Source organism: Podarcis gaigeae (assembly GCF_964106915.1).
Source record: "Podarcis gaigeae genome assembly, chromosome: 14".
Lineage (NCBI taxonomy): Eukaryota > Metazoa > Chordata > Lepidosauria > Squamata > Lacertidae > Podarcis > Podarcis gaigeae.
In genome coordinates this window covers 52,885,861-52,995,207 of record NC_139690.1, presented here as the reverse complement: position 1 = coordinate 52,995,207, position 109,347 = coordinate 52,885,861, and the positions used below count along the sequence as shown (strand labels likewise).

General features: G+C 50.8%; 8 protein-coding genes across 17 annotated transcripts; 4 read left to right on the top strand and 4 right to left on the bottom strand.

The window, feature by feature from the left end:
- The first annotated feature begins 3,404 nt into the window (after nt 1-3,404).
- LOC310831164 (uncharacterized protein C16orf96) lies at nt 3,405-22,633 on the top strand. The gene is made up of 16 exons (XM_083711542.1): nt 3,405-4,102; nt 4,707-4,811; nt 5,697-5,777; nt 8,058-8,132; nt 9,682-9,820; nt 11,194-11,267; nt 11,406-11,516; nt 12,381-12,455; nt 12,592-12,756; nt 13,679-13,797; nt 16,654-16,716; nt 17,277-17,363; nt 19,301-19,460; nt 20,107-20,206; nt 20,581-20,667; nt 21,634-22,633. The coding sequence occupies exons 1-16, from the start codon at nt 3,680-3,682 to the stop codon at nt 21,777-21,779; spliced, it is 2,010 nt and encodes a 669-aa protein (XP_083567668.1). The 5' UTR covers nt 3,405-3,679; the 3' UTR covers nt 21,780-22,633.
- A 987-nt stretch (nt 22,634-23,620) lies between these two features.
- On the bottom strand, nt 23,621-27,369 carry UBALD1 (UBA like domain containing 1). Of its 2 annotated transcripts, none has more exons than XM_083711900.1 (3): nt 26,531-27,369; nt 25,541-25,603; nt 23,621-24,381 (listed from the first exon to the last, which is right to left on the bottom strand). In XM_083711900.1, the coding sequence occupies exons 1-3, from the start codon at nt 26,678-26,680 to the stop codon at nt 24,100-24,102; spliced, it is 495 nt and encodes a 164-aa protein (XP_083568026.1). In that variant the 5' UTR covers nt 26,681-27,369; the 3' UTR covers nt 23,621-24,099. The 2 variants fall into 2 exon arrangements, with proteins under 2 accessions (XP_083568026.1, XP_083568025.1); XM_083711899.1 differs by having other exon boundaries at nt 27,193-27,364.
- Nucleotides 27,370-31,427: 4,058 nt separating this feature from the next.
- On the top strand, nt 31,428-48,551 carry MGRN1 (mahogunin ring finger 1). Of its 2 annotated transcripts, XM_083711936.1 has the most exons (17): nt 31,435-31,642; nt 34,092-34,210; nt 34,714-34,802; nt 35,655-35,801; nt 36,885-37,002; nt 37,405-37,471; nt 39,155-39,207; nt 39,542-39,589; nt 40,599-40,667; nt 41,004-41,163; nt 42,027-42,136; nt 43,493-43,716; nt 43,924-44,041; nt 45,489-45,534; nt 46,330-46,449; nt 46,931-46,975; nt 47,268-48,551. In XM_083711936.1, exons 1-16 carry the CDS (start codon nt 31,555-31,557, stop codon nt 46,969-46,971), a joined length of 1,617 nt encoding a protein of 538 aa, XP_083568062.1. In that variant the 5' UTR covers nt 31,435-31,554; the 3' UTR covers nt 46,972-46,975; nt 47,268-48,551. The 2 variants fall into 2 exon arrangements, with proteins under 2 accessions (XP_083568063.1, XP_083568062.1); XM_083711937.1 differs by lacking the exon at nt 46,931-46,975 and having other exon boundaries at nt 31,428-31,642.
- Nucleotides 48,552-49,520: 969 nt separating this feature from the next.
- Nucleotides 49,521-53,188, bottom strand: LOC310831416 (forkhead box protein J1-B-like). The gene is made up of 3 exons (XM_083711938.1): nt 53,079-53,188; nt 51,692-52,249; nt 49,521-50,725 (listed from the first exon to the last, which is right to left on the bottom strand). The coding sequence occupies exons 2-3, from the start codon at nt 52,160-52,162 to the stop codon at nt 49,988-49,990; spliced, it is 1,209 nt and encodes a 402-aa protein (XP_083568064.1). The 5' UTR covers nt 52,163-52,249; nt 53,079-53,188; the 3' UTR covers nt 49,521-49,987.
- A 1,923-nt stretch (nt 53,189-55,111) lies between these two features.
- NUDT16L1 (nudix hydrolase 16 like 1) lies at nt 55,112-57,900 on the top strand. The gene is given in 4 exon segments (XM_083711927.1): nt 55,112-55,320; nt 56,671-56,925; nt 57,274-57,316; nt 57,319-57,900. Coding segments are annotated over 4 exon segments (684 nt in total). The 5' UTR covers nt 55,112-55,119; the 3' UTR covers nt 57,504-57,900.
- Nucleotides 57,901-58,710: 810 nt separating this feature from the next.
- NAA60 (N-alpha-acetyltransferase 60, NatF catalytic subunit) lies at nt 58,711-73,376 on the bottom strand. Of its 5 annotated transcripts, XM_083711835.1 has the most exons (8): nt 73,126-73,301; nt 71,630-71,717; nt 65,193-65,308; nt 64,413-64,542; nt 63,661-63,757; nt 62,493-62,727; nt 61,363-61,526; nt 58,711-61,148 (listed from the first exon to the last, which is right to left on the bottom strand). In XM_083711835.1, the coding sequence occupies exons 3-7, from the start codon at nt 65,300-65,302 to the stop codon at nt 61,370-61,372; spliced, it is 729 nt and encodes a 242-aa protein (XP_083567961.1). In that variant the 5' UTR covers nt 65,303-65,308; nt 71,630-71,717; nt 73,126-73,301; the 3' UTR covers nt 58,711-61,148; nt 61,363-61,369. The 5 variants fall into 5 exon arrangements, with proteins under 5 accessions (XP_083567961.1, XP_083567964.1, XP_083567960.1 ...); XM_083711838.1 differs by lacking the exon at nt 71,630-71,717 and having other exon boundaries at nt 73,266-73,376; XM_083711834.1 differs by lacking the exon at nt 71,630-71,717 and having other exon boundaries at nt 73,126-73,338.
- Nucleotides 73,377-76,494: 3,118 nt separating this feature from the next.
- Nucleotides 76,495-84,958, bottom strand: INTS15 (integrator complex subunit 15). The gene is made up of 7 exons (XM_083711640.1): nt 84,793-84,958; nt 83,481-83,679; nt 82,421-82,642; nt 81,512-81,677; nt 79,901-80,425; nt 78,255-78,294; nt 76,495-77,440 (listed from the first exon to the last, which is right to left on the bottom strand). The coding sequence occupies exons 1-7, from the start codon at nt 84,942-84,944 to the stop codon at nt 77,251-77,253; spliced, it is 1,494 nt and encodes a 497-aa protein (XP_083567766.1). The 5' UTR covers nt 84,945-84,958; the 3' UTR covers nt 76,495-77,250.
- A 3,925-nt stretch (nt 84,959-88,883) lies between these two features.
- On the top strand, nt 88,884-106,692 carry LOC310831281 (deoxyribonuclease-1-like). Of its 4 annotated transcripts, none has more exons than XM_083711804.1 (10): nt 89,016-89,033; nt 90,944-91,042; nt 92,601-92,757; nt 94,399-94,487; nt 94,836-94,919; nt 96,400-96,515; nt 98,909-99,021; nt 102,767-102,921; nt 104,301-104,397; nt 105,371-106,692. In XM_083711804.1, the coding sequence occupies exons 2-10, from the start codon at nt 91,011-91,013 to the stop codon at nt 105,443-105,445; spliced, it is 918 nt and encodes a 305-aa protein (XP_083567930.1). In that variant the 5' UTR covers nt 89,016-89,033; nt 90,944-91,010; the 3' UTR covers nt 105,446-106,692. The 4 variants fall into 4 exon arrangements, with proteins under 4 accessions (XP_083567932.1, XP_083567930.1, XP_083567929.1 ...); XM_083711803.1 differs by lacking the exon at nt 89,016-89,033 and adding an exon at nt 90,161-90,256; XM_083711805.1 differs by lacking the exons at nt 89,016-89,033; nt 90,944-91,042 and adding an exon at nt 91,298-91,319.
- The last annotated feature ends 2,655 nt before the right edge of the window (nt 106,693-109,347 follow it).

The window sequence follows — 109,347 nt, the reverse complement described above, 5'->3', positions numbered from 1 at the left end:
TTGAATATTATTGAAAATGTATATTATTGAATATTGTATACCTAACGTATCAGCTGCCTGGGGTGTTTCACTGTTTGTGTTTTGGTGATTGGCAAAATTATATATATTGTACAATATTATATATATATACACACACACACACAAATACCGTATTTTTCGCAACATAGGACGCACCTTTTCCCCTCCAAAAATGAAGGGGAAATGTGTGTGCGTCCTATGGGGCGAATGCAGGCTTTCGCTGAAGCTGGAGAGCGAGAGGGGTTGGTGCACACCGACCTCTCTCGCTCTCCAGGCTTCAGGAAGCTCTCCGCAAGCCGTGGGAGAGCTGTGTGACTTCGCACAGCTCTCCCACGGTTTGCGGAGAGCTGCCTGTTCTGGGGTCGGGGAAAGCTTGGGCTTCCCCCGCCCCAGCCCCGTGCCTGGGGGGGAAATAAAAATGTTTTTCTTTATTTCCCCCCCCCCCAAAAAAAAACTAGGTGCGCCCTATCGGCCGGTGCACCCTATGGGCCGAAAAATACGGTACATATATGTGCTTGTCTGAAAAATAAATAAATTAAATTAAATAAAAAAGACCCTTCGAAAAGAATAAAGTCATCTGTAAAAAAAGGTTAAAAACAGCTGTTTAAACATTCAAAAATTAAAATCAGAGGTAAACTAAGAAAGAGATTGAAAAGTCTCTCTAAAGTCTGTGGCAGGATTTGAATGACTTCTGTGTTACGATGGATATTTATAAGAGAATATATTATTGACGGTTAAAAAGAAGATGGAGATTAATGGTGCACTAGATAAAATAAGCGGTAATGTATGATGGGGTGGTGGGAAGCCGCAGGGAACTCAAGAAGAATGTACAGTGAACAAATAATGTGATTTTCTTTTTGCATTTCTGTTTTGATTATATATATGTTTCTTATAGCCTTTTAGTATTAAAAAGCATTTAAATTTTAAAAAAAGAAATATAGATTGAAACTCACGTCCTTGTTCTAGATGTGTGTGGGCAAGTTCTTTCTTGTGGTGTTAACTGGTGCTGAGACTGCCTTGCCTGCTCACAGAACTGTAGGAGTTGGAAGGGATCCCAAGGATCTGGTCCATTTCCACCCCCTGCAATGCAGAATTGCAGCAAAAACTGGGATGGCTCCGTCGGGAGAGACTCTTAATTCCAGGGAGCCCCATCTCAGGCAAAATATTCCTGCACTGCGCAGGGTTGGACGAGACAATCACCGGGATCCCTTCCAGCTCTCCGATTCTGCGATTCCTTCCCCACCTGGAATAGCAACTGAGAGAGAGCAGCTGTTTGTTTCTTTAACAACCTAGGAGAATCAGAGTAGCCTGCTGCTGGATGAGGCCAATGGCCCTTCTCTGCTGGACCAGCATCCTGTGTTCTCCTAGGGTCCAGCCAGGCAGCGTCTCTGCATCCCAATTAGTAGCCATTAATAGCCACCCCCATGATTTTGCCCAGTCCTCTTTTAAAGGCTGCTTCCTGTGGGAGGGAGTTCCATAGTTTTAACTCTGCGCTGCATGAAGAAGGACTTTCTTTATCTCTCCTGAGTCTGTGGAACTCTGCCACAGGAGGCGGAGATGACCAACTTGGATGGCTTTTTAAAAGGTAAAGGGACCCCTAACCATTTGGTCTAGTCGTGTATGACTCTGGGGTTGCACGCTTTGGAGCTGGCATTTTTCCACAGACAGCTTCCGGGTCATGTGGATAGCAGGACTAAGCCGCTTCTGGCGAACCAGAGCAGCGCATGGAAACGCCATTTACCTTCCCGCCAGAGCGGTACCTATTTATCTACTTGCACTAGTGTGCTTTCGAACTGCTAGGTGGGCAGGATCAGGGACCGAGCAACGGGAGCTCACCCCATTGCAGGGATTCAAACCGTCAACCTTCTGATCAGCAAGCCCTAGGCTCTGTGGTTTCACCCACAGCACCACCCACGTCCTTTTTTTAAAGGACTGGGCAAATTAATGGAGGAGAGGGCTGTCGATGGCTACTACTAGTCACGATGTCTCTGTCACCTCCACAGTTAGAGGCAGCAGTGCTGGAGACCACAGGCTTGGGGAGGGCGCTTGTGTTCAGATCCTGCCATTGGCCTCATCCAGCAGCTTCTTAAATTCTTACTTTGGGTAGATATTTTAATTTTATTTCTGGTTTTCTGGTCTAATCAATTGCAAGGTGAGCAGTTCGTCAACCAAACAGTTCTGAGACATTAAAGAAAATGATATATAATGGAATTGAAAAGGATGTTTAAAATAACCTTTGTTAAAAAAAAAACAGAAAACAGAAGCTTTTCTCTTGAGAATTATAGGGACAGAACTACCTAAATTGCATAGAAACTTATTCATGTGTGCGACTACAGCAGCAAGAATGCTAAAAGGTAAAGGTACCCCTGCCCGTACGGGCCAGTCTTGACAGACTCTGGGGTTGTGCGCCCATCTCACTCAAGAGGCCAGGGGCCAGCGCTGTCCGGAGACACTTCCGGGTCACGTGGCCAGCGTGACATCGCTGCTCTGGCGAGCCAGAGCCGCACACGGAAACGCCGTTTACCTTCCCGCTGGTAAGCGGTCCCTATTTATCTACTTGCACCCGGAGGTGCTTTCGAACTGCTAGGTTGGCAGGCGCTGGGACCGAGCAGCGGGAGCGCACCCCGACGCAGGGATTCGAACCGCCAACCTTTCGATCAGCAAGTCCTAGGTGCTGAGGCTTTAACCCACAGCGCCACCTGCGTCCCAGCAAGAATGCTACTCGCCCCAAAATGGAAAGAAGCAGAAGTTCCAGCAAAGGAAGAATGGATACAAAAACTTATGGAATATGCAGAAATGGCAAAACTTACCTGAAGAATAAGAAATCAAGATAACAAACTTTTAATAAAATAATGGAAATTGTTTATTGAATATTTACAGATAAATTGCAAACAGATAAACTGACTGGCAGGATTATTGTAACAACCTGAAGATTCATATGAGTATATATTTTAAGTAGATAATTAAATGAGCAAATTAAATGAATTTGGATATGCAGAAGATATTCAAAAATAAATTTAAGGAACCGCAGAAAGAGGGGGAAGGAAGTCAAGCTTTGAAATGTTAAAATGATTGTAAAATTAATGAAATGTATAAACCTGAAAAGTATAATTAAAACAAAACAAAAAGACATTAAGGAAAAGGTTTCCTGGCTCTGCCAGGAGCAGCAGCTGGGTTAGAACTTGCCAGTGGCTCTAGTTTGGTGGGCACCAGGGGAAGGAGTGCGACTTGCCAGCCTCTGCCCAGCTCCCAGGGTGCCAAGGCACAGTCTTCCAGTCTTCCCCGTCCCTCCCTCATTTCCAAGAGCACCTTCCCTTGGCACCAAATGCCATTTGAGTATGTGGCTAATCTGGCTCCTATCCAAGCACCGCCGTGATTCACGACAGGCTCGGCTGGTTCCCTGCCTGCGCTGCCCATCTTCCAGATCTCCCCGTGTTCCAGCATCTCCTAGCAACCAGCAGAAACTTTCCGCGCTGAGCAGAACTCCGAGCAGCAAGCTTGACGGTGTTTTCCCCAGATAAATCCCATGCGCACATTGTCAGTGACTGATTAACTCAGAACCTACTGGGCTGTGTTGCTGTCCCGTCCCCAAGACAACTAGCTAACCTCGGAGTGGAAATCTCGATACCCGGCTCTTTGGAGGCCGGCTGCCAGAAGAATCATGACCCACAGCATCTCCTTTGCAGAGCTGATCAACCTGGCCATTGGGACACCAGAACTGGGCAATGTCAACTTCAACGCCCTCCATTTATTCCTGCACAGCCTCTTGGATCACCTCCACTTGAAAGACATGAAGAAGGAAATCACCGACGACGAGCTGGACTTCATCAAGCCCCCGAAAGACCTGGCCACAAGTGTGGCGACCTCCGACGTGGTCCAGCCGGCCAAGAAATCCAGCTCCATCTTCCACCAGCTGCACGACAGGGTTGTGGCGCTCGAGAAGCAGCTGAATTTCCTGAACGAGGCTCCCACCACCGCCGAGCTGCTGGCCCGCAGCCAAGGAGCTGCCCAGCCAGCCCAGGACATGTGGCAGATTATGCAGCTGAAGAAGAAGATGGAAATGAATGAGGCCGGGATGACCAAGGTGAGTCTCCCCGAAGGAAGAAAGGCGCCTTCTTTCCTTCCTCTTTTTCCTGGGCAGCTGGCACAGCACTCCTGGATGTGGCCCCCTGCCCCTCTACCTGTAAAAGAGAAGGGACCATGATGTTTGCAATGGGCCACCATTCATGATCAGATGGTGGTCTGGAAATGGCCCTGCCCCTGTGGAAGGTGTAGCCAAGGCCTTGAGGGCAGGGATGGGCGAGGCCTCCTGAGGTTGCTGGACTCTGGTTCCCATCAGCGCCAGCCAGCATAGGCCACATTCCAGGGATGTTGTGGCCCAAGAACATCTGGAGGGTCCTGGGCTCCCCATTCCCGGTCCATATCCAACTTCTGAACTCAAAGGTCTGCAGGCAGACAAGGACTAAGAGCAGAAACGGGTGGCTTGTGCAGAACAGGAGAGGGCCTGAGCTTTGCAGAAAAGGTGTGTGTGTGTGTGTGTGTGTGTGTGTGTGTGTGTGTGTGTAGACTGAGCACACTTTCCATAGTTCCTATCAATGGCCAGCTCTGCCCAGTCCTCCTGTCGATGATCTCCCCAGGTGTCATCTTCTGGTTCCAGCCGTCACTAACTCCCTCTCTGTCCTGTCCAGGCCATGACTACCTTGCAGGAGCTGCTGAACAACATCTGCACCCTGCAAACAGCCACCGAGGGCTTTCAAGGAGAGCTTGGGCAGCTGAAGGAGCACTTCACCAAAGTGAGTATCCCCAGAAGATGGAGATGACATCAGAAAGGGGCATCTTGCAGTGGGGCAGAGGGCATTTTTCTTTCAAAACAAAGGGGTCCCTGTGAATGAAGCCTGCCTGGGCTAGGCCCCCAGAGGTGCCTCTCAGAGATATACAGCCCAACTGTGGTTACTCAGCTGGCAAGGGGAGGCACTCTGGACATGCTCAAAGCCCTTCTTTCTACTCTTGGTTTTATTATTATTATTATTAGCAGCAAGTCCACCTATTCTGTGTTAAATGCAAGGCACAGTGGGCCATTGGCACAGCTGCACTCTCCAGCCCTCCAGAGCTGGGGCAGTCCCCTGGTTTATGAGGTCATGATCAGGCCCAAAGATGGCTGGGGCACAAGACTTGCAAGGGCCACGTAGTTCTTGGCAGGGGAGGCTGCAAACGTGGCCTTCTTTGTCACCTTCATTGCATCTTCAGCTATCCACCCAATGGAGGTCTTCCACGCAATGCAATGGTTGCTTTCATCTATCTTGGAGAGCCTAACTCTGGAACCCCCAGAGACAATTTTGCAAGGTACTTTGTGGGCAAAACTGCCCACCTCTGTGCAGCTCTGAATGCCGCCCGGATCACCAATACGCTTTTTGGGGGGTGAGGCAATGAAGTGGCAGCAGTTCAGCTGCAGATGCTGTTGGAGGAAGCTCATTCCCTGCCTGGACCCATTTCAGCCCTGGTTTGGGGGCTTGAGTCCTCCTGACCCACACTGCCCTTCCGGAGCTTTACGGTGGGAGAGTGTGAATGTGGAATTCTCAATGCCATTGTTTGGCTCACGGCTTTTATGTAAGATGCTTAGAGACCAAAGTTGATACCACTTACTATTATTACATAATAACCATGTGATAAATAAACAGCTCAACGTTGACGAAATGAGGGAGCAGCTCACCCGATTAGATGAGCAGTCCAGAAAGATGGACGGGATCAGGGAGCAATTGGTGAGTGCAACTTTCCTGACTCCCACCAGCCCTGCCCTACATCGCGAAAGCGGATGAAATATACTCGGAGTCGAGAATGGATTTCATGCCCCTTATTCAGCTCATAGTAGTGAGGAATGGAAGTTCCCCCAGAATGTCTGCTTTATATACATTATTTACACAATGGGCCCACGTGATTGGCTAATTCTGGGATTCTCCTGTAGGCCAATCAGGTTGTGGATTCACTTCCACCTGGAGCTGGATTGGGTGGCTCCTGTGGACCAATCAGACTGCTGCATTCTGAATCCCATTGTTCTAGGACCAATCAGACTGCAGCATTTTGGATCCTATTCAACTCAGTACATAACAGTGGAGAAGATGCTCTTTCTCTGTGCTGAGGCTGGACAGGAGCCTTAAATGTTGCTTGTGTGTTTGGAGCCGAGAAGAAGAAACGCGGGACAAGAGCGATGCCTTCCTTCCAGCCTCCTGACCTACCTTCCTGGGACCAGGCGGCTCTTCTCAAAGCTGCCTCTGAGCCTAAGATCGTAAAAAGGACCTGCTGAATTAGGCCAGTGGCCCATCTCGTCCAGCGTCCTCTTCTCACAGGGGCCAGCCAGGGGCCTCTTCTGGGAAAGCCACAAGCACAGCAGCCTCTCCCCTCCTGCGGTTTCCAGGCAGACCCACCTCCTTCCCCAGAGGCAGGATTTGTCCCTGTTTTAGATGGGGGACCAGCCAGCCTTGCACGTGAGCCCAGGACACCCACAGCTCACTCTGAGCACAATACACCTCTCTCTCTCTCTTCTTAAATCTTTTATTAACAATTTCAACATAACACTATATCAAAACATATCATATTCATTATCCCCCCCTTTTTCCCATTCCCCACCAAACCCTCCCTCCCCCCCCCAGACTTCCCTCAGCTCCTGTCTCTGATTTCTCAGCACGTGTTATTCTCTGCATATTATAAAATTATTTCAGTTCGTACATTATCTATCCACCATGTTATCAATCACTAAATTTGTGTATGTTTATTCAAAACCTGCCAAGGAGTCCAATTCATTTTGTTGTCTCTTTAAATACTTTGGAGGGAAAAGCTCCCATTCTTCTTTGAAGTCACAGTTGTCCTTATCTGGCAGTTTGTATATCAGTTTAGCCAGTTCTGCATAGTTCATCAATTTCTCTTGCCACTGTTCTTTTGCCGGGGTTTCCTCATTCTTCCATCCTTGTGCTATCCTTGCCTCTCTCTTGACCCCCCCCCCCCCGCCTCTTGTTGCCGCTGCCCTGCTTCTTCCTGGCCCAGCTCTCTGCAGGGGCATCGATGCAGGCGAGGGGAACATCAGGCGTCCGCCCTGGTCCGCTTGGAGAGGGTGGGAGGGATATAAATTTAATAATAAGCACCTGTACCAAATCATAGCAGTCAAGGGGGGGGGGCTTCCAGCAGCGCAATGAAGGTGAGGAATGCAGGAGGTGGCTGTTGTCCCAGGTTTTGACCTTTAAAGCCCTATGCGATCTAGGACCCTCATACCTACGGGACCACCTCTCCTGGCATGCCCCACGGAGGACCTTAAGGTCCACAAATGACAACACTTTGGAGGTCCCAAGACGCAAGGCGTTTAGATTGGTCTCAGCTAGGGCCAGGGCCTTTTCAGTACTGGCCCCGACTTGGTGGAACGCTCTGTCCCAAGAGACCAGGGCTCTGCGGGACTTGACATCTTTCCTCAGGGCCTGCAAGACAGAGCTGTTTTGCCTGGCCTTTGGTTTGGACTCAGTCTGACCCTTATGTTTCCCTCCTCTTACGGTTTTGATCTATGGGCTACTTTTAAAATGAGGCTGCATTTTAAATTGCATTCTAACCTGCATTTTAAATTGTTTCTGCCCCCCCATTATGTTTTTATTGTAATTTTACCGGTATTAGCTACCCTGAGCATGGCTTTGGCCGGGAAGGGTGGGGTATAAATAAAATTTATTATTACTATTATTATTATTATTATTATTATTATTAATAATAATCAGGGACCCTTCCACAAAGCGGCTCAGCAGGACAGACAGCAGTGGGGGGCGGAGAGGCGAGCTTTGCTGCCCCTCCCTGGGCCCAGTTTCCCTACCAAGACAAGTGGCTCAGTGTGGCTCATGCACAGAGGCTGGCGATACGGGAGGACCGCTTAGCCAAGCTGAGCCCATCTGCGTGGGGTGGGGCGGGGGGAGTCCCCTGGTTTCTTTACGGCCTTTATTGCTCCCAGGCTGGGCCGTGAGCGATGGCCTTTCCCACGCAGGTCCTCACCTGCTCCTTTCCCAACGCAGGGGAGGTTGGGCTCCTTGGCAGACGCTTCGGACCTGGTGCGCTGGAGCTCCCTCTGCGAGATGCTCACGGGAAAGGTAGGTGTGGGGGGCAGAGGGGGGGGGCAGGAAGGCAGGTTCCCAGCCCCCACACCCTGGCGGCCCTCGCATGAGATCCTGCAGCTCTGCAGAAAAGGGAGTGGGGAGGACAACCTCAGTGCAGAGGCAGCAGGATCCCTGTTGGGCATGCAGAAGGTACCCCCTTCAATCCTTGGCACACCTCCACTAGAAGGGGGTGGCAGGGAAGACCCCTCCCTGCCCACCAGCCCTGAGAGCTCCTGCCAGTCCAGGGTTGCCACACACCCCAGACATATCTGGAATATTTATTTATTATTTCATTTATATACCACCCTGTACCCGGAGGTCTCAGGGCGGTTCACAGAAAAGACCACAATATAAGACCAAAATCAGAACAATAACCCAGTAACACCTCCCCCCCCCCCAGCCACATTTTTAAATATAGGCTGTCTCTAGGAATTTCCAGGCAGGGCAGGGGAAAGCTCAACCACTTTTCTCTCTGGGTTTTCACTGTTTGAAATATGGCAACCCTATGCCACTTGAGTCTACGTTTGCCACGGGAGGTCAAGAAACTCTGCCAGCTCATGTAGCTGCCTCCGGGGGCAGGGGGCCTTTCCTTCGGTCCCTCCTGTTGGGATACTGCCAGGGAGATAAAGCCCATCATGGCCCCCACGTCGCCTCCGGACGATCATCGATCTCCCGTAAATACAGTATCAGCAATTAGCGACACGAGCTCCAGAAAATAGCTTGCCACATTTCAGAGCTGATGCACACTCTATCAGCAGAATTCGCACAGCGAAAGATGCACACAGGAGAGCATTATTTAGCAGTTTATTCAGCGTTGGTCAGAACAAAGAAAAAACATGACTGCCTGCTTGCGTGTTCAGGCACACAGAGAGAGAACGAAAGCAAAGACGCAGAAACATCCTGTGAACAGGAAATATGCAGGCTGTGACACAAACATCCTGCTCCCTTTTAAGGTGGAACGGAAATATCCTAACACCTCCCCCTGGTCAGTCCATGGAAGGCTGGCCAAGCCTCTTCCCATTGCCACTGCCACCCATAGCATCATGGAGGCAGCCATGTCTCTGGTCTTCATGCAAAGGCCATGCTATTCCGCAGAAGCCTGATTCTCCTTGACCACCACATCTGGCCCTTAAGCCAGAACTTTCTGACAGAGCCCTTTGACAGTGGAACGGTCTCCCTTGGGAGACGGTGGGCTCTCCTTCCTGGGATGTTTTTAAGCAGAGGTTGGGTGGCCATCTGCCATGGATGCTTGGGCTGAGATTCCAGCATTGCAGAGGGTTGGACTGGATGACCTCCGGGGTCCCTTCCAACTCTATGATTCCATGAGTTTGGCTCACTGTCAAATGGCTCTCACTCAAGGCTCAAACAGTCAGACCCTCGCTCCACCCAGCCTAGTTTTGTCTGCTCTGGCAGGCAGCAGTGGCTCTCTGGGTCTCTCCCAGCCTAGGGATTGAACTCGGGACGTTCTGCATGCAAGGCAGGCGTTCTCCTCTCCCCCCCCCCCCGGTTTCCCCTCCCTCCCACACATGTGCTTGTGTTGCAGAGCTACACCGACCCAGAGGGCTTGGAGAAGTCGTCCCGGGAAGTGCTGGCTACCCTGGGACAGCTGCCCCAGAAGCACGAAATGCTCCTGGCCCAAATCACTCAGCTGGAGGAGCAGATGAAGCAAGCCGGCCTTCGGGGTGAGTCCCTGGGCGACCCCACACCCACCCCAAGCGTGGCAGTGGGAAGGAAGAACCGTACACTGGGGGTGGGGCTGACACCTTCTGACCCAGAGGCCCCACCAACACGTCTGGGGCGGAATTGGAAGGCACACCCACCCACCCCAGAGAGCCAGTGTGGGGTAGTGGTTAAGAGCGGTGGACTCGTAATCTGGTGAACCGGGTTCGCGTCTCCGCTCCTCCACATGCAGCTGCTGGGTGACTTTGGGCCAGTCACACTTCTCTGAAGTCTCTCAGCCCCACTCACCTCACAGAGTGTTTGTTGTGGGGGAGGAAGGGAAAGGAGAATGTGAGCCGCTTTGAGACTCCTTAAAGGGAGTGAAAGGCGGGGTATCAAATCCAAACTCCTCCTCCTCCTCTTCTTCTTCTTCTCATCAGCTGGTGGGCTGGTCTGGAGCCGAGCTCAGGGGCCAAGTGCAGAGATGCGCTCTCTGCATGCCCAGAGGCACCCTCTGTTACAGTTACCTTGGCTCCTCCAGAGTCAGAGCAATGGCCCATCCAGCGCAGCCTCCTCTTCTCCCAGTTGCCAGCCAGTTGCCCCAAGGGGAAACCAGTAAGCAGGACTTGAGCAGTGTGGGACATTCAGGGAGGCAGGAGAGGATATATTGTTCATTAATATCCTTCCTAACTTGTGCTAGCAAGTTCTATAACTGAGCAGAGTTTTACATTCCCCTGTTAAACACACAGCAGATAGCTGGTTGCAGGTTTGTTTAAGCCTCTCACTGTTAGGTTCCTGGTAAGTCCCCTTATATTCCTCTTAAAAGAATGAACCATAATCTTGGTTAAAGTATATGAAAGAAGTTTACTCACATCAGTTCACAGTTGGATCCCTGAAGGCAGACTTAGTTACAAAGTATATCCATGTGGATCTATCCCATGTGGGGATAATCCCAGTGTCCTCTGTTGGCTGGAAGCCAAGAGAGCATCTCTAGCTAAAAAGCTGCTCCAACGACGGAGGAAGTCAAAGAGAGAGAGGGTGCTGTGTGCCTTTTCCTTTTGTTACCTGGACAGGTAAGGTCATGCCAACCTCTAGTCACCTGCAAAGGAAGTATGTCCCAGTCAGGAGGAAACAGGAAGTTTTAAACTGGCTGGACCAAACACTCCCCTGCATGTCCACTCTAGGAAAACAAGGAATGTTGTACTTGACTGCTCCTTATGTATCACACCCCACATAGAAGAGCAACTTTTCCTTCCTGCAGTTTCCAGCCCCTGGGATTCAGAATGTGGCTGCCTCTGACTGTGGAGGGCAGGGTGACTAGGAGCCATCACTGCTCTCTCCTCCAGAAATTTGGAGGATGAGGCAGCCCAGCTGTGAGCCTTCTCTCTGCTTGCAGGTCTTTCTGGAGAACCACCTGAAATGGAGTCTCTGCTAGATCGAATAAATTGGATCCAAAGTCAGGCTGAGAAGGTGACTTTTGGAGCACGGGGCAGGAGGGGAAGGGGGCGCTCAATAAGGTCCTCCACACCACCCAGCTGTTGCCTGCCAGGTGGGTGTGCACCCGGTAGCACCCAAGGGTCTCCCAGCTCCTTTGCTTGCTTTCCCCAGGGCAAGGAATCGCTGAAGGGCACCATGGATCAGATGCAGAGACTGAAGGATCAGTGTGAGAAGCTGCAGACGGGCATGGAGAGGCTGATGAAGAGCACGTCAGACATCCAGGTGAGCAGCGTCACTCACCTGGGAAACTCTGTGAGAAAATCAGAAGGGGGTCCGTCTAGCTAGTAGCTGTCGATAGCCGTCACTGCTGATGGCAAGGGGAATATAGGGTATAAAAGGAGAATTCCTGGATGCCAGGATCCAAATTTGGGGCAAGTACTCTTTGGTAAGAGAGCCCCCACAGAGTTTTAAAACCACAAAATATACAGCAAAGTTTGGAGACATTATATAGGCTGTTAGAATATGCCCTTCTAAGTCTCTTCCGAAGTTCCCCTCTTCGCCTTGTGTAGAAAAAGACCACACATTGGGTGAGTTGAAAATGGTTTACTTACATACTCTCCAAAGGTCTATTTCATGCACCTTTCCATACATCAGCCAGAAAACACAGGCAGTACAACTTGGTTTAGTTCAGTGGTGAAAGTTCCTATATTATTGATATAGCAACACAAGAATGGCTTGTAAAAGCCATGCGGTCTGAGCTGGAATTTGCCTTTTTCACAGCCAACATACACTGGATCAACTACCCTGCTGCCAGCCAATGCCTGTGTGAGAGGCAGGGAAGATCTCCCAGGGTGGGAAGCTGGGAGACTAAAGGGAAGAGCTGAGAGGGTCTACCCCTTTTGGGTGAGGCAAAGGTTAAGATTTACCCCTGAGAGAGGGCTTTTCTTTTCTTTTTTTTACCTCTTCTTCTCTCTTTTTGTTTTACTCTTGCTTAGATTGGGTTTTTTTATTATATTGTATAATGAAAAATATCACTTTAAAACTTGTGCAAAAATCCCCGGTGCCTGGACACACACACAGGTGTGTTCTGAATAATCTCGGGGCATAAATGCCGGTTTCAAGTGCGGCTTCTGTTCCTGTGCACAGACCATGCGCATCATGTTGGAGCAGCTGGATATCACAAAGGCAGACAAAGCCCTGATCCAGGAAGAGATGAACGTGGTAAGTGGACCGCGTGGAGCTGGGAGGGGGCTCATGCCTCCAGGGGAGGCGCATGGTCTGAGTGCTTAGCCTCTAGGGGAGGGCTGTCTTCCTTGGCCCCCCTGCTGCTGGAGGGCCTTGCTGCTTCTCCCCGCAGAAAGCCGACAAGAGCCAGCTGGAGGCCAAGGTGAACCATGTGGAGCTGCAGTCCGCCACCGCCCAGCTGAGCGAGATGATGCAGGACCTGCTGCAAAAGATGTCCCTGCAGGACAAGGACTGGCAGAAGGCCCTGGAGAAGCTCTTCACCGACATGGACTGCAAGGTGATGCCCTCCCGGCAGAGCCACCAAGCGCAGGCGGGCATCAGGGGCAGCCCGGCTGAAGCCTCGCTTACTGGGGTCATGTGGTTTCCGGGTTCCAGCAAGACCTTGCGAGAGCGGAGGCCTCTGTGTGATTTTGCACCCGGAAACCACTGCTCCTTGGAATCCACCACCTGAGGCGAATGTCTCTGTCTGCCTCCTGGGTGACCCAGCCCTGGCAGACATCCTTAGCAGTGGGCAAAGTTCCCAGCCTGCATTCTTGGGGCTCAAAACCTCCTGGCGTTCCTTGCCTGGTGTCATGGGCTGGTTGGACGTAGAGGAATGGTGGGAGGAAGTAGCTGGGCAACCCCCAAGGGAAGAAGGCTCAGAGCCCAGGGAGTGGCAGTGGGATGATGATGAGGGGTCAGAGGGAGAAGACTGAGAGGAGGTGTCAGAAGAAGGAACAGGGCTGTGTGAGCTGGGAGAGTCAGCGGCAGAGAGAAGTCCAGAATCAGAGGCAGAAGCTGAAACAGGAGAGGAGGGAGGCCAAGAGGCAGAGATGAGTCCGGCTGGTGAAGAGGCACAGGGGTCTCCCTCTCCTGCTGCCACTCCTGCTGGTCTCCCAGAACCAGGAGAGGCATGAAGAGGAGGGAGGAGAAGTTAACTTCACATAGGCATAGTCTCAGATTGCTTGGGGAAAACCCTGGAGAGGAGGAGACATAGCCAGATGTGGGGACGTTGTTATTAAAATGTGTATATCATCTCGACCTTTAGTCTCGGCCACTGATCCGTGGGGAGGGGCAAGACCTACTGTGGATGAGCTGCTGTGCTCATTTGGCCAGACACTCCGGCAAGTCTGTGCGGATCCTGGCCTGGCTAATAAAGCGTTAACTTCAACGTGCACAGTGCGACTGACCACTGGCTCACTCTTGACACCTCCCCACAGCTGGACCGCATGGCCCTGGACCCTCTGAGCCGGCAGCTGGAGCAGGTGTGGCAGGTCGTCAAGAAGTACCTGAGTGAGGGCCCCCGCTTTGACGCAGACAGTGCCGCTGGCTTTAAGAAGTGAGTGGGGGGGGGGGTTGGCAGGGAAGCTGGGGCTGAGCATCTTCTCTCCATCGTCGTGAGAGGCAGGGCAAGGGCATCCCCTCTGCAGTGCCAGCAGCCACTAATTTGTGCAGCACCGCTGCAAATCTGCCTCAAGGCTTGCAGCGTGTCAGGATTTATGATCTCCTGGTTTCATAACTTTCATTTCTTTAAAAAAATAACTTTTATTTAACATAATTATTACAAAATACAAGCAAAACACTGCGAATACGTACATACATATATATTTCAGATAAGCACACATATATAAAAAAGAACAAAAAAAAGAAGAAAAGAAAAAAGAAAACGAAAAAGAAGGAGAAAAAGAAGAAGAAAAATTGAAGAATTTCTTCCAAATTTATTCTACAAATAGCTCAATAATAAAATTTCCTTGATTGACTTCCATTGTTTACACTGCACCTCCTATATACATTTTAAGCAAAATTGTATCTGTTATTCCGTATTTTTCCCATACAATCTCATACAAATATTCTAATCAATAAGTTTTCTAAATCTTTCATAAATCTATTCTAAACACAAACAATACCTTACACTTAATCTTTGTCTACATAAATAATCATTTAAACATCATTTAATCATTTTGTCTTATCAAATCAGTCAGCTTTGCTAATTCCAAGTATTCGCAAAATTTAGTCAGTCATTCTTCTTTGATTGGAACGTAATTCCCTTTCCAATTATTGGCTATTAACATTCTCACTGCTGTTGTCGCGTGCAATAAAATATTAATTTTGTCATTCAGGATGTCACCATTCAAAATTCCTAATAAATATGATTCTGCTCTTTTATTATGTGATGTTTTATTAGCTTCTTAATTTCGCAGGTGGCGCTGTGGGTTAAAGCCTCAGCGCCTAGGACTTGCCGATCGAAAGGTCAGCGGTTCGAATCCCTGCGGCGGGGTGCGCTCCCGCTGCTCGGTCCCAGCGCCTGCCAACCTAGCAGTTCGAAAGCACCTCCGGGTGCAAGTAGATAAATAGGGACCGCTTACTGGCGGGAAGGTAAACGGCGTTTCCGTGTGCTGCGCTGGCTCGCCAGATGCAGCTTTGTCACGCTGGCCACGTGACCCGGAAGTGTCTCCGGACAGCGCTGGCCCCTGGCCTCTTGAGTGAGATGGGCGCACAACCCCAGAGTCTGTCAAGACTGGCCCGTACGGGCAGGGGTACCTTTACCTTTACCTTTATCATATTCCAATATTTCTTAATTTCCAGACATGACCACCACATATGGTATAATGTTCCAATCATTCTATTACACCTCCAACACTTATTATCACCCGATTTTTTCATTTTTGCCAACCTATCTGGTGACATATACCATCTATGATGCATCTTCATGAAATTTTCTTTCAATTGATAAGAAGCCGTAAAATTTATATTTTTTGTCCCAAATTTAACCCAATCTTTGTATTCAATTTCATAACCTAAATCTTGTTCCCACCTTAACATATTCTTACTTTTAATTCCTTGATCTATTTGTATATTATTTAATAATTTATACATTTGTGTAAGTATTTTTTGTTTATTATTGCAGCACCGCTGCAAATCTGCCTCAAGGCTTGCAGGGTGTCGGGATTTATGATCTCCCTCTCACACCAAGAGACAGCAGGCTGGCGGTTTTATAACTTTCCGATTTATTGGGATTTACACAGTAGTTCAGTCCGAGCACACAGCTCAATCTTCCTCACTCGATGGGTCAGTTGAGCCCACTGCAAGGTAGACTCTTTTCCAGCAGGATATACGCCATCTGCTCCGCCTTCTGTTGGCCTGACGCCAAGCCCGAACTCTGCTCATCCTCCTAGTCTGAGGAAACTCATGAGCAGATTCTCCAGGTTGCCTCTCCTCCTCTGTGTGTCTGAAAGCTGCTGCCCTTCTGTCTGCCTTTTGCTGTCCTGGGAATTTACAACTTGCATTCCAGGAGGAGAGGGGCTTGCCTCACTCTGCATATGAAGAAAGCAAGCCTTTGTCACTTTCTGCCTGCCACCTCCTTGGTCCTCGAAGCCCTCCCTGTCGCTCTGGGAAGGGACTTTCCTGAAACAGGGCTTGGCACAGATGCCCGAGTGGCAGAGCGCAGGCTGGCAAGGGGACTGGCTTGTTCTTTTTTAAAAAAATCATTCTTATTAAGTTTTCCATTTTAACAACCCAATCAAATCACATTAAATATTCCAAATTATACATATACATATCAAATAATCCAAATATTCTGCTGAATTATAATTTATTGGGAATTTATTTATTGGGAATTATAATTTATTGGGGCTTCCCATGCTTCAAGTTCAGGGGGGGGCTCTGATCGTCTCATATCTCCTGCTTTTGATAGTCATTTCCAATACTTCCTTTAAATCTTCCTGTTGTTCACATTCCTTCTTTCACAGCCTCTGAGTTGTTCCCACAAGCGAGATGACGTAAACAATGATATGTTTCTGTGTGAATTTTATGTGTATGATTCCCCGTCCATTTGCAGTATCTCCTCACACGCTGGTATTTCTGCCGAATCAATCCAAAAGTATTTTCACTGCTGGCAGCTGCCATCTTCCCTCAGTTCTGATGAAATAAATTCTAGTCATCTGCTCATTAATTTTCCCAGACCGGTTGCGTCAAACATTAGCCTTTCCAGGGGAGATTTACCAAATCGAACTTGAAGTACAAATATAATGACATATTAAAGGCTCACCTCCAAGGGTTGTTCTGCCGGCTGTGCGGGTGCTGGCCCCCACCCAACCTGCCACGTGAGACATCTTCAGGGTTATTCCATGGAAGATGGATGGTAAAAGGCCATCCTTCCTCAGGTGGTCAACTCGGGTCTCCTTGTGCTTTTCAGACAGCTCTTTGAGAGAGTGAAGTGCATCTCCTGCGACCGGCCGGTGACCATGATGACCGGGCCGTGAGTACAGACCCCCTTGGTACCTTGCAGGGTGGGAGGAGGGTGGCTGCTTTGTGGGGGAGGCAGCCCTGGGCTTTCAGGAGTTCAGCCTACACTCGAGTAGGACCCTGGTAGGGACACATGCCCGACTGGCATGTTCCCTGCCTCCTAGTCGATAGTTCAGGAGCTTCAAAAGTTTTCTTCAACCCGAACATCACAGCGACCGATGCCAACAGACACCGGCACACTTAGGGATCCGCAGAGTTTGTGCAACTTGCGTAACAGACCTCAGCAACTCAGCATTTTGGCTAATCTACTTTATTTACATATAAACACCCACGGAGCACTGCAACATGGCTCCCCCTCTCTCTAGCATCAGACAGCAAAGAGAAAAAGAACAAAGGACAATAGTCCCACTTCATGGAACACAATAACACAAACATCCTGTCTCCATCACTTCCCACTCTGTGGAGTCAAAATGTACACCGTCATGTGATAGACAACAATCCCATGACTGCAGACACGGAGCAGGAATTCTAACAGCTCCCCCGTCTCACCCCCCTCTCTTTTCTTCTTTGCAGACACATGGTGACCATGCGGAAGGGCAGCGCACGCCGTCGTCCGGCTAGTGCCAGTGGCTACGAACACCTGACACGGCTGCAGAGGAAGTGAGGAGGGGGCACTGTGATGGGGGATGGGAGTTGCGGTTGGGGAGCCCTGCTGATCACCCCACTCAGAGAGATGCGGGGAGGGACAGGAGCCCTGGGCCCTTTCTGCATCTGAAATCAGGGGCAGGCAGAATCTTTCACGATACGGCTCCCTGTGCAAGGCCAAGATTTGGCTCCCTCAAATGGATCTTCTCAATTAAGGATGTTCTCAATTTTGCACCCCCTCGGCTTGGCGCCCTGTGCAGGGGAACCCCACCCCCATCCCAGATCTAGAGCTGCAGACACCCACTTCTCCCAGGTCATACGTCCAGTTTCCCCGGGACATATCCAGGACTCCAATGGCAAAATTACCATTTGGGGGAAATTTCTAAAAATTGGCAAAATGTCTCCCCCCCCCCCCAAAAAATAGCTCATCAATTTTTTGTATCTGGATACTTCTTGAAATGCTGCAACCCTCGTCTGGGCAGTTTTCTGCTTCATCTGTGATTTCTAGACATGGGTCGGAGCAGATTCCCCCTCGTCCCACTCCTCTCCCTTTAAACCAGGACAAACAGCAACCTTCGGAAAACCCAGCTGCCATGTGCTCCGTCCGATTGAGCCCTAAAGAGCAGTTTTCTCTGGAGGAAAGGCAGTGAGACAAGAGGAAGTTTGGAGAAGCCTCATTCTCTCTGGTTCAATGTATTTTACCTTCCTGTTTCTGGTGGCCAGCCTCTCGCCAACGTCCCTTTTGTCCCCAGGGCCAGGGGTTTTTTTCTCTCTCAGGGGGAACTCACAGGAACTCAGTTCCGGCACCTCTCTGGTGAGTGCCATTGTCCAGGGGGCTAGTAGAAAAAAGACAGTCACGTAACCGAGAAATTGCACAAAACAAATGAAATACCGTGAAAATCCCTGAAACGAGAAGTAATCGACAGGAAATATTATCTTATGAAAATAAACTAATACAAATCAAAGAGTTTATGGGAAAAAATTAGAAAAACCTAAAATTGGCTACAAATCTCGTTTACCTGAACTATTCAGTTTCCTCAGAAGGAAATAGTAAGGTAAAGGTAAAGGGACCCCGACCATTAGGTCCAGTCGTGGCCGACTCTGGGGTTGTGGCGCTCATCTCGCTTTATTGGCCGAGGGAGCCGGAGTACAGCTTCCGAGTCATGTGACCAGCATGACTAAGCCACTTCTGGCGAACCAGAGCAGCGCACGGAAACGCCGTTTACCTTCCCGCCGGAACGGTACCTATTTATCTATTTGCACTTTGAGGTGCTTTCGAACTGCTAGGTTGGCAGGAGCAGGGACCGAGCAACGACCGCCAACCTTCTGATCGGCAAGTCCTAGGCTCTGTGGTTTAACCCACAGCGCCACCTGCATCCCTTTAGAAGGAAATAGAAAAATCATAAACCTTAAATGACTATTTAACACCAACAGTAACATCTAGACCATGGGAACGTTTCAGCCCTGTTCTTGAGTCTGTTTAAAATCTAAAACAGGTTTATCTTGTATTCCCTTTTTTGAATTTGTGCCATTTAGGTTTTTTAAACCTTTTTGTAAAGGCAACACTAGAATTTTAATAGCTGAATCCTCAACTCTTTATTACTGTGCTTTGCTTCCTCTAAGTTGGGCTTTGTCTAAAACTTGCCATTTAGGTTTTCAAACCTTTTTTGTAAATTCAGTATTAGAAATTGAGTCCTTAATCCTTTATTGCTGCCTTTTGCTTCACCTAGGTTGAGCTAGGATTGCAATACTTCAGAATTTTGGGGAGTTTTATCCCCTTCCTGTGAATTTTGGTCATTTAAGGTTTATGATCTTTCTATTTCCTTCTGAGGAAACTGAATAGTTCAGTGAAACGAGGTTTGTAGCCGGCATCCCATTAAGGCATCGTCCAGGGGACTTGGCAGTCTCCAGCCCTTGATGTTGAGCCCCGTGGCTGTGTCTTCTTTCCTCAGGGACGGGGAGGCCAGCGAGGCCAGTGGTGCCCAGCCCCCGCAGACCTGCTGGCAGTGCCAGGCCCACCACCAAGCATGCAGCATCAAACGCCTGACCCGATCCCAGGACCTCACCACCATCTACCCCTACGGAGACCCGACAGCCATCACTTACGACAATGTGAGCGGCCGCTGGGCCACCTCGAGCCGCCTGCTGGGGGGAGGGTGCTGGGTGCTGGGTGGGAGATCTGCCTGAAGGACCACAGCAGCTAAGAGTGGTCCTGCTGGATCTGGGGCACCAAAAGCCCATCTAGTCCAGCCTTCTGCTGGTGGCCAGGCAGGGCTGGCCAAGAAGCCGGCAAGCCCAGCTGAAAAGCCAAAGCCCCCCAAAACTGCCGGGAGGTAGATTCGACTGCTGGTCCTTCTCTCCTCCTCTGTGAAGGCATTTGGTGGTAACACTTTCTTCAAGATATCTGAGCTGGTAGTGGGCCTGGGCTGGGTCTGTTTGTTTCGTGATTCCCAATATTCATATGCCACCAAGTGATAAATGCCCTGTTGGGGGCTTACGAGTAAAAACTAAAGAATAAAAACATCAAATGCAACTTGAAACTAAAAACGTAAACCAGCAAAAAGCAGAGGGAAGAAATATTTACGACTGCCATTGTTTTCACCTGGTGCCTAAAAAGGTCATTGTGTAGGCCGACCTCTCTGGAGGGGCCAACGCTGGAAAGGCCCTGCCTCCATTTGTTTCATTTTGCCCACACTCCACTCTGTCCTTACTGGGCCTTGGCTCAGCTCATCTCTCACAGCCTTTGTCCCCCTTTCAGACCGAGGTGGACATCCTTGGCGTCAACGGCGTCCTCTACAAAGGCCGGGTGGACTCCCAAGCAGTCGAGCGCTCCCTCGCCCTTCAGAGGGAATTCACAGGTGCGGCACTTTGAGGGCAGTGGGCATGTCTATGGCAGTCCTCTTTGGGGTCCGGTTGCTCTTCTGCCTGGGGCTTCACCCGCACAAAGACCTGGCCTCTATCTCTCTCTCTCTCTCTATTGATGGGTTTTTTTCCACGACTGGCTTGAAGCAGAATTAAAACAGGGGTTCCGAGCAGCGTATCTCATCTCTCCCCCTGGTCTCCCCGGTCTAGTGTGCCAACTCTACCCACTACACCACACTGCCTCTCCTGCTGGAGCAAGAGACAGATGAGTGAGCAAGCAGGCAGCCATTGGGGAAGGGGAGGAGGAGGAGCAGGTTCAGGGGCTTCCGGTGGTGGGCTGACCGGCCTTCTCGCTTCCCTCCCCTGCCAGTCCTGAAGTGTCCCCGGCCCCCCCTGGGGATCAGGATGGAGAGAGTCCGCTCTGCCTATGCCGACGTCAGCGCCTCGCCCTATGCATGTGAGTCTTCTAAGCGCGCCTGGGCTGGGGGAAACACTGGCAACTGGGCACCAGGGAAGAGGGGCTGGAATCGGACTCGGGGGCCGTGATCCGTGGGGGATGGTACCAGCTGGGAGCTGCGGAATGGACCAAATAAGAGAATCCCTCCTCCACAGAGGTGCTTTGAGCTTGGATCCAGCAAAGGCTGTATTGAAGTTGCTAAATCGTATGGCAGCAGAAAGCACAAACGGCTGTTGCTTCTTTCTCTCTCTTTTTAATAATTTTTTGAAAAATTGTATGCATATAAAACAAAACCATTTCAAACATTAAAATACAGAGTTCTTTCGAACCCTCAGACCTCCTTCCCTCCCTCCATGGGTTCCATCTTTAAGATAAAATTAATATTACTGCATCTTTTACCGTTTTCTATCTATTATATAACCATAATTACCATAAAAAATGCCACAAGTGTCTTTACATCCCTGCCAAAGATTTTAACTGTTTACAGTGGTCTTTTAAATAAATTACAAATTTACTCCAGTCTTTAGAAAAGACTTGATCTTCCTGGTTTTGGATTTTCCCCATCAATTTCGCCATCTCCACATACTCCCGTCGGTTTTACCTGCCATTCTTCTTTTGTTGATACTCCTCCATCCTTCCATTTCTGGGCTACTATCATTCTTGCTGCCGTCGTTGCATACATAAAAAGTCTTTTATCTTCTCTTGGGACCTCTTCACTTATTATACCTAGTAAAAAGGCTTCTGGTTTTTGGACAAATGTATTTTTAAACATTTTCTTTAACTCGTTGTATATCATTTCCCAGAAAGCCTTTACCAATGTACCGGTACATGCCCACCACATATGACAGAAAGTGCCCTTTTTTCTCTTTGCATTTCCAACGCATTTCAGAATTTGTTTTGTACACTTTAGCCATTTTCCTCGGGGTTAGATACATCGTTTTCATATGATTTCTCTCTCTTTCTCAGTGCCTTCTGTCCGAAGGATAGCGCCAGGACGCCAGCAGCAGCTGCAGATGCAGCAGGAGATCACCTTTGAGACGGTGGATGGGACGGTGGCCTCCACCTTCAGCCAGAGCAACTTCAAGAGCGGTGGAAGGTTGGCGGGCATGTGAGCTGCGCCAGTGGCTTGCCCCTTGGGCGGCTCTGCCAGACAGCACCCGCCCATCCCTTGTGTTAATTGCGGGTGCCTCCCTCCCCCAGCAGATGGGGCTGCGACTCAGGAGTAGCTCCAGGGCTGCCCTGCTGGGCCTCCCCCCTTCCCTTTCGCCACCCAACTGAGAGGGGCACTTCAGGCAAAACCAACCCTGGCACCACCTGCCACCAGCTGCTGCCTATAGAGGCCCAGTTGCCCCTGGGAGATTGGGGGGGGCCTTAGCAACAGCAGTTGGTGAGCAGCTGGGTGCTGGCAGGGGAGGGGCAGAGTTTGCCCCCAGCCAGGAGCAGGAGGGGGTCCGGCCAGGTGCCCCCAGGCCTCTCCCCACCCAGTTGCCAGAATGCCCCTTTTGGAAGACCCTGTCCCCTGCCCGGGGGCCACAGTCAACGCAGCTCGTCCCTCTCCCCACGGGTCCACTCATGCCCACATACAAAGTGGAAGCTGGAGGTTGTCCGAATGAGTCTTACTTTAATGGGAAAGGTGAGCTTTAGATGCCAGAGAGAGAAAGATTATGGGGGCATTTCCTGGAGTTTGCAAGGAGGTGAGCTGTGCATGCAATGACCCCCCCTCCCCACTTTATCTGTGGGCACGTGAATTATACCCCGGGGCAAAAGCTGGCACCAACTCCTCTCCAGCTCTTGCCGCCTGCCAGTCCCCCCCCCCAGTTCTTCCCTGGGAGGGCCACAAACCCCCAAATGCCCCCCTATGAGACCCCTGGAGCTACTCCCGATTCTGTCCTTGGGTGGATGTGACTTAAGAGTTTGTTGAGTGAGGAAGAAACAGAACCCATAAAGTTTTTTTCTGTTTTCTTAATTTGCTGCCAGCCATTCCTCCTGTCGCATTTGGCAAGGGTCACAGAAGTTGGAGCATGGGGGGTTAGAACCACTGGGCCTTCTTTGAGGGTATTTTGGGATGGGTGGGAAGCCTGAGACAACCTTTGAAGGACCCCCTTAGCCGTGAGCCAGCCCCAAGCACACAGCAGATACACGCAGGCCCTTCTCTTATCCTTTGCTGGGGGGGGGGTCTCTGACACGGCCCCTTTTCCTTTTGGACGCCTCCGTCCACATCACGGAAGGCGCATGACAGCCTCCCCGTCCCCATGTGACTAAGGAGATGTGGCTGGATCCTGGCCTAGGAGGAAACTCTGGAGTGGAGGTTGCCTGGAGCAGAGTTCAGGCCACAGCCGGCCCATCCATGAGGCAACTGAGGTGGCTGCCTTAGGTGGCAGACTCCAATGGGGTGGCTTCCAGGGAAATCTCACAAGAGCCCTGCAAGATCTCGCTGGGAGCCGCAGGTACAAAACCCCGCTAAGCATGGCTTTGGCAACACCTTCCACACCCTCCCATTTCACCTCAGGCAGCAGAAGAGGATGAGCAGCTGGGGGGGGGGGGGCAGAGCTGAACTCAGCCCTCCCTGCCTGGAGAGAGCATGGGAACCTGGCCTGGGGCACAAGGGGGCAGCCCCCCAGGCATTCTGCGCAGCCTTGCTCCAAGCAGTGGCGGAAGAACCCTCTCCAGCACCCGGGGAAGAGCATCCCGTACAAACTGTGCATGTGCGGCATCCCTTATGGTTGCTGTGCGAGAGGCAGCCCATGCAGACGCCTGTATGGATGGCATGTGCCCTCGGCCGCTCTACAGCTGGGGGGAGGCAGGGGCCCAAGTGGCACCCAGGTCGGACCGCCCCTTTTGCCCCACCCCCGCCCCAAGGCTCCTTTGCAGTGAGTTGAAGGTTGGAGTGCAGCAGCATCCAGTCTCCACCCCCCCCCAATCGCTCCTCCCAAGCCATGACACAAACAACACATCCAGAAAAGAAATTTAATCCTTTTAAAAAATGGCAAATTATTAAACCAGAACAAAACCAAAACCCCAACCACTTTTCCATGGGGGGCAGTTGAAATCTGAGCATGCGGTTTGGTCCATGGGTGGCAATACCCACTTTGGGCAGAGCTGAGGTGCCAGAGACAGCAGAGAAGGGAATCGCTGGGAGCCCAACAGGGGTGGGTTTCCTCCAGGAAAAGCCTGCAACAGCCCCCCACCCCCGCATACAGGAAAGGCACTGGAGTGGGGAAGCAGAACTCTCTCATGCCCACCTAGCTCTGAGGGCATCCCAAACACAACACCCACACAGAGACCTTGGCACCAGCCTCCCCCTTGCAGCTAGGCCTGGTGCCACCCACCTCCAGAGTCAAGCAACACCCCTGGGGCTGTCAGGGGCTTCTCTGTCTGTGTCTCTGAAGCGTTGTGGGTCTCACCACGTATCTGCTGCGTGGCCTTGTCTCCTCATCTCTCGGCCTCCAGCGTGGCACTGGTCTTTGGCTCGGAGCTGCCTTGCTGGGAGAGGCTGCCAGGCCAGCCTGCCGGTTGCAGAGGGTGGCTGGCAGTCCATGCACCCGGCTGCCCAGGCAGGGAGCAGGCCGGCCAGGGAAAGGCTCCGGGCTGGGGCAGTGGGGGTGGCGGAAGGGGAGGAGAAGCGGCTGGCTCCGAGGCCTTGAGGCGGGAGAACATGGCGAGGGCCTCGGGAAAGCTGGGCGGGGTGGCGGGCGTGTTGGCAGGCGTGCACATCTGCAGGGAAAGAAGACAAGAGGGGGGGTCAGAGGGGGTGCCCCCCAGCATTACCACAGAGCCGTCCTTCCCGCGGCAGAGTCACAACCGTGACAAAATCCCGGTCTCTGCATCCCTTTGGCTCATCTTGTTTGTCGCCAGAGAAAAACAAGGCAGAGGATGTTGGGCAAAGCCTGTCACGAAGGAGGCTGAGCATCTGCTAGGCATGCAGAAGGAAGAAGGTCCTCAGTCCTGTCCCCAATTGCAGCAGCCCCGGGGGGTTGGGAGGGGGGGTTGAGAGAGGGAGACCCAACAAGGCTGAAAGTTGGAAGAATCAGGACAGAGAAAAGAAGGTCCTTCACACACGACATAATTAAACTCCTGAAGGCCAACCTAGATGGCTTTAGAACATGGGGAGGCAACCTAAGGCCCGGGAGCCGGATGCGGCCCAATCGCCTTCTAAATCCGGCCTGCAGACGGTCCGAGAATCAGCGTGTTTTTACATGAGAAGAATGTGTCCTTTTATTTAAAAAGCATCTCTGGCTTATTTGTGGGGCATAGGAATTCGTTCATTCCCCACCCCCCCAAATATAGTCCGGCCCCCCACAAGGTCTCAGGGACAGTGGACCGGCCCTCTGCTGAAAAAGTTTGCTGACCCCTGCTTTAGAAGAAGATGAGCCCAATTCACAGAGAAGAGGGCAATCAATGGCTCCTAACCAGGACGGCCATGCTGGGCCTCGATGGTCAGCCATGCTTCTGAAGGTCCGTTGCTGGAAACTACAGGCGGCAAAAGTTGCTCTGTGCCCAGGTCTTGTGGGTGGATTCCCCCAGGGGAGTCCAGCTGGCCACTGGGAGAACAGGATGGTGGCTTTGGGCTTTCAAATTTCACCAGGGCCCTGCATGTTGCCAAAAGGCAGCCCCCATCCCACCTCTTGCCTTCTAAGTCCTTGTTGTGGCGCCCCTTGTTGCCCAGTGCGGACAAACCAGTTGTGTTCCCCTCAATCCTGCCTCTGGTTGCTGGACACAGGCTCTTCTTAGGTTCTCTGCAGACCAAGGGGGGTAAGCAAGCACTCCTCTCTCCTGCCTGACCCCATCCACACTCAAAACTCACTTCCAGGTTCTGGAAGCCCTGTTCATCCCATAAACATCTCAAGGAGGAAACGTTTTGCAGGCCACTTACCATCTGATGAGGGGGATGGCTGTAGGGGATGCCGGATTCTTGGAAGAACGCGCTGAGGGCTGTCTGTAGAAAGGGGGGAAACGGGAAGACAAGGTAACCAGAGTGTTGCTGGCTGGCCTGCAGTCCTACGCCTTAGATGCTGTTAAGACTGATGCACAGATGCGCACATGCACACAATTAAAGGGCCAAAGGCAATTCCAGTCAGGGATTAGAGTTGCCAAAACTTGGGTCTCTAGCTGTTTTTTGAACTACAGTTCCAATCATCGCTAGCTAGCAGGATCAATGGTCAGGGATGATGGGAATTGTAGTCCAAAAACAGCTGGAGACCCAGGTTTGGGAAACCCTGCTCTAGAGGCAGCTAGGTAGCTGGGGAAAGAGCCGGCGTGGTGTAGTGGTTAGAGCGGGGGGACCAGGACCCAGCAGAGACCAGGGTTCAAATCCCCACTTAGGTTGGGAAGCTCTCGGGTCTTGAGCCAGCCACTGCCTCTCTCAGCCTAGGCGACCTCACAGGGCTGTTGTGGGGATTAAAGGAGGAAGGGGAGAGTCAGGTACGCCATCTTGAGCTCCTTGGAAGTAAAAGGTGGGATATAAATGAAAGAATGAATGAAGGCACTCCGGGGCAGGAGAATGGAGGGTCCCCTGTGCACAGAAGGGAGGTGGTGGTGGAACACAAGGGAGCCCCCACCCCGCAAGGTGAGGAGGGAGATAATCTCAGTCCTGGTTAGAGCAGGATTTTAATGGGAGGATAGACCTTTAATAGGATCCGCAGGTGCTAGAATGTGTCCTTTGCTCTTTGACTGAGCAAACCGAAGACTCAATATTTGAATTCCCTTCCTTCCTTCCCTCCCAGCAAACAAACACACTTCCTCCAGAAGCAAGTAGCTTCTAGCAGAAGCCAGGAAAAAGTTCATGAGCTTTGGAAGTTCTGTTGGTGGGGTTTGCAAGGCACTTTTTTCAGGGGGAGGGAGATGTACAGGTGCATTTATTTACCTGTCTTGCATTTATATCCCATCTTTCTTCCATGGAACCCGAGGCAGCAGCTACATTTGAGGTCTCCAGCTGGTCCCCCATCCAGGCACTGATCAGCGCTGGTCTTCCTCGAACCCGGGTCCCCAGCTGTTGTTGGACTACAACTCCCATCGTCCCCAGCTACCAGGACCAGCGGTCAGGGAGGATGGGAGTTGTAGTCCATCAGGGTTGCTGGGTCCAGATGCCTGGAATCCTGCAGGGCGCTGCTGGAATGTGAGCGGCATTTTATGACACGTTATTGTGCATTCGTCGCAAACACCGGGCTTTTCTGGTCGGAACTTTCCTCTTTCCTTTCTCTTGCATCTCCCCCATCCCGGACCGGCCTCGGACACCTGTTACTCCACGGGAACCGGTTGGGGCACGGATCAGGCCCGGCTGGCTGGGGAGGAGGAAGGAGCCCCCTCTCTCCCCGGCTAGGCGCAACCATTGAACCCAGCTCTGAGATGCGCAAAGTGGCCCACGCAAGAGCGCGAAGGGCAGGCACTCTGCCCATGCCCCGAGGGCGGAATCCCGCTCCGATCCTACCAACCCCGGACGCCTCTTGCTTTCTCTCCCCCCCACCCCCCAATATTAGACCTTTCCCAAGCCGAGAGGCGGCTCAGCCCTTCCCCCGGGCGGCCCACCTCGTACTGCCAGTGGGCGGCCTGCAGGAGCTGCCGGGCTTGGTCGGCGGCGCAGCCGGCGGCCGCCACGAACTGGCCGATCAGCAGCTGCTGCTTCAGCTCCTCCGAGGCGCCGCTGCCCCCCGACGCCCAGGCCATGGCGCGCCTTCGGCTTCTCGCCCGCCGCGGGCCGGACCGGGCAGGGCCAGGCGCGGCGGGGCAGCCGGAGGGGGCGGCCCGGCGGGCGGGGACGCTGCCAGCTGGGCTTGGGCTCCGCCTCTGCCTCCGCCTGCTCGGCCAAGCGGCTGCGCGCGGCGCTGCCGTCCGGGGAGTCCTGCCGCGCCGCCGGCTTCCCTCTCTGGGCGCGACGGGCCGCCCTCTGAGCATGTACAGAGTGCCTCGAGGGGGGGGTTGCAGCGGAGATGCCATAGGGAAGAGGACGGGGGCTCGGCTTCTCCTGCGCCTCTGGACGCGCGCACTCCGCGCTGGCACGCGAAAGCCGTCTGCCCTTCTTTACTTAGGCGGGGGTCAGCAAACTTTTTCAGCCGGGGGCCGGTCCACTGTCCCTCAGACCTTGTGGGGGGCCGGATAATATTTTGAAGAAAAAAATGAATGAATTCCTATGCCCCACAAATAACCCAGAGATGCATTTGAAATAAAAGCACACATTCGACTCATGTAAAAACACGCTGATTCCCGCACCATCCGAGGGCCGGATTGAGAAGGCGATTGGGCCGCATCCGGCCCCCGGACCTTAGTTTGCCTACCCATGACCTCGGGGGACAAGGCTCAGCCCCCAGGGCCGCTTGGGATGCTGACGTTTCCCCCAGTGGCGTGTTCCTGAACCTACGCAGAGTGCGTGGCCAGTCGACCAGCACAACATAGTCCAGTGTTACAGGAATTCTAAGGTCTGATATATATAGAATAAATGTTAATAAATGTACAAGGCAATAACATACATAGGTATATAAACTACGCGTATGAAATTGTACAGGAAAGCAATCCTAAAGGCATTTTGACTCTTCCAAATTGACCTCAAATATTTCTCTGCAAGGTGGAAGGAAATGGGAAAAGCTTTCAAATTGTCTTTGGACTGTAGGGGCTTGCTGTAAATACAGTCTGCAAGTACCTGTTAAACTGAGCACGCTATCAATTTGTGTAAGACAGGCATGTCCAAAGTCCATTTCGGGGGCCTAATCCGGACCGCTGGTCGGTTTAATCCGGCCCCTGCAGGGTAAAAATTTCAATCTTAAAAAAGCTCTACAACTTTGGGTCGGCTCCTGTTCACTTCATCAAATCTGGCCCTCTAGTCGGCCCTCACCCCGGGCATAAGAGATTCAACAAGTATTTACCATCCCAAAGGAATTGCCAGACTATCCAGAAAATGCAATCAGATAAGGCAGGCATGTCCAAAGTCTGTTTCGGGGGACTAATCCGGCCCGCCGGTCAATTCAATCCGGCCCCTGTGGCAGTTTACTTCCTGGGGTAAAATCCTACAAATATCTCAACAGCTTTGGTTGGTCCTCTGGTCGGCCCTCACACATGACCACTTCACCAAATCTGGCCTTCTTTGAAAAAAGTTTGGACACCCCTGAGATAAGGCATTATCAGGTATCCGGGCAGACAGGAGAGAAGCAACACACTCAAATTTCTGCTGGGGACCACCTCTTTCTGCAGTGTATGTATGAATGGTGTTTTGGGGGGTGGTCTTGGCCTACAGTGTGGGCAATTTCAAAAGTCTATATCAGAGCTTGTGCACAATTGTTCTGGGTTCCTCTACTCCCTCCTGCATGGGGTGAGTGAGGACCCTGTTGCAACAGTTTAATAAAGATCAGGTTTACTAGCTGCTTTGCTTCTCAATATTCTCTGCTTGGCCTGTGTTATTTTCTCCGACCGATAGAGAACCTACATAAGGACCCTATATGGGCTCTTGGGTGCCACATATGGGAAAAGGAGCAGTTTTTTCTTATAACAGGATGGATGGGCCCCATTCATCGCCCTTTGCAACCCCTGCTATGCCACGCCATTCTTCCACAGCCTCCTTTGCGGAGCCTCCTTTGTGGTGGCATCCTGGGCTCTCCTCCGAGAGGATGGGCAGGAGAGTCACACTATTAATGCTTTTTTTAAAAAAAAAGAAAATCTTTATTAATTTTCACATAGGCAAATATACATAACATATAATACAAAAGACGATACAAATGACTAAAAACAATAAAGTAAGAAAAGTTAGAAAAACAAACAAATACAATATATTACACTTACATAACAAATTAAAATATGTAACTTCCAATAATTCTCATTATACTACTCATGTATATCTATATACAAAATAAAATAATATGAATCTGTGCAAGGAACACAGAGTCACACTATTTACGCTAATGATGACGAATAATGGTGCTGCAGGAGGAAATCAATAAGAGGCATTAATTCAGCCGCTTCACTTGATTTAGAGAGATCCAGGCGAGCACAAACAAAGGAGATCTCTGCTCTGTGATTCCTGCATTGCATTACAGGGGGCTGGACCAGATGACCCCTGAGGGTCCCAATTCTTCGCCCCGCCGCTTTCTCCAGCGCTGCGTCGACTACATTACCCAGAAGCCTTTGCTCTGTTGTCCTACTTGTTGCGGGGCGGGCGCTGATGCAGTTGGACTGACAGGTGGAGCCAACCAGTGAGCAAAGATCCTGCGCGGGAAACCTTGCCATATTAGGTAAAAGGAGATCCGGAAGAACCAATGAGCTTGCAGAGGAGGCGGGCGTAGGGAGGGTCCCCGTCACGTGGCGGCTCCGGGGCAGGGAATCCGGCCAGTCGGGCAAAGGGCGGCGAGTGAGGAGGGTCCTCGGCCGAGGCCTGCGTTTCTGGACTCTTGCGCAGGACTGTCGACTTGGAAGGGGCACCCAGGGGCCATCTAGCCCAACCCCTCGCAGTGCAGGGATCACGTGTCCTGCTCTCTGTCAACTGTCATCCAGCCTGGTGATACGAACCCAGGACAAGCGTCTGGAGCCCCTGCAATCTCGCACACCGCTTGGTGGAGACTGGGGTGGCCTGTAACAATATATATTGTATGGAAAAGTTTTAAGTTCTCTTTAACCGTTTTAAATTATTGAGTTGAGTTATCAGGTTGTGTTATGTGCTGAGTTGAATAGGATCCAAAATGCAGCAGTCTGGTTAGTCCTAGAACAATAGGATCCAGAATGCAGCAGTCTGATTGGTCCACAGGAGCCACCCAATCCAGCTCCAGGTGGAAGTGAATCCGCAACCTGATTGGCCTACAGGAGAATCCCAGAATTAGCCAATCACATGGGGGTCATTGTGTAAATAATGTATATAAAGCAGACATTGTGGGGGAACTTCCATTCCTCACTACTATGAGCTGAATAAGGGGCATGAAATCCATTCTCGACTCCGAGTATATGTCAGGTTGGCTTTAAAAACAGGACAGAAATGGTTGTTGTTTAGTGGTGTCCGCCTCTTCATGACCCCCTGGACAGAGCACGCCAGGCACTCCTGTCTTCCACTGCCTCCCGCAGTTTGGTCAAACTCATGCTGGTAGCTTCGAGAACACTGTCCCACCATCTCGTCCTCTGTCGTCCCCTTCTCCTTCTGCCCTCCATCTTTCCCAACATCAGGGTGATAGATAATTTATTACGGTCAAAGACCAGCTTGCATAACACAATAAAAACAGCGTTCCTAAAGATAAAATATACAATCAGAGCAGATTGCAGCAATAGCTCATGAGGTAAAATTAAGATATATGCATATACCCGTACAACTGATATTTGGGCTACCATAAAAATTGACCCTGATTTCCTTCAGAATGGATAGGTTTCATCTTTTTGCAGTCCATGGGACTCTCCCAGAGTAATTAATACCAGGCTGTCTCCCCCTCAATTCAGGGTGGAAACTCTACATTCCTCCATAAACAGCTGAATTGTCACTTTAAAGCACATTTTAAAAAAGCAAATACATTCTTATTGAGTTTTCGGGTTGACCTAAAAACCCAGCGCGAGGAAACTGAGCTAAATAAACTCACTTCACCTCCCCCGCTCGCCACGTACAGAGTGGAAGCTCTAGATTTTCCTATCTCTACCATCCCGCGCTGCCATTGGCTGAGGGTCAGGCCCCGCCCCGCGCCTCCCACGCCCTCCCATTGTTGTCTTTTTCTCTTCTCCCCGCGCGGCGCGGCGCCTCCTGGGGGTTGTAGTCCGCGGCCGATCTCCCCTTCCGCAGCGAACCACGCGGAGGGCCTGGGCGCGAGGACTCTCTTTCCCGTGGTGCCCCGCGCGGGAGCGGCCTGCAGGCCTCGCCGCCTTGACGGAGTGTCTGAGGGGGCTTCGCTGAGGGAGAAGAAGAGGCTTCGCCGACGAGACCCGCCGACCGCCATGGGCTCCCTGCTCAGCCGCCGCATCGCCGGCGTCGAGGACATCGACATCCAGGCCAACTCGGCCTACCGGTACCCGCCCAAGTCCGGTGAGGCCCGGGCCCGCCGCCGCCCCCGCCCCGGGAAAGGAAGAAGAATAATAATGGGGATTTTGGTAGTAGCGACCCCTCTTGCTCCTCAGCTTCCCCTCCCCGGTTTTTGCGGGGGCTTCTCCCCCTCCCCCAACCCACAGGGGGGTCCCTAATATTCCCAGCAGCCTGAGAGGAAAAGCGGCTTCGTCTCTCGGAGCGGCCGCCGAGGCTCTTCCTGGGTCGCGGGGGGGGGTGGGCTAGATGACCCCTGGGGCCCCTCCGGCCGCCATTCCTGCATCGCAGGGGCTCGGGCTGCCGCTGCTCATCCCCCCTGAGGATGGCACGGGCGTTGGGCAGAGCGGAAGGGCATCGCAAAGCAACAGCGCAGTTGAATTTTTTGATAACGATTTGTTGGTTTTCCAGAAATAACAGTAACAATACCAAAACAAAACAAATCGACTTCCCTCTAGTCCCATAGCTGTCAACTTTCCCCTTTTCTTGCGAGGAATCCTATTCGGAATAAGGGAATTTCCCTTTTAAAAAAGGGAAACGTTGACAGCTATGCTCTAGTCCATGGGGAGGCAAACTAAGGCCCGGGGGCCGGATCAGGCCCAGTCGCCTTCTAAATCCGGCCCCCGGACGGTCCAGGAATCAGCGTGTTTTTACATGAGTAGAATGTGTCCTTTTATTTAAAATGCATCTCTGGGTTATTTGTGGGGCAGAGGAATTCGCTCATTCCCCCCCAAAAAATATAGTCCGGCCCCCCACAAGGTCTGAGGGCCAGTGGACCGGCCCCCTGCTGAAAAAGTTTGCTGACCCCTGCAGTCTAGTCCCTTCCTTTGTTCCATTATTTTTCAATATACTGCATGTCCATTGTGCGATAGCGCAGTTTAAAAGGCCCACGAGAAAAAGAGCCTTTTTGCCTGGCACCTGAAGATGCAGGTGAGGAAGGCGCCTGCTGAGCCTCCCTGGAAATGGGAGCCACTACCAAAAAGGCCCCTCCTCCTCCTCCTGCTGCTGCTGCCACCCTCTGGGCCAGTTCACCTGGAGGGATTGGGGTCCTGGGCCTTTGAAGGGTCCACAACAGCACGTTGAACGGGGCCTGGAAACAGAGGGCCATCCAGGACGAGAGGACCCTTGGCTTTCCCTCCAAACTCTGCCATCCTGATCCCCACCCCAAAACATGACCAGAAGCCCCCCCCCCCATCAGAGGAGCCTGGTGGCAGGTGCCTCTTCTGAGAAGCCAGGAGACCACCTGAGCATAGCCTCCCTCCCCCCCCCCCCGGAAGGGACTAGGCTGCAGGGGCCAGTCAAACGGGCAGAGAGGAAAGAAAACACCTGCAAATGTCATTGCTGGTTTTTAATCGTTTGAACATTTCAAAGATTGGCTTTCCCCGGATGATTGTAATGTATTATTATTTTCTGTGTGAGCCACGTAGAGTTTTTGGAGTTCTTTTATAATCAAGCGGCGTATGAATTTTGTGAAATAAAATAAATAAATAGCCACTGGTCCCAAGGGCTCCTCAGTGCCCCTTGGTCTTGGAGGCAAAGAGAGGGCTGTCGATTTCATGTCTCGCTTGTCTGCTTTCTGGCTGAACAGGGATGTTTGCAGAGTTTTGCTCCAGTGTGCTTGTGACACCCCCACCCCCTCCAGCTGCTATGAACCAGAACAGCTGAGAATGGAGCCTCTGTGCTCAGTGGCAGCCTACCTCTGAGTCTCTGGTCAGGGGGCCACCTTCATGCCCAGCTTGTGAGCTTCTCAGAACTGCTCACTGATGGAAACCAGGTTACATGGGTGTCTCCGCCCCACGTACAGCTGTCGTGGACGCCCTGAGAGCTGTTGCCCTCAGATCCTGCTTGCAGGCTTCCCTTTGGTTGGCCACTTGGAGAGCAGGATTCCGGAACAGATCCAACTGCAGCCGGGCTCCTCTAATGTTTTCATCATGGCGTGCCCCTCCCTCCTCTGAGCCATTGCTAGGCAGCAGCAGTGGGCTGCCCCCTCCTCTTCTCTCCCTCCCCACATATCACCTGCCTGCCAGCTCTCTTCTTCCAGGCACCTGCCAAATAGGTGGGTGGTTGTATGCCTGCATTTCACAGCCCACGAAAGGGGCTCCTTCCACAAATCTTGGGGTGGGGAGGGCAAGTGAAGCTTTTGGCTGCCAGCTGGTGTGGATGTCTGCCCTCTCCCACTCCAGAGAGAGGCTGCTGAGCCCCGCCTTGTGCCAAAGTCCTGCCAGTGCCCTTGGCATCTGTGCCCGATCTGCAGTGCAGGTCCTTTCTCGACTGTGAGGCTCACTGTGTGACTTTGGGCTGCCCTGCCCTACCCTACAGGGTTGTTGTGAGGATAAAATGGGTAGGTGGGTGTGGGAAGAACTCTATACGATGACCTTGAGATCCTTGTGTGGACGGCGGTGGTTAAAAATGTAATAAATACACACGTAAAACCAGATCTTTGCCTTCTCTTCAGGGAACTACTTTGCCAGTCATTTTTTCATGGGAGGCGAAAAGTTTGACACGCCACACCCTGAGGGATACCTTTTTGGGGAGAACATGGACTTGAACTTCCTTGGCAACAGGCCAGTCCAGGCAAGTACTCATGATTTTGGTGCACCAAAATGAACTGGGGGGAGAGGGGAGCACCAGCCAGCCAGCTGTTTCAGAGCACAGCCCCCATCACAGCTGTTGTCCCAAACAGCTGGAGCCTGCCAGGTCAGAGCAGGCTCTCCTCACAGGAACTCACCTGAATTATGACCTCTCAATTCGAAGGGTTGCAGGTGTGTGTTTTTAAACAACTTTTCCCTGAGGTTGAATGGGGTTCAGAAAAACAAAGTGAGAAATACTGGTGGATTTCAATTGGGGGACAGGCTAATGGACCCCTGATTGCTGAATGTGTACAGCTCTCCCTTTTTTGTTTTGGCTCAAACCCTTCCAGGGATAGCTGATGACCCTAAGTGGAGTTTTCCTCCTGTGTGTGCAGCTAGAGAGAGCCAGCTTGTGTCAGTGTTGGGGGTGGAGAGTGGCCTGCCCCCCTCACGTCCCCCCTTGCTTCCTGTGTGCTTTCTCAAGAGGCTCCTGGTTTTTCATTCCAGTTTCCCTATGTGACCCCAGCACCTCATGAGCCAGTGAAGACTTTGCGCAGCTTGGTGAATATCCGCAAAGATTCCCTCCGCCTGGTCAGGTACTGCAGACCCAAACCCCTGTGGGGTGAGACTTTTCAGGGGGCCAGGGTGGAACCACAGCTGCCTTAGCCTATGCTCTGCTGAGGCCAAGGAGCTTAAAATGCAGGCTCTGTGGGGGGGGGGAGGTTTGAAATTGTGTCTTTTTGCAAAGAAGGTCCTTAACTTGCCTTCTTTCCGTCGGAGCAGGTTGCTTGATTTTCTGACATTCAGAGGCTTCCTTTTTTATTTTTGATTGTGAGCTGAAGAGGGAGGCTTCCTTTGTCTGTCCTGGTCTTCGTGTGCTGCTGAACAGAGCATGGGGGTGTTTTGAGTTACAACAAAGGTTGCGCTTAGTATCACATTCCACACTTGCAGTGAATTGTGAAAATCTGGAGATACGCAAGATCTAGGAAGCAGGTGGTTTGAAACCTTGCCTTTGCTTGTTTCTAATTCTGGCCAAAATGGAGGGGTGGGTTGAGGGGCTTGAGGAATCTGGGCAGGGGAATGTGAATAGAGGCAAGAAGGCAGAGGAGTCTGTCTCCTGAAGATCAGGTGTTTATTATGTGTAATCTTATTGTGATAATTTGGTTTCGTGGCATATGTGGCTTCTGAGACCATCTAATAATAATAATGGTAACCATTAATATAATAAAACCATTAATGTAATAAATATTGTGTGTATCTTAGAAAGCATTTTAGACAGTCCCATCAGGAGAGCTGGAAATGTGATAGTTGTGAAGATAGTTTGAGTGGGTGGGTGGTAATAAAGAAACAGAGACGGCTCAAGGATTGAGTTTCTGCGCCAGGTGAGAGATTGCAGCAAGCTTAATGTCTGAGCTCACCTGCCGTGACTCAGTCTCCCTTTACACCAGGTACAAAGAGGACGCTGACAGCCCCACTGAGGAGAATGGGAAGCAGAAGGCCTTGTACAGCCTGGAATTCACCTTTGATGCCGACGCACGCGTTGCAATAACCATCTACTGCCAAGCGACGGAGGAGTTCATTAGCGGCATGGCTGTGTGAGTGCTGGGACTCTGGCAGCGAGGGCCTTGTGGGGAGCCCATCAAAGGGATCATGTGTCTTTTGGAGTCATCGTCTTCACCCACCCATAGTTCTGTATTATTTTATTTATAGAAGTATTTACACACAGCTGTTTGTTTTTTAAAGCAGTTTACAACAGTAGCACATAAAGCCGTACAATAAAAGCCATATAGAAAAGTTAAAATCAGACATCAGATAACTCTTGTGGAAAGATGTACTTTTAATTGCCAGCATCAGCCTGGCAGAATTGAAGAGTATTCAGCAGGCATTTAAAAGTTGGAACAGAAGACGCCTTCTTGATCTCCAGTGGCAGAGAGTTTCACAGGACTGGGCCGATGACACTGAAGGCTCAGTTTCGTGTTGTTGTCAGATGAGCCTTGCCAGTTTGGAGAATGACCAGTGACACTCCTGCACATAATCTCCTCGATCGAGCTGGGCTATAAGGGATTAGGTGATCCCTGAGGTACCCTTGACCTAAGATGTTCAGGGCTTTGTAAGCGAATACAAGGACCTTGAACCTGGCGCAGTAGTAGCTTTAGCAATGGAGCCCCATGTTGTTGACTAGACATTCTGCACCAGCTGGAGCGGCTGAAGCAGGTCCAGGGGCAGTCCCACAAAGAGCACATTGCAGTAGTCCAACCTTGAGTTACCAGCGCATGGACTACAGTGGTCAGGCTATCCCTGTTCTGGAACGGTTGTTGCTGGTGAACCAGGTGAAGGGATGGGGACCTTAGCTCTTAAATTCACCAGCTTGACTCAGCAGAAAAATATATTGCCATCCCCAAGGTCTGGCATCCCTGCACCACTGAGAGCTGCACCCTGGGGTAGTTTGGAGACGCCCTTCTTTTCTTTATGTCCAGAAATGTGCTAGCTTAGCTTGGGGTGCCAGCAGGTGGCTGCATGAGGCAGGTCCACAAGCACATGACATGGTTTGCTGCGGCTTTTGTTGCTTTTGGCCTGTGCTTCGCCATGACACGGAAGGGTGCTGGATGTGGCCTGTGAGAGCCCAGGAGCTGCCTCTGGGTGCGATGCTGAGCCTCTCCTCTTCTCCCTGCCTGCAGCTACAGCACAAAGAACCCTTCTCTGCAGTCGGAAACGGTGCATTACAAGCGAGGAGTCAGCCAGCAGTTCTCGCTGCCGTCCTTCAAGATAGACTTTTCGGACTGGAAAGACGACGAGGTGACGTTCCTGGCCTCTTTGTGCCTCCCAGATTTGGGTCTTTTAGCTTAGCAGAGTCACATAGGCTTGTGTTTCTCCCTCCTGCCTCCCCCGTCTTAATGATTTTCCTCCTGGGGGTTGGGGGGGGGTTGAAAGCAAAGCAGTTGTGGTGTCATCAGAACAAGAACAAATTTATAAAGGTGCTGGGAAATGAACTAAAGATCTTCCAAGGGGAGGGGCTGGAAGCAGAGAAGGAAGCTGAGTGGCTGCTTGTCCTTCCTTCCCATCCTGTATCTCCTCCCCCCCCCCCCCACACACAAAAGGAGGGTCTTTTGACACCTTTTCCTTGGAGGAGTTCCATATGGAAAGCCACAGGACTCCCTACCAGCCAGACTAATCCCTCTCTTTGCTCCTTCCTTCCAGCTGAACTTTGATCTGGACCGCGGCATCTTCCCCGTCGTCATCCAGGCTGTGGTGGATGAAGGCGACGGTAAGACACCCGCTTCCCCTCTTTGCCTTTGTGCCCCTGGGAAGCAATCAGGCTGGCTCTGGGGCGCAGCAGGGTTTGGCCCAGAGGCTGGAGTGGCCTTTCCAAGGGGCCAGGCTGCGCTGGAATCAGACAGTCCTGGGAAAGGTCTCCACCATGCTAGGTTTTTCTGTGCTGGGGCTGAGCAGGGAGCAGGAGGGGAACTGGTTTGCTGGCTCTTGGGCAGGATTTGGCTCATGCCACCTCCACCTTCTGTTCCTATCTGGGACGGTCTCCTTGTTCATATGCGTCTTACGGGACGCAGGACAGGCTCTGTGCTAAAGAAGGCCTGTTCTTTAAGCCAAGCAAAAGACCCACGTTGCCCAAGAGATTTGGATCGCCAGCAGTCTTAGCAGATTAACTTCAGTATTTCCTGTTCTTAGAATAATTGCGTCTCCCTTTTTGAGAATTTAGTCTTACTGATGTACCCTTTCTCAGGAGAAGTATTTTTTACATTTTGCTGGAAGCCAGCCAGAGTGGCTGGGGCTACCCAGTCAGATAAACAGTATATAAATAATAAAATTAAAAAATTTTTCTATAAAAGAATTATAAAGCTATTTTTAAAATAACATATACTGTAAAGCTATTTATAAAGAATTATTAAAGCTACCCCCTTATTATTATCATTATTATTATTAATAAAAATTGGGTAGTTTTAATAATACAGTCGAACCTTGGTTTTCGAGCAGCTTAGTTCTCAAACGTTTTGGCTTCCGAACACTGCAAATCCAGAAGTGACTGTTCTGGTTTGAACTATTTTTGGAAGCCAAATGTCTGACAGGGCTTCTGTGGTTTCCGATTGGCTGCAGGAGCTTCCTCAGCTGATTTATCTAGCTGAGAGCAAATTCTGCTGTGAATCCTTTGAAACCCTTTTGTGTGCCTCTGCGGATACACAGACCACACTTTGGGAAACACTGCTCTGATTTCATCTGTGACACTTCAGAGAGATATCCCTGGGAGGGAAACAACAACTGGAGCCTTCTCTCCTTCGCCTCCATAGTGGGATCTCTTGTGCTGGAAGTCTTCAGCCAAGGACTGTGTGTCAATAAAGCTGGAGACAATAGCAATGTTGTTTGAAGGAGCTACTGCCTCTCCCTCTTAGCTTTTCCCATCATGCCGTGGGAGAGAAAATGAAAATATTATCTTCTGTTTGTGTAACTGGTAGCCTGGGTCAAGAAAGCCGCCTCCCCCAGCCTGTGGTCACATGACAGATTGATGAAGAGGTGGGCAGCAGCTGTGAGAAAGGCGAATTCCATGCCAGGGAGCATTAGGAAAAGAGTCGGAACAAAAACGGTCTATAGCGCGATGCCATGTTTGGAATCCTGGGTACAGTTCTGGTTGCCTTGCCTCAAAAAGGAAATTACCAGGAGGGAAAAAGGGTTCAGAAAAGGGCTTGGTTCAGAACTGCCTGTTGACCTCCATCGTATACTTTGATTGCGCACAACTTCTTCCTTGGTCATCTTGAAAGCTCTGCTGCCCATGTGACCATTTGGGTAGCCTGTGCAGCTGGGAAATCCCGACTCTTGAGAGTCCTACCGCTGGAGGACTCAGGCCCCGAACCTCCTCCCTTGGAGCCTGGCCTGATGGGGTGTTTGGGCTGCCTGTAGCCTTGCTCCTGATCTCATGGCCCTTCTGCTTTCCCTGCAGTTGTCGTGGAAGTGACTGGCCATGCCCACATCCTCCTGGCTGCCTTTGAAAAGGTAAGAAGCCCCCCTTTGTCCCATCTGAGCAGGAGATGGCTTTGGGTGGTTGCTGGACTAACAGCGCTGGCAGAGGGGCGAGACATTGCCTTGCCTTCTCCGTGGTTCCAGCCTCTCTTGCAAGGCCCCTTTCCGCTCCTCTCTTGCCCTGTTCTGTTTGGTGCTTTGAATAGGGAAATCAGCAGAATCTGACAGCTTGGATTGTGTAATCAGAATAAATCCTGAAAATGCAAGTGGGTCTGTGCATGGAAGGAGGGTTTGCTTAGCAAGCGGCTGAAGACTTTTCATATTAAATGTGCCAACCTCTCTCTCCCGTGTCTTTTCCCCTCGTCAGCATGTGGATGGCAGTTTCTCGGTGAAGCCTTTGAAGCAGAAGCAGATCGTAAGTCTTTGTCTGTCTGCAAGGATGTGGCTTAATCTTGTTTTTTAAGCTGTATTTCAATCAGTTGTTTTTATATTTGGTGTAAGCCGCCCTGATCCCGGTCTTGGCTGGGGAGGGCAGGGTATAAATAAAATTTATTATTATTATTATTATTATTATTATTATTATTATTATTATTATTATTATTGGCAGAGGTGCTGGCTGCCATCCCAGAGAGGCCTGACCCCTTTCCCACTACCCAACTTAGCAGGGCCCATTGGATTTACTGCACTGAGAATGTGTAATACAAATATTTAAACAGGTTTTTTTAAAAGGAGGTTTAGGCAGATTCACAGATGATAAAGTTCTCTGTGGGTACTAGGCATGATGTCCACAGGATTGAAGACAATGTGCCTCTGAATCAATACCATTTGTTGCGAGTCCCAAATAAGAACATCAGAAGAGCCAATGGCCCATCTAGTCCAGCACTCTGTTCTCACAGGGGCCGACCAGATGCCTGTTCTGGAAGCCCAGAGGCAGGACCTGAGCTCTCCCCTCCCCATTCAAGCAGCCAATGTTCAGGTCCACGGGGCTTCTGACAGTGGGGGTGCAACATGGCCATTGTGGCAAGTAGCCATTGATGTGTTGTTCCTCCCCTGCACTGCCTGTGGGGTTCCCAGAGTCGTCTGATTGGCCACTCTGAGGACAGAATGTGGGGCCGCATGCACTTCCTTTGGCTTAGCCAGCAGCTGCCAGGTTCTTCTGACTTGTGCTTGTGCTCAATGAAGAGCACATTGCTGCCCTTTTATTATTCTGGTTTTGGTTTCCAACCTGTCTCCATCCTTTTTTCTCATTTGCCTTAGATGGTTGTTTCTTCATGTTTAGTTTTCAGCTGTGTATTTCTATCGTGTTGCGTTTAACTTCCATTGCAAGCCGCCTAGAATATCCTAGTGGAAATAGTAGTAGTAGTAGCAGTAGTTAAGAGTAATGATTAAAAAAGAAGCAAGCAGCATTTCCTGCTTCCCCACAGGTGGACCGGGTCAGTTACCTGCTTCAGGAGATCTATGGCATTGAGAACAAGAACAACCAGGAGACTAAGGTGAGGAGGGGGAGTGAGGGAGGGGAGGCCATTAACTTTCCCAGGGCTGCAAGGCAGTCAAAGACCATGAGAGGAGCGCATCCCTCTATGTAAAAGGGGAGTAAGCAGAGGTTCTTGTGAGTTTCTGCCTCCCAAGTCTGAAATTTTGGGGCTTTGCCTGTTCTGGGTGGGGTTGATCTTGCCACCTGCTGCCAGTAGTGTTGGGTTGGGTGGTTCTGTCCGTCAGAGTCCGGAAAGGGACCCCTGGATTTCTGCGGTACAGCGAGGGTTCTGAACACTGAGCTGGGCCACAGGAGCATCCAGTGAGTTCTTTGTCTCCCTCTCCCCCCGCTGCAGCCCTGTGACGATGAGAACAGCGACAACAGCAATGAGTGCGTGGTGTGCCTCTCCGACCTGCGGGACACCCTCATCCTGCCCTGCAGACACCTTTGCCTCTGCAACTCGTGTGCCGACACCCTGCGCTACCAGGCCAACAACTGCCCCATCTGCCGCTTGCGTGAGTAGCAGGGGGGCGGGGGGGGGCAGAGGCGAGGGAAGAAGCCCTTTGCAGGCCAGAAAACCCGGGGCTTGAAGCACAGAGACTCTTCTTCACCTTTGATCACACTGGGCAGCTTTTCCTCTGGGGGCTGCCAGTCTCATTGCATGGAGCAAGCTTGTTTTCTGCTGCCAGTGGATTCAGGTCTCAAGAAAGGAGATTCCGACTAAGCATTAGGAAGAATTTCTGGAGGGAAGAGGCGTTTGACAGTAGGAAGGACTCAACTCCCCTGGAAGGTGGCAGTCTCTTCCATTGGAGGTTTCTAAGTGGACGTCCGATGGCCATTTGTCAGGGATTCTTCAACTGCGATTCCTGCATTGCAGGGGGTAGATGATCTCCCTTCCCACTCTACAGTCCTATGATGCCGGGGGGGGGCACATTTGTTCCCCCTGTTCAGTGAAACTCTCATAGGAAGTCCTTTGCTGATGGGCAGGGATGGAGCAGGGAAACATGAGCTCCATGGACTCCGTTTCTGTGGTACAGCAAGGTGCACATGCCTTGCCACACGAGCGCAGGAGGAGCATTGCAGGATTCCAGGTTCGGTGCCCATGCCCATTTCTGAGGCCCGTCCCTCTAAGGGGCTCTGTGGGGCAGCAGCTGATCTGCCCCTGGAACAGTTGCTTAAGTCAAAGCCGCCTGTCTCCCTTCGCAAGAGCAGTTGCTGTGTTCCCCAGTCAACGTGGCTAGCAGGTGGCTTTGGGGTGCCACCTCCCAGAGGACTCTGCCCACAGCCCAACCCGTAGGAGGCAAAGATGATGTGCCTTGCCCCTGGCAGATTTCGGGCGCAAGAGATGAGACTGGGCTCCTCTTGACTTCCCCCCCAGCCTTCCGAGCCCTGCTGCAGATCCGAGCCGTGAGGAAGAAGCCTGGGGCCCTGTCTCCGCTCTCCTTCAGCCCCGTCCTGGCACAGACCCTGGACCACGACGAGCATTCGGTGAGAAGCAGCCTCAGGCATCCGGGAGGGGTCAGCAGAAGGGGTGGTTTCACCCCCAAAGCACACTTGAAGCACTGGGGGGTGGGGAGGATGCATCTCTCTGTGTGGGGTGGAGGGGAGTTGGCTTGGGCTCTGGGCAGACACGGGCTCATCCCCACCTTTGCTGGGGGCTCCAGGTGGCCTTTTCTGCTGAGCCTTGGCTGTCCCCCTCAGGTAATGGGGGGATGAGGTCAGCCTGCCTCGTAGAAGGACAGGAGGCCATAAAAATAGCAAAGGAGAGACAGGGAATGAGGAAGAGAAGGTGTGTTGCTATCCCGGTGGATGGGAATAGCTGTTTCCTTTTGTTTTCTTACTACTAGTACTACTAATTTATATGCTGCCCATCAAACTGAGTTGCCCCAGCCACTCTGGGCAGCTTCCAAACATTTAAAACACAGCATCCCGCCTTCCCTCCATCCAGGTGCCCATGGCAGTAGCTTATAGGGGATTCCCAGGCAGCCTCCCACTTGGGCTCTGATCAGCCCCAGGCCTGCTGAGCTTTTGCCTGGGGTGATGGCGGCTTCTTATGGCTCCAGACTCTCCCCTGGGACTGTTGCACAACCCTGAGAGTCCCCAGCTCAGTTGACCAGAGAAAGAGAACCTGAGATGCCCTTCTGAAGACAAATAACAGCAACAAGAATGATCATTCCTCACAAAAGTGACTTGATGCAACTTAGGGAGATCAACTCATTGCTAAACATAAGACCATAACAAGGGGGCCCATCCAGTCCTGCCTCCTGTTCGCCCAATGGCCAACCAGGTGTCCCTTGTGGGGAACCTGCAAGCAGATCATCGGCTCCAGAGCCCTCGGCCTCCTGTGGTTTCCAGCAATGGGTTCAGAAGTCTTGCTGCCTGCAACTTTTGAGGAATTGCCCAGCCATGCTAGCTAGCAGCCAATGAGAGCCCTCTCTTCCTCCATGAATTTGTCCAGCCCTCTTTTAAAGCCATCCAAGTTGGTGGCCATAAGATGTTTCTCTCCTATCCCGATAAGGAGTGTGAGATTTTGGGAAGATTTCAAACTACTTATTGGGGTTCTTGTTATTTTTCTCTCTGGTGTTTTTGTCGTCCTTAAATGTTGTAAGCTGCCTTGTAAAGCGTTAATCTTAAAAGGTGCTCCATGGGTGTCTTCTAATGCCAGGTAGCGTGTTTAGCTGCAATTCCTGCAGTGGGAGTTGGACTGGGTGATCCTGTGACTCCCTTCCAGTCCTGCAGTTCTGTGAGGGCAGAGCTAAAGTGGCTTCAATGCTGTAGGGATCAAACTGCAACGACGGCTGGCAGTGGCTGAGCTTTTGTCTTCCTCTCCTTCTCCCTCCGCAGTGTTCGGACAACATCCCTCCAGGCTATGAGCCCATTTCTTTGCTGGAAGCCCTGAATGGCCTGCGCTCCATCTCCCCCTCCATCCCCTCGGCTCCCCTCTATGACGAGATCACCTACACGGGGGTCCTGGATGGGCTTCCCCTCTCTGGAAGACCCCTGGTGGGGCTGGACCGAGCTGTGGAGACCAGCCATCAGAAGAGCAAGCACAGCAAGTCTCCAGACAGGTGAAATCTTGTGGAGAAGCTTCTTTGGATCGCTAACTCTCGCCCTCCCCGACGCCAAGTCCATCCTTGCTCCGTTTCCCAGTCCAGACCTTCCTCTGCCCAACGCCTGAAGCTCAGGGCTCCTAGTGCCTTTGCCTCTTGCCCCAGAGTCAACCCCCCTGCCATGCGAGCCGCTGCCAATCCAGCTGTGTCTCTTGTTCTCTGCAGCACCCTCCGGTCTCCCTCGTCACCCATCCACGAAGAGGATGAGGAGAAGCTTTCGGAGGACTCAGACTTGCCACTCAGTGGGACAGAACTCGTGCTGCAGGAGGGCAGCTCCCCAGAGGTGAATCTCTCTTTCTCACTCTCTGTCTGTCTGGCTCCTGCCTCTTTGCTAAGCCTGGAGTGGCCTGCTGGTGGGGTCAGGCTTGGCACTGCCATGAGCCTTGCTGAGTTGTCAGCCTCAGAAAGGTGCCTGCCTGCTGCCTGTTCCTGCCTGACAGCTGAGCAACCGCAAGAGCTCCTTGGCCAAGTTGGACTGTGTGTGTGTGTGTGTGTGTGTGTGTGTGTGTGTGGTGTTTGTGTGCATCCGCAAACTGACAAGTGGAGGTGTCTGGTTCTGTGTCGTCTTGTAGAAAGTTCTAGTTTTTACTGGCACTGGGAGGTGGCCAGTAAACAGCAGGCGGGCTGTTTGGGCTGCCCACCATGAGTTGCCAGAGCTGGACGCTCCCATGGGTGGTCCTGATCACCCATCTCCTTCCCCTCCCACACGCCACCCTCATGGGCTCCTGGGGTCCCATCCGCACACCAGGGGAGAGGTGAGCTGCTCTTGCCCTCTGCTTGCAGCAGTGCTGATGGCTAGGGAAGGGGGCAAGCCCTCTTGATGCTGGGCAGCAGACCACTCTCCCCAAGGGCTCTGGCAGGGGCCTCCCTCCCCACCAAATGTGAGGATTGAGGAGGAAGGACCCCTTCAGACTTCCTCACCGTTACGCTGGGAAGAAGCATCCCCTCCATTGCTGGCTTCTGCTCTGTTCCTCCCCATAACAGCCTTGCTTAACACACCAGTCCCTTCCCACGGGCTTCCAGAGCCTCTCCCCAGACTAAGGGAAATGGTAGCTCTTTTTCCTTCTCCATTGACATGTCAGCCTAGGAAGCTGAGCGCAGCCTGGCTACCAGATCAGGGGGTTTTCCACCAGGTGTAGAGGGGCAGTATCGCCTTTCTATCTCCCCGCTGGCCTTTGGTACCCGGGCTCCCACTTCCACGCAGCTGCCGCTTGGACCTAGCTGGAAACTGTCGGGCTCAGAATGTTTTCTCTTGACTTTCCAGATTTTTGGGGGGGGGGGGCAACAGTCATCCAGAGAGGCATTGGTAGCAATCTTCCCATATTTAGGCTGGTGCTTGAACCCTTGTGATTTTCATTCACAATTTTTATTCCTGCTTACATGTCATCTTACTGGGCTTTGTGTCATATTTTTATTTTATTTCTATGTGCTAAGCCTTTTTTGTCATTGTGGTTACCTGCTTTGAATATACTTTTCTATAGGAAAGTTGGGCATACATTTTACTAAACCAAAAAAATTGCCCTTTTCCCCCTTGAGAGCCCCAAGTGTCTCTTTCAACGGGATCCGGAGCAAACCTATTTCCTGCACGAAAACAAAACTCCCCGCTCTGGAATGGTGCTGGTTTCTGCCCATTTGGAAAGCAAAGCAGGGGGCTGGATAGCGACCCTCCTCCTTTGCAGAAATGAGACCCTTTTCTTTTTCTCCTCCTCCTCCTCCTCCCATCTTTCAAGAGCCTGACAGCGGAAGAAGCAGAGGCAGCCAGCCCCCTGCAGCAAGGTGAGCTCTGGCTGGGCCTGTGGTGGGTGAGAATTGGCGGGAGGGGGAGTATCCTTAGCCTCTGGCCTGATCCCCTCCTGGGTATATGTTGTGTCCGTGCTCTTGAACATGGGCCTGGAAAGAACCCCACTGCTAGGACTGCCTCCCTGGAGGGGCAGCTTGGGCAAAGTGGAGCAGGCACGAGAGCAACGGGTGGTGGTTGGAGTGCTCTACTAGGACCTGGGAGAGACCACGCTCCACGAAGCTCACTGGCTGTGACCTTGGGATGGTCGCCGTCTCTTTCGGCTTTACCTGCCTTTCAGGGTTGTGGGAATTAAACAAGAAGGGCAGGAGAACTAATAGATAAGAATGTTGGCTATTTTGTAGATTAGTTGGGCTGCAGAAGGCGTACTGGGGAGACCACACATTCAAGAAACGCAAAAGTAACTTTTGCTAAGTTTTAATAACAAAAACAAAAACTCTTTTTACACTAAATTGCATGGCCCATCCACCAGGGTACTGAGAAAGCTACAAACTGCTCTTTATATACCATACCCAACAGCTTAATTACCACAACTTAACAGCACCTGCTATACTGCTTCACAGCTGTAAAACCAAGTCACATTATTTGCTCTGGCCTTTAAAGAAATACACATCTTGTGGAACAATAATGAATCTTCAAATTTAAAGAGACCATTCAACAAAGAAATTCAAAAATGCCTTTCTTAAACCCTTGATCTGGGGGCCCCCGGCCAAGGCCAGGGAGTGGCAGCATGCCAAGGCGCTGAGGCTTCCCCTTCTTTCTCCCTCTCGCAGGTGCCCAGCCTCCCTCTGTGGAGGCCCTTGTCCAGGAGAGCAGCAGCAGCAGCAGCACCTGTGACCCCAGCAGCCTCCCCATCCTGGAGAGCGACCTGCCAGCGGACGTCTACCTGCCAGGTAACGTCGAAAGGAGCCCTCGCTGGTGACTGGCGCTTCCTTTCCCTCCGCTGAGAGGGGGATGATGCCCTTGCTCGGCCAAGAAGGAAGGGCCCCGACCCACCTGTCCCCCGTCCCCCCAGCTTCATGCGCCGTCCTGGCTTTTTCTGCTCCTGCACCGATGGCCGGGCTGCCTTTGCATCGCTGCTGCTCTCTGTGTGGCAGCCATGGCCCTATTCTGTACGTCCATGCCACGAAGGCCCCATCCGTGTGGCACAAGGAGGAGGGCAATTGGGAACGGCGGGGGGGGGGGGCGGGAAGCACATGCATAGGGGGCCAGAAGAGGCTCAGAGGCAGAGGCTTGTGGTGGGTTGCAGAAGAGGCCTCCGCCCGGCTCTCGGGCACCACCCGATGCCCACAGCAAGGGGGGCGTCTGTCCGTCCGTCTTTTCTGACCGCTTTTTCTAACGTCTCCCCCCTTTCTGTCTGCCCCGCCTGGGCAGCCCTCGGCCTGGACTCCTGCTCTGTTGGGATAGAGGAGTAAGCTGGTACGTCTCGTCTTTCCTCCCTATACGCTGGCGGGGGCCTCTTGGGAGGGCGGGTGGGAAAGGGCAGCCAGAGGTGGGGCAAGGGGGCAGAGGATAGAGGGGGGCTGCAGTGGGGAGGGGGCTGAGATGCGCAGGGCAGCTTCCGCCCTGCTGTTGGCGGTCTCTTTCAGCGGACAGGCGCCCTGCCTTCTTCTTGCTCCCACCCTATGCCTGGGGGGCAGGAGGGCTGAGAGGGTCAGCACCACCAGGGCTCCTGAGCCGGCCTCTTTCTCTCCCCCCCCCCAAACCGCAGGATCTTCTGACTTCGCTGGCACCCTCCCTGGCCGTGGGACCAGCCAATCCGGGCAGCCCTTCCTCTTCAACAATCCCCGCCTCTGCGTGGAAAGCGGGCAGAGCCCGTCCTGAGCGCCTGGCTCGGGGTTCGAAAGCCACCGCCACCGAGGGGCTCACAATGCCAAACGCCCGGGCGCATCCTCTGGGGCGGCTCCTCTTCCTGCCTGCCTGTGGGGAAGCAGCCCCCTCTGCCTCCCTTCCTCTTCCACCAGCAAAGGATCCTTTACAGGACACGGGTTCCGATGCTGCGGCACGAGACAGACATTCCCCCTCTGCGGGGCTCAGCCTCGGACCAGGACTCTTCCCCCCCTCCAAGGGACTCTTCTGTGTCTTTGTACAGATATGCATGATATTCAGTGCCCCCCCCCCCCCCGCATTGGCCGTGAGGCTGGTGTGATGGAAAAGATTTCCTCCTGCCTTGCTGTGCTCTCTTCCTGCCCCCCCCCCACCCTCTTTGGACATATCTCTTGGCGCCTTGGCCTTTTTAAACCCCTGCCTCTGATTTCCCCCCTCCTGCTTTCCAGCCTGCCTGCTCTGCTCCTGGCCGGCACTTGACGCTCCTGGCAGAACCCCCCATCAAAGCACATGGGGCGGGGGGGCCTTCTTCCTGCTCCTGCAGAAAGGGAAAGTGGGTCAGGCACAAGGCACTTGCTGCCTCCCCCCCCTCCATGGACTTCCTGCTGGGGGGTGGCTGGACTCCAGAGAGGAAGCCAGCGAGGGGCGGCAGGGACTCAGCTGGAAGTGGCTTGAGGCTCCCCACTGGGACCTGCGTCTTCTGCCCCATAGCTACCCCTCCACCACCACCACGACCTGCTGCTTTGCTGCAGGATTTGGGGGCACAGCAGCAGAGCCAACCTGGGGGGCACTTTTGCTGGAGGGTGATGCAGAACCTGCAGCTTCCTCTCTTGCCCTGAGGCTGGGGCATCTGGTGGGCTCCCCCTTGTGCTGCCTGTGCCACTGAGCAGGAGCCTGTTCACCCCCCACCTTGAGCTCCACTGTTTGGGGCTGTGCCCAGGTGTGCCTTCTCCTCCTCCTCTTCCTCCCTCCCAACTGCTTCACCCAGAAGGCGGTGGGGTGAGGGGTGTCCTTGTGGACTAGCTGCCTGAGGGGCTGCCAGCTGCTTCCTTGCCCCCCCCAACTGCCGCCTTTGAGGGGGCCACTCTCTTTCCAGGCCCAGAGGGCAGAGCTGGGCCAATGTGTTTCTATATTTATAGTAATAAACCCCTCCTGTGTCAGTCTGGTTGATGCTGGTGACTGGCTTTTTTTTGTTGGTTTCTTCCTTCCTGGTATCTGGTGGGGTACATTGACCATGTGGACGGGGCCACACGCAGTTCCAGTCTCTTCACTGAACTGAGGAAGCCTCCCGCCTTTATGGGCCTTGTGCCAAGTCAGGCTGCTGGTACCTTGAGAGGAGTGATATAAATGTTGGGAGTGGCAGTGCTCTGGGTTTGCCTTCTGCCCCTTCCTTGCCTGCCCAACAAGCCACCACCCCCCTGGCCCTTCTTTCCCCCCAGTCAGGAGTGGGTCTGCAGCAGCCTTGGCACGTGGCCCACGTCTGCCACTCACCCTTGGGCACTGCAGCCAAATCCACTGGCAAAACGCTTTTGACCCAGACGCCAGGGCCCTCTCAAGCCAGGCCAGTGGTCCATTCAGTGGGGCTGGTGGAGGAGAGATCCGCCTTTCACCTTTCAGGGGCGGCAGCTGCCTTGGGTGGGGTGTACCAGGGATGGGAGGGGGTGGTTCTGCGCTCTCAGCCAGGCCTCGCTGGCCCCTGCCCTCGCAGATCTCTCTCCCACCCTGGTAGGTGAGCAGGACAGTTTGTTCCTCTGAGGAGGCTGGCCGTTTGGAGGAACAATGAGCCAGCCAATGCGCCCGTCCGTCTTGGCTCAGGCTGCCACTCTTTGTCTCCAGAGCGCTTGCCCAACTGCCCCAGGCAGGTCCAGGCCTGTCTGCTGCCCGGTGTCCATCTCCTCACCAAAGGACTGGAAGGAGAGTCTGTTTGCCTTCTTCCCTGCCCAGGCACAGAGGAGCAGCTGGCACATGCCTTAGCACATGCGTGGCATGGGAATGCCCACCTCCCACCGGCACCTTCAGGGAGTTTGCCAAGCGTGCTCCAGTGCTCTTCCTGGCCTGCCTTTTAGCTGCCAGCCTTAGCTGAACCCCTTTCCTCCCATGGTCTGTCTCAAGGAAGCAGAAACAAGACTCTGCTCTCAGACAAAATTATTTGCATGTATTTACTTACAAACATTGTGCTGCCAAAGTTGATTTGGAAAAAGGATATTGGTTTTGCGTGCACAGGAAGGGAGGCCTTGAAGTCTTCTGAATAGTTAGAGGACGAGAAGTGCCCCCTTTCCCCTGGTTTCTTGGCCCCCAGCCCTTTGGCAGACCTGCTTTGCCCATCCTTGCACCTCTGAGAGTGTGCTCACCGGTTTCAGAAAAAGCTGTACATCCCGAGCTAACGGAGCTCTGTTGTGCCTTTTGACATTTGGGAATACAGGCGCTCTGCGACCTGCTGCCATACACACCACGGCATGACTTGCAGAAAGCAAGGCTACGACTAGGGTGGACACCCCCAGCCTCTCTGCTCTGGGGCAGGGCTGCCCACCCCGGGCAGAGATCAGCTGCAAACCAAGGCCACTTCCGCTTCTGCTGCATCTTCTCATTGCCTGCCTGCAGAGCTCATGCTTCCCACGGCTGCATCTCGGCTAGGAAGCCCTCGACAAAGCAGGTGCCGCCCTCCTCCTCGAAGGCCCAGGGGGGTCCCAGCGGCGGCTCCGTGGCTGCTTCCTCCTCCCCCCACGGTTGGCCCAGGGGCTCGGCATACAGCGTCAAGTCTTCCACCAGGGCTGGGACAGGGTGAGGGCGACCCTCTTGGCTCAGAGGACTGACCGGCTGGTCAGAGGAGGCCAGGACCACCTCCTCTGCGGCCAGGGAGCCGAGGGCTGCCGTCAGCTCCAGGTCCTCAATGCTGCTCCCGCTGCCAACGAAGGTGTCCTCCAACACAGACGCCCAGCTGAGGTCCCCCAGCAGAGCCACCCCCTCTCTGCCCACAGAGGCCAGAGGCGAGCGGGCACCGGTCCAAGCAGCCTTGCTGGTGCCCTGGCCTGGCTGCTGCTTGCACTTACCGAGGTGGCGCTGCCCCCCAGGAAGCCGGGGCGCCTGGTCCTCTTGCAGGGGGCCTCGTCCCCTCCCTCGGAAGCAGCCCAGCTCTGCACCGGAGGCAGGCAAGGGGGGTGTTGCCTGAGTGGCCGAAATGCAGGGAAAGGTTGGCACCCGCCTCCGCCGGAATATCCCATCGACAAACCTGTCTGCGTGCTGGGGATTGATCCGCCAGAAGCCCCCCTTGCCAGGCTCGTCTTTCTGCCGCGCCACCTTCTGAAAGCACTTGTTCAAGGACAGGTTGTGGCGGATGGAGTTCTGCGGAGGAGACAAAAGGCCCATGGGGAGGAGGGGAAGAAGGGGGAAGAGAGGGAGGGGTGAGCAGAAGGGCACACAGACAGCCCTACGGGATCAGGCCAGGGGGATCCCACTGACCCCTCATCCTGCTCTCACAGGAGCTACCCAGATCCCTGTTGTGAGTAACTTGCAAGCGGGACCTGCTGCAAACCAGAGCCAGTGACTGGCCTTGTGCCTTGTAGCCACCGATTGACCTCCATGGATTTACCCAACCTCTTTTAAAGCCATCCAAGTTGGTGGCCATCACTGCCTCTTGTGGCAGGGAGTTCCATAGTAACTTTGTACTCCATGGAGAATCGCTTTCTCTTCTCTTTGTCCTGAACCTCCCTGTCTTCAGTTTTGTTGCATGTCCACAAGTTCTAGCATTTGCAGGAGAGGGAGGAAAACCTTTCTCTATACATCCACTTTCTCCAAGCCACGCCTAATGTTCCCAACAGCTGCCTCTTTCTTGCATTTTCCCCAAACTAGAAAGTCCCAAACGCTGCAACCTTTCTTCCCGAGGGAGCCCCCCTGGATCGTTTGAGGTGCCCTTTGTCTCTTGCCCTGCAAGAGAGCTCCCTGGCAGAAGTTATTAGTGCCCATCTGAGGAATGTTCCGCTCCCTCCTGCCCAGCAGAATGGGGAAGGGCACCTCTGGGGCAGGGGGAGAAACAACTCACTTCCCATTTTTTCAAGTCCACAATATTGATGGGAGGCCAGTTCAGTCTCCCCCTTCCCTCTGGGCCTGGCCCTTCCTGCCTTATGTCATTGGAACACAAAATTCTGCCTTGCGTGTGTCCTTGGTCCATTTAGCTCAGTATTGTCTACCATCAGCAATGGCTCTCGAGGGTTTCAGGCCAGAGTCTCTCCCCTGCTCTGCTCCTGGGGACTGAACCTGCTCGCAAGGCATCTGTTTGCAAGACCACCTGCTGCTCAGGCCCCGCCTCACCTGCCAACTGGGCTCTGCGTGGCGGTAGTAGCAGAAGTTCTCGGTGATCCAGGCGTAGATGGCCGAGAGCGTGAGCTTGGCTTCTGGGCTGGCCCGCATAGCCATGCTGATGAGGGTGGCGTAGGAGTAGGGGGGCTTCACCTGCCCGTTGGTCCGGTAGTCGACCGCCTCTGGGGCGGGGGCGAGGGGCTGCAGGGAGGAGCTGGAGCTGGCGGGTTTGCCCATCCTCGTGGGCGCCCCCATGGCCGCTGTGTCGCCCGCGGGCGGGCTGGCTGGCGCGTAGGAGCCCTGCTGCAGGAGGCTGGCGGAGGAAGGCTTCTCCGGGCTGGCGGGGAGGAAGGAGAAGCCCTGCAGCCACTGCAGGTTGGTGAGGCTGTCGTCCACGGCGCCAGCCCCGCAGGAAGCGCCCCAGGGCTCTGCGCCCAGCTGCTGCTGCTGCTGCCGCCCCGTCTTCGGCCTTACGAGGGACATTCTCCCCGGCCCGAGTCAGATGCCGTCCTTTTCTCCTGCAGGGCCAGGAAGAGGCAAGGCGACGGGGGCGTCGGACGGGAAATTCTCCTGCAGGGCCAGAGACAAAGGACAAGCTGTTGCTCCGCCAGGTCCCCCGCAGGCGCATTTGGTTACACGGGCTCCATTCGCCGGGGCCTCGCCAGCCCGCCTGCGGCTTGGGGAAGCGGCTCCCTGGGGACGAGCGATCTGGTTTCGGAGGGTGCGCAGGTGGCAGCCGCCGAGGCTTCGTCTTTACACTCATTAGGGGAGTGCACAGCTCGGCTGTAACCCGACACGGCCTCTCCTCCTCCGCCACCCTGCGCTAGGAGACCCCAGGCGGCTGGCCAGCCCGGCCCGCGAAGGCTGCCGCCTCTCTCTGCCCTCCTTGCGCCCACCTGCGGGACACAAACTCGGGCGCGGCGGCTCGCAGGAAGCTGGGTTTTAAATCCGCCGCGTCCTCTGGTGCCACCTGCGTGGGGCAGTGCCCCCCTTCCTCCTTTCTCCACCAGGCTCTCTGCTTCAAAGCAGCGAGCACCCTTGCGCGGGAGCAGCCAGGCAGCTGGCACCCACGCGCGAGAAACCAGGGAGCAGCCAGCAGTTGGGGCGGGGGAGCAAGGTCAGGAAGGGGGGCCCTTGCCAAGGAGGTGCCCGGGATGAGTGGAAGGAGCATTGGGCTGGCCGGAAAATCAGAAGAGAGGTGGAGGGGAGCAGCCGATGGGAGGATGAATAAGGAAGGATAAGGGCATCCTTATCAGCCATGAGGTTTCTACGTTCCTCTCTAGCCCGCCCACCCCCAATTTTGGGGTGCATCCCTTATGCAAGGGTCTCGTACAAAACTCTGAAAAGAAACAAAGCCCCCCTCCAGTTCCAGGTGCCCCCCTCCCCTCCAAGCGCCTACCTGCTGCCCCGCAGCAACAGGCGAGGTGCGGGCCGCCTTCTGCGAGTGCCAGGGGAGAGTGGCGCGTCCGGCTGGCTCTTTGCAGGCGATGGAGAGAAGCAACCTGTTCAGGCTGCCCCCCGCCAGCCCCCCCCCCCGCCAGCCCCACATTTCATTGGCTGTCGAGGCACCTTTTGTCTCAGCCGCCGCCACACGCCGCCACCTTGTGAAAGCTGCTGCGCTGCGGGAAGAAAAGGAGGCAGTTACGCGCAATATCACCAGGTCTGGGAAGTTTTTGGGGTCCAAAAGTGGCTCCCGGAGGCTTAAGAAGCAGCTGCTGGCAGCCCGTCTGCCTTGTAACGCCGCCTCTTGGCTGCCTGGCCCGAGTCCGGCCCCAAAGGGCCCTTCGTGGCACCTCTGGGGCCAAGGGGAGGTCGGAACATCGGGAGGGCAGCAGCTCCGGGGGTGGGACAGAGGTGCCCATGGGGCATGGCGCGCGCACAGCAGAGGCAGCCTTTTTGACTTCGCGGGTCTCCCCGGCGGGGCCTCCATGGCAGCTGTCCTGGGTACGTAAAAGCAGATTGCACATATAAACCACAACACACGGCTCAACTATGGAACTCACTGCCACAGGAGGCCAACTTGGATGGCTTTAAAAGAGGATGGGGCAAACTCGCGGAGGATAGGGCTGTGGGTGGCTCCTGAATCCCAGTTGCTGGAAACTACAGGAGGGAAGAGGGCTCATGTGCTGCGATCCTGCTTGCAGATTTCCCATTGTACACCATGGCATCTCCCTGGCCGTTGTGAGAGCAGACGCCACTGGCCTGATTCAGGACTTTTCTGATGTTCTTAAAGGTGAATTTTCCAGCCGGGACCCCGGGGGACCTTAAACCAGGGCTCCTGCGCACAGTCAACTCATTCCTCTTTCCTCTCTGCGAGTTCATTCCATTAGTTCATTAATTCAACTTGTCACCCAATTATAATATTGATATGGCAACGTGTGGGTGACTTTGGAAAGGAGATTTAAAATTTACAGCATGCTGCGCATTAAAACTACATGAAGATGTTGCATAGATGCTATTTGACGCCTAGCAAGCTGACAAATTTAAATCCGATATATGCCGGAAGTGTGTAGAGAAAGAGGGTACTTTTTTCACATGTGGTGATTCTGAAAGGTTGCAAAGGCCTTCTGGAAATTTGTTTATACTGTAATGAATTGAAAACATGTTTAAAATAACTTTTGTTAAAAAACTAGAAGCTTTCCTTTTAGGTATACTTGGAGAAGGGGTGCCAAATATCAGGAAAAAACTATGTATGCTATCAGGGCTGCCCGAATGATATGCGCACAAAACTGGAAAGAGACGATTGGCAACTAAAACTGATGAAATACGCGGAGATGGAGAAACTTACTGGAAGACTAAGATATCAGGATGATAAACTCTTCGTAGCAGAATGGGGGAAATGTATTGGACATATGAAAACAAACTGTAAACAACTAAAAACATTAGCAGGATTGATATAAACAGGAGCCATAAGGATTATAAGGGAATTAAAAAGGATAAATGGGTAAAAAGGTTAAATTAAGATATGAGTAAGAATTTGCTAGAAAAATAAGAAACCGCAGGAGGAAGTAGCAGAAAAGATCACTGGGTTTGTGTGTGATTTATATTTATTGTTTAATATTGTAAAATGAAAAAAATAAATTAAAAGGGGGGAAACTTGTCACCCAAAGGGTCCCTAAGCAGAATAATCACACTCTTTATTCACCATCTTGTGTCCCTTAAAAATAATGTTTAGATGCTTTATTAAAAATAGCAAAAACTGGTCCGGAGCGAAAGGCAGCACTCTGCGCATGCCCAGAGCATCCTCGCCGCCCAACGGACCACATTTCCCAAGACGCGCAGCGGCAGGGCGGTTCCTCATCTAGCTCCGCCCCATCGAGTCTCCAGGCGGAGCCGCTGTGAGGCGAGCAGCCTCTCCATTGGGCCGGGCGGCTGCCAGTCCGCCAGGCGGCGCCCCATTGGACGCCGCCACCTCTCCCCGCGCGCTCGTGTCCGCGGCGATGGCGGCGCCGGAGCGGAGGGCACCAACGGCTCCTCCCGTCGTCGGGCAGCCGCGTCTCGCCGCCTCCGCCTCGGGCCTGGAGCCGCCGGGCGTGGCCGAGCTGAGGCCCCTGAGGCGCGGCGAGGCGCTCCGCCTGGGCCCCGGATGGAGCCACGCCCTGCTGCACGCCCCGCATCCCGGCATGCGCTGCGCCTTGCTGGTGAGGGGCGTGGCATGTGCGAGCGATGGCTCCGCCCACGCAGGGACGCCACGTGCTCAGCAGCCCACGTGGGAGGTCGGCCAGCGCTGTTGTTATTATTATTATTAATTTATGCCAAGGGCATTTTTCCTTTGGGGACGCAGGGGAACGTGTACCCCTAAACATTTTGTGAATCTAAAATTGGCCTCATTGAGAGGCAGCATTTCAATATGAGTAGGAAAATAAAAACATTTTTTTAGAAAGAAAAAAAAGCTCTGATAATTCCCTTCATCAAGAGACCACAGGGCGGATTATTATTATTATTAGATATTTATTATTATATATTTACACTCCGCCAACAGGAACTCAAGGCAGCCTACAGATAAAAACAGAGAACACAAAAATACATAATTAAATGATAGTAGATGAGGGCGGAAAGACAAATCACAGACACACATCACTGTGTGCAGAACTGGGGTGAGACAGTCAGAGCATAATGTTGGCCCATCTGCATGGAGCCCAATTCAAAGTGCAGCTTTTGAGCTATAAAGCCTATTAAGCAGCTCAGGGCCACAATGTCCAAAGAACCGCCTCTCCCTATACAAACCAACGCTGTGATTTCCATCTGAGGCCCTTCTTCATGTTCCTCTGTGTGTGGTCTGGAGGGTGGCAACACAAGAACGCGTCTTCTTTGCGGTGGCTCCCCAATTGTGGGACACTCTCCCCAGGGAGGTTTGCCTGGCGCCTTCATTGCCTGTTTTTAGGTGCCAGGCAAACACGTTTCTTTTCAGCCAGGACTTGGGCTGCTTGTGTTTCTGTGCACTCTGGCACTCATCATGGCCCTCTGTGCGCCAGAAGCAGTTTCATCATGCTAGCCATGTGACCTGGAAAAGCTGTCTGTGGACAAATGCCAGCTCCCTTGGCCTGAAAGCGAGATGAGCACCACACCCCCGTCACCTTTGACTGGACTTAACTGTCCAGGAGTCCTTTATTGGCTGATTAATATTCTACAGCCTTGTAAATGTGTCTGTGGGAAGGGGATTTTTTGTTTTTTTGTTTCTTGATTTGACTATCTGTTTGAGCTTTTATCTTGTGTTTTTCCTTGTGAACTGCCCCGAGTCCTTTTGAGGAAGGTTGGCATATAAATCTAATAAGTAAATAAACAACCAACCAACCAACCAAAGGCTATGGATTGATTAGAAACCAAAGGCCTGGTTGAAGAGGAACATTTTCGCCTGGCGCTTACCAAGATACGCAACAAAGGTGTCAGGCAAGCCTCCAAGGGAAAAGCCTTCCACAAAAAAGGGAGCTGCTGCAGAAAATGGATGCAACTATTAACATGCTCCTCCTTTCCCTCCTCTTGTGTTGCAGATGCAGATGTGGTTCAATGGCCAGCTGGGCTTCCCTGGAGGGTTCGTGGACCGGCGGTTCTGGTCGCTGGAGAATGGCCTGAACCGGGTGCTGGGCTTGGGTGGTGTGCGTCTGATGGAAGCCAACTACCTGGCTTCACACACCACGGAGGGCCCCCAGCGCATGGTGGCTCACTTGTATGCCAAGCAGCTGACCTTGCTGGAGCTGCATGCTGTTGAAATCAGCGCTGTGCACTCGCGGGACCATGGACTGGAGGTGGGGCTCCAGGGGCCGACAGCAGCACAGAGGGCAGATGGAGGTTCTGTGGAAAGGCTGCTTAGGAGGGCTGCTGGCCACACCTGGCCGAGAATATTGGAGGGGACAAAGGGTTAATGGGGTGGGAGAGCTTGACAGGGCTTCCCCTGGGTGGGGGCTTTCATTTGGTGGCCTTAACCTCAGGGCAAAAGGCATTCCTTAATTTCCCAAGCAGTGAGGCTCCAGACTGCAGTGCAGTAAACCAGTTTTCCTAGTGCAGAGGAGAAAGAGCCCTTTGACTGTGGGGGATGGTGAGCTGCAGCATGGTGTTATTTTCTGGTCACAGAGCATTTGCCCGCGCTGTTGCAGGTGATGGGAATGGTTCGAGAGCCCCTGTACACCCAGAAAGATCGCACGGGCCTTCCTTCCTGGGGAATTCCTTCGTCAGCACAGCCAAATTCCAGCTCCTTTATGCCTTGAAAGTCTTGAACATGGTACCTGTGGAGAAGCTGGCAGAAGCTGTGGCTGCCATGCAGAAACCCCAAAGGCCTTCCTCAGAAGCAGCCTCAGCCACCCCCACAACCGGTTCCTACTTTTAACACTGCACTTCAGGAAATTTATATTTTAATGTGATAGCTTTGAGCACCAGAGGAGTCAATTTTGTTGCTGTGCTGAAAGTGGAGACCAGAAGAATAAAAAACTTTTTTGTTGCACCTACAGAAGACTAGGCTTGTGTTTCTACCCAGCTGTTAAAACTGCATAGCTGACCTTTTGTTTGAACCTACATAGCTTAACACAGGGATGCTCCAGAATGCTGCTTCTCTCCCACAGGGGTATACAGCTAACTCACTTCCTATCTCCAAGTGGCACAGTCAGGCTTTCCATAAATTTCCAAGATTAGTCCAAGCCGCCCATTTAATCTGAAAGCTTCTACCTCTCATGTGATTTATTTCAGGTATCTATACAAGCGAAAGGGCAAAACAGCAAAAATCTGAAATGCATAGCCCACCCCTTACGAAAGATGTACTCAAAAGGGACACAGATGGCAGCATAGGAGTCAAGAGCACAAGCTAGGCGCAAAGCTCAGCGGGTGGGCTAAGCCTTAGTCCTTAGTCACACAGCCACCCGTCGTAGGGCAGCAACAGCACTGCCCTACCATGAAAGGAGCTTTGCAGTAAGGTCCAGGGCCAGTTTACACGTGGGGTAGAATCCACCAGCAAAGCTTTTTCTAGACTGTACTAGCTCAAAGGTATGGAAGCCCTTTCCCCTGCACCAGCCCTCATCTGGGAAACCAGAGCATCATCCGGAAAAGCCCAAGTATTAACATTTGCTTCAGAAGGAAATGACTTCAGCTCATTCCAAAAGGGCTCCCTTTCATACAAAGCTGTTTGACTTTGTTAGCCTGCCAGTCAGTCAGTTCACTTCACAGCTGCTTACTGTGACTAGCAGTGGCTCAGAGTCTTGGCTGGGGCCTGGATCTGTGATCTTAGCTGTGCAAAGCACTAAGGCTACCGGTGGATCCTTCTTCACCCTAAGCTGTTAATTTCCCGGCTTTCTGCTGCTGTGTTGCCTGGCCTGGCCCTGTGCATAGGGAGACAGAGGCAAATGCCACCGGGGGCAGGGGGCCGAACAGGTGGCAGTAGCACAGAGTAGCACAAGTCTTGGCAGGGGCAGCTGCCTTTGGTGTGTGCTTCTGAAAAAGCTCTTCCGCCCCAATGGTCTGGCTTCATGGGCCAGAGCCCTGAGGAACAAAGGCAGGAGACCACACTGTTGTGCAATGGCTAAAAACAAGACAGGAGAGTCGCAAACAAAACAAACTCTTTTAATCAAAGACATTTAAAGTGACTGGCTGGCCTTTGCTCTTCAATAAATAAGGGTTGTGGCGAACACCACCGTCTTCTCAAAGGGGGCAGGCCCACAGCTGAGGCCTTTTGTTTCCTTTTCCTGAAGCCATCTGTTTAGGAGTAGTGTGTGCACAGACAACAGGCAAGCAGGCAGGCAGGCAGGCATACAAGAGCCACAAAGAGCTCAGACAAGGAGTATACAAAAGCATGAAAAGAAAACCAAAATACACATGGAAACAATAACAGCTCAGGACATTCTCAGGCAAAAGGAAAGTTTCAAAACGAAACAAAAACCCACCACAACACACACTTAAAAGAAAATCACACACAATGATTGTTATTTAAATGGACTTTCCTAAATCCAAGCTTGGGGGCCCTTGGAGGACGTGACACCCTCCCTGCCTTTTATGCAAAGGGCAGCATTGCCAGTGCAATCAATCCATGGGGCAAGGAGGCACCCCAAGTGTCAGCTCAGCCTGCCAGGGATGTGCCTCTTAATTTGAGAGCCAAAGCTCTGGAAGATTTCTGCCCTCTGCAGCATAATGGGGGTTCTTGATCGTTACTGAAAGGCAGGTAACGTTTTATCAAGCCCTAAATGGCAGGATGTACACTGAAGCCTTGCCAAAGCCAGCACCACTATGGCTAACCTGTTGAGTTTGGGAAACTGGACCATCACAGTCCCTCGTGAGCCAGGTGACCAGACACAGTGGAGGGGTTCTGTGTCCACCCTTCCTCTTAAAGAGGCAGCTCTTTCCCCCGAAGCCATACATAGATAGGGAGCACCTGCCTAGGCTTCTGAATCCTCCTTCCAATTAGACAAACAGCAACATGATGGAAGAGGAAACCTAAGAGCTGTTTTACTCCTTAAAATCGAAAAGTGCAAGTCTCAGAACAGAGCTGAGCATGCAGTCAGATTAAGCCAATATTGGGGGAAGGGACCCCTTTGTATAATCTCAACTGGGTGGCAAACAAAAGGGCATTTTGGAAGGGAGGGAAGGGGCATCTGGTCATGCAGGGGCCTCCTAGCTCAGAGTTCTGGGCTCACAGAGAAGCATAGTTAAGAAGACGAGCTCGCTGGCACTGTTCCAAGGGTCCACTCAGATGCTGGCAACTCTTCCCAGAAGACGACAGCAGAGGGACAGGCTGTTTGCCCTGCATCCAGCACACCTTGACTTCATTGCAGTCATATAGTGGGGAGATGCCTCCTGAGAATCAGAGAAGTCATAACCCTGTCGGTGCTGCTCTCTGCAAAGCACTCCTTCTCCGGAGAGGTGCTGTGCACAAGAGCCAAGCACCTTATCCTACTGGCCTTTAGGGCAGCCATAGTGGATAGCTGTGGCGCAAAGCCCAGATGGGGCAGGGCAATGCAGTTGTGCCCCACCCCACGCTTGAGGGACCAGAGGGCTACACCATGCACCTTTGGACAGCAGAGCCAGGGGTTAATAGCTAAATGGGGAACGGGTGTCGTGTGCAAAACGTGGCAAACAAAAAGCATCCATTGAAGGCCCCCAAGGTGCCTCAACAGACAGCAGGAACCAAAGGTGAGACTTCTGCCTTGCAGCAAAGCAAGTGTCTCCTCTGTACGTCCTCAACCCTGGCTGCAACCTCGTTGGGATACCCATTTCCACAATTATACCTTGGGACGCTGGGGAAACTGACAGGCAAGCACTTCAGGCTCCCACCGGAAGATTCAGCAAAGGAGGAAGTGAAGGGCCCCTGAGTTTCCACAGCAAGGTGAATTCCTCAAGTCAGATCTTCCCACACCTTCAAAGCATCCACAGGACTTGAGTTCTAGCTGAGACTACAGGCAGAATTCTATATACACAGTGTATATTGAGAAATACATACCCACTCACCCATTTCACTATGAAACAGCCAATCCAAGATGCTTCATTTAAAACCACCCCCAGGCAAAGGAAGCCCGTGTGAGAGGGGAGGTGCTGGAGCTCTGGGCTTCCCAGCAGCCGACAAAAATAGAAGTGCAGCTTATGAAGCCACAACTTTTACACCAAAGGAGTGAAAAACCGCATGGGCCTTCTCTGCTCCTAGTCACAGCATCAGGAAAAAAATCAACACAGTCTTCCTCTCTTTTGTGCAAGGTCCATCCTCACCCCAAGCAGAGGGCTTGGAGCACACCTGGTGTCCCTTGGGCAGCTGCTGAAAGACTGGCTGGAGGATGAACAGCCGCTCACCTACAGCGCAGCAGGAGGAGGAGCATCTACGGGAGAACCATGACTTTCAACCTGCAAACTTAAGCCCTGGGGCAACACGGGAAATGAGAGCCCAGCAAGATGAGAAGATCTGCCAAGTCTTGGCTAGTTCACAGAGGGGCACCCAGGTTCATGGGATGGATCAGCGAGCAAAACCGTTGTCTGTTTCATCACGTAGAGAAGGACCTGCCTACAAGAGAAGCACTGTTCAGAACCATCAAAGAACAAGTATCGTGCCACATTCAAGGTGGAGCCTGCACTAGTTCTAATGCACTTGCATCTTAAATTTAAATTTTACTAAACAGAGCATACAACAGTTGGTGCCAGGGTGGCCTCCACTTCGTGCTCTCAGCACAAAGAGCACCCACAGGACAGGAAAATGGCACGACCAGGCTGCAACGTACCTTAGAATCACATTGTCCGGCTATATTCAATGCCACTCTTTGCTGAAATGCCCGACCATGGCAAGAGACTGCAGAGGAGGCTCTGGGCTTGGCGGTAGATCCGCTGGGGAATTGTGCAGGGGCTCAGACTGGCCAAGGTCGATCCGATGTGCTGAAGATAGTCAGTGCACTGCCGTTAAGGAGCCCCAACAATGAAGACTGAGACAGCTGAATTGGCCAAGCCAAGGAAGAAGCGGCAGCAGCAGCAGCAGCATCAAGGGCCATCGCTGTTGCTCCCTCTGGGAGGAGTCTCAGCATTCCCTTTTACGAGGAGGGAAGCGGCTGGACAGCGCTGCAGGTGTCAGCTCAGTGGCACAGCAGACTCAGGCCCACAGAGCACCAGTATGAACAAGCTCGAACTTGCATGTTAGAACAAGACACTTTGGCGGCAGGGCAAGTTCTTTGGGAAATATTGCTTCCCATGGAAAGAGGGTCCATCACCTGCAAACTCTAATGTGCTCTAGGCCCCCACCCCAGGAGACTGGGGTTGCTCAGGGTCCCTCAGGAGAGCAGCAGAAATATTTCCATGTAATGTGCATCATGATTATAATTTGGACTTTGAGCCTCTCAAGGCCAAGACACTTGGGCCCTACTAAAGAGGCAATCCATAACCACAGTCTTAAAGTCAAACATGAGCACACCTGGCAATTATTACTTTTGTGCACCAGGAGGAAGCACTAGACACAGAAAGGTGGCAGCTCCACAAGGGTAGGAATTCTTTCCCCTGCAGATTATCAAAATATGAAAATGAAGTCTATTCTGGAAGGGGTGCAAGGCCCAGGAGAGTAAGCAAATATGCAGTAATTTAACTTATTTCAATATACTGCATCTTGCATTGCACTGGACATTTTGTCTCAGGTACAATGTCTATACTAGGAGAGTCCTATTTGGTTGCAGCAGTGGCCAGACCCGCCTCCCCAGCAGTGCCAGCCTGGCTCTTAGTAGGATGAAGGGGCTCTCGCCCTGCCCTGAGCTGCCAAGCACCAGTCCCTGACCTCTGCTCATGCAACGTGGTGCATGGCTTCTCAAAACACCACAGACCAGATCATGAGCAGCATCCCGCAGCTTGCCAGACCACCAACAAAGGATATAAGATTGTCCATGGAGGGTGCCCACCATTGATGTACAAAACGTAAGTGAAGCCATCTTTGAGGACGCCTCTTATGGAATAATAGTAGGGCAGGTAATGGTGCTGCTTAAAGTCTCTGTTTTCATAGAAGTTTATAGCAGTGTTGTTAGTGGTGAGGACATGCAGGTAGATGGCCTTGCAGTGATCCTGGGCAGTTGTTGATATGTGATCTTTCAAGCTTTCAAGTAAGAGAGAACCTACCACAGGAGAGAAAGCGTTAGAAGCAACAAAGGCGGCCAACCCACTATCCAGGCAGTTTTCGCTGCTGCTTTGCTGTGACTGAGTTTTAGCTGCAGTAACATGCCCTTAATATGAAGCAAGGGTTCCCCCCTACCTTGTACCCCCTCCCCGCTAGTACTGGAACAAGAATGCTTCCATCTCTTAATTTTTGGACTACTTAGCAGAAGCAACACATTGCACAATGTTGCCAAGTGTGACCCTGGCCAGTGGACACGGGTAGCCTGGCAAGGGACTTGTCAGGTTAATTACAGCTTGAAACATATACTCTGGGGTGAGGATGAATGACCACTTATGTCCATTAAGGGGGAAGGCTTGCTGCAGTTTTAAAACACAGGCTTGGAGCTGTGCTGCAGTGAAGACCACAAGGGCTCTGCCCCCTCTGCCTGACAAGGCTTCCACACCACATTTCCTGGCATCTTCAGCTAAGGCTGGGGGGGGGGGGTTGTTTGCAGTATGAAAGCGTCACAAGCACCTCAGTTTTTAGTTAAAAGGAAAGGCACATTTCCAGCTCCCATGATTGTGAGGATAGGCTTGAAAGCATGGAGGCAAAGAATGACAAGCTCTCGGAAGCCACAGGGAGGCAGGTAGTAGCTGGGGGTCCTGCCTCAGAGGGGACACATGGGATTCTTTGCCCCTAGACATTGAGAGCACAAAGCAGCACCACTCTTCTACTCCAGAAATGTGAATTCCCTTCTTTTTCAAGTGCAGAGGAGTATACACAGATGTGCAATCAGCTCTTGTGCTTGTGATGCAATTACACAGCCTTTTTTGGGGTGTTGTTTGACTGACTACAGCAGCACAAAGTATTTAAAGTCAGGTCCCACTGTGTTCAACAGGGCTTACTTCCAAGGCAACTATGCATATGAGATTGCAAGCTGAGATACTCTTACCTATGCCATGCTTTCGAAATTCTTTTACCACTCCTAAGCTTAAAATGTAAGCAACCTGAGTATCCACCGGGAAACTGGAAGCTAAAATGTCACCATCCTACAGGGGAGAAAAAAACCACAACAGAAAGGCATTTACTCAACACACAAAGATACAGAACCCATTTTTCTGGCATGCTTCGTGCTTTTTGCCAAGCAGCCTCTTTGCCAATCCAGCCTCCTCCTTCACTTGGCAACTTTCTGTTTGGATGTTGGATGGAGGCAAGGAAGATTTGGAGCAGACACACACACACACACACACACACACACACACACACACGTCCAGGGGAGGGGAGCCAAATGGAAATTGGCAGATGGTAAATAAGAACATGGGAGTTGAAACTGGAGTCTATGGAGAGGGGCAGAGAACAGTCAAAATTGAGAAAGTCCCTACCCAAAACTACTGGAAATCCCTTTCAAGCCCCAGGATCTCTAGCACACGGTTGAGGAGCCTGTGGCCCTCCAGATGTTAATGGACTGCAACTCCAATCAGCCCCCCAAGCATGGCCAATGGCTGGGGATGACGGAAACGACAGTCAGACATTTGGAGAGCCATAGGTTCCCCACCCATCCTTTAGCAGATGCTGCCTTCACAAGCAAACAACTGAAACCATGAAAGGCCATTATAAAGACAAACATGGACTCCATGATGCAAGCCTCAATTGCTCAATGGCTGGTGGGTAGGCAAGGGTTGTGCACCTTTTCCTCTCTCATACCTCTTTGTGCACTTTTGTTCGACTCTTGATCTCAGCTACTATCATTCCCACAATGGAGCCTCGGTAAGTGGCTGCCAGGGAAAAAAACTTCTTGTTGGAGGTGATGTCCCGATACCATGAGTCAGGGTACCTGGGAAGAAAGATACAGACAGAGGTGAGGGAAGAACCCAACAGATCTCATACCAGCTGCAGCACATGAGCAGTGGAAAGATTTCCCCTGCTGTTTCTTCACATGGAAAATTTCCCCTTTCTAAACACAGAATTGTACAGTTTGAAGGGACCCCAAATTTCATTAAAAAGCAACAACTGTAACATACGGATAGATGGATACAATACCAGTCAAGTTGGGTAGCTGCAAAGTTGTATTTAACTTGTTTTCTAGTGACTTTTCCTAGAAAGCACGCATTAATATAAATAGGATGTTAATAGCATTCAGAGTTTGTTTATAATTTAAAGGGGGGCAGTGATGTGAGGAAGTGTCTGCTATTAACAGTCATTTCTGGGGAAAGCCTTGTGGGCAAGATAGTGAAGCCTGGAGGATCAACATCCAGGCCCAAAGCCCGAGGTTCCCTACCCCTGGTCTAGACGGCCTTTGGTTGACACTTTTCTCATTTTATGATCAACTGCCCCAGCATAACAACAGGATCTCCGAGTTGTCAGTTTCAGCTCTGGCTGTGGTTACACCTGCCAGTTCACGAAATTCAAGGAGGCAGATTCCATTCCTCTTCCTCCCCCCGCCCCCCCAGCAAATCAGTTGCAGAAGCCCAGGCTGCAACATACTCTATTGGGAACCAATCACCGCAGAGCTGCTTGACTGTGTCTATGTCATCATGGCACAGAAGACGAAGGTATATCTCACTAAGTGCAGTTGGAGGCACCTCCTCTGTCATTCACACCTGGAAAAGAAAAGAAAGAAAAGGTTTTTAAGCAGAGGTTGGATGACCAACTGCCATGGATGCTTTAGCTGAGGTTCCTGCATAGCAGGGGGTTGGACTGCTTGACCCTTGGGAGTCCCTTCCACCTCAACAATTCTACAATTATATGATCACATCCTATAAAAATACAGTGGACCCTCGGGTTATGTTACCTTTGGGTAATGTAACTTTTGGGTTGTGAATTCGGCAAACCTGGAAGTGTATACTTCTGGGTTTCGCCCCGCGCACATGCACAGAAGCGCTTTATCATGCTGCGTGCGTGCGCAGAAGCAGCGCCTCTTACGGAATTTTCGGGGCCCATACGGACCCCCGGAACGAATTACATTCGTATCCAGAGGGTCCACTGCAATATAAAATAATCATCAAAATGACTGGCTCGCCTTGAAAATATTCAAACTGTCAGCATAAAAAGATATTCAATAAGCATCTGAAAAATTATCCTACCTCTGCAAGCACCTCCTACATCCTGATGCTATTGATCTAAGCTCACCTTGCAATGTCCGCCTCCACCCCCCCACCGGAAGGAGGCCTGCAACTGGTCCTGAGCTGTCTGCTTCCTATTCACTTCCTATGAGCTGCTTTGCCAAACTCTGCACTCCAGGAAATTAAACTGAAAAGCAAACAAGTTTGCTTGGTTTGAATACAGCAGGTGCAGGGAACCTTTGACCTTCCAGATGTTGCTGAACTACAACTTCCATTAGCCCCAGAAAGCATGGCAAATGGCCAGGAATGGTGGGAGTTCCCCAAACCTGGAGAAGAACATGATTAAAGGTAAAGGTAAAGGTACCCCTGCCCGTACGGGCCAGTCTTGCCAGACTCTGGGGTTGGTGCGCCCATCTCACTCAAGAGGCCAGGGGCCAGCGCTGTCCGGAGACACTTCCGGGTCACGTGGCCAGCGTGACACCGCTGCTCTGGCGAGCCAGAGCCGCACACGGAAACGCCGTTTACCTTCCCGCTGGTAAGCGGTCCCTATTTATCTACTTGCACTTAAGGGTGCTTTCGAACTGCTAGGTTGGCAGGCACTGGGACCGAACGACGGGAGCGCACCCCGCCGCAGGGATTCGAACCGCCGACCTTTCGATCGGCAAGCCCTAGGCGCTGAGGCTTTTACCCACAGCGCCACCTGCGTCCCTAAGAACATGATTAGATAACTAAAAAAACAAACAGTCTGCCTGAGCAACAGGCAGAGATTTTCCCTCGGCGACCAAGGTACAAAGGACAGGTCTGTGTGTATGCATTCTTCACATGATAAAATGAAAGCTTCTGTTGGGGCTAAATTGGGAGTGGGTGGGTATCTTGCTGCTGCATTAAGCACTGTAATGCACTGTGTACACCAAAGGCACCCTAGATGTTCCCAACACCAAACAGGAAGAGCAAAGCATTCTCTCTTTGCCATGTGTATGTTGCAGACAAGCCAAATCCAAAGACCCTGACTGTGGGAAATTGCCTTGGCAAATGCTACTACTGCCAGCTCTACATAGACATAAGAAGGGAAATGTCAGTGCTGCTAATCTTTATTCAGTTCCAGGAACATCTTTGATATTAACTGCTGGACCATCTGTTACCTATTTATTTTAATCTAAAGCCCTCTACTGGGGACGTGGGTGGTGCTGTGGTTTAAACCACTGAGCCTCTTGGGCTTCCCAATCAAAAGGTTGGCGGTTTGAATCCCCACGACGGGGTGAGCTCCCGTTGCTCGGTCCCAGCTCCTGCCAACCTAGCAGTTCAAAAGCACGCCCCAAAAGGTGCAAGTAGATAAATAGGTACCGCTCCGGCGGGAAGGTAAATGGTATTTCCATGTGCTGCTCTGGTTTCGGTGTTCCATTGCACCAGAAGCGGCTTAGTCATGCTGCCCACATGACCTGGGAAAACTGTCTGTGGAGCAATGCCGGCTCCCTTGGCCTGAAAGCGAGATGAGTGCCGCAACCCCAGAGTCGTCTACAACTGGACTTAACTGTCAGGGGTCCTTTACCTTTACCTTTTTAAAGCCCTCTACCAGTGTAAATGTAATACAAACAACAATTTTGTGTACTGAATTCAGCAGAACTTACTTCCAAGTAAACATGTGTAGGGTCAGAAAATACTAGTTCTCATATGACTTTAGTGGGGCTACTTTCATGCACAGGATCACACTCCATGGCAGAGGTAAATCAGACTGACAGGCATCCATAATGTGGTTTGAGAGGAACATCTGGCTCAAACCCTCCTCCTATCCAATTAGTAAGTGGGTAGGGGAGTCGATGAGTGGAAGATCTAGCCTTGGGACTAGCCAAAGGACTTTTTATTATTATTATCACCATCCAGATTTATAAATTGCCTAACAATTCCAAAATGTAGTGCGCAGATTAAAAACAAAGACAGTCCCAGCCTAAAGACTTACAACCTGAGAAACACAACACAGAAGGAAAAAGAGATGAGGAGGGAAAGGCAAATGCAAAACCCAGTCACCAGCTGTTAAAGTTAGAGTTCTTATAATGACAGACTTTAACGGAAGGAAATAGTTCAGGCAGGTAAAGCACCGAATGCAGCTGACGTCTCAGCTGAGCTGAAGGAGATGGCCCTGGTACCCACCTCTCCCTCTCACCTGTCAGATTACTTCCTCTGCTGCAGCAATAATTCTGGCTAAAACCTTTGTCTGGGAAGTAGGAAGACTACCCAGACTCAAAGCAGCAGGAAGCAAAGAGGCACAAACTGCCAGCTTACCTTCCAGAAGAGGCCAAAAGCCAGAGGGGACAGAACTAGTGCAATGTCAAGCAGACTCTCTCTTCCTTGACCAAATTGCCTCCTAGCAGCAGGACCACAGCAGCCCTATGGTTGCACCCCCTACTCATGCACACCTTTCTTAAGAATCCTCAGAGATGACCCCTGCAGAAGTGGAATCCAGCACTCCCGATTAAGCCAGCTACCACCCCAAACCTCCTTTCAGTAGCTTCTAGGTCCTCTTAATAACACAAAGGAGGCAGGCTCACGACAGTTTATTATTAGTGTTGCTCAAAAACTGGGTCAAAACACCATGTGCTTTGCATTTTGCAAAGAAAACGCTTTAACACAGCAGATGGAAAATATCACCATGGGGACTTTGCTTCCTGCAAGACGGCTGAGTCTGAGGGGTCTCGTCACAGCAGCTCTGATGGCTACCAGACACAAAGGGAAGAAAATCACCACCAGTATGAGAAGACATTTTGATAACACTGGATATTTTTGGACCATACACAGTACTTCAGAATTACGGATTAGGATTATGTGGTAACTCCTCCCTGAGCAGATGCACTCTTCAGCCATCCAAAGTAAGTCCTGCTGATTCATGCTGCACTTGCAAATGCCCTCTTCCCATGTCCAGAACAACTTCTACTGTCATCCTGTCTTCACTTCCCAGAAAAAAACAACCATTCCTTTAATCTCACATTTTGCAGCTTTCCAGTCTTGGAAGAGGTCAAGCTTTAAACCGACTTCCTAAAAAGCTTTTGAAGAGCTTCCTTCAGAATTTCCAGTGGGCTGTTTGAAAATGACGAATATTTCTTATCGTTTGCCTGTTTTAAACTCTTACGGCTCATTCAGACTCGTGCTTCTCCCATGCCTAGAAAGCAGTGGTCCCTGTGGTTTTGCCCTTGCTCTGCTTTCTCCTCGAAACCTGCTCTTTAGCAAAGGTCAATCTGGAGAAAACCCAGTAGATATCAGGTTTCTGTAGGGCGAAACAGTGGGGGGCAAAGGCAAGTCTCCAGCACATGGAAAAACACTCACCCAACAAGCTTCACTCTCAGCATTTCAGGTAAAGCGCCTGTTGCTATTTCCATTCAGAATGGTATGTTTGCATCCTCCCTGTGAGGCTCATTCCATTGTTGCTTGCTACTACATCTCATGACCACGAACTGTAAAGGTTAACTATGTACAAAAACAAAGTCTTTGATATACAGTGGAACCTTGGGTTGCAGACGTAATCCGCGACACAGGCATGTCTGCAACCCACAGCGTTTGCATCCGGAAGCGCCGCGTCTGCGCGATTTGGTGCTTCTGCACATGCGCGAGTGGCGAAACTCGGAAGTAACCCATTCCGGTACTTCCGGGTTTCCCGCGGTCCACAAACTGAAAACACATAACCTGAAGTGTCCGTAACATGGGGTATAACTGTATACGCATTTTATATTTCCTTCTACCCATAAAAAGCTCTCTCCCCAGCAGCATAGGGTCCTTCCAACCAGCAGCCAAGGCAGAGGTTTGGAAACTCTCTTGCTATCAACATGCACAACCCAGTTTTTTTTAAAGAAAAAATTAATACCTGATAAGAGATGCAAAATAGAGATGCAAGGTCCAAAGTTCAAGTTAGAAATAAGAACCAGGTTTTTAATTATTTAAAACGGAGATGGCAATTAATCACAAGGATAGAATACCAGCAGGTACAGCAAAACTATTATCACATTAGCATCTCCCTGTCAAAAGCTAATGGCTTCCATGGGAGAGGAATAACACAAATCAGTGAACCCAGACTGAAGCAGCATAAATCCAATGAAATACAGCGGAACCTTGGTTCTCAAACTTAATCCATTCCAGGAGTCTGTTTGACTCCTGGAATAGTTAGAAAACCAAGGGATGGCTTCTGACTGGCTGCAGGAGCTGCACTCAATTGGAAGCCGCATCGGACGTTCGGCTTCTGAAAAACATTTGCAAACCAGAACACACACTTCTGGGTTTGCAGCGTTCAGGAGCCAAGCCATTCGGGAACCAAGGTACCACTGTACCGAAAAACAGCTTCATTGTTGTGAGCAGTACCAGCTAGAGGCCTGTGTGGGGACTCAGACTAGATCAAGGGCCTCTCCCCTCCCACTTATAGGTTATCACCTCCGCCATACCAACAGCCCATTGTTCTAGCAATGTCACTAAATAACTCCTGCTGCTACCCATTCCTCTGGTGCCTTCAGTGGACAGCAGGAGTCTAGTTTCCCCCTTATTAGTAAAAACGTAACTGATCAAACAGAGCAATGGAGAAAAATACACATATTTTTAAAAAGACCAATGGAAGAACAAGGTGGTCTCATTTAGAGAACACACATCCTCTTTACGCAAGGACCTTCCCACTTCATGCCACTCAACCATGTTCTTACAAATTTCAGATCCATCCAAGCGTTTGTTCATCTAGTATTAAATTTTTAAAAAGTTATCTCAACATGAACCAACAAAATGACAAAGAGTTTGCCGTCAAGACAAGCTCTGAGGTCAGAAATGCCTATTTCAGAGTATACACAGAGCTTAAACTGAGTTTAAGAATTTCCCAGCAAAAAAACCAACAACCAATAAAAGAAATTCTGGGAAACTGTTACATTTCAGGACTCCAATGCAGAATTATCAGCTCCATCAAAGACTTCTGTTCTTGCGATTCTTTGGAAGATGCTACAACCATTCAACAGGCTTAGATGCAGACATGCCCTTGGTCGCTTTCATCTTCAGCATCTTGCTCATCTAGGCTCTTGAAAGGGTTCAAGCAGCATTAATGGGGTGGACAATTCCACACCATTAAAGGGGAGGAGGCAATCATTGCAATCTTGCGGACCTTCATTCTGTGTGTGAGCAACAGAGCCCAAGGTCAGGGGGTGACTTCAGTATAGCCCTGGAGGATTAATGCTGCACCTCATACTCTAAAAAGGAAATGGGAGCATCAGCTCAACCCCAGTGTGTGCCATGTTGATACAAGTGCCACCAGTCTTAGGAGGACGCAGAAAACTTTGCTAGCAATCAACCACTTGCAATTCAAGCTCTTCAAGGACACTTTCAAAAGCCAGAGAAGACTTGGCATCCTGCTTCACCTGCTGAGCCTAGTGCAGCCATGACCCTTACCACCCCCAGCATAGTCACAGTTATGCTCCCCATCACACTTTATGCTGCTCTCACATAAAGTCGTTTGTCTCCTCTCTGCCTGCTTGTTGTCATCCCCAATGGCAAATGTTCCCATTTTTCTCTTCTGATGCACTTCACAGGAGGTCTGCCTGTTTCAGGCTCCCTTGCAATGAAAAATGTAAAGATTGAAGATGATGTCTTCACCCAAAGACATCTGCCTGTGAAACAGAACACTTGTGGTTCCTATCCCCATCCTTTTAAAGAAGGGGAGGGCCTATCGGAACTGTGACTTGGATCTTTCATTGGAATGCAAAACATCCGACACATTCTGTCTCTCTCACACACACAAACGAAAGCAAACCTAAATGCTATTTTCAGCTTTAAAATATCAACATATTCCAAAGAGGCAATCAGGAACAACCCAGGATAGATGCAGCCCCTGCCCTGGCTCACCTGCAGCAATATTAGGACTAGTCTTGACTTGATCTTACTTTTGGGCTGCTGTAAAGTCCAACTGCTAAGAATCCAGGGTCAAGAAATCCTGTAAAAAGTGGTGAAGACACTATTACACACATCTCACCTCCCTCTTCTCCTTACTACTTTGAAAGAATCAAAACCATACCTTTATTCAAATATGGATTCCAGAGCAGTAAACAGAAAAAAATCTAAATATCAATAGAGTATTAAAACCAACAATAAAAAGAATATATTCAAAAAAAAAAAATCCTGAGAGTTAACAGACCAAAACTACTCAACAAGCTAAAACAATAAGTACAGCCCTGTGATGTAATGGTTAAGAGCAATGGACAAGGACCTGGGAGATCAGAGTTCACAGGAAACACACAATTAGGTCTTATGGCAGAATCAAATGGAAGCAACAAGCTTCCCCAGGAGCCACAAGTAAATTATGTTTACTCCATCCCCAAGTAAATTATGTTTTCAGGATGGTTAGTTTTTTATGGTGACTGTTGTGGCTCACTGAATGTTTGTTGCAATGCCCTGGCTGCTGTGAATGTTTGAAAAAGCGGCATGGAACTCTTTCAAACAAATAAATTAAACTTCTTATCTCATGGTGACTTTTGCGAGGGGGCAAGGTCAAGAGAGAGGGCAGTGAGATGCCTCCTCAGGAATGCCAGACCAGTGTTAACCTGAGAGGAAGTGGCTAGCACAGGACCCGTCAGGGGTAGGGAGGGTTTCCTTTGCAATCCTGGCAACTGCTTGCTCTGTACTGACAGGGGGGCCTGGGCAGTATCTTCCGCATTAATGCCTCCCACTAAGCAGATTGCATATTCTTCTTAGAATGGGTGTGCTTTTGTTTTAATGTATTTTTATTAAAGATTCCTTGGCTTACAAAAGCACGTGCAATGCCTCTTTTTTCAAGTTACATTTTCTACAGATCAGTTTCATTTGTTGAGACATTAAGTGTCGCATTAGGAAGAAAAGCGGGGAAGAGGTGGAGTGGTGTCGGGGGGCGAGGTTTCTATTTTACTTAATGTGCGGGGTTTTGTGTCAGCGAGAACGGGCGTGCATTTAATGCATTGTTTTATTATTGCAAGTTACTCTGAGTTGCCTTTGGCGAGAAAGTGAGTAACAGCAACAATAATACTGTGTGTGTGTGTCGTGAGCGCGCGCTGCTTACAATACTTCGCCTAGATGCTGCTGCGACCTTCGGGCGAAGGGCGGGTCAGAGAACCTCAGGCGCCCTTCTGCTCTGCTGTAACCCCCGAGGGCCCATTCGAGGGGCTGCCGGAGCGGCCCCAATCCCGGGGCGGGCGGGGCCTTGCTCTCAGGGGCGCGGAGGCGGCTCCCACGAAGGGAAGGCCGGGCTGCCGCCGCCTCCTCCTCCTCCTGGCCGGGGCCTCCGGCGCCGCCGCTTCTGCCCCGGCCCAGTTCCGCCCCGCGGTCGGGCCCCGAGGCGGCGCGTCTCTCCCCGAGGCGGCGCGGCGTACCTGAGGAGGGGCGGCGGCTGCCCCAGCTCCAGGCCGGAGGCGGCGTCGGCGTCGGCCCGCGGCTCGCTTAATTCATCCCGGGGAGGGAGTCCGGAGGAGGGCGCGGGCGGCGGAGACCGAGCGCGGCCGGGAGCGGATACCTCAGCGGCAGCGGCGGCGGCAGCGTCAGGCCCACCTCGCAAGAAGGCGGCGCCCCATTGGCCGCGCGGCGGGAGGACGGCGTCACGTGGCTGCCCGTCACCATCGAGGGCAGGCGCTGCGGCCGCGCACGCGCAAACCGAGGCAGCGGAGTCGGGCTGCCTGTAAACATCGCCGGAAAGGAAGCTCCGCCCGCCGGCCGGCCGCTCTGCGCATGCCCAGTTGCGCTCCTCCCTCCCCACCCGCTCCTCGTCCTTGGCTGCCTACTAGCCAGGTGGAGCCTCCCTGGTCAGGCGCAGTCTACCCCTAGATTGCCCTCTTGGAAGCACAGAGAGACCCCCTGAGGGTCACCTGGTCCGACCCCCCTGCAATGCAGGAATCTTCTCCTGTTTTATGTGCTTTCCATAAAAGGTGTCAGGCTGGCCTTGGGGGTAGGGGGAGTATAGTAATAATAAATAAATAAATTTTATTTATACCCCGCCCTCCCCAGCCAAGACCGGGCTCAGGGTGGATAACAACCAATAATAAAAACAAGTTGATTAAAATACAACTTAAAAAACAAGATTAAAATACAACATTAAAACATTAAGATGCAGCCTCTTCACAGGAGGAGAAAGGAAAAAAGAAAGAGGAGGAGGGAGTTCCCATATAGATGACTTCCCATACCGCAGGGAGCGTCACCATGATATTTATTTAAACCCCGCCTTTTCCCCTGAAGGGACTAAGGGAGGGTTACAGATAAAATGGAGGCAGATAAACACGTGCCCCCCCCCCCACGGGGAATAATTAAAAAGACAATTAAAGAACACTGATTGAATTCAAACTATATATACAAACATATCAAATCTGTTTAAGACCATACAAATAACTGCCCCCCAAATCTAGCATGGCACCAGCCCTTTCAGTCAAAGTAGTCCATGACCAAGAACCTGTTGGAACCGCAACTGGCGGAAGGACAGCAAGGAGAGAGCCAGTCTAACTTCCATGGGGGGAGGGGAGTTTCTGACTTGTGTGGGAGCAGCCACCACCAAGGAGGCCCTCTCTCACACCCACAAGAAGTGTGCCCCTGAAAGCCAGTTGCAGCAAAGGGCAACTGACTGCCTTGTTTGCCAGGCAGGGGAGGGGAGGCTGAAAGGGGCCTCAAGGCAGATCCAGCAGAGCTCTCCCTAACAGTGAACCTGCAAAAGCTTGTCCTGACAGATTCTTAAAGAGCTTCTTTCGATTATAAGAGAATGTTAAGAAAAGCCGTAAAGGTAAAGGGACACCTGACCAGTTGCGGACAACTCTGGGGTTGTGGCGCTCATCTTGCTTTACTGGCCAAGGGAGCCGGCGTACAGCTTCCAGGTCATGTGGCCAGCAGGACTAAGCCGCTTCTGGCGAACCAGAGCAGCGCACGGAAACGCCGTTTACCTTCCCGCTGGAGCGGTACCTCTTTATCTACTTGCAGTTTGATGTGTTTTTGAACTGCTAGGCTGGCAGGAACAGAGACTGAGCAACGGGAGCTCACCCCGTTGCGGGGATTCGAACCGCCGACCTTCTGATCGGCAAGCCTTAGGCTCTGTGGTTTAACCCATACCGGGGGATAAATGGACCCCTCTAAATGTTAACTGAATGTTAAGTAAAGCTGTGAGACTAATTTGAGGTTTTGGAAAAGTCAGCCTGTGCCAGTTTCTCTAGAGCTATGCAAGTCCATAGTGTTGCCCAGCACGGGGGGCATGCTTGGGTCTGGGCGGGTGTTTGGTTGTGAGCAGACACGCACATGCCCCCACCTATATTTGTAATTCTTACAACCCCTTCCCATGCAGAATTAAGCATGGCTAAGTCTCCTGAAATTCCCTGCTTCTGCACAGGATTAGGCTGCTTATCTCCACAAAAAGATGGCAAGATTCAGGGCAGCCACCAATCTAGTTGTTCAGTTTAGAAGTCCACACCCCTTGGTGCATATTCAGCAGCCCTGTATCACTGCTGTCCACAAAAATGAAGAGAAGACTGTCAATAGCACAGCTGCGCTTCAGCTCGGGGGAACTTTCAGCTTTCTAGAGCCAGTTTGGCATTTGTAGCCAGAGATGGGTCTCAGCTGCAGAAATCAAGGCAGATCTGCCTGCTGTTTGCCTGACCGAGGCTGAAGAGGTCCAACTTGTTCCAACAGAATAAAATACTAAATAAATAACACCAAATTCAAAGAAGAAAATAGGGGCAAGATGACCTTGAGATGAAATCGGGGAAATCAGAAGTAACATGGCCCAAGGGACAAATACTGGAAAATATCTGTAACTAGAGAAGACATTTTGCATTTCAGAGTAATCAGTTCCTTCCCTTTCAAAATGCAAGGAAGACTTACCAAGGCCAGTCTGAATCATTCATGTGTCTTGAAATTAAGACAGAGATTATTTCTCATTAGAGGGCTTGACAAGAGACTTTCTGCCCTCTGCCGCAGGCAATATGGAGGCGGACACAAACACCAGGATCCTTCATTGTTAATTTAAGAGAGTTACAAGCCTTTTGGCTTGAAGTCTGTGGACAAGGCACTGGGGAACATGTGGCGTTATAGCTCTCCATTACCAAACGGGCCAATGGCAACATTTTGAAGATTGTCAAAGCATCAGGCCTCTCTACACCCTCCTCTGAAAGTTAGAAGGGCTTGAAAGAGAAAGAAATAGACCTTGTTTGAGCCAAGACCATTCAGCTCCTGAAATACATCCTCATTAACATATTGGCACTTGTGTGTAGTTCCTAGGGTCCAAAGCAGGTCTGTGTATGTCTTCTGTAAACCCCAGGAGACAACTCCCACCCCCACCCCCATTTCATAGTGGACTAGACCAAGACCCCCCCCCCCCATCAGCAGCTTTGAGGGAGGGAGGGAGGGAGGGAAACAGGGCTCCAGAGCCTCTTCATCAGCTCTGCTGAAAGACCAGCAACTTTGGGCTCCTCTCTTTAATGTATTTCTATTCCAGCTTGTCATTACAAGAAATCTATAACAAAGAATTAGCCCCTGAGTTTTCTTTTTTCCTCCACCCAACGAATACCTTTTCCTTTTGTGCCATGTGTTTTAGATTGCAAGCCTGAGGCCAGGGACTGTCTCGTCACTGACATTTGTAAGTTGTTCTGTGAGTCTTTTTCTGCTGAAGAGCAGGATAAAAATGCTTTAAATAAAAATGCATTCCTACCTGCCTTGATTTGAACATCCCCTTAACAGCAACGTCTGAAGTTAATTTAAGATTAAATATCACACAGTTTTAAGATGTGATTTAGTTTCTGCTTTAAAACATGTGAAATTTGTTAGATGGACACCAATATTTCTGAAAAAAATATTTTACCCAAATTCACCCTGTGAAAGATACCAACCAGAGCAACAGAACAATGAAGGTTCAAGTTTCACCTAACTAGCTGCAGACATGTTGAATAATGTAAGAGAAAGAAATTGAAGGCCAGTTATCATTGCTTTTTTGTTGTTGCTTTTACAGAAAATGCCACAGACTGCTAACTTCGAAGCAAAAAAATTCTGCAATTCTTTTTTTAAAAAAAATGTACTTGCACTGAAATCATACATATTCACATAAAAAGGACCCCAAGAAAATAGCTTACAAAACTGTTCTCTCCAGACTCTCTTGCATAAGAACCAGTCAAACTTTGTCACTTGAGGGGGTGGGTGGGAGGAAGGAGTTGCAAACAGATGTTCTGAGTGGAATACCAGATCATGACATTTACCCTCCTGCGTAAAACCGTCATACTGGGTTGACAGTAAAAAAGAAAGATCCCATTTGTTCCAGTCAGATTAGCGTCTCCTCATTCATACAAGATTATTTCTTTAAAAAAAACCAACTACCAGCCCCCTGTGCATCTTAACGCCCAGGGCCTTTAAGGTCTCTCTTGGAGGAGGAATTGCACAGCCCTACCCTGCCCACCCCCAGCAAAAAGTAATGGTTGGTTCTCTCTGTAATGGGTGGAAAACACTCTTTCCCTGAAGAGAGGAGAAGTCCAGTTTCTTTAGCGGATCGGCCGATAAGGAAACGCCATGCCTGGAATGAATGTCTGTACGGGGTGAGCTGGGAGAGCTGGGTGAGCTGCATGGGTGGGATACCCCAGAGGGGGTGTGTGGATGGGGGGGTAAAACCCAGGGGGCAAAGCAGCGTGGGTGGGCTGCTGGACTGGACCCGAGATCACCAGCTGGAGCAGGCTGCAGGAAGAAGAAGCAGAGAGACAATTGTGGGTGAAGGCCGCTGGCCTGCTGAGGAACAGGATTCTACAGTGACATGAAGCAGCACCTACTGGATCAGGCCCATGGCCCCTCTAGTTCAGGTTTCCAGAATTCAGAAGCCCTGCTGTTTCCAGCTGCGGAGGCAGAGCCAAGCCATTGTGACTAGTAGCCAACGAGAGCCCTGTTCTCTAGGAATTTGCCTAATCCTCTTTTAAAGCCAGCAAGGTTGGCAGCCATCACTACTTCCTGTGGGAGGGAGTTCCGCAGTTTAAATGTGTGCTGCGTGAAGGAGGGCTCTCCTTTGATCTGCCCTGAACATTCCAACATTCAGCTTCACTGGATGTCCCTGAGTTCCAGTGTTAATTTAGGAGAGAGGGAGAAAAACCTTTGAATCTCCTGGCAAACGTACCACTGGGCACAACGGAAGGACTTCCACCCAGTCCATGGCTATGTAAGCAGCTAAAAATGGCCCGGTTTTCATGTACAGAGATAAGACTCAAGCACCCACAAGGGTGTCCTTGAACCATTAGAATGAAGCAAGCCATTTTCAAAGCAGGGGTTGATATGGACTGCCAGCAGGGCAGCACGGAGTCCTGGCTGTCCTTGTCACAGACAGACAGTAAGGTGGGGGGAGAAAGAGTTGGCTCCACCACACTTTTGTCATTTTCACTTTCCTGTGGAAGCACAGCTTGCCAATCTACACCTTTCTGCTTTTGTGGGTGTCTCTTGGACAATACTTCTAGGATGGGCACAGCGGTTTCAGTTCCGTTGTAAACACAGAGCACTGACTTACTTGTTGTGTGGCAGTCTGGCGCACACCGTCCGCAGATCCTCTGGAAGGAGAGAACAGAAAAAAAATGGAGGTGGAAACAGCAAGACAAAGCAGAAAGCTCTCTCCTGGGGAGGCCCTGAATTCCCATTCAGCTTCTCCATCCCAGACTCATGTGGAGAGCTGCTCTTCAGTAACACAGCAACCCTGGAGAAGCGCTTTGTGGAACTGTTGTGGCAGAATCATAGGGTTGAGAGGGACCCAAAAGATCACCTCTTCCAACCGTAGGCAAAGCAGAATCACAACTAAAGAATCCACGGTAGGTCCGACCTCTGTTTAAAAACCTCCAGGAAAGAAGTCCTTCCATGGGAGTCTGATTCCACTGTCAGGAGAGGCATGTCTGGAAATTCACATTCCTGTCCTGAGCGAGGAGGTAGAGAGATTAGGAGAACTGGGGAGCAAGAGAACTAGGGAGAGCCACAGAGGCCGGTCAGCTGTCAAACAGTGAGCAGGACCCCCTGATGTTTGGTCCCAATCCTGATAAATCAGCAGGAGAGGAAGCAGGTGTGTTGCTGGCGGGGATCCACTTTTACAGTACAGTGGACCCTCGGATTATGTTACCTTCGGGTAACGTAACTTTCGGGTTGCGAATGCGGGAAACCTGGAAGTGTATCCCGCACGTGTGTGCAGAAGAAGTGCCTCTAGATGCAGACTTTTCGGGGTACGTATGGACCCCCGGAACGAATTAAGTTGGTATCCGGAGGGTCCACTGTATTTCTTTACTATCAAAACGTGTAGCCTGCCCTTCCTCCCCAAATGGTGTCCAGAGCAGCTAACAACATCAAACCCACCAAAACCACACACAGGATGCAATTGTTAAAATGTCAGCTGTAAAAATGACAGTGCCTGCACGTTCCTACCCACTTCTGAGCACCCAGGCAATTAAAAACCTCTTCAAAGGGTGAGGGGAGGGGATGGTTCTTCCTTTCCTCCGGCAGGAGTGAGTCCCAGCCAGATGGCATTCTGCTCCCTGGGCACTTGGGAGGGATTGGGGCGGGGAGCTGAGAGATGGTCAAGTGTGCCCCAAATGTTACCCACCATCACACACAGAGAACCAGGGCTGATGCAAAAGGGGGAGGCAGCCCAGCTCAGTGGTTTATCTGCACAGGCCCCAGACTGCAGACAGCGTGACCTCTGGACAACAGCCTCTCCACCTTAGCTGGATTCATGCTACAGTGGGCAACAGCCAGAGAACAGGGGCTTAGCTGCTGCACAAGTGCCAGGGTCAATCCCCGCCGTCTGTAGTTGAAAGGATCAAGTGGCAGGCAGCATTGGGGAAAATCCTGAAAACTGGAGCAGGCTTCCCCACTGGATATTTAGATCCCCAGCCACCTTGGCCAACGATAAGGGATGGTGGCAGAGGAAGAAGTTGGAGCCCAGCAATATCTGGAAGGAACCACCCTGGGAAAGTCTGTAGTAGGCAATTCTGGCCCAGATGGACAAACACTCTGACCCAGCCTAGGCAGCTTCTATTATCTCTCTGTTCAGCTCCTCTCATGCCCAAAGTCTCCTCCCCACCTCCCTGCTACTTCCCCGCACCCCCCGCCTTGCCTCGGCACAGTCTTCTCCCGGCTTGCATGGGCTCACTGGGGGTTGCCCCCAGCGCCTACCTCTCGTGCACAGCAGCGCTCCAGACGCCATGGCCACTTGCAAGGCCTGGGCCAGCCGGTCAAGAGCCAGCTCCGTCTCCTTGGTGGCGTTGAGGGGGTTGAGTTCATCGGACAGCCTGCTCATGTCCTCCACGAGAGCCACCACGTGGTCGAAGGGCACCAGCCCCAGGCGCCCGTACAGGTTCTTCTCCGTCAGGTGCCCCTGCAGCATTATCAGGACCTGGAGGACGCTGAGGTGCAGCTTGGAGTACAAGGGCTGGCAGCCCTTGTCCAAGGCGGCAGCCGGGTCCTTGGCAAGCTTTCCCCCCGGGTGGCCGTTGGAGACGGGGGGCTTCCCCCGTTTGTAAGCCAGCGGAGCTTTCACGCACCAGCGGATCAGGCCGCTGAGCGGCGTGAGCTCCAAGAACCCAATGGGCAGGCTGGCTGCGATCGGCGTGTTTAGGAAGGTGATGAGGATCAAGCGGGGGTCCTCAAAGATCCAAGACACAACCATTTCCAGCAGGTCCGGAGGCGGGATGAGGTCATCTGGAAAAGAAGGGGAAGCCCGCTTTGGAGACCATAGAAATGGCGGGACTGGAAATAGCAGCTGGGGCTTGCCAATGCTTGGCCCTGGAACCAGAGCCTCCCACACCCAAGAGTGGGCTGCAGGCTGCTTGGAGAGGGGGATGCAGCAGATCAAGGGCAAGGGGGCCAGGCAGCCGGGACTTCCTGTCTCTTCCCAACATAGTTGCTCAAGTGTTTTCATGTTTATTTTAGAACCAGCAGCCTCCCAGCATAGGCTGGGAATTCAAAGGAACCCAAAATTTGCAGCTTTCAAAGGTTCAGTCTGCCATCTGGATTCAAAATGATGTCTCATTGTATCCAAACAGACACAAAAACCTGCCCCTTGGTCTCATGTAAAATTTGGTTCCGATATCTAAAGAAGCATCCGAATGCACTGTGAACAAACAAAAAACAGCTTTCCAAAACAAAAAAAATCCTTCCAGTAGCACCTTAAAGACCAACTAAGTTAGTTCTTGGTATGAGCTTTCGTGTGCATGCACACTTCTTCAGATGCATGCACACGAAAGCTCATACCAAGAACTAACTTAGTTGGTCTTTAAGGTGCTACTGGAAGGAATTTTTTTGTTTTGACTATGGCAGACCAACACGGCTACCTATCTGTAGCTTTCCAAAATATATAGCAGATTGTTTAAAACATCTGTATCCCTCCTTTCGACAAAAGGGCCAAGGCAGCTCACAACATTTAGGAACCATAAACACAGCAACTGGACTACCAAGAACAAAAGTCAAGGAGATAAAATCTAAATGACAGAAAGCTTAAAAACGAGAGCTATCACAAGAATCCATCAAACATACCAAGCCAAGGGGAAGAGGAAGCTGACTACAAAGCAGCACTGAAAATACCTGGAGAGTCAATCATCCACATCGTAGTCTCTGACTGTGGCCTTGCCCTGGAGTAAAGTTGCACACACACCGATTCAGGCCACCACAATCTGTTGCAACCTTAACATCCGGATGTGTGGAACATGACACATCTTTGTGTAGCGTGTCTTGTGCTTTTCCAAATGGCACTGGGCAGCTTCAGGAGCTTCACTTGGAGGAACCTACCTGAGGACATGTCGTACAGCATGGTGACCGATGTGATGAACTGGCAGCAGAAGCGAGGGCTGGCACTGAAGATCTGCTTCAGGGTCTGGACGGAGCCTGGCACTAGACTGCAGTAGTCATCCACCAAGGCTTGGGCCAGCCGCACGCAGTAGATTGCTGGCGTCCGCTGCAAAAGAGACACATGATTAGCCACCACGAGAAACTGGGGGGGGGGGGGAGAGCAGCACCGACGAAGCCACACACAGCCTGGCTCCAGCAAAACATAGGATGCTGCATAAAGGCGCCAGTGGGAGTGATGCAGGCGGCGACCCAAGCTTGTTGATAGCCTTGAAGATGAAGAGCTAAAGGACCCGCAGCCCCCAAAGCCTCCTGAATGAGCCTACCTATCACGGAATAAGAGCACTGGTTTTGTAGCTTTACAAGAGCAATACAGTAGTACCTCGGGTTACATACGCTTCAGGTTACATACGCTTCAGGTTACAGACTCTGCTAACCCAGAAATAGTACCTCGGCTTAAGAACTTTGCTTCAGGATGAGAACAGAAATTGTGCTCCAGCGGCGCAGCAGCAACAGGAGGCCCCATTAGCTAAAGTGGTGCTTCAGGTTAAGAACGGACCTCCGGAACGAATTAAGTACTTAACCCGAGGTACCACTGTATGAGGAATGCTGAGCAAGATGTGACCTGGACCAACAGGCCATTCTATCTCCTGTTTCTGCATATACACCAGCAGGGTGGGGTCAAATTCAGCCCTGCCCAATCTGATGCCGCCCCCGCCCCCAGCAGGTGGAAAAGCAGCCCCCTTGCTGAAGTGAAGCAGGTCTAGGTCTGGTCACTGCCTGGATGGGAGGCTGCCTGGAAGCTCCTCTGGGAGGGAAGGCAAGGTCCCTGCACCTGGGATAAACTCTCACCTGCAGCCATGAAGCTGCACATTCCAGGACAGGCACTCTGCACACAGCTACCGCCATCGAGACAAGTTTCCCCAGCAAGGCCATTCTGCTGTCATCTGTCTTATTCCCTTGCGGGCTGAAAAGGGAGGAGAAAAGGATCTGCCGGACAGAGTCCTTGCTTTGCTCCTGGAAATAATTGCACATGATCTCCAGTAACTGAAGCTCCTGCAGTGAGTTCAGCCTCTGAAAGAAAGAGAAAGGAAAGAGGGGCCATCTATGAGCAAAGGCCAAAGAATCCCCCCCCCCCGCAGGAGGGTCCTTTCCAACCACATCCCATTCATCACCCAGGCTGGCATTATAGCATCAAAGAAAACAAGAGGACTGTTTTCATATGTGTATCTTGACCAAAGACATTTGTTTGGCTATTTCATGTTTTAAAAATACTACCCACCAGTTTTCCTGAGACAAATGTTAAGATAGCCAGCCAGTAATTACAGGATCTCTCTGGATGGCCAGGGATTATGGAAGATGTCATCCAAAATACCTGGAGAGCCACAGCTTGAAATCTTCCCTATCTGATTTTCACAGAATAACCTTGGAGCTACTCAGTCAGATCAATGACCTACCTAGTCTGACTGACAATCAAGAAACCTTGAAGAGTAACAAATGGTGCCCCCTCCATCTCAATGAGCCCCCCCCCCCCCAGCAATGGCACTGGCTATCTTTTTATGATATAGCACTATACAATTATTTTTATAAATAAATTTTAAAGAAACAGGATCCAGCCAGCAGGACAGATGTTGATCTCCCTCATCCCCATCCGCTGCAAGGCACTTTGACAGATGAGCAGGTTGCACACCTGTCAATCACCTGATTTCACCTTTGTGACCCTGCTTGACCTCAAGCTGAGTTTGCAGGCCTAGATGTTCCCCACCACTTTTCTAATCAGACTCCAGCCCCACGTGGGAGGGCAGAGAGATTTCCTCAAGGGTGGCTCCCAAAGGCAAATACGAGGCCCCAGATGGAGAGGAGCAATGTTGGCTACATGGCCCTTGATGGGGCTTGATGTCTGACGACCTACTTTAGGTGGGGAGTTGCGCTCCTTAGGAACCTGGAAGATGAACTCCTCCAGTAGCTCGATGGGGCCTTTGTCCACAATGGGAAGCGGCACGTTCTGCAGCTGGCTGCTGAAGTAGATGTCCAAGTGGTAGAGCACTTCCTTGGCGGCGCTAAGGGCATCCCGGCGGAGCAGCGAGTGGCGGATGTCACTCATGGTTTTCCTGCAAGAGGAGGTCCACACGTTATGCTTCACAACTTTCTTTCTCGAAGAGCTAGAGACTTCCTTTTTTGAAATGAACGCTCAGAGTCTGGGGCCTTTCGTTGGTGCAATTGCTCCAACTACTCCTTTATAAATACGGCCCTGTTGGAATCCCAGCAATTCCTATTATGTAGTGTCCAAACAACTCATTTATCAATCACAGCTCTGACTTCACTCATTGGCTAAAATCACTGACAGGAACAGCCAGGCTGGCCATTTAACATAACCTGCTTTAAAAAGTGCACATTATGCTTCATAACTTCCTAGAAGGGCTAGAGACTTGTTTTATATTTTTAATGAAGGCTCAGAGTCTGCTACTGCTTTTTGAGGGCACTGCCAATTAAGGACTTCAGAGGTTGATGGCCCCCTCTCTAATGGGCCAGGCCTCCACTGACTTTAACTGGGGAGCAGGGGAAAGGAAAAGTGGAAACAACACCACAGACCTATACGAGAATTCAACACCACCAATTCATTGTTTGTAAGCATGTTCAAAAGTACCCTTCTCAGTTAACAATGCAGGGGAACCCTATAAATCCACCAGTGCAGAGGATTACAGGAAGGAACCTTATTTGTTATCATTATATTTATTCATGCATTTACCCCTGACAGGGATTCAAGGCAGCTTGCAGATAAAATAGGACCATCTAAAACATAGAGGTTGGGGAATAAAATAATAATAATTAAGCATTAATAAAATTAAAGCCATATACATAGAATGAAAGATCTATGAAGCACATCCAGAAAACTGCATTAAATGCAGCTCAGTCGTCGCCCTTATTTATCCCTCACTGCCCCCCTTCTATCTTCTCCCACCGGGCAACTGCCAGATGGACCACAAGCCCCGCCAGCAGGGCGCTAAACTGGGGAGTCTGGCCTACACGGCCCGACTGGTTTCCCTCTTGACAGCCCTGACCGGAGATGCTCGGGAACCGGAACGCGGGACTTTCTGCCCTGACTCGACCCCGCCCAACACGGGTGTTCTGTTCACACGTGCACATGGCCCGCCCCGACACGCCACCCCCAGCGGCTAGGGCGGCGGGAAGGGTCGCGCCGTCCCGGGCGGCAGCGGCCTCACCTCTTCGCCCGCCTCCCGCCCCAGGAGCAGCTCCTCCGCAGGCGCCTCAGGCCGCCATGTTGGGGCCGCTGCTGCCGCCGAGGCAGGACAGGGACGGCGGCCGGTGAGGGCCAAGAAGGACAGCCTAACGCGGCGGCGGCTGCAGCGGCCATTGGCAGGCTCGGCTCAGAAACTGACCAATCCGAGCGCAGCGCTGCCTACTGGCTGCCCGGGGCGGTGCAGGAGGGGGCGTGGCAGGTCACTTCGACCACGCCCCCCTCAGGCGGCTCGGGGCGGGGCGGCGGTCGTCATTCGCCGGGGCGGCTCAGAAGCTGCCCAATCAGAGCGCAGCGCCGCGTTCTGGTGTCGGAGCCACGCCCCTCAGGAGCAGCTGCTGCTGCAGGCACGTTTCCGAGCCCGCGTCTCCCGACCACGTCTCGTCGGAATGCCTGAAGATGCGTGAAGCTGAATGGTCGCTCATCTAGGATGGGCAGGGGACTAATTCCTGCAGCAGCACGTCGTGAAGCCGTGGGATTCGCTGCCGGAAGACGTGGCATTGGCGGGCACCGACGTCGATGGCTTTAAAAGGGGCTCCCGAGTTACTGTTTCCCTGCTCGCGAAACTGTCCACGTGGCCACTTGTACATTCTTCCTCCAGGAGAAGAGGCAATAGATGCCCGGATCCCATTTGTGGGGAGTGGGGGCAATTGTTTCCCTTTGGCACTGCGAGGAACGGGATGCTGGGCTCATCCAGCAATGTCATCCTGGCTGTTCCGGTGTTCTTTGGCGCAGCCCCCAATAGCTACCGATGCACAGCTTTTGAAATTACAGTTTTTTCCTACCATTTCCTGCAAAGAGTTAAACTGTGGAACTCCCTCCCACATGAGGCAGAGATGGCCGCTAACTTGGAAGGCTTTAAAGGAGGATTGGGCAAATTCATGCCAGATGCCTTCTCTCTGCCTCCATGGTTAGCCAGAGGAATGTTTCTGAATACCAGTTGCTGGAAACCACAGGAGGGAAGAATTGTTCTTCTGCTCAGATTCTGTTTGTGGGCTTCCCATTGTGGCGTCTGCCTGGCTACCAGAGCCGTAGCCAGGTGATCTTGCACCCCTGGCAGAACTGTCTAGATCACGCCCCCTAGCCATGGACAAATTACGTAGCTCTTCTTTCTGCCTCTCCTCCATTCAATTCACCCTCTATTAAAAACCTTTTCTTATGAGGCAACAATCAATATTTTTATTTATAGACATATTTATGAGCCGATTTCGCGCACCCCTCACCTGCGCCCATTGGTGGGGCCCCACCTCAACCCCCCCTAGCTACGACCCTGCTGGCCACAGAGGCTAACCAGGATGCTGAATAGATGGGCCATTGGTCTGATCCAATAGGCTCTTAGGAGTTTCAAGCCAGGTTCATAGAGGTGGGGGGGGGGGGTTGCCCTCATTTTTGACAATCACAACGGCCCTGTAAGATACAAAGCAACCAGCTCCAGGCTACCTAGCCAGTGCTGGGATTGAAATATGAGCTACACTGCAGGGTGGATGAGGTGTGTGGGGGTTAAGCAAAGGAAGTTCATTCCCCATCCCAGAGCAGAACCTACAAGTTTAAGGTTACCAGATTATTTTCAATGAATCCGGGGACACTTTTCAATGGATTTTGTATGGGGACTGATTAGTAAACCCGGGAACTGCCCCTGGGAAACAGGGATGTCTGGTAACCTTATACAACTTGCTTTTATGTAGGGCCAGGGTTCTCTTCACCACATCTCTCATTTGTTTGTTTAATTGTTTTATTTTAAGCCTTCCTGTTCACCTCCCATCTGTTTCAGCACTGTTTTGTATTCTCCAGAAAGGCAACACTCATTTGTAGTCTTTGCTTCACCCGTTCAGTGTCATGCAAAATGAGCTTTCGGTGAGCAGGCTCAGAGAGCTTTATCTTCTGTCTGGCCCCTAAAAGTTTCATGCCTCTTTGTTTTTGCTCCAGAAATCCACAATTGGGCAATATGTTACTGCCCCTTTATTTGGACCAATTCACGATATCTCAAAATAATGGCAAGGGTTTTTCTCCAGGCCAGATATTACTTAAGGCAGGAGCTGTAACATTTTGTCCTGATGAGGAGATCTAGATAACCTGAAAGTCACTCTTTTGTGGCATTTGGGTTGGGATTTTGTGACAACCGAGTTGCCCAATTGTGGATTTTGGAATATTTCCCCTCTTCTTCATATGGACTAACATGATCATCTTTACTTTTTATTTGCGCTCTCTCTTATTATCACGTTGGTAAAATAATCCGGTGTGATAAGAAGGGAGGAAAGACTAAGGAGTAAGTCTCTCACAAATCCAGGGTCCCTAAGACAGTTGGATGGTGCCCGGTATGTTTCCTTCCATCAACTCTTGCTGCTCAGCAGGTCTTGCTCTGCTTTCCTTTGGACCACATCAGCCAGGCTTTGGGGGGGGGTCATGTCATCTGGGCAGCCCAGGACCTCTAGACACACTGTCCAGGTCTGCACCCCCGAGAAATCACTGGTGCTGCGAACTCAGCAGTTTGAGGCGCCCTCCGTTGCCTCTCAAACGGAAGCCTAAAAAAAAATTCCAATGGAGATCATTGGTACCTTGTTTGAACCCTGATGTTGGAGGACACAAGATTGAGGAGAGATGATAGCACTGACCAGGGCAGTAGGAATGAGGGGGGCGCAGATCTGACTCAAGGGGATACAGTCCATCAAAGGATCCCTTTGTGGTTGTTTGGCCTTTCAGCCTTGCCAAAATAACAGGCCAGGGCTGCATGCAGGGGCACAGAGACACGTTCAGCGCCACCCTTCCTGCTTTGCAGCGCCAGCTCAAAAGCCGCACAGGTGCATTTCAAGGCCAGAATAAATCCTTGGCGATAAAGGGATGCAAATAAAATGCTGCAGCCAACAGCCCAGCTGGGCCTGGGAAGAAGCCTTCTGCACGGGTCCTAGGTCACAGAAGTGGCCAATGCGGTGCTCTCCAGCTGTTGCTGAACTACAACTCTCCTCATCCCTGACTGTTGGCCATGCCACCTTGGGCTGATGGGAGTCCCAGCGGCCTCTGGAGGGTGCCAAGTTGGCAGCCCCTGGGCCCTGGATGCAGCAGGGGTGGATGGAACAGATGCAAACCCAGGGCGCACTTCTGGGGCAGCTCTGTGCTCCTTGCAAACAGGCCACGTTGGAGGGACTCGAGCTATTGGTGTTGCACCAACTTTGACCTGTTGCAGGACGTTAGCAGAGCATACGCAGAGTTCCAGAAAGCAATCAGTTGCAGGCAGGACGGACAAAGTAGGAACAAAACGCTGCTACCAGTAACTTGGTTACTTAGAGGTGTTTATTATTTACAGCAGACTTCCTCAAGTTACTATATACAAGAACAGGAAAGGATCTTAACTAGCTCTCTCTTAACAAACTCCAAGCAACTCTCAGTACGATACGATACGATATCTTTATTGTCATTGTCCCATACAGAACAATGAAATTGAAAAATCTACATAAGACATTCAAACCCCCCTAAAAACTCTGAAACTCCATTTTAAAATACAATATACTATAGAGACTCCTTATACTGCATTTAAAACCAAAATTGCATTTGGGTAGAAACTGTTTCTCAGGTGGCTAATCCTGGTCTTTATACCCCTGTACCTTCTTCCAGAAGCTGAAAGAGATCATTTCCGGGGTGTGCACTATCCTGCGCTATCTCTGCAGCTTTCTTACGGCACCTGGCAGCATAGATTTGATCCAAGGTGGGAAGAGTGCACCCAGTTATTCTCTCCGCAGTCTTTACAACCCTGGACAGCATTGTTTTTTCCCTGACCGTGCAGCTCCCAAAGCACACACACAGACCATAAGTTAATACACTCTCCACAGTACAACACCACACTGACCAACATACACTCCATTCAGTAAGGTCATAAGTCATCATGCCTGTGTGAGACCTCAACCACAATGGTAGAGCTGTATCCAAGGTCTCATATCTCCAGGCAGAATAACTCCTCTCTGCTCAGTCACCTTAGCTTTTGGCCAACGCTTAATTGACTCTGTGTGAAGCTGCACAGAATGGCAGGTAGTCAAAAAAACCCAACGGCCTCTGGAGGGTGCCAAGTTGGCAGCCCCTGGGCCCAGGATGCAGCAGGCCACGTTGGAGGGACTCGAGCTCTGCATACAGCATGGCAAAGCCTGTGCATTTAGCCCGCTTGCACATTACAATGCGTGGCATGAGAATCCTGCTGCTTGCTCAAGCTCCACACAGGTAAGGGTCACTTTGCTGCGTTTGATACAGCTGTACAGTGGCAGACCTTCATCTGGGGCGCCCTGAAGTTTGAACTGATATTGAACCCTGACTTTATCTGTTGGGGGAGGGGGCCACCCATTTGCGGTCTCGCACCGATCCCCCTTGATCCTTTGTTCTCCTAATGGCCCATCACCCAGGCAATCACCCCAACTCAGGAAGAAGAAATAATGTTTGTTTGTTTGTTTGTTTGTACCCTGCCCATCTGACTAGGGTGTCCCAGCCACTCTTGACCGGGCTTCCAACATATATAAAACATTAACCCTTCCCTATACAGTGCTGCCTTCAGATGTCTTCTAAGGTTATACAGTCATACCTTGATTTTCAAACAGAATGTGTTCTGGAAGTCCATTCAACTTCTGAAACATTCGGAAACCAAGGCACAGCTTCCAATTCGCTTCCAATTGTGCAGGCATGCCAGAAACAATAGCAGAAGCTGCATCGGGCGTTCAGATTCCAAAAGAACGTTGAAAAACCAGAACACTCACTTCTGGGTTTTGATCGTTTGAGAGCCGAAAAGTATGAGTACCAAGGCATTCAACAACCAAGGTACGACTGTATCACCTTGATATCTGATGGGAGGGCATTCCACAGTGTGGGCATCACTACTGAGAAGGCCCTCTGCCTGGTTCCCTGGCTTTATTAGCTTTAATTAGATTTTAAAACTTGCTAGATCCAGGGATTAGAGGAGTCTGGCACTCCCAAATTCATAACAGTATTATCTCCCGAATAAAGGGTAAGTAATGCCAACTTTGGACATTTGATCACATTTTGCCCATTATTGCTTTTATTTCCCTGAACACACCCTTCCAGGGGCGTTCACCTTTGTGCAGGTCTACTTGAATGCTAGTTTTTGAAGTGCAAACCAATTTATTTGGGCTATTCTTGGTGTCCAGTATCAGCTGGGTGATGTTTCTGCAGCCAGACGGAATGCTGGCTGTGTTTGTGGAAACTTCCATTGTGACTCTTATCTGCTTCAAGAGAAGCGATTTTGAGAAACAACAACAATAAAAGCCCTACACCGTCCCCAGCTAGTACTTTTCCTCCTCGGAAAGTGGCCATATGTCTCCCATACACCTGTACAAATATAATACTAAGTAAACAGCTGGCAAGGTCACGGCCGTGAAGTGTTTTAAGAAAGCGGGGGTGCATGGACCATCTCCAAACGATCGGGAACGGCGAAGGTAAAGAGACCTAATGTAATCTGTCATCCACTTGGATTTCAGTTTTCTCTGAGGGCAAGACTTCCTTGATGCAGATATACAGCAACAGAAGGACACACCATGGCTGTGGATGAGAGCCGGCCATTCCCAGCATCAGGGACATTGCTAAGTCCTTTGGGGGGAAAGCTCTGGGTATACGGCGCACACCTGCTTACAGTTTGTGCAAATTTAGCTTTCTGAGAAAATTAAGACAGTGGGCGGCTGGGTGGGGTAGCTCACTGGCACAGCGCTTCATAGCCCAACTGCCCTGTGAGAAAAGTACAAGTGTGTGTGTGTGTTGTAAGGGGACAAGAAAATTGGGGGCAGAAGATGTGGGGTCCAGCACAAAAGGCTCAGGGCTTGCAAGCAAAGACCTTGATTTTTTGGGCATCGTCTTGACCTTCCTGCCTTCCTGGATCGCAACCACGTCTGCCTCTCCCTATTCTGTCTGACACAGGGGTTTACAACCCCTTTATTCGGAGGGGACAAAGAAGGAAGAAAAGAGGAAAGGTTCTGTGCAAGAGTGCCCCCACCCACCTCACAATTTATGGCCCTGGCCCAGGAGTGGCTCTGGTGCCGTGGAAAACACAAGGGACCCAAGGGGAGAAAGAGGAATCAGCCAAAGCCTTCCCCTGCCCCCAGCCAAGAAACAATAATGTCTTTCACCAGGAAAAGGTGACCTTCGCTGAAGTGTGCCTGGAGGAAGAGCGCAGAGACCCAAGTCAGCTCTAGCAGTATGGAAGCGGGGCCCCAACCTTCCGGAAACATGTAAGAGCATCCAGCTTGGAAGGGTCTGGGTGGCTGAGAGCAGGGTCATGTCGGAGGGTCAGGGCAGCGGGAGGGCTGCCTCCTTTTGCACCTGCCCAGTTTCCTCTTTGAAGTTTTGGTGGGGACAGAATTTGTAGCGACTCTCCTGCCTCTTGAAGCTCTTTCGCCGGCCTTTGGGGGCCAGTTGACACAGAAACCGGACCTTGCGGTTTCTGCTTCTATTGTATTTTGGCAGTTTCCCTTCCATTTCCACAGATGCTCTGTGATAAAGAAACAGGTACAGGTTAGTGGCATAGTGCAATGTGAACGTCTTCATTCTAGGATCTAGGGAGGGTATATCTATTTCTAAGCTTAGTGTTTCAGACATACTGGGGGGGGGGTTGGATGACCTGCCTGTGACCCCCATGAAAATGGCTCACGCTGCTTATTGTCTTTGTGTCTGTGCCTCACTCCAAGCAGGCAGAACTGTTTTCCTCTGACAGATACCTGGGTTTGTGTGTGCTGTGTGTGTGTGTGTGTGTGTGTGTGTGTGTGTGTGTGTGTGTAAGGAGGGATGCATTCAAAGTTATCACCTGCCTTTCTCCCTGGATTTTGGCATTCCCAATTCCCCAGTCAGTCTCATTCCCTTTTAAAAATAAAAATAAAAAAATATTTTTTATTAAATTTTACATAACAAATTTCAATTACCTTTACATTTAGGATTCTCAGAATCCCTTGACTCCTCCCTTCCCCTTTCTGGTTTCCCTTGTCCATCCCTTTTTATTCAACTTATCCCTTTTCTTCCAATTTATTGTATCTATTATTAACTTTTCCGTTATATTTTGTCTTTTACAAGTATTACTCTAATCCTGCCAAAGTTTTTAACTGTTTACAATGTTCTTTTAAATGAACTATACATTTCCCCCCATTTTCTCCTAAACTTCTTCTCGTCCTGATCTCTGATTCTCCCGGTCAATTTCGCCATTTTGGCATAGTCCATCATCTTCATCAGTCTGTCTCATTCCCAAACCAGTGCCAACACACTGGGAGCCCTCCATTTAATTCCCCACCTCCCCAATTTTTCATTGAGTGCTCAGGCTGTGCAGTTTGGCACCAGCTGTTCATCTCTGCCTTTTCCTTCCCTCATCATTATCAGTGCACACACACCATGCGATTTAGCAAAGCACTGCAGAAGCAACAGCGGTCCAAATGTATGGGCAGGTATATCGAGATTCCGTTTGCGTTCTGCTGATGTGCAAGAGCACCTGCTCTGGAGTTGTGAAGGCTCCGCAGTGAAAGACCCAAAGTGTCACCAGAATGTACAATCACACCCAGATTTCTTTTTTTGTAGGGCGTGCAGAATATCAGGAATATGGGGTGTTGGGGGAGAGGGAAGACCTCAGCGAACTGTGAAGGCACTGGCAGCTGTGGCCAACCGCATACACTCCGGTTCCAGAATTAATTTAGAATTTTGAGGCACAGCAAAGTTCTGGCAGAAGGCAGGAGTTGAAGGAAGGGAGATCTGCTTCTCCTCCTACCAAAGGTTCTAACCAGCAGGATTGCATCTCTCTCTGCGCAGGAGAAGGACCATGACATCAGTGCCTCTGCTGGTCTTCCTTAGCATGGCCGCCCACCTCCTGCAGCCCACCCTCGGCTTGAGGGTCGGTGCTTTCAACATCAGAACCTTTGGAGACAGCAAGCTGTCCAATCAGACCGTCACAGACTTCATCGTCAGCGTGAGTCCATCTGACCTCCAAGGGGGGACACTTATTCCAAGGTCCTCGTTCAAACGCTTTCGGCTGAGCTCCTCCAAAGAAGCAATCTTTACGGCTTCACATTGTGCAGACATGTTCCATGGACCCTTGGAAACTTTCCGCCCTCGCTGTTAGCAATCAGGCTGGGGTTTATGGTCCCCGACAATCTCATTTTCTATGTTCATAGAAGATAGCTGTCACTTGCCACCCCAATCTCTTGGCAGTGAAAGAATCCAGGGGCTCCAGGCACTTATTCAGGGTTCCCTTTCCTTGGAACGAAAGTCAGTGGAGATGGTGGTGTCTTTAGGACATACTGTATGGTTTTATTTACACATTTTTGCAGCTTGAGTATAGGGGATCGCAGCATTAACACCCCAACAGATCTTGCTTCTCCATTAATCACAGCTTTGGATCCAGCACAGGGCAAACGGGTCAGCCTGCTTTCTGCTCACACTTACCTGGCTATTGTTCCTCTATCTACAACCCGGAAAGCTGTCTGTTGACAAACGCCAGCTTGCTCAGCCTGAAAGGGACGTGGGTGGCGCTGTGGTCTAAACCACTGAGCCTCTTGGGCTTGCTGATCGGAAGGTCAGCAGTTTGAATCCCCGAGACGGAGTGAGCTCCCATTGCTCAGTCCCAGCTCCTGCCAAGTTAGCAGTTTGAAAGCACACTAGTGCAAGTAGATAAATAGGTTCTGCTGTGGTGAGAAGGTAAATGGTGTTTCTGTGCGCTCTGGTTTCCGTCACTGTGTCCCTTTGCAACAGAAGTGGTTTAGTCATGCTGGCCACATGACCCGGAAAGCTGTCTGTGGACAAACGCCGGCTCCCTCGGCCTGAAAGCAAGATGAGCGCCACAACCCCACAGTCGCCTTTGACTGGACTTAACCATCCAGGGGTCCTTCACCTTTTACCTTGTATCTACCATTTAGGCAAGGGAGGGGGGAGCCTCCTGGAGGGCACCATCACTTAGTTGTAGCTCTTGCAATCCAGCTCACTCTTTTTGGGATGCTAAGGCCACTGTCTGGGACGCAGGTGGCGCTGTGGGTTAAAGCCTCAGCGCCTAGGACTTGCCGATCGAAAGGTCGGCGGTTCGAATCCCTGCGGCGGGGTGCGCTCCCGCTGCTCGGTCCCAGCGCCTGACAACCTAGCAGTTCGAAAGCACCTCCGGGTGCAAGTAGATAAATAGGGACCGCTTACCAGCGGGAAGGTAAACGGCGTTTCCGTGTGCGGCTCTGGCTCGCCAGAGCAGCGATGTCACGCTGGCCACGTGACCCGGAAGTGTCTCCGGACAGTGCTGGCCCCTGGCCTCTTGAGTGAGATGGGCGCACAACCCCAGAGTCTGTCAAGACTGGCCCGTACGGGCAGGGGTACCTTTACCTTTAAGGCCACTGTCTTACAAAGCAACTGGTCTAACTAGTTCATCAAACTCCTCTTGTCAGCTTTTAACCTCACTGGGTACAGAACTAGAAGGGACTCAGGGCATCATCTAGACTGACCCGCCATACCAGAACATTCCCACCTTTCCTCGCTGCTCACCTTCTCTTTTTCCACATCCAGCTCCTCACATTCATCCAAGCCTGAGTCCTGAAGCTGGTGAAATTCTCTCTGCTCTGCCTCCTTACAGATTTTGTTCTTGTATGACATCACCCTCATCCAGGAGGTCCGAGATGCTGACCTGAGCGCAGTGAAAAAGCTGATGAACCAACTGAACCAGTGAAGTTTTTTTTAAAAAGGGTATCTGGAAATTGGGTGGCTTTTAGGTGCAATCAAAACTTATTCGATCAAAGCACTCCAGGGTTGGGGGAGACTGGGAGGGTGGTAAGGATGACAAGTCCTGGCAAAGTCCCTTTTTCTCTGGGAAAAGAAAAACCCTAGGAATTTTGCCCCAGCAACCGCACACCCTAAAAGGGAGACATTGCAGCAGCTGTTGGGATGAGTGAGATGGCAGCTCTTGGAGCAAGAGGCAACACCACAGATTACCAACCCACCTTCTCCGTTCTTCCTGTATTTGCCTAGAGTCAGGCAAATTGAATATATTTCATTGCTAATCTTCCCTTTTAGGGCCTCACCGCATCCATACAGCTATGTGGTCAGCAAGCCTTTGGGTCGCAGCAGCTACAAGGAGCAATACCTCTTTGTTTACAGGTGAGAGCCTCAAGCAGAGCCCAGGATGTAATGTGAGGGGGGCAGCAGCAGCACTGGAGGGGAGATTTCCAGAGGGGCAGCAGCAACTGTTATGTACTGAAGTTCCCACCCTGGGCCAGCAGGGGGATACTGTAGATAGTTTTCACACAGGTCCACATATGCAAATAAGGGATTGAAAGTGACGTTCAGTGATTGGATAGTTACAGAAAGTGGTTACTGTTGTGTGGTAGTGGAGCTCTATATAAGCAGGCTGCCTGAACCCTTCAGTTCAGTTCTGTTCTGGGTCTGTGAATAAACAAGAGATGTTTGAAGAATTGCTGTGTCATCTGATACATTCACCCACAACTTAACAGCAACCCACAACTTTAGCAGCAAAACAGCCCTGTGCAGCACCTTAACAACAACAAAAGTGTTATGGCAGAAACTTGCGTCAGATGCAGGACGTGGGGTCCTGAGTGGCAGGTAGATAGCTTTACATTGCTGGTGGTGAGGAACTGAAAAGATAAGGAAAGGCATTGCAGGAAAATACAGGCAGTTACAAAGCACAATGGCTATTAATGTGCATTTAACTCACACATTTTCAACCATACATGGTTGAAGGCCGTCTGGTTTAAATCCCACACATTAAATGCAAGCAAGGAAGAGAGCTCAAAAGTTATTTTCGTAGTGGGCTTTCCCTGTGGAAGAATAACTTTTTAGCTCTCTGCCTCGCTTGGCCAGGGTGGGGTGAGAAACTCTCACGTGCCGCCTCCAGAAGCCACAGGGCGCTCGCATGAGGATGCTTCCAAGTGTTTGAATATGCAAACTTTTGCATATATGCGGAACCCATAGAACCGAATCCCCACATAAGGTGGAATTGCACTGTAATTACATATTTTGTGTTTGCCTCCCAGAACACTTTGCAACTGGCTGGTACCCATCTGGGAGCAAGTGAACTTAAAAGGCTGCAACATAAAGTTTTAACCTGTTTTCTAACATTTTGGTGTGATGTTGCCTTGCAATGTTGTAACGCACTCTGGGACCTTAGGGTGAAGGGAGGGAACAAATTAATAATAAAAATAAACCCCACCTCCAGCCCCAACTGTGTGTGTACCAGGAACCCGGGATAACTAGGACTCTGGTGCAGTGGACTGTGAAATCTCTCTTTTTTTGCCAATTAATTTTTATGGCTTTTCAGTTTTTTAAACGAATTCAACATCACTTTAATTCTAATTTGAAAATGACTTCCCAGCCCACCATTGAGATGTTTCACTTCCCACCCTCGTTAGCTGCTGTAATGCGTGAACTCTCGTGCCATGATGTATTTGTTCACCCTTAAGTTGGCACAGGTCTCCCAGGACGTGGAGATGCCCTGGCTGCCTCTTCCAGACTTTGTTGCAAACTGTCACCTTCTCCCTTTGGTGGTCAGAGACTCTGACCCATCACTTGCAAGGGACCCAAGCAAGGACCTGCCTCTCTCCTCCTCCTTCTCTCCACACAGGGAGGACAACGTCATTCTCCTGGACAGCTACTATTATGACGACGGCTGTGAGCCCTGCGGGAACGACACCTTCAGTCGGGAGCCCTTCATTGTGAAATTTGGGGCACCTCAGACGCGTAAGCAGCCCCCGCCTCCCCCTCTCAGCTGATGCAGCCGACAGGGCAGCCCAGGGAGAGGAGAAACTGGCCCTGCCATATAATGCTCGTTCCGCATCTGCAAGAAATCAGTCTTTCAGTGAGGTGGAATCTAACCTTTGGAACTCCTTGCCTCTTGATATCAGGCAGGCGGCTTTGCTGCACTCTTTTCAGCACCTGCTGAAAACTTTCTTTGTTTTTAAAAAATTTATTTATTTGGTTTTTCAAATTACAATTTTACAATCACATATCCAACTTGCAACATATAGACAAGATTCCATAGAATCTCCTGGACTTCCCTCCTTCTTTTTGTGGGTCCTATTATTAATTATCCCCTCCTGCATCCTTTATAATAATCCAAATCTTTCACATCTCCATTATATCCAAAATTCACCATTAAACTACAAGTGTTATTCCAATCCTACTAACAATTTTAACTGTTTACAATGGTTTTGAAGATAAATTATAAAATTTCCCCATTCTTTGTTAAAATTTTGGTCTTCCTGATTTTTGATTGTTCTGGTAATTTTTGCCATTTCGGCATAATCCATCAACTTGATATGCCATTCTTCTCTGGTCGGGACTTTATGTTCTTGGCAAGTCTGCCAAGATATCCAGCATGCTAATGTATTTTTAGTTTATTGGTGCTCTTGGCTTTTGAATGCTTTAATTTTTTCATTAATATTAATATTAATAATAATCATAATCATAATAAATTTTATTTATATCCTGCCCTCCCCAGCCAAAGCCGGGCTCAGGGCGGCTAACAACAATAAAACAGTACAACAGTACAACACAACACAATACTCTAAAATCATTCATTATATATATAAAAAATCCTGCTAATAATTTTTTCCCCTGCTAATAGTTTTATGGCTTGTCCAAAAGCAATAAAGAAGCAATAAGAAGAAAGTTTGCTCGCGATCAGCAGAGCACAGTGTGATCCCTGCAGGCAGGATTAAGGCTTAAAGTTACAAACGTATATAAACAGGTTTATCCCATAATGGAGATGACCTGGGGGACTGCTTGGCTGGCAGCCAACAGTTCATTCCAGGAAGTTTGCAGGACGAAAAGAAGATGGAAAAGAGAGAGAGAGTGGCAGCATGCCTGGGCCTTTTCCCAGGTCTGGAAAGGTGATGCCCATTCACTAGTTGCATGCAAGGAAAGATGCTTCAGGCCAGGTGGAACAGGAAGTTTTGACTGGCTGGACCAAACATCCCCTTGCATGTCCACTCTAGGAAAACAAGGAATGTTGCATTTGACTGCTCTCGGTGGATTACATCCCACACTCGGATTGTGGCTTTGGGGTGTTGTAAACAATAAAAATCTGCCCTTTTCCCCTTATGGGGTATCCAAGAGCCCATATAGAGCCCATATAGAGTTCCCTATTGGTAGGAGAAAATAACAGAGGCCAACCAGAGAATATTGAGAAGCAAAGCAGCTGGTAAGCCTGATCTTTATTGATCTGTTGCAACAAGGTGCTCCCCTCACACACAGGAAAGGAGGAGGAACCCCAAAGAAAGGTGTGCTCGTCCTTATATAGACATTTTAAATTGCCTGCCCTGGAGTCCAAGACCACCCCCAGAAACATCATACATACATCACAGAAATGGTGGTCTAAAACAGAAATTCGAATGTTGTCGTTTTTCCTGTCTGCCAGGTTATCTGATAATGCCTTATCTGATTGCCTTTCCTGGTATCTGTCACCCTTTGAGATGGTGATTTCCCAATTCCCGAGACAATGGGGAGGCTCCCTGACCCCCTCCCTCCTTGCAGAGAAAACATTTGGTCAGTTTGGGAATCAAAATGGTTTCAGGTCGGTCTTCCTGTGCTGATCTATGTACGTGCTTGGTTGGTACATTTATGAACATTTATTATACACCTAAGACCTATGGGACAGGGGTGGCACTGTGGGTTAAACCACAGAGCCTAGGGCTTGCCGATCAGAAGTTCGGAGGTTTGAATCCCTGTGACGGGGTGAGCTCCCATTGCTCGGTCCCTGCTCCTGCCAACCTAGCAGTTCGAAAGCACGTCAAAGTGCAAGTAGATAAATAGGGACCACTCTGGCGGGAAGGTAAGACCTTAAAATTTCTTATAACAGGGGCAAGAGGTCTGGCACAGCCAAGGGAAGGGAGGAGAAGGCGTGGGGGGAGGGGGAGAAGCCATACTCTGTGTCCCCAGATGGAGGCAGCAATTCTTCTGAATCCCGATTGCTGGAAACCATGGAACAGGGTTTTGGCGCTCGAATCCTGTTTGCTGGTTCCCGGGTGTGGGTGTGGTTGGCCTCCGGGAGAATGGGATGCTGGAGGGGGTGGGCCATGGGTCTGACCCAGCCGATGCTCTTTGGATGTTCTTAACTGCGACTTCTCCCTCAGAGGTGGGGGAACTGATCCTGGTGCCTCTGCATGCCGCTCCCGAAGAAGCAGTGGCCGAGATAGACGCCCTCTACGACGTCTTCCTGGATGTGAGAGATAAGTGGGGGACAGATGTAAGTGCCCCCCACAAAGTGGTGAATTTTGCTTGCCACCGGTGGTTGCTTGAGAAATATCGGGGGCATTGTGGAGATTAGACCCCAGTCCCACTTATATGTACCGTATTTTTCGCTCCATAAGACACACTTTTTCCTTCCTAAAAAGTAAGGGGAAATGTCTGTGCGTCTTATGGAGCGAATGTGTGGTCCCTGGAGCTGAATTGCCCGAGTGCGGCATATGCTGTTGCCCCACCCTCCCGGGTTGCCGGCGGCCTCCCCTTTCCCCTGGAGCCCTGGGAAGTTTTGGAAGCGGCGGGCAGGCTGTGTGACGTTGCCTGGTGCTCCTGGGCTGCTCTCTTTGAGAGGGACTTTGTCAACAGCCTCCCCTTTCCCCTGATGGCTCCGGGGATGTTGGCTGGAGGATGGCGAGAAGAGGCAGCTGCCGAAAGAGGGGAGGAAGAGGATGGAGACCGAGAAGCGGGGCAAAGGGAGAGAAGGTAGGTTGCCGCAAGTGGAGAGTCATGGCAAAGGGCAAAGGAGAGGCAGCAGTGAAGGGAGAAATTGCAGGCATTGCCTGAGGAGTTTGGGTGAAAGGGACGGCGAGGAGGAGGCTGGAAAAGGGGCCTGTGCTGCTTGGGGAGGGGGAGAAAAAAGTGGGGATAAAGAAAGCCTTCCATGCCTCCGCGGGGTTCGCTCTCCTCCCGAGGAGGCTGTGATTCAGAATATTTTTTTCCTTGTTTTCCTCCTCTAAAAACTAGGTGCGTCTTATGGAGTGAAAAATGCGGTATAAGATTTTGTGGGTAGCAGACAGGGGTGCCAAGTTGAATAAAATATTGGGGGGGGCAGGTAAGCCCTGTCCCACATAACTGATCACATGACATGGAGCACGCACACTGTCAGGGGTTCAGAAGGAGAGACACAGGAGGGGGAGCAAATGGAGAGTGAGGAGGAGGAGTACAAGGGGGGCGCAGGCAGTGACAGTGGCCAGAGTTATTCCACAAGCCTCTCTAGCGAATCGGAGGACTCACAGAAGGGAGCGCCGGTGGCCAGAGCGAGGGGGGCTCCAGGGGGGAAGCACCAGGAGGAAGGGGCTAGCGGGGAGTCCCTGAGCAGCAGTTGGAAATCAGGACCAGCTTCTCCACCAGAGCGCAGTGGGGAGGGGGAGTCCCAGGAGTCGGGACCAGTGTCCTCACCACCAGAGGGAGGAGAGGAGTCAGGTTTGGCAACGCCCACATCAGGAAGCGGGGAAACGGTCAGAAGGAAAGTCACCGGCTGGGCGCGCGCGCCAAGTTCAAATGTACAGCAGCGCGGCACAGCGGGGAGCCCGGGAAGGGAGCCAGGTCCTAAAGCCCGCCGGAGGGAGGGGCAAGACTCAGGAGGTTCAGCGTCAGAGGAGTCCAGGAAGGAGGAAACCCCAGAGGGCAGAAGGACCCAGCGAAGGAAAGAACAGCGTAAGAGGTGGAGCCGGGCTAGAATCTTAAACTGGTGTGGGTGAAGCAGTGAGTCAGAGGGGACTTAGCCGGTCTAGCGTCAAGACGTGGGTCTGCGCGCCCAGAGCTTGGAAATGGAAACTGAACTTTAATAAAGACTTTTGTATATAACATCCACCGGGCGTTGGTCCTCTGTGAGCTGGGACCTAGCGGCAGTCCTGACACACACCATTTGAATGGCAGTGCCCATCAACTTTGCAACTTTGCCCCCTCCCACCTGAAGCTTGTTTAGTTTGAGGATGAAAGACTAAACAAGGATAAGAAAAAGAAAAGAAACCAATTTTTTTTAACTGCCCTGAAAGATGCTTTCATTTCATTTTCATGATTCTAGCTGCTGTGTCTGGAGATGCAAAATTCGCCAGTGGCTTTTTAACTGTTTACAAATAGAATGTGATTGTAAAATGTACAGTTTGGGTTGTGTTCTTATTATGAAGTTTCTTCAGATATTAATCAACCATGACATCTTATTGGGGGGGTGTCAAAGTTACCTCGGCCCCTAGGAGTTGGCTCCCATTGTACCAGACTCCTCTAAATTCCTCAGTCCAGTAGGAGTTAGAATTTAATGAAGGGAAATGTTAAAACGTAAGCCTGGGAGAGGAAAAGGAAGACAATGGCCCATTAAGAGAGCTCTGTCCCAGACAGCAAATGGGCTGGTGGGTGGGCCCCTTCCTCCAGCAATTACATAGGTAGTTAGTGAAAAGAACAAAAGCCGGGGTTTAGAGTTTTAGAATTGGCTGGGATGTGACCTGGAGGAAAAAAGTTGCACTCTGGTAAAGGCGGCAGGCTGGAGAGAGGGTCAGAGCACGGCGGCTGAAGTCTGTGGGCAGCTATAGGAGAAACAAGACCCTCTTGAGATGTTAATGCTGCGAACCCCTCCATCGTAGGCTCAGGTGTGGTTCATATGTGTAAATAAGCCATATATCATAAAGAAGCCACAGGCTGCACTGTGCCTCATTCCCATGGACCCTGGGAGAGCGCCTGGAACCCCTGGGATCTCGCATCCTTCAGAGATTGGGGTGGCAGGCAATTAATTAGGTGTGTGTGAGTGTATCAAGGAATAATAGAATCATAGAACTGTACAGTTGGAAGGATCCCTGAGGGTCATGCAGTCCAAACGCCTGCAATGCAGAAATCTCAACTAAGGCATCCATGACAGACGGACATGGACGTGTGTGTGTAATAATAATTTTGTGTGTGTGTGTTGGCAGCACACAAACACGTAAGAGTAATGAGCTGTCCACCGTAAATGGTTTAATTAGCCAAAGGCCTGGGAGTAGAGGAATGTTTTTGCCTGGTGCCTAAAGACATTTCAGGCAAGCCTCCCCGGGGAGAGCATTTTTTTTAAATTAATTTTATTTTTTACCAACCACCAAAACACAAACAGTGAAACCCACCAGGCGGCTGATACATTGGGTTTACAATATTCAATAAAATACATATTCAATAATATACATGTTCAATAATATTCAATAATAGCATATTCAAATCAACCATATGTACACTTCTATATACCTTAACACACCTCCTTCCACAAGATTTATTCAACTTTTAACATTTTAATTGCCCCAAATTGTTCAAACCTACTCAAATAATTCAATATCTTCTCAAACCAATCCTCCTCTTTCACACTGACCTTAAACCCTTTCATTCTATGTATCTTCACAGTTAGGTATTCTAAAATTATAATATTATTCAGTTTTTTACTCCATTGGTTCACCCCTAGCTCTTTTGCATTTTTCCAATTACCGCTATAACCTGTCTGGCTGCAATTACCATCAACTTTACCCATTTGCATTCCTCTTTTGTTTTTAACTCGGTAATACTCAGGGTAATAAGAATGATTAATTTAGTTATTTCCACGTTCCTTCCCACAATTCCCAATATTTCTATAGCAATCTGTTTCCAAAATTCATTAACTAACGGACAATCCCAGCACATATGACTGTATGTTCCCATCACTCCACATTTCCTTCAGCAATTCTTACTTCCAGATTTTATAAGATGATATAACCTTACTGGTGTATAATACCCTGGGGAGAGCATTGCATCAACAAGGGGCCACCACAGAGAAGGCCTGCTCTTACGTTGCCAACCCTCCAGACCTTTTGTGGAGAGGGGCACATGGAGATGGGCCTCAGATGACGATTGCAGGGTCTGGACCAGTTCATATTGGGCATGCGTGTGTGTGTTTGCCCATGGGTCAGCTTCAAGTCTGAGCCGTGTCTTTCCTGGGGTCCATAACCGCCTCCTGAGCTTGTCTCTTCCTCCTGCAGGACATGCTGTTCCTGGGAGACTTCAACGCCGGCTGCTCCTACGTCCGGCCTGAGGACTGGCCCCGCATCCGCCTGCGCACCAACAGTGCCTTCCAGTGGCTCATCCCAGACGCAGCAGACACCACGGTGACCAGCACCCACTGTGCCTACGACAGGTGAGTGGCGGGAGGCCAGGGCCCGGAGGCTCTTTCTCTCTCCCCCCGCCCCCCCGCCCCAGAGCCACTTTGGGACTGCAAAAACAACGCAGCAGTATTGAGTGACTGGTCTCTGCACCCACAACAGACACTGCAATTCTCATAGAATCATAGAGATGGAAGGGACCACCAGGGTCATCAGTTCCAACCCCCTGCAATGCAGGAATCTTTTGCCCAATTTGAACCCACAACCCTGAGATTGACCGTCTCATACTCTACCGACTTCACCCCCGGAGGCATACTCCATTGTCTTTCGAGACAGGAGGACGCCAACAACAATCAGATTCATCCCATTGTTCTTTTTTTATTATTTGTTGATATTTAACTGAAAGTTAATGCAGGTGGCGCTGTGGTCTAAACCACTGAGCCTCTTGGGCTTGCCGATCAGAAGGTCGGCGGTTCGAATCCCCGCGACGGGGTGAGCTCCCGTTGTTTGGTCCCTGCTCCTGCCAACCTAGCAGTTCGAAAGCACATCAAAGTGCAAGTAGATAAATAGGTACCACTTCGGCGGGAAGGTAAACGGCGTTTCCGTGCGCTGCTCTGGTTCACCAGAATCGGCTTAGTCATGCTGGCCACATGACCCGGAAGCTGTACACTGGCTCCCTTGGCCAATAAAGCGAGATGAGCACCGCAACGCCAGAGTCGTCTATGACTGGACTTAACTGTCAGGGGTCCTTTACCTTTTTAACTGAAAGTTTTATTGATGGCTTCCCTGTGTAGATGTTGTTGTTTGTAATTTGATCTTCAGTTTTGTCTATACATTTCGTTTTTTGCTTTTCAAAGATTATTTGACTGTGTTTTCTGTAAACCACTTAGGGATTTTTGCCTATGAAGCGGTATCTAGATATTATTGACGAGAGAGATGGGCAGCCTTGATGGCTCAGACCCATTTTAAAGTCACCTAAGGGACGCGGGTGGCGCTGTGGGTTAAACCACAGAGCCTAGTACTTGCCGATCAGAAGGTCAGCAGTTCAAATCCCCGCAATGGGGTGAGCTCCTGTTGCTCGGTCCCTGCTCCTGCCAACCTAGCAGTTCGAAAGCATATCAAAGTGCAAGTAGATAAATAGGTACCGCTCCAGCGGGAAGGTAAACGGCGTTTCCGTGCGCTGCTCTGGTTCGCCAGAAGCGGATTAGTCATGCTGGCCACATGACCTGGAAGCTGTACGCTGGCTCCCTCAGCCAGGAAAGCGAGATGAGCGCCGCAACCCCAGAGTCGTCCACGACTGGACCTAATGGTCAGGGGTCCCTTTACCTTTAAGGATGGGGTGGGGGCGGGGGGTCCCCTCGCATTCTGTGGAGCAGGTTCCCAAATGTAACTGTGCCCTTGTGGCGCCTTGCAGGATTGTGGCGATGGGCCCCAGACTCGGAAGCGGCATCCTGCCCGGCTCAGCCAAAGTCAACAACTTCCAGCAGACCTTCAAGCTTCAACAGAAGGACGTGAGCAGCTGTTTCAAAAGTCTCATGGGTTTCCCAGTGGGGGGGGGGGAGGGAGGGAGGGATGGTCACTGCCGACCAGGCTGGGCGTGGGGAGCTCTGGTCTTAGAATAATTTGATCTTCGAGTTGGAAGAGACCCCCAAGGATCCTCTAGTCTAACCTGCTGCAGTGCAGGAATCTCAGCTAAACCAGCGATGACAGATGGGAGTCTTTTCCACCGTCATGAGACCCCCCCAAATGAGCAACTTTCCTTCCAGTGCTTGGGCACAACTCGACTGACACACGCCAGAGTGCCAGACTGAAAAAAGGAGTGTTGCTGGCCCAGTGCTCTCGGACAAGGACTTTTGTTGGACCAAAAAACCAGGACATTCCAGGATCCAACCAGAAGCCAGGTTTGGCTTCTGTTCTTCTAGGGATGTGCCCTTTGAAACAGGGCAGTTGAGAGGTGTGTGTGCATTAGAAGAAACGAATTCACCCCAAACAGCGGGGAATGTTCAGGGAGTTGGGGATGTTTAGCCTGGAGCAGAAGAGACAGAGAAGTGACCTAGCAGCCACGTTGAGCCTGGAAAAGAGGAGGCTGAGAGGAGATGTGCCATCTTCAAATAACTCAAGGGCTGTCACATGGACAATGGAGCAAGCTTGTTTTCTCCTGCCCTGGAGGGTAGGACTCGAACCCATGGCTTCAAGTTACCAGAAAGGAGATTCTGACTCCACATCAGGAGAAACATTCTGATAGCAAAAGCGTTCAGCAGTGGAATAGACTCCCTTGGACGGTGGTGAACTCTCCTTCCTTGGAGGTTTTTAAGCAGAGGTTAGATGGCCCTCTCTCAGGAATGCTTTGACCGTGACTCCTGCGTCGCAGCGGGTTGGACTAGATGACCGCTGGGGTTCCTTCCAACTCTCTGATTCTGCATGCCCCCCCCAAGACAGCCTCCTCTTCCCCCTAACTCCGCTGTTTCTTCCTTTCTTTTCCAGGCCTTGGCTGTTAGTGACCATTTCCCCGTGGAAGTGACACTGAAATCTCTCGGCATTTCCTCCACCGCCGTGTAGTGTCACCCCCAACGTAGACCCCCCAGGGGGCTGCAGCGCTCTGCCCTCCGGCTGCAGGGGTAGAAAATGGGCAGATTCAAAGGCCACGCTTTAGTTTTGGGAGAAGCCCCCAGGTCCCTCTGGCTTTTGGACGTCCAGGACGCCAGGCTCCAAGTGGTCCTTTCTGGTGCACGTGAAATCCAAGCACTCTTCAAAACAAAAGAGGATTAATTCCACCCAAATGTTTTTCCAGCTGCTGTGAATGATAATGCTAAAGACGAACTGCCAAATTGCCAAAAATCATGGCTTATGCAAGGGCTGATGGATCTAACAAATGGAAACTCAGCGAGATAATAATAAATAATAATAATAATAATAATAATAATAAATTTTTATTTGTATCCCGCCCTCCCCGGCCAAAGCCAGACTCAGAGCAGCTAACATCATATAAATCAGACAATTTGCATAATACAATATACACTATGCAAATAAAATAACATTCAACATTCATTAAAATAATATAGAATATTAAATATGGCAAATCAAAATGGAGGATTTTGCAACACTGAACAAGATATCTTTGATTTTATGGGTAAAGCAAGAAGAAAAACGTTTTAAAGGATTCGAACAAGAATGAGCTTCTTTTTAAAAAAAAAGGAATGAAAAATAATGGGAGATAATTTATAATGTTAACCATTTTCGGGGTCTCTAAGAATTGTAATTAAGAAAATTAGCAAAAATTCATAAAATCATTCCGTCCAATGACAGTTCTCATCTTGTGAGTTCTTTTCTCACAAAGATGTCAGACCTTTGCAAGCTGAGTCCATTTTGTCCACACTGGTCCTGCCAAGCCCTCGCTCAGCCTTTCGCAACCTGCTGCCCTCCAGTTTCTCTTGGGACTACAACTCCCATCAGCCCCCTGCCAGCACAGCCATATTAGGAGGGGCTGTTGAGAGTTGTAGTCCCAAGCGCCTGGAAGACTGCCGCTATTTGCAAAGGCCGAGGAAGACCACAAGAAGCTGGGCTGCGCAGGTGTAGCAACTGCACTGGACGGCTGCCAGCTGAGCGTTCCTTCAGCGCCAGGGCTGGATGGGCATCTGAGAGACCCCCACGCACTGAAACGAGAAGGGTGCTCCCCACTCCCATATGTAATTCAAAATAAAAAGAGTACTGAACCATAAAACAAAACTGCATCGGTCATGTTTCATCCTGCCTCTTCTCTCAGTTATCTGAACGTTAAAACAATAAATTACAAAACATACAACGTATTTCTCTCTGTGTGTGAAAAAACTATAACTCTGGAGAATGCATCAATAATAAAATTATAGAATTGTAGAGATCTGTTAACGGAGAAATCTGAGGGCTCCCTTGGACAAAAAACAAGGACGCCAGCCAGGAAGACCAGAGCAAAAGAGCAGCCAGGAGGCTTGGTTTTTATTGAAGACTGTCTCATGACAAGACTCCCACCTGCCACCAGGTGGAACAAGGTGGAAGCCCCCAACAAAAGAGAACCCAAACTTTTATTAGCTGCTAATCCCCATGTTACACCCCGCAAACTACATCACGGTGACATCATGACAGGGGAGGTCTGGTGGCAGGAATCTGAGCATCCTGGACCCTGCCCCATGGTTCCCCTTGCCCTCCACCAAACACCCATCAAGTGGAACAAAAGAGATCTTTGCATTTCCCTGTTTCCCAGCCAAGATCATTGCACCCTTTTGTCTTCACCTGGGTTTGTTATTTCTGGAATGGCTGCCTGTCTGGCACTCAGGTATCAGGATGCCAGGGATTATCACTCAGGCAGAGGGGCTGCTGAGTAGCTGAGCTCACATGTCTATAGGAATTTCTGAAGTTTTCCCAGTGAGCCAGTGCACAGATACATTGATCAGGGAATTCTTACATTTGGTATTGTACTGCAGAGGCCCTTGGAATAGATAGGAAGAAACTGTGATGAAGTGTTTTGTGGGGACAAATCACAAAAGTCACAAAAGTGATTGTGCTGATTTTGGTGGTGGGCTGCATGTGCATGATATCTGCTGGAGGGGCAACCCCCCCCATACATAAATTCCTGCAACAGTTGGAAGGGATCCGCATTGTCATGTAGTCCAGGGGTAGGCACCTTCTAAATCCGGCCGACGGATGGTCCGGGAATCAGCATGTTTTTACATCAGTAGAATGTGTCCTTTTATTTAAAATGCATCTCTGGGTTATTTGTGAGGCATAGGAATTCATCCATTTCCCCCCTCAAAATATAGTCTGCTGCCCCCAAGTTCTGCGAGACAGTGGACCGGCCCATGGCTGAAAAAGGTTGCTGGCCCCTGGTGTAGTCCAACCCCCTGTGTTTTATAAATCTATTGCAACACATGGCAGGATCTGATTTGCTCACATTATTTCAGCCTGCTTCCGTAGGACGCCCCCTGCTTCTACACTTTCTGAATGTGCTGCTACAGGTAAAAGTCCCGGTTCCAAGAATAATGCACCGTTTTAAAGCTTCAGACCGGCAGAAAGGTGTCGTGCCTGCTTCTGCAACAGTTTGTGGTGTAGAAGTAATTAGAAGGTGTGAAGCGTTGTTGTAAATAAAAACATGCCCTTTTCCCTTATGGGGTATCCAAGAGCCCATATAGAGTCCTTACAAGACTGGCCAGGCTCCTCAGGCAATCCAATCAAGTAACCTGCCAGAAAGGAAATAAACAAGCGACAGGAGAAAAACAACATGCAAATGTTCTGTTTTAGACAGCCTTTTCTGTGATGTATCTGAGGGGTGGTCTTAGGTTACACCCCTTCTGTGATGTATGTATAATGTTTCTGGGGGTGGTCTTGATCTACAGGATGGGAATTTCAAAAGTCTTTATAAGCCCTTGCACAGCATTTTTGTGGGTCCTCCTCTTTTCCTGCATGTAAGGGGAGCACCCTGTTGCAACAGATCAATAAAGATCAAGCTTACTAGCTGCTTTTCTTCTCAATATTCTCTGGTTGGCCTCTGTTATTCTCTCCTACCAATAGGGAACCTATGTAAGGACTCTATATGGGCTCTTGGATACCACATAAGGGAAAAGGGCATATTTTTATTTACAACAGCGTCATCGCTGTCTCATGTGTTGCTCCTTAGCTCTGCTAGGTTTTTGCAAATGGGAGTAGCAGACCAGGAGTAGCTGCTTTTAGCATTCTGTTCCTTGCCTGCACAGAACAGATGTGTGTGTGGGGGGGAATACTTAACCGGGGCGTGTTAAACGCCATCCGCCCCATATGGTTTACAATGTGTCAGGCAGAAAGACACAACAAACCCGCCAACATTTATCCGATGAAAACAGGGACATCCCATTTCATAACCATAACGATAATTTTAAGAACAACAATTTTATTATTTATACCCCACCCATCTGGTTGGGTTTTCCCAGCCACTCTGGGCAGCTCACAACATATATCAGAGCATGCTGTTGTTGTTTGGTCGTTTAGCCATGTCTGACTATTTGTGACCCCATGGACCAGAGCATGCCAGGCACTTCTGTCTTCCACTGCCTCCCGCACTTTGGTCAAATATCAGAGCATACTAACATTAAAAACTTCCCAATACAGGGCTGCCTTCAGCTGTCATCTAAAAGTCAGATAGTTTTTTATTTCCTAATAGTAAACAACCCACCTTCGTGGGTTGCCCCAGCCATTCTGGGTAGCTTCCAACATATATAAAAACATAATAAAACATAAAACATTAAAAAAAACACAACCTTCCCTATACAGGATTGCCTTCAGACAGCTCATAACTCCATGCCCTCCAACATTTCTCCAATGAAAATAGGGACATCGTAAGGAAAAGCAGTACATTCTGGGATCAAATCAGAAACTGTCCTTGAAGGCTACTCAAAAGTTTCGGTGAGTGGAGGACAGGGCTGCCCAAACTTGCACAGCCAGATGAAATCCTACGA

What these genes read in the sequence shown, in the direction of transcription:
- MGRN1 (XM_083711937.1), top strand. Translation starts at nt 31,555, where the DNA reads ATGGGCTCCCTGCTCAGCCGCCGCATCGCCGGCGTCGAGGACATCGAC. An exon ending in GATTCCCTCCGCCTGGTCAG is followed by an intron (nt 34,803 to 35,654) that starts GTACTGCAGACC and finishes CCTTTACACCAG; the next exon opens with GTACAAAGAGGACGCTGACA. An exon ending in AGGAGGGCAGCTCCCCAGAG is followed by an intron (nt 44,042 to 45,488) that starts GTGAATCTCTCT and finishes CCATCTTTCAAG; the next exon opens with AGCCTGACAGCGGAAGAAGC.
- LOC310831164 (XM_083711542.1), top strand. Translation starts at nt 3,680, where the DNA reads ATGACCCACAGCATCTCCTTTGCAGAGCTGATCAACCTGGCCATTGGG. An exon ending in TCCAGGAAGAGATGAACGTG is followed by an intron (nt 12,456 to 12,591) that starts GTAAGTGGACCG and finishes TTCTCCCCGCAG; the next exon opens with AAAGCCGACAAGAGCCAGCT. An exon ending in CTGACACGGCTGCAGAGGAA is followed by an intron (nt 17,364 to 19,300) that starts GTGAGGAGGGGG and finishes TTCTTTCCTCAG; the next exon opens with GGACGGGGAGGCCAGCGAGG.
- LOC310831281 (XM_083711804.1), top strand. Translation starts at nt 91,011, where the DNA reads ATGGAAGCGGGGCCCCAACCTTCCGGAAACAT. An exon ending in TCACAGACTTCATCGTCAGC is followed by an intron (nt 92,758 to 94,398) that starts GTGAGTCCATCT and finishes GCCTCCTTACAG; the next exon opens with ATTTTGTTCTTGTATGACAT. An exon ending in ACCCACTGTGCCTACGACAG is followed by an intron (nt 102,922 to 104,300) that starts GTGAGTGGCGGG and finishes GGCGCCTTGCAG; the next exon opens with GATTGTGGCGATGGGCCCCA.
- NAA60 (XM_083711838.1), bottom strand. Translation starts at nt 65,302, where the DNA reads ATGACAGAGGAGGTGCCTCCAACTGCACTTAGTGAGATATACCTTCGT. An exon ending in ATTTCGAAAGCATGGCATAG is followed by an intron (nt 62,728 to 63,660) that starts GTAAGAGTATCT and finishes CTCCTGTGGTAG; the next exon opens with GTTCTCTCTTACTTGAAAGC. An exon ending in CACCCTCCATGGACAATCTT is followed by an intron (nt 61,527 to 62,492) that starts ATATCCTTTGTT and finishes ACGGCAGTGCAC; the next exon opens with TGACTATCTTCAGCACATCG.
- LOC310831416 (XM_083711938.1), bottom strand. Translation starts at nt 52,162, where the DNA reads ATGTCCCTCGTAAGGCCGAAGACGGGGCGGCAGCAGCAGCAGCAGCTG. An exon ending in ACGCAGAGCCCAGTTGGCAG is followed by an intron (nt 50,726 to 51,691) that starts GTGAGGCGGGGC and finishes TCTCCTCCGCAG; the next exon opens with AACTCCATCCGCCACAACCT.
- INTS15 (XM_083711640.1), bottom strand. Translation starts at nt 84,944, where the DNA reads ATGGCCGCTGCAGCCGCCGCCGCGTTAGGCTGTCCTTCTTGGCCCTCA. An exon ending in GTGCAGCTTCATGGCTGCAG is followed by an intron (nt 81,678 to 82,420) that starts GTGAGAGTTTAT and finishes TCTCTTTTGCAG; the next exon opens with CGGACGCCAGCAATCTACTG. An exon ending in GCTGTACGACATGTCCTCAG is followed by an intron (nt 80,426 to 81,511) that starts GTAGGTTCCTCC and finishes CTTCTTTTCCAG; the next exon opens with ATGACCTCATCCCGCCTCCG.
- UBALD1 (XM_083711900.1), bottom strand. Translation starts at nt 26,680, where the DNA reads ATGGGAGTTGTAGTCCAACAACAGCTGGGGACCCGGGTTCGAGGAAGA. An exon ending in GGGATATAAATGCAAGACAG is followed by an intron (nt 25,604 to 26,530) that starts GTAAATAAATGC and finishes CCCTTTCTACAG; the next exon opens with ACAGCCCTCAGCGCGTTCTT. An exon ending in GCCATCCCCCTCATCAGATG is followed by an intron (nt 24,382 to 25,540) that starts GTAAGTGGCCTG and finishes CTTTCCCTGCAG; the next exon opens with ATGTGCACGCCTGCCAACAC.